At 58.5% G+C, this 138992-nt stretch overlaps 5 protein-coding genes across 6 annotated transcripts; 3 read left to right on the plus strand and 2 right to left on the minus strand.

Annotated features, from left to right (window-relative positions):
- Positions 1-13268: 13268 nt before the first annotated feature.
- LOC308261973 (ly6/PLAUR domain-containing protein 2-like) lies at positions 13269-14624 on the plus strand (the record flags this gene model as incomplete). Its single annotated transcript, XM_080694152.1, has 4 exons — positions 13269-13307; positions 13435-13651; positions 13768-13887; positions 14419-14624. The coding sequence occupies 4 exons, from the start codon at positions 13269-13271 to the stop codon at positions 14622-14624; spliced, it is 582 nt and encodes a 193-aa protein (XP_080550278.1).
- A 9951-nt stretch (positions 14625-24575) lies between these two features.
- THEM6 (thioesterase superfamily member 6) lies at positions 24576-26059 on the minus strand (the record flags this gene model as incomplete). Of its 2 annotated transcripts, none has more annotated exons than XM_080694463.1 (2): positions 24576-24689; positions 25706-26059. In XM_080694463.1, the coding sequence occupies 2 exons, from the start codon at positions 26057-26059 to the stop codon at positions 24576-24578; spliced, it is 468 nt and encodes a 155-aa protein (XP_080550589.1). The 2 variants fall into 2 exon arrangements, with proteins under 2 accessions (XP_080550589.1, XP_080550588.1); XM_080694462.1 differs by having other exon boundaries at positions 25547-26059.
- Positions 26060-29748: 3689 nt separating this feature from the next.
- Positions 29749-31526, minus strand: PSCA (prostate stem cell antigen; the record flags this gene model as incomplete). The annotated part of the gene is made up of 3 exons (XM_080693659.1): positions 29749-29960; positions 30315-30422; positions 31475-31526. 3 exons carry the CDS (start codon positions 31524-31526, stop codon positions 29749-29751), a joined length of 372 nt encoding a protein of 123 aa, XP_080549785.1.
- An 8767-nt stretch (positions 31527-40293) lies between these two features.
- Positions 40294-41955, plus strand: JRK (Jrk helix-turn-helix protein; the record flags this gene model as incomplete). The annotated part of the gene is made up of 1 exon (XM_080694153.1): positions 40294-41955. The coding sequence occupies one exon, from the start codon at positions 40294-40296 to the stop codon at positions 41953-41955; it is 1662 nt and encodes a 553-aa protein (XP_080550279.1).
- A 25407-nt stretch (positions 41956-67362) lies between these two features.
- ARC (activity regulated cytoskeleton associated protein) lies at positions 67363-68556 on the plus strand (the record flags this gene model as incomplete). The annotated part of the gene is made up of 1 exon (XM_080693535.1): positions 67363-68556. The coding sequence occupies exon 1, from the start codon at positions 67369-67371 to the stop codon at positions 68554-68556; it is 1188 nt and encodes a 395-aa protein (XP_080549661.1). The 5' UTR covers positions 67363-67368.
- Positions 68557-138992: the final 70436 nt, after the last annotated feature.

The raw sequence follows: 138992 nt of genomic DNA on the forward strand, positions 1-138992 counted from the left end.
CCCCAGGGAGACAGGATGAGAGGACAAAGGAAGAGCTACAAAAAGAAGGACCCTGGGAGAGGCAGAGCTGGCTTCCCAGGCCCAGGGAGGAGGACAGCAGTGCTGGCCCTGATGGCATCACGGTTGGGGCCGGTAGGGTGCTCCGAGCCCAGGCATTGGTGGTCCAAACTGGGGCTCCACACCTCCCTCCGGGGCCTCATTTTGGGCACAAGGGCTGGAAACTAAAGCTCTACTCTTCAGATCTCTGGAGCCAGGGCTCTGGACGGGGCCTCTATTCCCCGAAGGCAGGGGCTCAGGAAAGGCTACCTGCCGCTGGGCAGCCAGAGGCCTGGCACATGGGCCTTGTCATTGGGCCTCAGGAACAGATTCTGGAATGACTGACCTCTGGGAATGCCACAAGCCCTAGAGGAAGGGTGAGGGTAATTGCAATATACCAGGACAGATCGCCTGCCCAAGTCACCCCCCGGGAAGAAGTGGCATTAAGAGTGAGGATTGGGGGCACAAACGGAGGCTTCATTCCTAGGGCAGGATGGGGGATGGGTACGGAGGCCAGGGTGGCCTTTAGCAAGCCCCAAGTTCCTGGAGGGGGATAATAAACCGGGATATTATCCTTGGGGGCAAGGGTGGTCAGGGATGAGGAGCTTCTGCTGGTAGCAGGAAAGGAAGATAGAGGTTGAGGCGCAGGGGTCCACACGTCATGGCTGATCTCAGGGGAGGGATGAGAAAGATTGGGGGATGGAGAAAGAGAACAAGCCCCTGGTTGGTGCCAGAAGAAAACAGGGACCTCAGTCCTACAACACAAGGCCCTGGGTTCTGCCAACACCTGCATGAGCCGGATGCAGGTCCCTCCCACGTAAGAGTGCAGCTGGCTCACGCCCTGGTGGCAAGACCTGGAGGCCCTGACCACATCTAGCCCACAGCAAGAAAGAATGGAGCAAACAGCAGTGTTGTTCTAAGTCTTTCAGTTCTGGGGAATTGGATGTCTGGCAATAGATTGCGCTCAGCTTCAGGTTCCACTGCCGTGAGCACGGCGGAGGAGAGGCCCACACAACCAGGAGCTGGGGCGCCACCACCAGAGAGCAGCCTGCCAGCCCCAGTGTTTGGAGGCGGCTACTTCCCTCGTGTGCTCTGAGATGACCGTGGCCCAGGCGACATCAGGACGCCAGCCCGGCACAGGCCCAGAGAACAGGAGAAGGTAAGCGTGTGTAACCACGGGGCACTGGCTACCATGGGACACTTGGCAGGGCAAGGCGGAGTGATCATGGATACCTGGTAGCCGTGGACACTGGGTGCCCACAGACTTTGGGACGCTGGGCAGCATGGGACATGAGACCATTGTCCTGTACCCACGGCACACTGAGCGCTGTCTGACCCACTGAATTATTAGCAGAAACAGCCACAGGTGCAGGGTGTCACCTCCCCTCATCTTCCTCCTGCAAGAGTGAACCCTTCACCCTGACCTGCAGAGAGGAGTCTGAGCAAGGGCAGGGCAGGGCTCCACAGCAGAGTCCCAGAGCACCCAGAAAAGAGGCAAGTTGCTACAGCATCTCGTGCAGACCTTGAGCAAAATCTTGGCCAGGGGACCCGCAAAGGCTGGAGTCCCCTGCAAGAAAAACTAGCCCTTTCCCCTTCAAAAAATTATTTTTAAATTATTTAGGCCAGCGGCCGGCATCGGAGCCTTCCATGAGGCAAGGACGTTACTGAGGCCCCCAAGGCTGGGATTGGAGCCTGCCGAGGGGTTAGGCCGGTGCTGGGGCCAGCGAGACCGGGATTAGAGCCTGCCGTGAGTCAAGGCCGGTGCTGGGGCCTCCGAGGCCGCAATCAGAGCCTGCCGAGAGGTTAGGCCGGTGCCGGGGCCAATGGCCGGCATCGGAGCTTGCCGTGAGGCAAGGCCGCTACTGGGGCCTCCAAGGCCGGGATCGGAGCCTGCCGAGGGGTTAGGCCGGTGCCAAGGCCAGCGAGGCCGGGATCGGAGCCTGCCGTGAGGCAAGGCTAGTGCCAAGGCCAGCGAGGCCGGGATCAGAGCCTGCCATGAGGCAAGGCCGGTGCTGGGGCCTCTGAGGCTGGGATCGGAGCCTGCCGGGGGGTTAGGCCGGTGCCAGAGCCAGCGGCCAACATTGGAGCCTGCCATGAGGCAAGGCTGCTACTGAGGCCTCCGAGGCCGGGATCGGAGCCTGCCTTGAGGCTAGGCCGGTGCTGGGGCCACTGAGGCTGGGATCGGAGCCTGCCGAGGGGTTAGGCTGGTGTGGGGGCCAGCCAGGCCAGAATCGGGGCCTTCCATGAGGCAAGGCCACTGCTTGAGCCAGCGAGGTCTGGATCAGTCCACCGGGTAGCCAGTCCACTACTGGGGCCGTCAAGAGTGGGATTGGTACTTGCAACGTGGCATCCACAGAGAAATATCGCAGAAAAAAAAACAAAAACAGATGCTTCCCCTAATCAGCAATAACTAGGAGGAAAGGGGCAACAGGAAGAGGTCGAGCTATAGAAAGGGCCCTATAGTGAAGTAATTAAGGTGACCAATCAGAGGGTATGGAATAGGGGAGGATGGAGCCTCTTTAAAACTCAGGAGGTACATAAACAAATGTATCAAAGTTAATCACCAAACAAGCATGGGATCAAGGGAGGGGGAGGGAATGGGATGGGGATTGGATGAGGGCTAATTGGATGATGTGTTTGTATATCCTCTCAAGTCTTGTATTCCAATGTGATATATGATTATATTGCATCAATAAAAATAAATTAAAAATAAAATAAAATAAAAATAAATAAATAAAATTATTTAAATTAATATATAATTAAAATTTTATATATATACATTATAACTAAAATAAATAAACAACAACATATAAAAGACTAAATCAACAAAGATATTTTTTCCCCAAAATAAAGTTTAAGCCAAAGATTAAGCTCAAGCTAACCTTAGTTTAAGCCAACATATAAAATTAAGTTCAAACTAACTTTATAGGACAAAACATACTTTCTATGATTTATTAATGTCTGACACCCTTATCCTAAAGTCTGTTAAAGACTTTTTCTGTCCTTAAAGTTTCCTGCTTGCATGACAGTGGTTTTGTCTATCCTGCCCATACACACACACACACACACACACACACACACACACACACACATATAAATTATAACAAATCCTAAATAAAGTTTAAAAAGCTTGCATCTGGTCTCATGTGTCAGACTCTTCTCTCACTCTCACCTGGACTCTTTCACCAACACACAACCCTGCTAGGGCTGGACCCCAACACAGTGGCACCTAACGTGGGGCACAACTGGTGAGTAATCCCCTCCTCAATTTCAGATAGTCAGCTAGATTGCTCAAGGGTGCTACAGACCCCCTGTCTTGGTAAGGCAGGTAAAGAAGGGCAATTACGTTAAAGATGTGTCACACTGAATCAAAAGAAAGAGGTCTCTTCATCGGTATCTCTAAACATATGTTAAAGAAAAGAGGTATCTCAGTTTCTACTAAACAACCTAGACAGTTTCTCTCCTTTTTACAAGAATACTCTCCCTGGTTAAAGATTTATGTGCTAAAAAATGTCCTCAAAGTTATAAAAATAAGCCTTACAAATTATAGAGTTTGAGATTACAACATGGGTTTATGTTTTTAGTTATCTCCCCTCTCTCATCCTGCTTAACAAAAAGTTTTTCTTTTTCCAAATATGACTGCAGGTCCACCAATTATTTTTGTCTCTGGTATTGGATTTATGATAAAACATGTTACTTGGCTGGCAAATTCAGTGGTTACATGGTACATTCCTGCTTTGAAGTTTGGGACATGTACTGTCCACCTGTGTCCTTGGTGAGTTTTTAGCCTTTTTCATCTACTAAAAGTAGTTTTTTTATGTCAAAAGCTCAGCTTATAAAGATAAAATACACAGAGACATAGTCCTTTAAAATATAAAAATTGTGAGGAAAAGCTCTTTTGTCTAATTGATAATTAAGATTGGATTAATACAACTTGCTTTTTATTTAACTTTAGCCCAAACTATTATAAAAGATATAATACTTCTTCGAAATAACAGTGTTTGTGTTTTAACATTTGGAGTTCAGCTGGGATAACAGCCAACTTTTAGCTGACCAAGGTCAACACTGGCTGCAGCTCTTAGCTATCAGTTTAAAGACAAAAAAGATTTTGTTGTTTTGCCTATATATAAAAGTTTATTCTTATTATATATTCATGTGGCTTAAATTTTTAAAGGTTTAAGTTTGTTAAAATTTTCAAAATTGTCACTAAAGAGTAACACACTTTGTTTTCTTCAGGCTAAGACAACTACCATTGGCTTCCTAATAAATGTTTAAATTATAACGTCATTCTGAGGATTTATTTTGTTAAAATGATAGTTTAATCTATTGGCTGGTTGTTAAAAAATATAAGTTAGTGGGTAGATATAAATAAACAAATTATGTCAATACCTGTGACCATAAATGTATATCTAAAAACTAAAGGTGCTGTATATCTAAAATCATCTAAATGTGCTAAAAATTTTCAAAAATCAAAAGTTAAAGGTTAAAGGTATATGAGTTTTATATTATATGAGAGCTGACCAATAAGATTTTTGTCATCTTACTTCGAAAAGTCAGCATTAAAACCTGGTTAACATCTGTTTGTCCTGACTAAATAAATGTCTTATTATATAAAAAATACAGCCGACAGTCAAATAACAAATTTATTTTCATTGTTAATGTTGTTCTCTAAAATTATAAAATCTTGAGCTATCTGATTTTTGTCAATACTGTTAGCTTACATAAAATTAGTTATAGTTACCAATATGTGTACTCCAATATAAAAATGGGTCAATGGACTACCAGAGGTAGGCCAATATAAAAAATGGGTCAATGTGCACAAAACCTTGATAAATATATTAATAGATTTCAAAACCTGGCTATTATGTTTGATCTAACAAAGATGAGATGTATATCCTATTGTGTTTCTAAGACTCCGGCTCCCATTAATCAACTTTTAAGTTTGACCTTTGGGGTCAAACTTAAACAAAATTTTGTCGACAACAAAAATAAAATAAACAAAATTACATTTAGATTCCAAACTTTGCTGTTCAAGGTTGTTTAAAACATTACTATTTCAGTTAGTTCTGGTTAAAATATAAACATCTAAAGAAAAAACTATAATTCTTTAGGGTACAGGTCACTATAAAACTTAGATTAATAATATTAATTTGTTTCTTATTTTGTAAAATATACAAAATTATTTCAAAATATAAAATAAAAAATTATAATAAAAACTAATATATAAAGATAAAATATAAAAAGTATATAGTTATGATTTTGATAAAATAAAAAAGTGTCTTACATAATAAAAAATTTATCCTGATTGTCCCAAATAAAAAAAAAGATAATATTAAAAGGCTAAAAGCAAGTCACAAAAGGTCTAAACACATTTAAATATATAATTAAGTTTATTTTAAAAATTATGTGATAAAGATAGTTATATTTAAAAATTATTCAAAAGGTTTATAATAAAATTAACACCTTGAATGGCCATAGACCCAGGTTTGCTGCTCAGCTCGAGCCCACCAAAAGTTGTGGCCATGACTACAGGCCATATATAAAACAGCACCTCCGCCAACTCCATATGACTTTCAGCTGGACACTGGGTCTTTGTCCAATAACACCAACAAAAGACACTCAAACCCTGATTAAAAAAAAAAAAAAAAAAAAAGGCCCATACTTGATGGTCCTGACTACCCCCACAGCCCTCAAGGTAGACAACATAGCAGCTTAAATACACCACGCCCACGTGTAGACAACAAACAAGTTCAACAACGCAATAAGAACACCACACAAAAGACCACCATGCAGAGGCCTCCAAAACACACCCAAAAAATGTCAGTAAAAAAATCACCAAAACACCCATAACCCACTCAAGCTAAAACTAAAAAAAAAATAATAATTATTATAAACTAAACATAAGATTCCCCAAACCAGTTACCCCAGCCTTAAAATAATTGCCCCAAAACATAATAACCAATCCCCCATAAACAGCTAATACTATAAGTCTTCTAAACCAATCAAAATAAAGCCCATTTAAATATTAGTTTAGCTACTAATCTAGCTTCTCAATTTATATCTAAATTCCAGTAAATTTTAAATATGCGTTCTTGGTAGAGTTATGCAGTTTCCTTAAAAATGTTTTACATAATAATCATCCTTCTTTGCTTATGTTTTCTAGTCCTCATCCTTGCTGCCCAAACAATAAGAGCCTTAACAATTAAAATAAATATTCTCAAATTAAAAAATAAAGGAGAAAATGCTACAGCATTTTGTGCAGACCTTAAACAAAAGCTCAGCCAGGGGACCCGCAAAGGCTAGAGTCCCCCACAAAAAAATAACTAGCACTTCCCCCTTCAAAAATTGTTTTTAAATTATTATTATTATTATTATTATTATTATTATTTAATTTATTTTTTATTGGTGCAGTGTATTCATACATCATAATGGTATAAAGAAAATACTTTTGTAGACATACATGCACACATCGCCTAGTTAGACCCTACCTGATCCCCACCCCGTTCCCTCCCCATCCCTCCTTCCCATGCTTGGCTTAGTGGTTGACATCTAGTTTGATAGCGATTTATCCAATATTAACGATGATAATCTCACAAAACAGTTTCATTTGTCTGATACCAAACTTTTGGTAACTTAAAGATAACATTTCAATATTTCTTTTTGCTTTCTTTCTTACCAGAGAATATTTTTTTTTCTTTTTTCTTTTTTTAGGTGAAACTATCATACATTTATTTATTTATTTTTCAGAAAAAAATCTATCCTGATATGGAATATGGACTCTACATACCCAAAACAATCTGGAAGAAGAACAAAGCTAGAAGATACATATTTTCTGATTTCAAACCATATAAAGCTACAATAATTGAAACAGTGTAGTACTGTTCTAAAGGCAGATATATAAACCATTGGAGTTAAATAAAAGCCTAGAGATAAATTCTTCCATATATTGTCAAGTTATTTTTGACAAGGTTTCCACAAACATTTGGTGGAGAAAATACTAATCTTTTAACTAAATATTATTGAAAAAGAATAATTACATGAAAAAGAATAAAATTGGACCCTTACCTAACACATATACAAATATTAACTCAAAATAGATAAAAAACCTAAATATAAATCTTAAGACTATAAACTTTTAGGAGAAAATCTGGGTCATAAAACCTCACAACATTGAAATTGGCAGTGATTTCTTGGATATTATTTCAATGGCACAGGCAACAGAAGAGTATACAAACTCCCTAAAAAATAAAAAAAAAATTGTATATCCAAAGACAATGTAAACAGAGTTAAAAGTTACTGATAGAATGGGATAAAATATTTCCAAATGCTATATCTGAAGGTATATTAATATTCCAACTAGAAATCCTAAAAATTAGCAACAATAAAAGCAAACAATACAATTTAGAGATAGGTAAGAGACTAACAAAAATAATGAATCTCCACAGATAACCAATCTTAGTTGTCTGTTGGATGGAAAAATCTTGTTTCTCTGGTTCTGGTGTGTGTTACCTATTTCTTCTTTGTAGTTAATCTCTTTGAGTATTTTCTCTAGCGCTGGTTTTGAAGACATAAGTTCCTTCAGTTTCTGTTTGTCGTGGAAGCTTCTTATTTCCCCATCTAATTTGATAGAAAGTTTTGCTGGGTAGGAAATTTTTGGCTGGAAGTTGTTTTCTTTCAGAGTTTGGAATATGTTACTCCAAGCCCTTCTGGCTCTCATGACTTGGTTTGGGAAGTCTGGAGTGATTCTAATTGGTTTGCCTCTGAATGTCACTTGGCCCTTTGTTTTTGTTGCCTTTAAGATTCTCTGCTTGGCTTCCACAGTGGTCATTTTGACAATTATGTGGCGTGGGAATCCTCTTCTCCGATCCTGTCTAAAGGGAGTTCTATAAGTTTCCTGGACCTGTGTATCGACCTCTTGCTCTATGTTTGGAAAATTTTCTGCTATTACTTCCTTGAAGAGATTATTGATCTCTTTGGTTTCACCTTCTTTTCCCTCTTCAATTCCAATTTTTCTTAGGTTAGCTCTCTTAAAATGGGCCCATATTTCTTCAATGTCAGATTCCTGCTGTTGGATTTTTTTTCTAAATTAGAAACTATGTGTTCATTTTTGGAGTGATCATCTTCTATTAGCGACATTCTATGCTCCATGTGGTCTAATCTGTTGTTTATACTTTGAATTGAGGCCTTTATTTCAATGATTGCGTCCTTTATCTCTTTTTGACTTTCTATGAATTCTTTTCAAAAGTCCTCTATTATTTCTACAGTTATTTTCCTGATTTGATCTTCTAGAGATCTCTGGATTTCTGTGTTATCGGGTTCTGATGTTGTGGGGTTGTGGGCATTCATTGCTCCATTGTTATTCCTCTTTCCCATGATTTTGGAAGTTTGTGCTTTCTCTGGGTTCTTCCCTTGAGTCACTACGACTTCACTTAAGGTGCTCTGGATCTCGAGTCTGTGGTATCTCGGTCCCCACTACTCCTTTACTGGGTTTTATCGCAAAGTCTCAGACCCAGGGAGTCAATCAAGGCTGCTTTATACCATGGGGGGTGCCAGATTGGGCATTCTCCTATGGTGTGATATCTCTGCCACCGCCACTCCCCCACTGGGTCAAGTCCCTGGGAGTGCAGTAGTGGGATTTCTCCTCTATGGGCCGCAATTTGACTCACTGTGGTTGAGTGCACTAATGGAGCTGTCGTGGACTCAGTGAATTCGCTGCTGCTGCCGCCGGTAGTAATATGACGCCGCCGCCACGCCCTCGGCCGTGAGGCTGGCGTGTTTCTTTTCTGTTTTTGAGCTCCGCTCTGAGTCCCTGAAGGGTGTGCTGAGCCCAGCCCCTGGGAGCTTTAGATGCTCCCTGCGCCGAGAAATTTGCCGAATTCCTCCCAGCTGATCCGCAGCAACTCACCTCGGCTCACTGTCCGACACTCCTCTCTGGAGCCTGGTAGGCTGTTGAGTGTGTTGGTCTGGTGCTGTCCGGTGAGCTCGCCGCTGCCGCCGGCAGTAAGGCGCTGCTGCCGCGTCCTCGGGCGTGAGGCTGGCGTATCTCCTCTGTGGCTCTGAGCTCTGTTATGAGTTCCCCTCCTCTCTGGAGCCTGGTGCTGCAAGGGAAAATGGCACCCGCCGCTTCGCGCCGTGGCTCTGGCTGCAGCACTGTGGTCTGGTTTTTGGGGTCTCGTTTTTCCAGCCCTCTTGTTCTCTGTCTCTTGAAATTACATTTTTTGTTTCTCTGCTGATATTGTTTCCTGGCTATGAAAGGCGCTGATTTTGTGGTAATAGAGATTGGTTGTTAGCGGGGCTCATAAACCCCGCTTTTCTCCATTGCCATCTTCCCGGAAGTCCATTTTAAAATTATTTAAATTAATATATATAATTAAAATTATATATATACATTATAACTAAACTAAATAAACAACAACATATAAAAGACTAAATCAACAAAGATTTTTTCCCAAAATAAAGTTTAAGCCAAAGATTAAATTCAAACTAACCTTGATTTAAGCCAACATATAAAATTAAGTTCAAACTAACCTTATAATATAAAACAAAACATACTTTCTATGATTTATTAAATGTCTGACACCCTTGTCCTAAAGTCTATTAAAACCTTTTTCTGTCCTTAAAGTTTCCTGCTTGCATGACTGTGGTTTTGTCTAGCCTGCCAAAAATAAAAAAATAAAAATTATAACAAATTTTAAATAAAGTTAAAAAAGCTTACATCTGGTCTCATGTGTTAGGGTCTTCTCTCACTCTCAACCTGGATTCTTCTCTCACCAACACAGGACCCCTGACTCCTGCTAGGGCTGGACCCCAACAGCGCGGTGCACAGGATGGGGAAGGCCACCTCTCATCCCTGGGTCCCATTCAAGGGTAAGTCCTCCAGTGAGCAGCTCCAGCGGCAGAGCCCCAGGGTCCCCGGTCAGCAGCAGCACTATGGGGAGCCCGTCTGGAGCACACCGCCCCAGTCCCTTAACACACGGAGCCCCGATCCTGGATACTGAAGCCTGACCCTGTTTATACTGAGGCCTGATCCCGTTCACACTCTGATGCCTGACCTTGGTCACACACTGCGTCCTGACCATCACCCTGGATACGCTGAGGCCTGACTCTGTTTACACTCTGAGGCCTGGCCCTAGTCACACACTGAGGACTGACCATGCCCCTGGGTACACACTGAGCCTGACCCTGGTCATACACTGAGCCCTCACCCTGGATACACTGAGGCCTGACCCAGGTCACGTACTGAAGCCTGACCCTATTCACATCCTGATTCTCCACCTGGCCACACTCTGAGCCCTGGTCCTGTTCACACTCTGAGCCCTGGTCCTAGTCACACTCTGATGTCTGACCCTAGTCACACTCAACCCTGACCCTGGTCACACACTAAGCTTGACCCTGGCCACATGCTAAGTACCAACTCTGTTCACACTCCGAGTCCTCGTCACACACTAAGCCCTGACCCTGGTCATACACTGAGCCTGACCCTAGTCACACTCTGGGCCCCAACTCTGGTCACACATTGATCCTGATCTTATTCACACGGCGAGCTTGACTCTGGTCACATGTTCAGCCTGACCCTGTTTATACTCTGGGACCGCCTCCGTTCACACTTTAATCTCTGCGCTGTTCACACTCTGATACCTGGCTCTGGTCTGCACCAAGCCCTGACCCAGAACTTCCTGGAGAGAGAGCAGGGAGAGGCGTGGGCTTCTTAGAGCAGAGGCCTCCCTGACAGAGCCAGCCCCGACCCTGGCAGGGCTGCATTCCTCCCTACCCAAGCAGACAGCTGCTGCTTTGTAAAAAAGAAAGGTGTGTCCTGGGTCTCCCCTGGGTGTCAGTGGAAACTCCAGGAGCAGGCCACACTGGGGTAAGGCGCGGGTAGAGCCTGGGCCTTGGGACAGGAAGGCGCTGAGCTGGGCCAGGCCCGGGCAGAGGAACTGGGTTGGACGTAGGGAGGGACCCGGGTGTGTGCAGTGCGGTGTCTGATCCAGTTAGCTGGGGTGCATCTGTGGCGCGTGGTGACAGACATGCAGAATGACAGGCTTGGGCTGCTGACTGGCACGGCCGATGACCTTGCCAAATTGATTAGCTTCTCGGAGCCCTTCTTTATCCAGACTAAAATTTACTGGTTCAAGTACCTCCAGAGCCGCCATGAGGACAAAAAGTCCAAATAGGCTAGGTCTCTGACACCTGCTGGGTGCGGGAGCAGCCTGGGCCGCACACAGCACCCCACACCCAGCGCCCAGGGCTCAGAAGACAAGAGCTCTTCCACGCCAATGAAGACCAGACCACAGTGGTCTGAGCCGGGGAAGACCCTGGGCCCTAAAAGGGGCTTTCAAGGGGTTCCGCAAGCACAGCGTTTCAACCACTGGAAGGGCAGGTTGGGAAGGCGTCCCAGGCAGTGGGGACAGCAGAAGAGAAGCCAAGGTGGGAGTGAGACTTGGACCCCACCCTGCCGGGGCCACGGCGGGGCCACCTCCATGTGGGTCTGGACCCAGCACGGTGAGACTGTGTCTTGACTGCTAGGGAAGAGATGCCAGGCCCTGGCAAAGCAGCAGCCTGCCTCCCCACACGCTCGCAGCATGGACTTAGCAAGAGACAGGGACCCCTGACCCGCGCCTGGCACTCGGTCCTGAGCCTGGTGGAAGACATTTCTGTCGGTTTCCTTGCTGAGGGCAGCCTATCAGTCCTATTTAGGTCCAGGGGCCTGACCAGTAGGGTGGGGCTGGCCATCCAGCAGCCACCAGGACTAGTGTCCCCAAGGTGACCCCAGCCCCCTCCCCACTTGCCCTCCATTCAGGACCTATTCTGTTGACCCGGAAGGGTTTGTTTTTGTTTTTGCTTTTGCTTTTAGTACTAGGGATTGAACCTAGGGGCATCTACCACTGAACTACACTCCCAGCCCCTTTCATTTTTTATTTTGGAAAAGGGACTCGCTAAATTGCTGTGGCTGGCTTCAAACCTCAGTCCTCACATTTCAGCACTGGCCTCACCAGCTTGCCCCACCATGCCCAGCTCCTCTATTTCTTAAGCCTCTGAGCAAACTTGGCCCCAGGTTGCCATTGGCTCTCCAGCCCAGCCCGACCACCTCAGAGGAGCTTCCAGGGGCCCAAGGAGGTCCTGGCAAGATTCCAACCCAGAATGCTACCCCATGAAGCACCCTGGAGACAGCAGTAGGGGTCACGGGGCTGGGGAGGCGGGTCCTGCAGCAGCGCCCCACCCCCTGCTGCCCCTTCCAGGTGTGGGGGGAGTTTCCCAGCTGGCAGTACAAAGCAGGGTGGGTGTGAGAGTTACAGAGGGGAGAGCCCTAGTGCAGAGGGGGCAGCCCCAGAACCGTTGGGGCAGGAGGGGTTAGGGAGAGGTGGAAGTATCAGCTGTGCGTGGCAGGTGGTGGAGGGAGGAGAGACAGGGAGGGGTGGAAGACCCCACCTAGGGGATGGGGCCTCAAATAGGAGGCGGGGCGGACCCCAGGGATCCCACACCTCCGCCCTGGGGAAATCGGATCCCGCTAATCCACTCAGCAGACTGGTCAGACTACCACACTGCAGCCACAGCCTGGGGCAGGCAGAGGCCCAGCAGGACCATGCAGGGTACTCGGCTGGCGATGCTGGTGCTGGCCCTGGCCACCTGCGCAGAACTGGAACTTGGTGAGGAGCAGAGCTGGAGAGGGTGTCAGGGCTGGAGGGGGCATCGGGGCTGGAGGGGGCGCCAGGACTGGAGGGGCATTGGGGCTGGAGGGAGCGTTGGGGCAGGGTCTGAGCCCTGCAGGAGGCCCCCTCCAGTGGAGACTCCCCAGCGTGCACTGTGAGGGCACCCCAGGACCCCAGGCCTCCGCAGAGAGAGAGAGCTGAGGGGGCAGGGGGAGCATAGCCCAGCTGTGGGCCAAGGAGGGAAGGGGCACCACGGAGAGCTGTGCGGTCAGGGTGCGAGGGCTGGCCTGGCCTGGCCTGGCCCAAGAGAAGAAGAGCCGAGAAGCCACTCCTCTTTAGCCTGGAGAAGGGAGCGGCCCCCGGGCCGCAGGGGGGATGGATAGGAGGGAAGAAGGCCCCACCCTGCAAGGGGCAGTGATTACAGAACTGGGGTTTGGGAGAATAACTGGACTGTATCTCAGACCTGCGGGGGCCCTGCACCCAACCAAGGGGCTCAGTGGTGTGGGCCAAACCAAGTGCTTCTGCTCACTTCCCAGAGGGAGAAGCTGGCTCTGGCAGAGAGGCCAGAGGCCCCACCCCAGCACCATGGGGGACAGCGGCCCGGGGCCTTGCTCGGCTGCTGTGGTTGGGCAGGGGTGCTAGTGCAGGGGAAGAGGGCAAAGCCTCCTCACCAGCCCCTTGGGGAGCAGGCACCTTTGTTAAGCTCCAGGTGCCCCTTGGACTCCACAGACCAGTCTCACCTGATCCCTAGACCCCAGCAGCCCCTCACCTGAAGGCACCCGCCCAGCTGATGAGGAAGCTGAGGGGCCTGGCCCTAACGATGCCCGCCGGCCCTCCCACCCCTCGGCGCGCCTTGCCTGCACCTCTTGCCACCCTGGCCCACAGGCAGAGCCCATCTCCCCAGGGGCTCACCTGCCTCTGGTGCCCAGGGGCCCAAGTCAGGGCCCAGCCTGACCTCAGCGTGGCTGGTGGGCGCTGGCTAGTGTCATGGACCCTCAAAGCTGGGCCTCCAGTGCAGGACTGGCACGCTGTGTGGGGTCAGCAGGGGCAGAGCCTGCTCACCCGCCTGTCGTGTCCCTCCTAGCACTGGCCCTACGGTGCTACTCCTGCCAGGAGCCCACAGGCGTGTCCAGCTGCACCGCCATCACCAAGTGCAACGCCAGTGAGACCATGTGCAAGACCACCCTCTACTCCCTGGAGATAGGTCAGGAGGCGTGGGTGGGCTGGGAGCCAGGGTCAGCGACCTCCAGCCAGCCACCCTGGCCGGCCGGTGCCCACAGGGTGCACAGCCACCATCATGCCCAACTCCCAAGAAGAGCCCTTCCATCTGAATTACTGGGCCTCCCTCCCCCCCAGGCCTCTTCCCTCCCACCCTCCCTCCCCTCCCTCCTCCCCTCCCTCCTCCCCTCCCTCCTTCCCTCCCTCTTTCCCTCCCTCCTTCACTCTCTCCTTCACTCCCTCCTGCCCTCCCTCCCATCCTCTCTCCCTCCTTCCCCAGCGTCCTCCTTTCAGTGGTGGCGCTGAGACTTGCTGAGACTCACGAGGAGCGCAGAGCAGCATCTAGCCCTGGCTCTGCCCTCTGCATTGGGGTCGAAATTGGCATCAAGCAAGAAATACCAGTGCAAGACAGCATGTGTGCCCCTGGCATGGCAGAGGCTCTCGGGATGGGGACCCCAGAGCCAGCCTTGGAGACTATAAAGGACCTGCCCTCACAGCCGACACTCTGTCCCCACAGTGTACCCCTTCCTCGGGGACTCCACGGTGACCAAATCCTGCGCCAGCAAGTGCGAGCCCTCGGATGTGGATGGCATCGGCCTGAGCCGGCCAGTGTCCTGTTGCAACACAGATCTGTGCAACGTGGACGGGGCACCTGCCCCGCACAGCCCCCACAGCCTGATCCTCATCCTCGGCCTCAGCCTCCTCCTGGGCCTCCTTCTCTAGAGCCCAGTCCCAGCCCCTGCCTTGAAGAAGTGTGTCTGCCCCCACGCCGGCCTCCTGAGTCTCCTTTCTGGGTACAGATGGGCAGGGAGGGAGATGTCCAGACTGCGCCTCTGTCCCTAGGGGCAGAATGAGAGCAGCCTCCCAGAACAGGGCAAGTCCTCCAGAGGCTGGCACGGCTCACGTGGGCTTAGGTGCCCTAAGGCTGTGACCCTGAGCACTGGCATCGGAAGAGGGAGAGTCTTTCTTTCTTTCTTTCTTTCTTTCTTTCTTTCTTTCTTTCTTTCTTTCTTTTTCTTTCTTTTGTGGTACTGGCGTTGGAACCCAGGGGCTTTTCTACCCCTGGGCTATACTCCCAGACCTATTTTTATATTTTATTTGGAAACAGGGTCTCACTAAGTAGTTGAGGCTGGCTTTGAACCTGTGTGATCCTCCTGTCTCAGCCTCCCAAACGCGGGGATTACAAGTGTGCGCCACCACGCCCAGCAGATCACACCCTTTTACCTGGCTTTTCTCATGCATACACTCCAACCCACATGCACTCCACAGATCCCCAGAGACTGGACACCAGGCCATCAGGAGATCAGACTCAGGCTGTGACCTGGCCAGGATCGGGGCTCAGGCTGTGACCAGGATCAGGTTTAATCTATGCCCAGAGCCAAGCAAGGCTGTGTATGACGGGGAAGGAGTTCATTTGATGGTGTGTGCCCTGGCACAGGCTCTGTGTGATGACCTGGAGTAATATCCTTGACCCCAACCTCACTGGCCATAAACCTACCTTTTGGCAGAACCTCCCTGCCTGGGCCTTGCTACAGCCTGAATCCCTCAGCCAGAACCTCTCTGAATTGGCAGCAGGGGTGGCAGGCAGACAGCGAGGTCCCAGCCCCAGCACTTGCAGGCCCAGGAGCCCCACGGCCTGTAAAGAGTGCAAATAGCACTGGGTCTGATGGGAAGGAAGGGACTGGGGGCCCCAACTTTGGCTGGAAGAGCTGAGCTCAGTGTCTGCTGGCCCAGGCCACACCACCCCGGGGCTGGTTGAGAGGGTCTCTGTTCTTCATCTGGGGTCTGAGCTCCAGCACCCTTCGCCTGACCCCTTCACCTCTGGCCCTGGAACCAGGAGGGTGAGGACTACCTACCTGGCCCCTAGCCGGCACTTCTCCCTGCCACCACCTTCTGGCCCAGGGATAAGCACCCTGCCTCACCACCCCCAGAGCAGGGATGGTTGGGTCTTAATGCAAAAAAGGAGCCCTAATGCCCCTCCCCATGTCCACTGCTGACCCTGTCCAAGCTCCCACCCAGATCCCTGGGCAGTGCTAGGTAACCACCGCCACCTCCTGGCACGCCACCCCACCCCAATCCATTGTCCAGTAAGCACCCAGACCTGAGAGCGTTACTCTGTCCATGCCCAAACTCCCCGGTCCCAAGGGTCAAGTTCTGGAGGAACTGGCCTGGCCATGGTGACAGCAGTGTGGCTGGCCCTGCAGCCTGGAGGGGGGCATGTCACAAGAGCAAATTCAAGCACCCAAGGAACAAGGCTTGAGACCGAGCTGTCCCAGAAGGCCAGGCGCTGTCCTAAGAGGAAGTGAGCTCCCCAGAGCCAGGGGTGTCCAAGCCTGTGCTAACTCAACAATGTTAGAGAAGCCACAGGCCATTTTTACCCTGTGGAGCAAACATCCTAAGTCCCAGGACAGTCTCTGCTGGGCCACAGGTAGCACTGTCTTAAGTTTCTTGGAAGAAACAGCAATTCCTTATCTTCCACCATCCACTACGCACTAAACGCACCCACCCACCTACCCATCCTCTCTCCATGCACCCATCATCCCCCTAGCCTCTATCCATTCATCCATCGATTCATCCACCCATCTACCCACCTACTCCATCCATCTTCTATCCATCCTTGCATCTGTTCATTCATCCATTATCCACCCACCCATCCATCATCCGTCCATCCATCCATCCATCTATTCACCTGCCCACCTACCCAGCCATACCATCCTTCCTTTATCTATTCATCCACCCTCTATCCACCCATCCATCTTCCACCCATCCATCTACCCATGTATCCCTATCCACCCTCTATCCACCCATCTATCTTCCACCCATCCATCTACCCATTTAGCATCTATCCATCCCTCCCTCTTTCTGCAAATGCTGCTCAGCAGTTAACCTGGCCAGGCCTGGACTATGGATGGAGGGATCCTACAGGAACAGAAACATGCTCTGCCACTCAAGGACCTGATGGTCCAGCAGCCATCAGGACAGGCAGGGCAGGCAGGCATCAATTGCCAGTGGTGGGGATGGGCTTTGACTGCATCCTGAAGGCTGCAGAGAACCAGGGAGTGTTTCTGGGAAGAGTGGTGTGTGGTGCAATTTGTGTCTTAGCCAGCCTCTGAGTGGAGGGTGGAGGGTGGAGAGTGTGGCCAAGGAAGAGGGCAAGGCTCCCAGAGACAGGGTGACCTGGCAGATGGCTGGGGATGGGCGTGGACTGGCAGGAGTCCTGGCGCCATCTTGGATAACAGGTGAAAACTGCTTCTGGTATCTGCCCAGGCATGGAAAGGGACCCTGAGAGTCAGCACTTCCCTGATGGGGCAGGCTGCGGGAAGAAGCACACGAGGGCACCCGTCAGAGCCTCTGCTCATTTATTGGCAGTCTCAGGGAGGGGAGCTACCCCTCTGCCACACATTCCCCTTGACTGGGCTCAGACTGGTCTTCAGGTGTGTTTCACAGCTAGGGCCAGTGGGAAGTGGGCGGACTCACAAAGAGGCCAGAAGAGGGGAGGTCAGGCACCTACCTAAGGGAATCAATTCTGCCCTGTGCGGCGGGATATGATGCAGACACAGCACTGCTCCTGCACCTGCCGGTGGGGCGCTGGGCATGAGAGGGCGGGTGGAGCACACTCTGCCCCAGGAAGGCCGTGTGTGCCACTCTCCTGTCTGCCACTCCACCCTGCCCCTCCCTGCCATCCTGGCCTCTCAGGGCTTTCCTCCTTTTCAAAGCCAGGACCAGAAGCCCCTTCTGGCATCCTTGGCTGATGGCGTGTCCTCCTTGGTACAGCCGCCCTGCGCCCAGGCTCTAGGGTCCCCTGCCCTGGCCAGGGCCCACAGCACAGGAGACACATCCCTGCTGGGCGCTCGCTCGTGTTCAGTGAGCGTTCAATGAGTGTTCTCTGGAGCACAGGCTCCTCTGCACCATGTACAGATGAAAGAAAGGGACACCTGGGAGCCAGGTGGAGCCTGGACTGCGCTCAGCCCACCAGGCTCCAGAGGAAGCAGGCATTTCCCAGCTCCTCTCACAACGTCTGGGCGTGTGTGCGCTCAGCCCCAGGGGTGAGCGGCCTCTTCGGCTGGCTATGTGCCTACCCACATGTGGCCCCATTGTTTGACTCCGGAGTATCCAGTATAGCAGTCTAGTCCTTCCCAAACAACGCCTCCCTCTGCTTTCTGGCGGAGCCTGGTAGAACTTGCCTCAGTGCACAGAGCCAGGCCACTTCCACCCTTAAAACCTGCAAACAGGCAGCCAAAGTCTGGAGGGATTAAGGCGCCATGCCAAGGCCACACCTGGAGAGAGCTGCGGAGGCTAAGAGGAAAAACACAGGCCTCCTGGCAGCAGGGAGCTCTTCCCAGCACCCCATCCTGCCTCAGGGCTAGAGCATGGAGCCCTCACGCCACAGCCAGGCCCACTCACCAGCCCACCACAGAGCCGCACACACAGCCTCCTCTTGAGCAACTCAGCCCTGCATACGTCCACTGTTCCAGCCACCTGTCCCTCCATCCATCAACCCCAACTTCCATCACCAGTTCACCCATCATCTATCCATCCCTCTGTCCACCCACCCACCCACCCGCCCATCCACCCATCCATTAACCCTATCTTCCATCATCTGTTCACCCATCATCCATCCATCCCTCTGTCCACCCACCCACCCATCCATCCATCCATCCATCCCACTCTATCCATCCACCCATCCATCCATCAACCCAACTTCCATCATCAGTTCACCCATCATCCCTCCATCCACCCACCCACCCACCCATCCATCCATCCCTCCATTCATCCACCCACCCACCCATCCATCAACCCCATCTTCCATCATCGGTTCACCCATCATCCACCCACCCCTTCATCCACCCACCCACCCACCCACCCATCCATCCATCTATCCACCCCTTCATCCATCAATCCCAACTTTCATCATCAGTTCACCATTCCTTCATCCACCCACCTACCCACCCATCTGCCCATCCCTCCATCTATCCATCCATCTCTTTATGCCTCCATCCATCCATCCCTCCATCCCACCCATCAATCTATCTACCCCTTAATCCATCAATCCATCCCTTCCTCCCTCCCTCCATCCATCCACATCCATCCATCCATCCATCCATCCATCCCTCCATGTATTCACCCATCTATCCATTTATCCACCTCCTCATCCATCAATCCCAACTTGCATCATTGGTTCACCCATCACCCATCCATCCCTCCATCCACCCACCCACCCTTCCATCCATCCACCCATCCACCCATCCATTAACCCTATCTTCCATCATCGGTTCACCTATCATCCATCCATCCCTCCACTCACCCACCCACCCATTCATCCACCCCTCCATCCACCCACCCACCCATCCATCCATCCATCTATCCACCCCTTCATCCATCAATCCCAACTTTCATCATTAATTCACCCATCTTTCATTCATCCATCCATCCATCCATCCACCCCATCTATCAACACAGCCATTCTTCCATCCTCCACCTATCCATTCATCCAATCAACCTCCATCAGCCATTCGTAAGTTCTCCCACTTATTCATTCCTCTCTCTACTCATCCACTGTCTTAAACATCATACACCAAAACATCCTTATCCATCCATCCATCCATCCATCCATCCATCCACCACTCACCAATATACCCATTCTTCCATCATCTGTCCATCCACCCATCTCTCCAGATATACAGCTACCCATCAGGAACTTGGAGAACAGAAACCTACAATGCTGGTTTAAGGACTGAGGAGGAGGAGCGCCTAGATGGCCCTTATGGCCTGGGGAAGATTTGTGGTTCTGTTTGGTAGAGCAGACAGTATCTATGCTGCAAGAGGCCAAACAGGAGGAAAAGTGCAGGTGGTGTGTAGTGAGAGGTGAGCTATGAAGGCCAGAGGAAGCTGTCAGGCTGGGAGGCCAGAGCGCAGATGGGGCCTCGTAGACAGACAGGGGCCTAAACCCCAGAAGCCCACCCACTCTTCACCAGGACTCCCCCTTGTCCATGCCAGCTCGGCCTCTGTTGAGTAGTTGTGTGTGTCAGGTGTGCACCAGGAAAGGTCTGGGTACACAGGAGACCAGCAGTGACCCCTGGCCGGCCTGATGGGGCTGCAGTTCCTACATGGCATGTGGGTATTGAGGGCCCCCAAGACTGGAGCTGAGTGGCATTTGTGAGGCCCATGGGAGAGCCAGGACACAGATACTCATCAGTGGGCTGTCCGGGCACAGCAGGAGGCCCTCAGTCAGAGCTGCCTGGATGACAGGCTCGGTGGAGGAAGGGCTCAGTTCCCAGGGTGGACTGCGCCAGTGGAGGGCAGGGCCAGGATCCTCAGACAGGGATCCCAGGGAGGCCTCAGAGGGTTCTACCCTGAGGACCACAAGTGACAGTGGCTCCTGTGCCACCATCCCCTGTCCTGCCAGCCCGACTCACTCCACCCACGCCGCCTACTGAGTCATGGCTGGATCAGCCACACCTGGGAGCGGGAGCTGCGGGCCGGTATAAATCCCCAACATGGGGCTGGCGCCGCTCCCAGCTCCTGTGCGCCAAGGAATGGCTTCTCGTTGGGCCGTGAGGCTGCTGCTCGCGGTGGCCTGGAGCGTGGGCTGTGGTGAGTGGCCGGGGAGACGGGGCCAGAGACCATCTCCTAAAGGGAAGGGGTCACTGGGGGCTGTGGCCCTAGAGCCCAGTGCCCCCTGGAAAGGGTGGCTCGTGAGAAGGGAGACAGGCTTGGGTCCTGGCTGCCCCGCTGGAGTCTGCCTGTCAGCCAGCTGGCCTGGGAGGACATCAGAGGTCTGCCCAGCCCCTTCCTCCTGGCTCCAGGATGGGGCTTGCCAGGTGACAGCTCTGCCCCCCCAGGTGAGGCCTTCAGATGCTACACCTGCGACCGGCCCACGCCCACTCATTCATGCAAGAACATTGCTCACTGCACGCTGGAGGACACGGCCTGCAAGACCACGCTGGAGAAGGTGGAGTCCGGTGAGGCTGGGCCGGGGTAGGCCTGGGCGGAATGCCCCCAGCCTCACTCCACTCACCCTGCCCCTCAGCCTGGGAGGGAGGGGCAGGCAGCCAGGAGGGCTTCCCCCCTTAGAGGCGGAGGCTGGGAAGGCCCAGGCACTGGGTGTAGGGAGGCAGGTGGAGGTCCCTGGCGGGTTCAGACCCCAGCTGCACCTCGGCTGATGGAGTCCTGCAGCCTCAGCCCCAGTGTTGGGGCTCCCGCCGCAGCCCTGGCACTGTAAGGTGCTTGGTAAAGCTCCGACATTACTGCAAATACGCCTGCCACCATTGGGGGTGGGGGCGACTTCCAGGACTGGGATGGGGCTTGCAGTGGGGTTGGAGGAGGCAGGGGGCTGGGGTCGGGCAGGGAGGGTACACAGGGCCAGGCAGGCGCCGCAGTGGATGTGGGCTGATACTTACCCACCCTACAGAGTTCCCCTTCCACCAGAGCCCCATGGTGACCCGCTCCTGCTCTAGCTCCTGCATAGCCACCGACCCCGACAGCATCGGGGCTGCCCACCCTGTCTTCTGCTGCTTCCGGGACCTCTGCAACTCAGGCCCGGTGCCGGGGCGCTAGCCATTCTGCGGCCACCCACCTCTCCTGCTGGAGCCTGGCATCGACAGCGCTCACCTCTGCCAGCATGTCTCCCTGGGCGGAGCTCACCAGGCTCGGACCACTTACTCTGTGTCCCCTGAACTTATAGAAAATAAACAAGCCAAGGGTGGAGATGACATCTGGCCTTCCTCGACACCGACAACCCAGAGTTGACCTTTGGGAGAGCTGGGCAGAATCTGGCATCTGAACTTTGAACTCTGGCCCTTTCAACCAGGGCCCTTGGACCCATTCCTCAGACGGGGAAATAGAGGCCTGGGGCAGAAATGCCTTCTGCAAACCACATCTCAGGCTATGACTGATCCTTAGTCAAAGGGAAACCCTTCCCCCAGGAGTCTCCCCTCGAACTCGGGAGGCCACCTCCACCCAAGGGTAGAGGGAGCTTGGAGCTGGGACCCCTTTTTCTCCAGGAGTGGGGTGTGTGGTTCTGCCCAGTCTGGCCAAGCCGCTGCCTAGTCAGGGGAAAGGGGGGCTTGAGGAGGCTCAGGTAGCCTGTCCCTGAGCCATCCAAGCCACACCCTTTGGCGATGGCCTGTTCACCCACTTGGGACACCCAGGGAGAGCAGACGAGACTCCCAGAGCCCAGGGCCAGGGCGTCCCTGTGCCCAACTGGACCTGCAGCACTCCGGTGGGCACTGGAAGAACATGCGGGGCAGCTTCCTCAGGCGCCGGCCCTCCCAGGAGACCTGCCCTCCGGGTCCTGCTTGCCCTGCTCCCCTGGCGCCTGCTCCCTGCTCCGCCATGAGCAGGTGCCGGCCGTGGGCCTGAGCAGCGCCAGGGTTTAACGTCCTTGCCGGCGTGAGTTTCTGCGGTGCACTCTTGCTGGGCACACTCATGAATTCTCCTCAGCCAGATCCTGGGTCCTCAGGATCCACTGGCCTCCAGGCCACGACCCCGGCCCCACTGGCACCTGCCGCTGCTGGGAGCAATGCGGGGCAGTCTGCGGGACAGCCAGCCTGGGTGGTGAGGGTCCCCAAGGACCCTGGGAGCGTTCCTCCGTCTCTGAAAGGCCCAGAAGCCAGTGCACCCCTTGGGAGCAGGAGCTGCCAGGCGGGTCTCCTTTCAGGTATCCCACCTGGGGCCCTCTGGGCTGGCTAACACTGCCCAGCAGCTCCTCCATTAGGGTCACCCCCCTGCCTTCTGGCGGGAATTCCGGTAGAGCCCCAGCGCCCTGGATTTGGTCCAGAGGCCAGAGCCACAGCCTCACCACCGGGAGCAAGCGATGTCGCCGCCCAGCGGAGCAATGGAGGTACAGCTTCCGAGCCCTTCCGAGATGCAGAGGAGCGCAGCCTAGGCACTGCGCCAGCTGGCCAGCAGATGGCGCGCCCGAGCCCGCGCGTAGCGGGGACCCCTCCCTCCACGCCGCACACCGCGGGCTCCCAGGCACCTGGAGGCGGCCCCTCTGCTGCCTGGACCACCGCGAGCTGGGCCAGGCCTCCGGGGCCCCAGTGGGTGGCGGGCCCCGAGGGGCAGCCGGTAGGTCGGAGAGCCCTCGCCCGTGGTTGAGCGTGAGGATGCCCCCCCCACCCGCCCCAAGTGAACATGGATACACTGTCCAGTCACTAAGCCCAGAATCCCGTGCCCAGGCAATGTGGCCCTCCAGACCTGGAGCCACCTCCTTGTGTCCTGCAGCCTCTTCAGCCCCTGCTCCCACCTCCCCCCTGCCCTTAGGGGCCGCTGGTGGGATGCCACCCTTCCTGCTCAGAGTCCCACCCCGAAACTTGCCCGTCTGGCAGTACTCGAGACACCTGCCAGGAAGAGCAGCCTGGTACTCTGCCCCAACTGCCTGGGAGCCCGGCCTGCCAGGGACACTCCTTCCCAGGGCCTCCTAGGACTCAGGCTCACTGGCTGGGGTGAGGAGAGGGCCAGCGTGTCAGAAATGAGCTCTCCCTCCACCTGCACCTTTCCAACTCTTTATTCTTGTGCTTTCTTTAAATAAGACAGAAACACAGCAGCTAAGGCAAGAAGAGCAGCACAGGGGTGCAAACGGGGGTCCAGGGTGGTGCCCAAGCTCCTGCGGGCCTCGCCCGGGGCCGGCGGGTACAGGGCACAGGTGGACACCCATGTCCCTGAGCAGGCCAGCAATGGCCGCCACCTGGGCTCCTGGCCGCAGCGCCCCAGGCAGGCAGGCAGACCCTTCCTGGGAGCCGGGGCAGCCCCCCACCCCCGTCGGTGTTCTCAGAGGCTCTGGAATGGTCCAGCCTCAGTTTCCCCAACTGTACGGGGCAGTATTGGGCAGGAGCCAGCGGTTCTGCTAAGCATCCAGTGTCCAGTGGGGGGGCCAGGAGCAGCTGCCATGACTCAGCACTTGAGTGCTGACAGCCCGGCAGGCACCGGCAAGGCACTGGAAAACCCAAGGCAAGACCCCTCCCCAATCCCCCAACCTGAGCAGCCTTAAGGGGCACAGAGGCCTGAGGCGCTGTCAGCCCAGAAAGGGCAGGGGCCAGCCTGAGGTCCACAGCACAGCCCCAGTGGGCACTGGGGGAGCAGACACCCCACCCCCGCAGGAGAAGCCCATGCCCTTCCCAGCCACCAGGCCAAGCTGACAGGAGGCAGCAGAAGCCACCTCTGCACCTGGGAACCCTGTCCCCGAGTGGACGCTGGCCAATCCTCCCTCCCCAAACCTTTGCCAGTCTGCCCCAGCCCTGGCTGGCAGCCTCCTTGACTGCCCCCAGCGCGCCCACCTTTGCTGAGGCCAGAGGGGGCTAGCTTACGATGTCCACCAACCCCCCACTGTTGCAACTGGGCCCAGGAGGCCCCAGGCTTGCCTAGGACTGCTCCAGGTCCTGCTTTCCCCACACAACCCCAACCACACCTCCTCCCTGGGCTCCAAGCCGCACTACAGGGATGCCCAGGGGTCCCCCTGCCCAGCCCTCCCCACCCAGGGGACAAAGCCAGGTGAGGAAGCTGCTGCACTCCATCCCCTGCCCGGTGTGGGGTCCAGCAGAGGGAGTCAAGCAGGTGAGGGAACAAGCAGGTCACAAGGCCTCTCCTCTCCAGCTGGAGGCCAGCCCAGCCTGCCCATTCTGCAGAACTGGCCAGCAGAGCAGCTGGGTGGGCAGGCAGGGCACGGGCACGGGGTCACTGGTCCTTGGTGACGTCACCGAGCCCGCTCTCAGCGCGGAGCAGCTGGCTGCTGGCCTCGTTGTAAGTGATCCAGTGGTGCAGGTCTTCAGGTAGCTCGGGGGGCTCCACCTGCGGGGACAGAAGGGTGAGGCTCGGCGGGCCCCTAGCTGAGCCAGGAGGTGAGGGTCCGGCAAGGCCCCGCGGGGCCAATGCCTCCGCTGATCCCCAGCCCCAGAGGCCTTCCAGGAGCCCCTCCCGATGGCCCGAGCTCCCACTCCCCATCCTAGCTCTCTGCACACAGCCCGCCTTTGCCAGGCCCGCGCCCCCAGCAGGACCACGTTGAGGCCTCTGCGCCCCCAGAACTGGGCAGCAGCCGTGAGGCTGGCAGCTGGCTGGAGAGGGTGACAGGAGGCCGGCCGCCTCCAGGGAGCAGGGGCACAGGGCAGACGCCCACCCTGCCCTGCGGGCCAGGGCCCAGCTCACAGGCCGACTGCTCTTACAGCTCGCTGACTCTCAGACCACTCCCTCCCACTGCCACCCGGGCCATCCCCAGGGCCAGTTGCCAGGTTGCAGCAGCGGAGAGGCCCCGGGAGGCCGCGGGCCCAGGCAGGGGTGGGCTCCTCGCTGGACTTTCCTGCCCCCCAGCACCGGCCAAGACCCACGGCAGACCCGGGGCACCGGGCCAGTCCCCGGCTCTCAGCTGTGTGAGAGGGGCTCCGGGCGCCACAGCCACCGGCAAGCGCCGGGCTGCCGCGCCATCCCCTGGCGAGAACCAAGCCAGGCCTCGCAGGGAGAGGCCTGGTGGGAGGACCTGCTTTGGAGAGGGGAAGGAGGTGAAACCGAGGGCGGCGGGTTCAGAAATGAATGATGGCTCAGGACGACCGCAGGAAGGGAGCCGGCGAGGGGGCCCCGGCCCCGAGTTGGGCGAGGGCGATGCGAAGGCGGAGGCCCCCGCGGGCGCGGCCGAGTGCGGGGAGGGCGCTCACCCTGCGCTTGCACAGGTGCTGCACGACGCGCCCCGGCGAGGCGCCCAGCGTGTGCTGCCGGAAGCGCAGCAGGGCGCACAGGAAGCCATCCCGCCGGCTGACGAAGCGCGCCTCCAGGTAGAAGGCGCGGTCGTCCCAGCCCAGCAGGCGGGTGCGCACCTCGAAGGGCTCGAGCAGGCGCAGCGAGCGGCGGTAGCGCGCGCAGGAGGCGGCCAGCACGGAGTGCGCGCCCAGCTCGCCCAGCGCGCCCAGCACCCCGCAGCGGGCCAGGTGCGCGGCGCGCGCCACGTCGGCCTCGCGCAGGTAGCGCGCGTTGTTCATGTGCAGCAGCAGGTCCAGGTCCGAGGGCAGCACGCGGCTGGGGTAGCGCTGCTCGGCCAGCAGGTCGCGGACGCGCGGCTGCAGCAGGCGCGCGCGCAGCACGGCGCAGGGCACGCGCAGCAGGTACCAGCCATCCAGCAGCGCGAAGAAGCCGAGCGCCAGGGCCAGCGACGCCACCAGCAGCCCCAGCATCGCGGCGCGCGGCGGCAGCCCTGCGCCAGCGGGACCGGGCGGGCCGAGCGGACGCCGCGGAAGCCGGAGGCCGCGGCCCGAGACGCCCTTGGCTCCAGGCGCGCCCCGCGCTCCCGCTGGGCGGGCCCGCGGCTCCCGGGGCGGGGCCCGCCGGCGCCACAGCGGCCCCTGGCGGCCCCTCCCGGCGCTGCAGCGGCGGGGTTCGGGACGGGAGCCGCGGGCCCGCGGGCTTGCGCGCCGCCGGTGCGCAGTTATTCGCCCGGAGGTCCGGCCCCTGAACCGAACTGAGTCAAAGACCTCAGAGCTTCCTGCGTTCAGGCTGCTAGTCTTTGCGAGGAAAATACAGCATGGCGGGTCCCCAGGGGCGCTGCTGCCGCTGCTGCGAGCTCGCCTCGGAGCTCCAAACCCAGGCCTCCGCCTCCCCAGGGCCCGGGCCCGGGCCGGCCAGGGTTCTGGGCACGTATCAGCCCGTCTGTAACTTCACCGCAAAGCACTCACCCCCTGTGCTCCAAAGACCCCAGTAACCCCAAGCCCAGCCCCAGCGTCCCCAGAGGTGTCCTCCGTGGCCCGTGTCTGTCCCTTTCCCCTCTGCGCATGGGGTGGCCTCCATGAAGGCTGGGCTGGCTCTTCCCACCGCCCCCAGGCTCTCCAGTGACCCCGGATGCTGGCCACCCAGGAGGCCGCCTCTCAGTTCCGGGGACAGCGTCTGTCCAGGCTTGTAAGGGGACTGCACTCTCAGGAGAGGTGCTCCAAAGAGCAGCCCCACTCCCCCGTCTCAGATGGGCCAGGCTGCCGCTCACCACGGCCTCCACAAGGTGTGCCTCTGCAGCCCGCAGCTGTGGCAGAGCCGGATCTGGGTTTCCTGGGTCCCTGGATCTGCTTGGATCCTCCCAGGGACCCGGCACTCACTGTGTGTCAGGACCGAGCTGGCTGACTCTAAGAAGGGCTTTCCCTGTACGTCGCTTGCGTTTCTCCCTGTGACACCCCTTGTCCCACCGGGCTCTAAGCCCTGTGCTCGAGGACATGTCTTTTGGGCCCGTGGGTTGGTGCTCAGAAAACACACTTGGCGAGTGGGCAGCCTCTGGGCAGAGGACCCTGCCTGGCCGCCTGGGCTCCGGGGCCTGAGCCACCCTGCCTGGTCCTGAGCTTGTGCCAGCAGGCTGTGCCCACACATGCTCTTCCCTCTGCCCCCCCCCCTCCTAACGCCTGCTGTGGGCAGCTCCAAGGGCTCTGCTCTGGAGGGGATGTTTTTCCAGGGCACAGACCTCACATAGTCCTGCCCGGGTGCCATTCATTGTGCAGGCCAGGAACGCCTGTCTCCCCGCTGGACCCCAGGCCAGGCCTGCCTGCCCTGTTGGCCCCCATGTCTCAGAGCCCATGCGATGGGGTGCATGGCAAAGTGCTGGAGAGGGGCCCGCTCAGTTCCCACTCTCTGTCGTTGGCTGCTTTGACCCCTCACCGTGGACGAGGGGCATCTTGGGGAGCGTTACCAGTAGTTTATTGAGGGACTAGAAAGAGTCCAGGTCAGGTGAGGCACTCCTGGGCACAGCCTGGCACCCCCTCGCTCTGCTGGGAAGCCGAGCCTGGCAGGGTGTGGGAACCTGGGCCAGGGCTTACTCTCAGGTCCTGTGACTCCAAAGATTCTTCCGTGGGAGACTGCCATCAGAGGCCGGCCAGCAGCCCAGGTCTTGGGGCACTGCCTGGGCCTGAGGCTCCAGGAAGGAGGAGCTTGTGCTCGGGAGCCCAGCCTGCAGAGCACAGGTGCAGGAGCACAGGGGTGCTGGCCCCGCCTCGCGAGGCGCAAGAGTCCTGTGCAGGGTCTCCAAGGGCACTTCCGGCCCAGCCTGGAGCCACAGGCTTGGCCCAGCATGGATCACACAGCCGGGCCTCCCTCCCCTCTGCGGCCTTCCTTCTCTGCCCCCCCTCCCCAGCCCTGGCCCAAATAATTCAACGTGAAAATGTCCCAGGGGCAGGGTGTGGGGTCTTTTGTCCCTCTGCCCCTGGGCACTGCCACCCTGAAGAACCCTGGTGGGCATTGCCAGACCCAGGGAGGAGCCAGTCTGTGAGAGTGCAATGGATGTGTGGGCCCCATGGGCTGAGGCTACTCAGGGAGGAGGTCTGGGGCCGAGTAACCACCCCGAGAACACAGCCACCCTGGCTCGGCCAGGCATTGGGCCCCAGAGGCAGGCGAGGGGGAGGCAGGAGCCCAGAGCTCCCCCAAAGTCTCCTGGACTGAGACAATGAGGGGCGCCCCTGCTCAGGGGTACTCAGACCCTGTTTGGGGAAGCTATCCGTCCTGGACTGTGTCTAAAAGGGAGGCTTCCTACCTGAGGTCCCACACAGGTGGGCTCTGGCTTAGTAGAGCTCCGGGGGCCTCTGGCCTGGCTCACCCTCGAGATGCCCCTTCCTCACCGATGGCCACCACCCCAGATGTCCAAGTTCAGGGCTCCGACCCTGGTCCTCAACAAGGGGCTTTCCCAGGAATCCTAAGGAAGGGGTGGGTGTGTCTCCATGCAGGCCTCCGGACTCTGCGAGCATTGGCAGACTCAGCCAGGAGTTGCCAAGGTGTGTGGGGACAGTCCAGAGCAGGCTTTGGACCTGGGGGTCCGTGGGGAGTGGCCCTCAGCGGGGAACCCTTTTGTAGCTTTGATTGATTACTCCGGGGCCTGGCCTGTAGCTCTTAGCGCCCACAACAAACAAAACAAAACAAAACCCAGCTTTGGCAAACAGGCCAGGGGAGCAGTGGGGAGGGGACCTTCCTTGTAGGAGCCACTCCTCGCCTGGGAGCTCTGAGCCCATCCACACAGCAGGGAGGTCCACAGACGAGCAGCCAGGCTCAGAGTCCAGGCCGCATGTCCAGGCTGCACAGCCAGGGCTGACTCCCAGGAGCCACTGTCCTGCCTCCTGCAGACGTCCTCCCTCCACCTTCAGACATTGGTTCCTGCCATATTTCACAAAGCTGGGGATCAGATCTGACAGACTGATAAACCTGGGGAGGGAGGGTTTGAGGACACTTCAGAGTGAAACTTCGTAGTGGCTCCGTGTCATTTCTCTATAATCGCCCAAGGGCAGGTCTGCAGCCACAGCGCACAGCCCAGACGCCAGCCGGGCTGTGTAAGGACAGAGGCTTTCTCCTGCGTCCCCGACAGGCATTTATTAAGGGCCTCCTGGATGTTAGGACAGACTGCAGCCCCAGGTCTCCAGAAACGTGGGGCTGCTCCCTCCCTCCAGGCCGCATCTGGGGCTCGGGCCACCTTCCTCCAGTCCTCAATTCTACTTAGTTCTCTCATCTCAGCCTTCGCTGGGCCCTCCGGAGGGCTGCCCATGTAGGCCTGGCTCAGCTAGCTCCTGGAGAGGCCGCAGAGAAGGCGTCCCAGAGGAGAGGTGCCTGAGCGGAGGTGAAGGGTCTGTCAGAATATCGTGGGAGCCACAGCTGGAGGGGCTGAGTCACTACTACAGCCCAGCCTGCTGGGCAGGTCAGTGTGGGCAGGAGTTCTGGAGGGAGGGGTGGAGGGTGGGGGCAGGGGCAGGGGCAGAGCTGAGTCTGGACATGCCTTCGGGGATCAGGAGGGCCGCTGACTGCGAGTGTGTGTGTGTGTGTGTGTGTGTGTGTGTGTGTGTGTGTGTGTGCAGTGGCTCAGACCCCGGGCATCACTGCCCAGCATGGGCTACAGGGGCCCATCTGGAGCCTACAGCTGGCCAGGGCCCCACAGCAGCAGGCTGCCCAGTGTGGTGAGCAGCCCCAGGGCGGTGGCTGGCTGCAGGGAATAGGCCCCGCTGGCATTGCACAGGTCGGTGGAGCAGCACGTGACGTTCTTCTTGCCCGCTAAGTAGTTCTCCACCTTGTCCACACAGTCTGAGCTGCAGCCCTTGCTGATGATCGTCAGGAACCTCAAAGGCTCTGCAGGGACACAGGCACTGCTGGGCAAGGGCCAGGTTGGTACTTGCTGCCTGGCCCTAACCCGGGTGCCTTCGTGCCCACTGGAACTGAAGCCCTAGAGCTGCGAACTGACGACAAGACTGTAAGTGGCCTGAGGCTGAGAGCCTGGTCTTGTCACACCCAAGCACCGGGGCAGCTCGGCCTTGGGATTGCGCGCTGGGTGCTGGGTGTGGGATCACGGGTGGAGACTAAGCAGATGGACAAGCATGCCTTCATGGTCACAAAGGGACAGAGGGTGGACAGTGCCAGAGGCCGCAGCGCGGGTTGCTCAGGCGCTGCCAAGGGAGGCAGGGAGTGGGATGGCGGGCCACTCACGGAGGCGCTGGGTCCAGCACTGGGTCTGGTCCTGGGTGCAGTTCTCCACCTTTCGGCAGTCCTCATTGCTCATCAGGGCCAGGCAGGAGTAGCACTGCAGGGCGCTGCCTGTGGGTGGCAGGGGGTACTCAGGGGCTTGCAGCCTGCCTCCTGCAGCGGACACCGGGCAGGGGCCTGCCTGCTGCTTCCTCCTCCCCAAAGAAAGCAAGGGAGCGAGAGAGAGGTCCCAAGTCCTTCCAGACCCCGGGAGAGTAGAGCCCACTGGCACCTGCATGGCCCTTCCCGGGGGTCCGCGTGTACCTGCATCCCCCAGGAATGGCACCCCGCCCTCCTCCATGATGCCTGTGCATAGAGAGCTTCCTTAAGTGCCCGTGCTTCTTGGAGGACAAACCCCAGTGGAGACCCAGGGAGGGAGGGGCAGGATTCTGAGACACCTCCCTGAGCCACCAGGCAGAGAGCCCTACCTGTCCTCAGCCCTTGAGGCCGCAGCTTCCCAACCGATCCCAGGAATGCTGGTGTGTGTGTGTGTGTGTGTGTGTGTGTGTGTGTGTGTGTGTGTGTCTGTCTGTCTGTCTGTCTGTCTGTCACCCAAGTCCTGCGCGACATCCATCCCTGAAGCTGGAGCCCCAGTGCAGGGTATCCTGATGAAACCCCCTCCCTTCAAGCCACCCTTCTCTCTAGAAGAGGAAAGTGAGGCCCTGAGAGCATCAGCCCCTTTTCCAGGGACACTTGGTGGGAGGGTCCCAACCACGCCAATCCCGTGGACTTCCCATCCCGGTGACTTGCGCAGAAGTCGGGCTGGGCCCCAGGTCCTCCCTCAGCACAGCCCCTGCACCCCCTCCTCAGGCCAAGCTCTCCTTTCTCTATGGAAAACATCTTCACTTGAAACCTTTCCCCAGGCCTCCCAGGGCTGCATGTCAGCTTTCTGGCCACCTGCCCCCATCTGTCCCCCTGGGAGCCCGGTGCTGCGCCCCAGTGGCCAGGACAGATGCCCATGCTGCCTCTCCAAGCCTGCTGTGATGTTACCGTGGGAGTGGGCCATCCCATATCCTGGGAGGAGACCATCTTCCCCCTTCTCTCCCACTCTGCCCCTCTGAGTGGCCTCTGGCCTTCTGGCTGTGGCCCTCCCCTACCCCACCCTTGCCCGTACCTGGCCTTACCTGTCTGCAGGGCCAAGCCAGTGGCCAGGAGGGCGAGGAGGAGAGCCTTCATGGTCGCAGTGGGCAGTGGGAGCAGCTCCAGAGAGGTTTTATATGGCTCCCGCTAGCAGGGGCGGCTCTGGGGCCACAGTCAACAGTGAGGGACAGAACGGGCTGGGCAGATCCTGGTCCCAGCCCTCCCTGAGCCCCTCCCACTCCCTTTGTCCTTCCTTCTGCCTCTGGAGGGCAGAGCCTGCTCAGGGTGGGGGCCCTGTCCTCGCTAAGGCCATTTCTCAGCCACCCCAGGACGAGGGCTGAGAAGTCCTCAGGCCCCCAGACTCTCTCTCCCCACCTCACAGAACAAGGCCAGACCAGGGGACTGCAGTCTTTGGGCCAAGGAACAGGCATCTCCCTGGGGTCCCTGGGGTCTGCTGACGTGCAGCCCTTCTGTGGCCAGCAGTCCATGGGGGTGACAGGCCTCCATCAATGCACTCCAGACAGATCAGCAGCTGCTGCTACACATGAGAAGGGCCAGCTGCTAGAGGGGCGTCTCAGGTGGGGGTTGTTCCAGAGTGCCTTCCCTGGGAGGGGACCCAGAGGCCAAGGGGAGCTCAAGAGGCCATGGTTTATGACTCTGGGGGTCCAGGGTGAGCTGACCCTGGGTGAAGGGCTTTACCATCAAGACCTCATATAATCTCACATCTTGGAATTTTAGCTGCAAGGGAGTCAGGAAATGGGTATCTTTTTGCAGTTTCCACATGGGAAAGAGGAGGGAGGAGACTGGACATCGGCCAGATGTACTCCACTGCCCAGACCCTCTCCACGTCTTGCTCTGGGTCCTGGGAGGACGATCCTCTCTCCCCCCTGCATCCTGACGGTAGGGCTGTGTTCCTCTAGAGGCAGCCCCAGGTGTTGGGGGCCAGCCTTCCCCAGCAGCCTCTGGTCACTGTTCTTCCTCTTGTCCCGCCTGGCCAGCACCAGTGGCGTCCATTGTTGTTGGCTGTGGGCGGTTCAGGGCCCCCGTTTCCTTCTCAGCCTGAGCCTTGCCTGCATATGCAGTCCCTCCACCAGACTCCCGCTGTTGGTCTGGCTGGATGCCAGTGGACAGGAGGGCCGGTTGTGCCCACTGTCCACTTGTTCTCAAGATACTCCTTCTTCCTGGGTACTCCTGTCCTTGCTAGTCACCTGACCATTCCTGGGAGGCCTGGGGCATACTGGGGTGGTGAGGGTGTTGTGTGCTGGAGGGGGCAGCAGAGAGAGACTCGGCCCATCCTCCAGCACTCTCAGATGGTCCAGGAAGGCGAAGGGCTCTGTCCTGCATCCTGTGTCCTGGGCACAGCTGCTCCAAGAAGTCACGAGTCCTGGGTTGAGAAGACACCACTGCTGTGAAAGGGGTGTCATGAGACCCAGAGCCTCGAGCACTTGGCAGCACCCACAAGCCACCCTGCTGAAGGTCAGGCAGCTCCAGCCTTTCTGGGGTCTCCCTTTCCTGGCTCCCTAGCACCCTCTGGCCTTTCCCTGAAAACTCTCGCCTTTAGCAGTGAGGAACCTGGGCTCACAGAAGGCCAGGACCTGGCTCAAAGCCACACAGGGTGAGCGACCTCCCAAGACACCCTCCTGCCCTCTCTGCTCCCTCAGAACTTTCTCTCTGAGCATCCCTTCCTCAGGCCTGCCAACCCAGCATGGGTGCCACACGCGGTGACTCTGGTACCCAAGGTGTTCTGTTTCCGTGTGACTGTCTGCCTATCTGCTCACCCCACCCAGCTCACTGGGACTCAGTTACCCTCAGCAAGAGCCTTCCTTATCCATCTCTGCCCTGGCGGCAGCCGGCACCAGCCCCTGCACAGAACATTCGTCCCCAAATATTTACAGGTGTGTAAATGTTTGTTGATTGGACTGATATGTAGGGAGCGCTCCAGGGCAGTGGTGCCCAAGCAGAAGGGTTCTGCCCCACCCCCGCCAGTTCTGGCAATGTCTGGAGACAGTTTTGGTTTGTTTCCCAGTTCGGGGGGCTGCTGGCATCCGGGTGGACTGGGCTCAGGCCAAGACCTGCGCAACACCCCACAGTGCACGGGATGGAATCCCTGCCCAGATGGCAGTGGTGCCAGGGGTGGGAGCTCTGGTCTCCTGTGGCCTAGTGGCCGCAACTCAAATATTAAAAAGCATGACTGAGACTTCCCTAGAGCCCCACCCCTCTGGCCCTCAGGCTGAGCGCAACCACAGCCCAGCCCTGAGCCCTCCCTGGCCAATCTGAACTCTGACCTTTGCCCCCATCAAACCAGCGTCATGGCCACACACTGAGCCCCAGCCCTGGTCACACACTGAGCCCTGATCCCAGCCATGAGCCGATCCCTACCCCATCCTGCACGCTTTGGCCACCAAACAGAGCCAAACAGAGCCTGGACCATCTGACGGCCTGGCTTCCTGGGAGGATCTGACACAGGGGCACGGCCACCCAGCTCAGTGGCACACACCTGTAATCCCAGTGCTTGAGAGGCTGAGACAGGAAAATCAGGGGCTCAACGTCAGCCTTATCGGCATAGCAAGGACCTATGGAACTGGCGCGACTCTGCCGGGATTGTGGCTCAGAGAGAGAATGAATGCCTTTGGGTTCAATCCCCGTGCCAAACAAAGCCAAGGGGCATGACCCTTTGAGGGGGGACCGGGTTCCGGAGGCGCGGGAATGTGACTCAGCCCAGGCTTCCGTCCCCTGCTCTCTGGCTACTTCCTGGGACTCCAGATTTTCCTGTTCTGACCTGGCTCTCCACTAAGCCACCCAGAAACAAGCCTGTCAGTTCACATAGCACAGGAGCTGCCACTCCTTGGGCGTGGACACCTCGCAGGGCCTGGCCTCCTCCAGGGGATGCCACACAGGCCCCTACTTGAAAATAGGTCCTATTTGTGTGACTTTCTTAAACTTTTTTAGTGTGTGTGTGTGTGTGTGTGTACCTGGGGTGGAACCCAGGGGGCTTTTCTACCTCTGGGCTATACTCCCAGACCTATTTTATACTTTATTTGGAAACAGGGTCTCACTAAGTAGCTGAGGCTGGCTTCGAACCTGTGCAATCCTGCTGTCTCAGCCTCCCAAGCGTGGGGATTACAAGCGTGTGCCACCACGCCTGGCTTAAACTTTTTTAGTTGTAAAAAGCCAAGAGCACATTATTTGCACAAATGCAGGTGACTTCCTTTTATACTGCCATAGATCTTTCCCGTGGAAGGGTGCGCCAGATCAGGAGGTGTGCCCCGGAGCTCGGGGGCTGGGCACCCTCAGGGCCTGGGGATGAAGGCCATGTCTTGCAAGCTCAGCCCTTGCCAGGCGAGTGTGTGAGGTCCATACCTGCTGTGTGAGAATGAGTGTGTGCAAATGTGTAGGTTGGGAAACTGAGTCACAGGATGGCTCTCGGACAGCAGCTGGGCAGCCTGGAGCCCCCGCCATCCTGGATCCACCTGTCTCCACATCCCCCAAGGGCCCTAGTTCTCACCAGGCAGTGCTGGCAGCCCTGTATCAATGCCACACCCCTCCTGTTGGGACACCCTCCCCAGACCCACCAGCAGCCCTCTGCCTCTCTGAACCCCGCTTCTTGTGCCAACTTCTCCCTCCTGGAGGGAGGTGGGTGAACCAAGGCGACCCACCCAAGACAGTCTCCTTTCTCTGCCATCTGGACACGGGCTTCACAAACCTCAGCCAGTGAGCTGAAGCCCCCTTTGCTGTGGGAGTCCTGTACCCCTGAGGCCAAGTGGGAGGGCTGGTGAGTCCCCACCCAAGGAGCTTGGGCGAGGGGCGAGAGCCACCAGGGTCCAGGCCCACCTCCAGGCAGAGGGAAACCCGCAGATGGCAGAGGCCCGTGGCTTGGAAGAACACCACAGGACGCCAGACCGCGGGCCTATGGCCAAGAGGACCTGGGTTTGGTCCAGGGATCTTCCCAGTCTGACCTCCCCGAGGCCACTCTGCAGTGAATGGGGATGGGGAGGCCAGCGGGCGAGTAGCTGTTGCAACGGCCCAGGTGTGGTCAGAAGGGCCTGAGCTGTGAACTGGGGGTGGGGGCAGGAGCTCTCAGGGTCAGGCCCAGGGGATGTCATGCATCTCTCCCTTCTCCTCCTTTTTCTGGTCCCCTCCCCCCTGTCAGAGTGCACTTAGCCCTTGAGATGAGAACCGGGGTTTCCCAGAGCAATGCCCCAGGTCCCAGCTCCATACCAAGTCTCTCTCCACAGCGAGGTCTGAGCGGTGTATTCAGTCCGGTGTCCACAAGGCAGCAGCAGAGAGCTGCACACAGAGGTATGGCAGCCACTGGGGGTGTGTGGGAGTGGCCATCCATGGAACCCCCGCACAGGGAGCCCCTCCAGGGCTCCTGGGTTTAGACCCACCATGTGCCTGGCATGTTCTGTGACTCAGTTCCCTCAGCCCATTTAACTCTGGCAGGCAAATCCCCACCCATGGAATCAGTAGTGTAGAATGGCTGCTGTTTGAAGCCAGTTTCTGCATGGTTGTCTAAGCAGCATCTGAGAGCTGATAGCCGGTGAGGAAGGTGAGCCTCACCTCAGGGGGTGAGAAGAGCCAGAAGCGGGCTGGGCTGAGGGCGGGGCCTGTCAGAGCTCTTGGCAGAGCAGATGTGGGGTATCAGGTAACCGGGAGGGACAGACGGTTCAGGATGCCTGAGCTTTCTCGGCTGCAGTGATGGAAGGTGACTTGCTATTTACTGAGACAAGGAGCACTGTGCATGGAGCAAAGCCAGGTGGAGGGTCAAGGCCACTGCAGACACCCTGTCAGCAAGCCCGTGGAGGCGTTGGGTAGGAGGTAGCAGTTTGGTTTTCAGGGGAGGGGTCCTGGCAGGAGACAGGAACCTGGGGACGGCCAGCCTTCCCTGGAACTAAAACCGCAGTACTAGAGGAGCTTGCCCAGGGGGTGTGAGCAGACAGTGGAGAGTGAGCCAGGGCAGCGAGAGAGAGAGAACCCGGCGGTGGAGGGTCCTGGGAGCTCAGGGTAGAATGGGAACTAGGAGTGAGGTACCAGAGTTGCACACGGTCCAGCCGCTGAGACAAATGCATCTAAACACGGTGGCCAGGAACAGCACACCTGTTAACTTACACTTCTGCAAGTCTGCAGAGAGTCTTATGGAGCTAAGGCCAGGGAGTCAGCAGGGCTGTGTTCCCTGTTCCCAGCTTCTAGTGGCCCTTTGTCCATCTCAGAGACAGCCCCAGCCTTGGATTCTGGTGTTGCACGTGTAGGTAGCTGGATAGAAATGGGCAGGTGGGCAAGGTGGGGATGGGCCTGAGGGGTCGAGGGGAAGTGAAGCAGGTCCTCTCGGAGCAGCAATTCGGGACTCCTCATCCTGATGTAGGATAGAAGGAATAAGTAGGTAGAAAGGAGACAGACAGGAAGGAAAAGTAAAAATATAACTTTGATATAAGATCCTGGAGCTGAAGAGCTTCTGCCTCTAGTCCACAAACCAGTTCTCCTTCCCAGGCCTGACTCTACCATAAATTCTTGGGAAACCTGTAGATCCCAGAGTTAACAATATTTCAGAGAAAACCTATAATTTAGGATATCCCAGCTTATCCATCAATCAACTAATGAGGACCCCAATCAACCCAAGATCATCCACCCTAAGGCTGAGCAGACCACAGACCATCAGAAAGCGCCTGGGACTACTGGACTGAGCTCACCCACCCTAAGGCTGCCAGACCACCTGCCCACCATAAACCGCCTTGGGACCACCGGACTGAGCTCATCCTCACATACCTTCTCTAGCCCACCCCTCAGTAAGTCCCCTATAAGAAGAGAACCCTGAACTCCCCAAAATGCCTTCCTCATCTTGAGGGGCCCACATTCTCTCTTGAATGTGTATTTCCTCCCTTTTCCCCAATAAACCTCTGTCTGTGTCTCTAACTGGCGCGTGCTCAAATTCTTTTCTGTCAGGTTAGCCAAGGACCCTGCAGACCCCGAGTTCCTGAGCCGAGAGCTCACCCCAACATCTTTGGCACCCCAACAATCCTGCTGCAGTTAGAAACCCATGTTAGAAAACTACACAGACAGCCAGGCACAGGGCTCACGCCTGTGATCCCAGTACTCGGGAGGCTGAGACGGGAGGATCGCAGGGTCCAGAACAGCCTCAGCCACCTAGCAAGACCCTATTTTACAAAAACAAAAAGCTAGATAGAGCTGGGGTGTAGCTTGGAGGTAGAATGTCCCTTGATTCAATTCCCAGTTTATCAGAAGGCTAAACGCCCACAGGGTTTTACTTTACCTCTAAGGAATGTTGACATGTAGACACATTACCCAAGAGAAATATGCACGGAGGAGGCGTGGGGTCAGAAGGCTCTCCTTATGAAAAGCCCCAGCTGCTTCTCACCTCAGCAAGTGGCTAGTTCCAGACCCCTTTTCCCTGGAACAGAACCCCGTTATCACCACCTGCTTTCACGCCGTGCCCCCACTTCTCTAAATAAACCTCTTGCTGTCTCCCAGTCCTGCTTCCCTTCTGAATTCTTTCTCTTGGAAGAACTAAGGAAGGGATTATTGCCGGGGAACATCTCCTCTCCCATCACACGGTCTTCTTGCACTTGACTCTTCCAGGACCCTGCGATCACATCAGACCGCCGGGGTTATTAGAGTAACAATTTACTGCCACCCGCAGAGCCCCTTTTGGCAAGCCAGGCCATCACGCGGCCCGCCACAGTGCGCCCTCCAGGCCGAAGATCCCTGGGGTCCCACGTGCCAAGCGCGTCCACACCCTCGCAAGGTCCCGAGTCCACCCAGCACACCACCAACTCCTGTCCCAGTCTCCGAGAGGCCTTTCCCGCTCATCGGCCTCAAATCTCGCCATCAAAATCATCTGCACTGGGCAGGGGGTGTAGCTCGGGGGTCAAATGCATCTGGGCCCCACCCCCAGACCCGGAAAAAAAAAATCATTTGCCCTGGGTAGGGCCAAGGCTCTCCCGCGGCGCGGGCTCCGGCCGCCGCGGCGCCGGGCAGGGCCAGCGAGAGGCGAGTCCTCCGGCGGCCTAGAGCGTCCCGGAAGCGGCGGGCGCGGCGGGCGCGGCGGGCGGGCGGCACTTCCGGCCGGCGGCGGCGGCCGGGCGTCTCAGGTGAGTGGCCGGGCTGCGGCGGCGGCCGGGCCACGGTTCCTCCCGGCCGGGGCGGCGCCCTCCGGCGCGGCTCGCAGCGCCGGCCCGCGCCCCTCCTCGCCGCCCCAGCTCGAGGGCGGCGGCGCCGGGCTGCCTGGAGAGCGGCCGGCCGCGCCGCCGCCGCCCCGGCCTCCGAGCCCCGCGCGGTTCCCGCCCGGCGAGCCCTGGACGGACTGGCCTCCGCGGCCGGCCCCAGCCTCCCGCGCGCGCGCACTGCGACGTCCGCCCGCAGAGGCCGCCCGCCCTCGCTCGGAACTCTTCAGCGGCCCGCCCTGCCTCCCGGATGCTTGGTTTTTAACCTTCCTCCCGCGTCGCCCCTCTTCCCTGCGCTCTGCGGGAGCCTGCCCGGGCAAGGTGGTCTCCACCCGCCCCCTAACTCCTCACCGCCTCACGAAGGAAACCCCCACAGGCCGGGTCTGAGTGCCGACGCGCGCCTCCCTGTTTCTTTCCCGCCCTCGCTGGTCACTTCTGCCCTCCATCCTTGCCCCGTGTTGTGTCCACTCCTCGGGCTCAGGAGCACACGATGAAGGCCAGTAGTGCTTCCTTTGAAGTTGCAAGGCTGAAACCCACCCGAAAATCTTGCCACATCACTATCTCACCTTGTGCCTAAGGATTGGAAGCAGTACCCGAGTCTCATTTCCGAGGCAAGCCGAACCACAGTGTTCATCCCCCCCACCCCCCACACAGCTGCACATCCAGCGCGATGGGACATCCATCATGAGTCCATTTCTGGTGCTGTGCCTCCTCCAGGAAGCTGGTTGGCCCCTCACGACTTCCTGTGAGATTCCACATCTCCCCCGGTTTCACTTTTAAAATCCTGGGAGGGTGGATTACATCCTGGATTTGCCTTCCGCTCTCCGCTGTGAGGGTACACACCGTGCTGAGAGTGCTGTCCAGGATGCACACCGCCCCTCACGCGTACAAGGGTACCAGGTCCTAGAGGAGCAGCACCACGTTTTGCAGACAGAGGAGGCTTTCTCAGAAAGGAGAAAGGCCTGCCCAGAGCCGGCTGGTGAGAAGCCCACCTTGGTCTTTGGAATTCTTGCTGCATTTGAACACGTCTCCCTTCTCTTGGCCTCAGGACAGTGTTTTTAATGCTGCACATACGCAGCCCTTTGGCCTCAAAGAAGCAGCCCAGATAAGAGTTTGAGAGGGAGGGGTGGCCAGCAGGAGGCCGTGTGTGAGTCCTGCGAGCCCTTGGCACTGGTGTCACTGCCCTGTGGTCTGTAACCCTCCCTGTGAGAGCAGAGGGCGGGCTGGAGGCCGAGTCACCCTGAAGGAAGTCAGGGCCTGGCGGGACTGGCCATAGCATGTGCTAGGCAGTCCCGGCAGGTCAAGCAACAAGGATGAGCTCAGGAATGTCCCAGGTGCTCTCCGTAACACCTCTCTCCTCTGCTTTCTAGTTGCTAAAGCACTGAGTGAGACGCCATCGCGGACCCTGGAGAGAGGCACCTCTAGCCCATGTTGCCTGTGCATGTGCAGGGGAGCCGTGCCGGCGCCCACCACACCAGGCAGGCTGAGGGTCCAGCTACACAGAGTGGTCCAGGCAGGCTGATGCTGGCCACCTCCCCTGCAGAGGAGACTGACAGCTGACTCACCAGAGCCAAGGCCCCGTGTTCTGAGGCCTGGACGCTGAGGCCAGAGCTTGTTGCAGGTGGAGACAAGGAGCGACTGGCCTGAGCTTGCGAGCAGAGGCGGCAGGCCGGGCCACCCCTCCCATGGCCTCCAAGCCAGCTGCGGTGAAGGGCAGGGGGGGGAAGCGGAAGCGGGTGGTGCTGACCCTGAAGGAGAAGATCGACATCTGCACGCGCCTGGAGCGGGGCGAGAGCAGGAAGGCGCTCATGCAGGAGTACAACGTGGGCATGTCCACCCTGTATGACATCAAGGCCCACAAGGCCCAGCTGCTCCGCTTCTTTGCCAATTCAGACTCCAACCAGGCGCTGGAGCAGCGGCGCACCCTGCACACACCCAAGCTCGAGCACCTAGACCGGGTGCTGTACGAGTGGTTCCTGGTGAAGCGTGCGGAGGGCGTGCCTGTGTCGGGCCCCATGCTCATAGAGAAGGCCAAGGACTTCTACGAGCAGATGCGACTCACCGAGCCCTGCGTGTTCTCTGGAGGGTGGCTTTGGCGCTTTAAGGCCAGGCATGGCATTAAAAAGCTAGATGCGTCCAGTGAGAAGCAGGTGGCGGACCACCAAGCAGCCGAGCAGTTCTGTGGCTTTTTCAGGAGCCTGACTGCTGAGCACGGGCTATCTCCTGAGCAGGTGTATAGTGCCGATGAGACAGGCCTTTTCTGGCGATGCTTGCCAAATCCCAGCCCAGAGGGTGGGACGGTGCCTGGCCTTAAACAGGGCAAGGACAGGCTGACTGTCCTGGTGTGTGCCAATGCCACAGGCTCCCACAGGATCAAGCCCTTGGCCATCGGGAAGTGTCGCGGCCCCAGGGCCTTCACAGGCATCCAGCACCTGCCCGTGGCCTACAAGGCTCAGGGGAATGCCTGGATGGACAGAGAGATTTTCTCAGATTGGTTCCATCACATCTTTGTCCCCTCTGTGAGAGAACACTTTAGAACAATAGGTTTACCTGAAGACAGCAAGGCCGTCCTGCTGCTGGACAGCTCCCGGGCCCACTCACAGGAGTCCCAGTTGGTGTCCGATAACATCTTCACCATCTTCCTGCCCGCCAGCGTGACCGCCTTGATTCAACCCATGGAGCAGGGCATCCGGAGGGACTTCATGAGGCACTTCAGCCCTCCCGTCACCCTGCAGGGCTTCCACTCGTGCTGTAGCATGAACGACGCTATTCTCAGTGTGGCCTGTGCCTGGAACGCGGTGCCCAGCCAGGTCTTCAGGCGGGCCTGGAGGAAGCTGTGGCCGGCTGCCATGCTGGCCGAAGGCTCCTCTGAGGGGGAGGAGGAGGAGGTGGCAGAACGCTGCAGCACCACACCTCACAATAAGACCATCGCCCACATCCTGGAGCTCGTGAAAGAGGGCCCCTTCTGCCCCGGCAGTAGGCTTCAGAAGAGTGGGCACAGAGTGGGCGAGGCTCATTCCTCTGGGTTGCCGGCTGAGGCCGGGGAAACTGCAGCAAAGGTGGAGGACACTGGTGAGGCCAGCGGTGACGAGGCGGCCTGGGAGCAGGCGGCCGCGGCCTTCGAGGCAGTGCTGCACTTTGCAGAGCGGCAGCCCTGCTTCACCACACAGGAGGCGGGGCAGCTGCACGCGCTGCACTCCGTGTTCAGGAGGCAGCGGCAGCTGAGAAGGCGACATGTTGCCCTGAGGGCCGTGGTGAAGGTTGAGGCCCTCCAGGAGCGCCCTGGTGGGTGCACGGCCACAGCCCACTCCCCCTTGCCCTGTGCGTCCACTGCTGGTGAGAACTGATGGCCATCGGACGTGCCCTTTGGCTGCTAGCCCCTGCAGCTCTACGCTCTGTAGAGCACACTTGGAGGACGTAGACTGTCTGCCAGGTGGGGAAAATGGCTCTGACACTTGCCAGTGCCCCATGGGTGTGACGTCTGCTGGTTGTCTCTGCTCCTCGGGAAGGGTTACCCCTCGGGTTTCAGCTAATTGATGTTTTCCTACATCACCTGACCAGGAGGAGACCTTCTGGAAGAGTCCACCCTACCTGAGCACACCTGGCACACCACAGCTGGAATCAGGGCCAGGCTGGCTGATCCTTGCTGTGGCAGGAGGCGTGTCTGAGAAGAGCCTTGCCTGGCCTGCGGCAGTACCTGCTGCCCTCAGGAGGCTCAGTGCTGGGCTGGCAGCATCCTCGTGCCCAGTGCCTGGGGCAGCTCATGGGCCGTGGCTCAGCTCATGCTTTCAAGTGCTCACATCGCGCACTGGTGGCTGCACAGGCAACTTGTCTCCCTGTCAACACACGCCTGCTTCAGCCATGGTCCCAGTCGGCAGCAATACTCTGCAGCATGCCCTTGGGCGTGGCACGGGCCCTGCAGCGTGCCCTTAGCTGCTCGGCCAGGCCCTCTTGTTGCCCATAGACCGTGGATACTGTTATTTTTAGCCTTTGGCTCAGAGGCCATTCACTCCCCAGAGTTCAGTTACAGCCCTTACATGGACAAAGCCCAATTGGGCATTCAGGAATTAGTCTTAGGTTGGCACATGGTTACTGAGAGCAGTAGGTGGCTGTGTGGATCTCCAGTGATGCTGAGCTTTGCTCCTCAGTAGCTTAGTGATGCTCTTGGGGAAGGCCTGTCTCAGGCTGGCTTTCCAGGGTCCAGTTGTAGGAGGACAGGGTGAGTTTCCCCAGCCCTCGTAGCTGCTCATCTGAGGGGCACCGTGGCTGTGACCCAGCTGCCCGCTGTCCACGGTGCGCAGTACTCCGTGTGGAGGAGGTGGGCGTGTCTGTTTCATGTCTTTCCCTGTGAACTCCATTCCTGTCTTGGATTGTGTCATGGCAGCTGAACTGGCAGCTGATTTTCACTGTAATGTTTGTTAGCTATTCTGCCCAGAGAACTGCTCCCGGGTTCCACGAGAGCAGAGGCGACTTGCAGAAGAGTGGTTTGTGTTTTTATTTTTTACATCTGTCCGACGCCGAGGTCAGAGTTAAAGCTGCCATCGCGGTACCTGTGGAAGTGTTTCCTGCTTTAAATGCATGTGTGAAGACGATAAACACCAGATGGTTTTTGCAGGTTTTGCTTCTTATTCTTCGAGCCCCATTGCCATGTTTCGTGTTGCTGTCACTCCATCTCTTTTGTGCCTCAGGTGGCGTCTGTGGGCTTCGTGTCATTTCTGGCTCACTTGAGAGGAATCAAAGCTGCTAGAGGTGCTGCTGGTCAGATGTCAGGAATGACTGAAGGACACCCAAGGACTGCATCCTGGGGAGCCCCCAGTGGCGCCCTAGGCCGCTAGGGATGGATGGCTTGTGCCTGCCCCACTGGACGTCTCTGGACCAGCAACTCTTGCCAGGTTTCTGTCCTGACTGATTACCTGGCTGGCCGGGTGATGTTTGGCCTTAGGGTGCCTCTCCAGGACCAGTGGTAGGGACAGGCCCCTTTGGCCTGGTCCCTTGTGTCGCCCAAGGGAGGGTCATTTGAGGAACAGGCCATAGGCCCGCCTCTGCCTCCTCTCCTTCAGGGTTCTTGACAGCTTCCTGTGGCCTTATGTTGAGGGCGGTCTCAGGGTGTCGACTTTGTACCCACACATCAGGGGCACGTGCTCCCCACAGAGCCCATGTTGTCCGAACGTGCTCTTCACTCTGATCAGCTTCTTAGGAGCTTGGGTGTGCACACCTGTGATCCCAGTAGACCACAGGAAGGCTGAGACAGGAGAGTCGAAGGTCAAGGCTAGCACACAGTAACTTAGTGAGACTCTGTTTTAAAATTAAAAATTCTTTGCAGCTGTCAGGGGCAGAGCTCAGAGGTAGGAAGTCCCTGGGCCGCCCCCACAGTCCCACACACACAGGAAAGCAGAGGGTGCGGGAGGCCAGTGCCTAGGCCCAGCGGCCCTTCCCTGCAGCACCCAGACCTACTGGGAGAGCTGGTGGACTGCCCTCTCCCCTTTGCCCAGGGCCTAGGTTGGTGGGCTCTGGTGCCCCAGCAGTCTGTAATCGCCTGCATTCCTGAGCACTCAGGATCTAGCATGTACGCCCATGTCTTGTCCCAGTGGGAGTGTCCTCAGGCAGCCCCCACTACCAAGTGACAGTCATCGCTGATGCACTTGGTACTGACCCACCGGGTCACCTGGTCACTTCCTGGCGTTGGAGTGGTGGCAGGCCAGGGTCCTCAGCTGTGCTGGGCAGCCCTGAGGGGCTGGCAGGTGTAAGAGCTGTCCTGTGTTTGTCCAGCACCCTGGGTTCGAGGACTCACCTGTGACTGGACTCTCGGAGCTGCCTGGGGCTTGGTTGCCTGCTGAGGGGTGGGCGTGGAGGCCTGTGAGGCCTTGCTTCTCCTCCTCACCCATCGCACCCCCTGTCTTGGCGGTCCTCAGAGCCAGGCACTGCTGCTGCTCCCAGGGCAGCCCGTGTCCCCACAAGCCCACTCCTTTGCCCACAGGCGCCATGTGTGGTGTCCACTCTGTGTTCTCTGCTCCACACCCAGGTCCTGAGGCCTTGCCTGTCATTGTCCATCTTGCAGGGCGAGGCCGGGAGCATGAGTTGAGGACATCTCTCCCTTGTAATGGTGCAATGGGCCCTGGGAGGAACAGGTGTGGCCAAAATCAGGGCACTTGCTTTGTTCTGAGTACCAGGCCATGTGCTCCCAAACCACCACTTGCTCTCCTGCCCTTCACACACTGTGACCTTGAGCAGTCTTCAACAGCTCTGGAGGCTCAAAGCCCACTTTAAGGCGCAGGCAGACCCAGTGCCGATGAGGGCACACTCTGAACGCAGCCGGCCATCTCCCTACAGAGCGTCTGTATGGCAGTGCGCTAGTCTCCTTCCCTCACATCGCAGGCCTCGTGGAGACATTCAGTGGGCCTCAGCTCACGCACAGGGGTTCCACGCTGAGGGATGAGCTCAGGAGACCAGCGATTGCTGCACCCTCCACCAAATGTCCAGCTCCCAAAGTAGGGATGTTGCTAAGCTGTGTGACATTGTGTACCCCCAACCCCAAAGCTGTGCCAGGGGACACAGGCCATAGAACAGAGCTCCCATGCCCTCTCTATAGAGACTGACTGTTTGCAATGGTGTGGAAAAGGTCAAGCATAAAGGTGCTCACACCAACGCGCACACGTGTGCACACAGGCGCATACACACACACACGCGCGTGCACTGGAAGTGGCGAAGAAAGGCACCTGGAAGCAGTTTACAGATTTATTGGAGATGCAGGCACACATCTGGCTGGTAGTCAGAAAACACTGACCTCAGAAACTCCCCTCACAGGAGTCCAGATTTGGTTGACTGATGGATGTTTATGCCCAGGGTCTTACTGGAAACCACAGAGCAGTCTGCTGACAGTGGTGTGTAATAGCTGGGCACAGCAGGGGCAGCATGGTGGCAGCGGCTGGGGATGCAGTGTCTGGGCCATGCCCCTGGAGAGCAGCATCTGAGACTCCTGTCCAGCTACAAAAGGAGAAATAGTCTCTTTAGCTAGTCACTAAACAAAGAAAATCAGAAAATGGCAGCAGGCCCAAGTGAGGGCCCAGAATTGCTATATAATATTATATGTGAAGTTCACTTTCTGTGGGGCATGGTGGCATGCTCCTGTAATACCAGTATTTGGGAGGCTGAGACCAGAGGATCACAAGTTTGAAGCCAGCCTCAGCAATTTAGACCCTCAGAAACTCAGACCCTGTTTCAAAATAAAAAGGGCTGGGGTGTAGCTTAGAAGTAGAATTCCCAGGGTTCAGACTCCAGTTACACACACACATACACACATCTACTGTCCTGCCAAAAGTTATGAGACGTACACAGAAATGAGAAAGTGTGAAGTACACTGGGGAGCAGGCTGCAGGAACTGGGAGAGGAAGATGTGGGGTGAGCAGAGGAGTTCAGAGTGCTCTTTACAGACGTTCGAAGAGCTAAAGGGCACCATGATCCAAGAAGCAAAGGTGGAAAGGCAGGGAAGGTATGGGGCTCTGTGCCTCAGACATCGGTAAAAAGAAAAGCCATTTTAATAAGAACCAGATAAATATCCTGGAGTTGTACAACTACTGAAAAGAAAAACTCAACAGAAATGGATACAAATAAAAATCCAACAGCAGATCTGAACTGGAGGAAGAGAGAGACTGACAGATGTCACGCAACTCAAAGAGCAGAGAGTAAGCGAGGGAAGTTTGGGCAGAGTTCACAGGACTTGGGGCGCGCACGAATGCGAATACAGGCAGAAAGGGAGGTGGGGTGGGGAGGATATTTAAAGAGCAAATGGCTCCAAGTCCCCACGCGTGTTGAAAAATATCTCTAGATCCAGGAGGCTCAGTGAGGCCCATTGGCATAGACATGAAGATCTAGAGTCCCAGAAAAACCTGGTCCCGGTGGACGAGAGCTGCCTTCAGGGTGCTATGAAGCCAAAGACAGGTGTCTCCAAGACTGTACACAGTTGGGTTTTTTTTGGGGGGGCAGACTTACAGAAGTGTGGTTCCTGGGGCCCAAAGCAGCCTTGGCAGGGGTGAGTCTGGGCGTGGCTGCCAAGCTCTTTCCTCCCTGTTGCCCACCCTTGACCCTGGGCCATCACGCCAGCCTTCCAGTCCTGCCGGTGGCCATAGGACCCAGCTACCTGCAGAGGGTGAGGCAGGGGCTGGGACCTGGAGGAGAGCTGACCAGGTCCCAGGGAGGGGCCCAGCCCTCAGCCTGTCCTCCCCATCTTTCTCTGGGTTGGAGAGCTGCGCCAGTGCCCACCCAGACGGGGCTGCCTCCTTGCAGACACAGACACATGGGCAGAGGGGCTGGCCCCCCGGGACCTTGTGGGCCTCTGAGGAGCCAGCAGCAGGTCCCCGGGGCCTGGACACCACGCTTGCTACACAACTGTCTGAGGGTGGAGACCCTGCCAGGCCTGGTAGAGAGAGGGACCTGGATGTGAGCTGTGGCGGCCACAGTCACCTCCCCACTAAGGGTCGGGGCTGAGCGCAGTGGGAAGAGGCTCGGCAGAGCCAGTGTTATAATGGCCTCCATCTGCGGGAGCCAGGCCACCTCCTGTGGCCCTGGCCTTAGCAGGGACACCTGTGGGGGTGGGTGCAGGCTGGACAAGTGCAGGCAGGGCTCCGGCTCATTCACAGGGGCCTCCACCTGCTCGGCCTCTCCTGGTGCCAGCCCTGCACTGCACACTCCGACACTCCGTCCCTCAAAGCCAGGAGGCCCGCTGTCCTGGTCACCGTCCCCTGAAAGGCTGGAGTATGGGACACACAGCCCACGCAGGCTGCTCTCACGAGGACATGCATAGCTCTCTCTCGTTTACGGTTCCAGAAACGAGGCCACCAGCCCCCATTCCATCTTTCTACTTAACCCCAAGTAGATCTTATCTAAATGTACAGCAGAGGAGAGGGCTGGGGGCTCCAGGGGATGGAGGTGGCCAATGGGGCAACCAGTAGAGGGGGACCCAGGCTGGGAGGCTGTGGTGGACTCATGGGGTGAGGGTGGAGGCCTCCCCCAGGCTCGGCCCAGCTCAGCCTCTGCAGGACCCTCTGGCCATGGCCAAGTAGTCCCTGGCCTGCCTGGAACCCTTGTCTCAGTATCTTCCTAAAACCAGGCGGTGTCCCCTTCCCACTGGTCACAGAGCCCCACCCTCCTACTCCCTCCCATGCCTGGGGCACCACAGCCCCAGCCTGTCAGGAGGCCCACAGGCATGGTCAAGAGGCAACGCCCCTACAAGGGTCTTGCCCACCCAGAAAGAAGCAGCCAGGGCCAGGGGAGCACAGAGTTGCTTCTTGCAGCTAAAACCATCAAGTGAGCCACACAAGCCTTCCTGTCTGTTGAGCTCAGAGCCAGCCAGCTGAGCAGCCTGCCCACTGCCCTGTGCGGCGACACACATCGTGGGTGCTGCCCACCGTCTATGTCTGTGCCCCTCACCCCAGTCTTTGAGGTGTGCTCGGGGAGCCCCCAAGTTGGGGTTTGATTGGGGTCTCGTCCTGCTCTGGGGACAGGTGTGTGCCCTTAGGCTTCCTTAGAAGCCACCTGCTGCAGACTGAACTTGAGCTGGAGAGCACCCCGCATAGAGCAGTGCGGGTGGACAGGTGCTAGAGAGGCCTCCCGATGTGCAGCGCATGCCGCCATCTCTGTAGAGCACGGGGCAGCAGTGGCTTGGGTGCCCACTCTGCCCTGGGCTCGGGCACCCCTTACCTGTGATGCAAGGGGGCCTTGCTTTCCATGGGGCTCACTGCAGGGCCCACCTCCTTCCCTACGTCCCCCTGTATGCTGTAGCAATACCACAGTATACGCGTTGGAAGACCAGAGGCCAGAGCCTACCTGGCCCAGTTGGCCCCCTGCCAGGACCATCCGTGGCCTTCTGCCTCAGTCTCCCCCAGGCACAATCCAGGGCCTTTCCTCCCACCTGTGAGGGAGAACAGGATCATGCCGAAGAGGAGTACAGACACCGGCAGCAACGCTCCTTTCCCTCCTGGTTGAAATTCTAGGAGTAAATCTCAGAACCCCAGAAGCTCTCAACCCGTGGGCCATCCGAGTCCCAGGCATAGGTCCACCTGTCCATGCAGCCTGGGATTCCCTGCCCTTGCCATTGTCTGCCTGTCCTGGGCCTGTCCCCAACCACAGGCATGCAGCACCTACCCCCAGGTGAGGGGCTGGCGCAGCTCCTGGGTGCCGGTCCCCCCCAACTCTGCATCCGCCCTGGCCTCGGCCTGGCCACCTGTTTCCTGTGCAGGTGCCCGCTGTGCCTGGCCTGTGCCGTTGCTGGGCCTCCACGACACAGCCACCAGTTCCTGGCTGGTTGAGCGCCTGCCGTGCTGGGCCCCACAGGCGCGAGGGCTTCGACCTTCTCCTTGGTGGATTTATTCACTGACAGTGAGGGGCACAGTGGGCTGGCACCTGGCTTCCTGGTGCATAACTGAGATCAACGTGTCGCTGCGAGTCCTTTAAAAGCTTTGCAGAGGGCGGCTGTGTCTGCGCTGATGCCCAGTGTTGCAGGGCACCTCTCCTCCTCCCTCCCAGTGCCTGCCGTGCCCCGGCCTCCCTCCGCACGAGCCCTGGGCTGGCCCCCCTGACCCTGAACATGTGTGTCGCTAAGCCTACAGGTGGTTGGTGGGTTGAGAGCAAGGGGGCTGCTTGGTAGAATGAGCCAGAAGGAACTCATGCAGGAGTTCACGTTTATGAAATATTTCAAACAGGCAACATCATAGACAGGAAGTGGAGTGGAGGCTCCTAGGGCCCGGGTGGGGGCTCACACTGAACCCACTAGATCCTGATGTCCCAGGCGGAGGGCACCTAAGAAATTAAAGGAAAGCAATATACCACTTGTGGTCAAATAAATATTACGTTTTTGGAGTTCTATTGAGAAAAATAGGTGAATGTTTAGAGTGTTTGAAAACCATATTTCTATATACATAAAAATATATAAAGGATATATATAAACTCTAGATTATGATTTCCAACCTATTTCAATGTCTCTGTGCCAATTTCATTGAAATATCTGTGGAACTGGAAACCTGGGACTTGCCAGGCGTGGTGCACACTTGTAATCCCAGCATTTGGGAGGCTGAGGTAGGAGGATCATGGTTAGAGGACAACCTCAGCTACTTAGTGACGCCCTTTGCAACTCGGTGAGACCCTGTTTCAAAACAAAAAGAAAAAAGAATAAAAAAATAGGGCTGGGGGTGTAGCTCAGAGGTAGAATACTCCAGGGGTCCCATCCCCAGTACTGAAAAAATCCAAAAAAACAAAACAAAACAAAACACCCTGGGACTTGATGGGTTAGTGGGGACGGTGCTGTCCTGGGAATAGGTGGGGCAGTGGCTGTGCAGGACACTGTGGACATGGGGAAGACCAGGGCCTGCCCATTCGCAATGGCTGCTGTGCAAACGTCCAGCCCCAGGCACTGCCAGGCAGTGGCTCACATGGCGTGGGCTGGCAGGAAGAGGGGCCTGGCTTCCCTCCCCTGGGGGCTGCGGGGCACTGGGGGGGACAGAGGGGTCTGGAAGACAGGCCTGTGTGGCATTGGCCCAGCCTGTGTGGGGGAGCTGCAGTGGCCCCGCCCCTTCCTCGGCAGCCAGGGTCTCTGTCCCTCCTGCTCCTCTCCCGTCTCCCCTGGGCATCCTTTGCCTCCACCTCTGTGCTTGCTGCCCTCTGCTTGTCTGGCCCTCCCGTCCTCAGAGGCTGTATGGACTTGAAGGTCACATGCAACGTAGGGGGCAACGGAGAAACGAAGGCCACTTTGCAGCCAATATGGATGCAGCCAGGGTTACGGCCACGGCCCATGGGCAGGAGCTGTGTGGGTTCAAGGAGAAACCACCGTTTGAGCGTGGCCTGAGCAAGTCCCCCAGCATCAAAGCCTGGTCCCCTGTGTCGCACTGGGAGGTGGTGATGCCGCCTTTGGAGGGTGTAGGGAGCCGAGGGATCCCGATTAGTTCTTGCCGGGTTTGCTATAAAGAGCAAGACGGGTCCTTCCCCGCTCTGGTTCTCTGCCTCACCATGTAATCTCTCCCTCTCGCACGCCCGCAACACGCCATTGGCCACGAGGCCCTCACCAGAGCTGAGGCTTGAATCTCCAGAACCGTGAGCTAAGTAAATCTCTTTTCTTTATAAAGTACTCAGCCTCAGGTGTTTTGTTATAGTGATGGAAATGGACCAAGATGGGGTCAGGGATCCTGCAAGCTGTGGGGAGTCCCCACAGATGCTGTCCGTGTCTCCCTCGGGGTGCTGAGATGTGAGCTGCATGTCTTTGGACCTGCATGAAGCCCTGTGCTGAGGGCAGGCCCTTGCCACCTGCCCATCCAAGTGGTCCATCTGAGGAGGTGCTCAGCAGCGCCCCACAGCCTGGCCAGACGCAGAAGCCTGCTCTCCAGTTCTCGGGGGCCTTTGCACATGCCTTTTCCTCATTCTGGAAGATTCCCCCTGAGTCACATGGCCAGTTCACGGCAACCCTCAGGCAGAGCTCACAGTCCCCAGAGGCTTCACTGGGCGCCCTGCCCCCTGCGGCAGGTGTACGTGCAGTCCCGCTGCCCCAAGGACCCTCTGCAGGCTGTGCAGGGAAGAGGCGCCCAGCAGGTGCTGTGGCCTCGGGGCCCAACAGGACTCGAGCAAGGCAGTGCCAGAGCAAAGCACGGGGAGGGGCGGCGCGTGAGGAGCCTGCCGGGGACTTGGCAGGTTTGCCAGGGAACAGCATGCTTGGTTCTGCTCCCCAGGAGTCTGTGTGTCACAGGATGTGTGGCAAAGTGTTTACAGGTGATGGTGTGACGTGTGGGTTTGCTCTAGGGAAAGAGGAAGGATGGGGGGGGGGCTCCTTCCAGCCTCTCTACCACGACTGAAAAGTTTGCACGGTAAACACCTTCCCAACGCCCTGCAGGAAGGGGCTGTGCCCTGCCCGGGGCCCCTGATGCTCAGGAGGGCGGGGAGCTCAGCTCAGAGCCTGGAAGTGCTCAGGCTCTCCTGGCTGACGCCAAGGTTTCCACACACAAAGGCCTCTTTCCGGTACCTGGGAGGTGAGTCAGCCAGCCACGTGGTGACCGTGGTGAAGGCTGCCTGCGTCAGCACAGCTGCACCTGAGAGGGGAGTGGGAGGGAGGGGGCTGCAGAGAGAGAGGGATAGGGAGGGAGAGAGGAGACAGGGCAGGAAGGAGAGGGGCTCCCGGGTCCAGGCCGTCCTTCATTCATTCTCCTCTGCATTCTGCCAGGTCCTCCTTCCCTCTCCCTCTTTTGAAACCCGGTCTGTCTACACTGCTTAGTGGCAGAGCCAGGGCTCTGGGACCACCTGCCACACCACAGGCTGGGGGAGGGATGCAGCCAGGGCAGGGCTGGGAGGGCGGTGGCCCCGTGGCTTGCCATGGCCATCGCTGGGCAGCCAGTGAGCTGGGGTTCACAGGCTCTGTGGGCTCAGGGAGGCTGCTGGACAGCTCCGGGCGCAGGGTGGGTCACAGTCAGTCTGCCAGATGGAGTGTCCCCACCGGTCACCTCCTCTCCATGGACAGCTTTCTGGCCTGGGGACCATAGAGCTGCTGGGTGTAGACACTGTGGGGCTGAGACCTCCTCCTGCCCCTCACAAACCAGGGGCTTTTACTTCTCTCTGGGACACACAGTGCCCTCTGTTGGACTCTTGAGAAGTGCAGGTGGCCTGATCATACCTGAGCCCATAGCCATTGTGGGGTGTGGACAGTAGGGGCTGGTGGACCAAGGGACAAGGATCGGTCTATACTACAACCCAGACACACACTGACCTTGGTCCTGGTCACAGGCTGAGTCCTGACCCTGCTCACACCCGACCTCTGACCCTGGTCATACCTGACTCCTAACCCCGATCACACCTGACCCCTGACCATGATCATGCCTGACCCCTGGCCCCGATCCACACACTGAGCCCTGATCCTGGTCACACACTGAGCCCTGATCCTGACCATATGCTGAACCCTGACTCTAGTCACATACTGAGTCCTAACCCTGGTCACACTCTGAGCCCTAATCTGCCACAGATTAAGCCCCAATCCTGCATACAAACTGAGCCCTGACCCTGATCGTATACTGAGCCCTAATCTTGGTCACATTATGAGATCTGATCCTGGCCACAGGCCAGACCCTGGACAGATGCTGGGCCATGATCCCCGTCCTGTGTGACCATGTATGAGACCAGGGAGCTGGGAACCCCTGGCGCACTGGGCTTTTAGGCGGAGGGAGCCCAGAGCTACCCCGGCCTCTTCCCACATGTGAGTCAGTACTGTCCCTGGCCACACGCCCCTCCTCGCCCACAACCCCACACCGAGCAGGGATCCAGGGCCCAGTGACTGTCAGCTTGCTTGGGGGTGGGTGGGTGGCTGAAGCTGACTCACTGCAGGGGTGTGAGTGTCACCGCAGACTCCCCAAGTATAGACCAGGGCTGCTGCCTTCCCTGGGGGAAGTGCTCCAGGGGCCTGGCCAACAGCCCTCCGCCCTGCAGTGAGAGGGCCCTGGGCTCTGGCCTGCTGCCAGCTGGGGAGGCTTGGGGAAGGTCGAGGGCCTCAGGAGGTCCTGGGGTGTGCACCTGCACGTTCACTGGACACTGCACCCACCTCGAGGGCCCAGGGACTGGGCTCGGTGTGCAGATGAGGCGGAGGGCAGAAGGGACCCTGGGCACAGGTGTCTGGGGCAGCCCTACTCATGGGCCCCTCGTCCGCTGCCTGTGGGACCGATGCTTCATCTGGACTGCAGATGTGGGCCTGGGAGGCCAGAGCTGTGAGGACTCGGGCCCTGGCCTCCTCTGGACCTGGCCTCCGCATCTGCTCTGGCCCCAGGGCAGAGGGCAGCCCAAGCCTCTTCACACAGAGAAGAGGGACCCTGGGATTTGCAACATACATGGCAGGACCCTGTGCCCTACCCTGTCCACAGGCTCCCAATAGGCCCCGAGGGGCCACCATCTGCCACCTTCCCCAGATAAAGACTTTGAGGGAGGGAGGGAGGGGCAGAGAGGGCCTGCATCCTCGGGCCTGAGCCTGGTCAGGTGTCTGCTCCTCTCCCCGCTCTGCGCTGTGCTGTACTCAGGCTCCCTGGGCCACTAGGAGCCAGGTGTCGCCCTCAGCCAGAGATGACAGGCAGTAGACCTCCCCCTGGTTCACAAGCACCACACCAGGGCGCCTCCCTGGCTGGAGGCCACGGGAACAGGCTCCTGTCCCAGCTGGTGGAGGAGTGCTGGCTCTCGGTCCAGCCGGCTGTCTGTCTGTCACTTGTAGGTCTGAAGCTGAGTGGACTAGTGTGTGCTTGTGCGTGTGTGTGCTCCCACACACGTGTGCACACATGGTAAGAAGCAGAGCCCGTGCTCCCGTCTGCCTGTGGTCCTGACCCTGCTCCAACCTGTGCTGCCCTCTCCTCCCTCCAGTGGCCTCCACCATTCCCCTCTTCTCTGGCCCTGGCCCTGGGTGCTCTGCAGCCCTGGGGGGTGGGAAGGGAGCTGGCTTCAGCCCATCCCAGCTGGGATCGAGTTGGAGCACACCATGGTGTGTGTGTGTGTGTGTGTGTGTGTGTGTGTGTGTGTGTGTGTGCGCGCGCGCGTGTGTGTGTGCGCACGCTCTCATTCTCAGCCCCCACCCCACCCCTCGTGGCCATCCCCGGACCTCAGAGACCCTCTCAGGAGCAGAGCAGGAAGCTGCAGCTCAGGGAGAGATGCCCGGTCTCTGCACAAGCCCTCAGCAGCTCCCAGGAAGAGGACCGTCCTCTGACTGCCTAGTCTGCCCCACGGCCTCCCCAAGACAGGCGCCCCTCCCCACGGCATGATGGGGCCAGGCCCGCGGGGCTCACACCAGCAGCAGGGACGGGGAAGGAAGCACCCGGGAGCTGCCCCACTGTGGGCAGGGGCGGAGCTGCTGCCCATCCTGGCCACCTCCTCTGTGCCCAGGGCTCTCCCTTGGCTCTGACAGACGGGGCGCCAGGCCAGCGCCTGCCCCACAGCCCCAGTGGCCCAGGCCTTGCTGGCTGGCTGTTGCTCCTGTTCTGGTTCCCGCCAGATGAGATGAGAGGCTGGTCCAGGGCAGGACAGAAACGGGCCTGGGAGGCGGCGGGTGCTCAGACACTCCAGCCCCTCCTGTGGAGTGCTCATGAGTGGACCAGGCTGGGTGCTGGCTTGAGCAGGGATCCTGAGAAGCCCTGGTCCTGCCTGTTCTTCCGGTGACTCTCCCATCTCCTCCTCCACGCCGCTCTGCTATCTCTCCTCCTCCCTCCCTCCGTCCCTCTCCCCCTCCTCACCCCACCAGGAGCAGCCCGGTCGACAAGCAGCAAGTGTGCGCGTGTGTTATGTGTGTGATGTGCACGCGCCTGCATGTGTATGTGTGCGTGTGTGTGTACCTGTGTGTATTTCTGTATGTGTGTGTATGTGTGTGTGCATGTGTGTGTGTGTCCAAGCAGAAGCAGACCTGTGTCCATCTGGTGCTAGGCCCCAGGCACCTTGGGGCCAGGTCCAGACAGACCCAGAGCCAAGCCTTCTGAACTCCTGGCCCCAGAATGCAGGCGCGCAGCGAGCCCAGAGCTTTGCTGTTACACAACAGTGCACGGCTAATGCTGTGGGCCCCACCCGCCCCAGCCGGCCAAAACACACTCTACCTCCCTCTCTTTGGAGGAAAGAGGGGTGCTCTGCCCTTCCCAGGCAGATGGAGGTCCCTGGCCACACACTCGGGGTGCAGGAAGCCAGCCTCTGTGCACCAGAGCCGGCTGCAGAGCTTGGCTTGGGAAGAAGAGGCCCGCTCCTTCCCAGTCTCTTGAACAAAACACCTCATCCTAGGCTCTGCCTGCCTGAGCCTGATCTGGGGATGAGCGCCCTGGGCAGCCTCGTGGGTGGAGGGAGGCCTGGCAGGTGCTGTCTCTGAAGTGCTGGAAGAGCCAGGACTCAGTGACCCAGGAGGCTGAAGCTGGGGGATAGTAGGTTCAAGGCCAGCCTGGGAAATTCGAGAACTTGTTTCAGAATAGAAGGGTTGGGCGTGTAGCTCAGTGCTAAAGCATCTCTGGATTCCATCCCCAGGACCGCACACACACAAAACCCACCCTGTGAAGTACTGGGACTCGGTTCCTCACGGGGCCTCACATCCCTGCACACAGCTGAGTGCATTCTGCTCAGGCTGACCCAGTACCCCCCGCCAAGCCCTGCGTGGAACGCCAACATAGCTCAAGACCCAGGCCCAGCATGCCCTTTCTGCTGGACCCCAGGTAGGCCAACTGGGGGGCTGCGATACCTACACAGTTCCCAGCCAACACCCCTGGTGCCTCCCCTGCCCAGGTTATTGCCAATGCCAGCAGAGGGTGGGCGTCCCGGGTGCTGGGCACCAAGGGCAGGGTGGGTGGGGAAAAAGGCTGGGCTGCTGGCCCACCGTTTCACCTACTGGGTCTTGGTCTCCCCTTAGGGGTGCTGGCCAGCCCCTGCTCCCACTTTCTCCACCAGTGCCCAGGTCTGGCCCCGCCCTGTGACTCTGGCACTTCCATTCCGGCCTGTATAACAGCCACTTGCAAATTATGGGGTGCACCTTACGGGCAGAGATGGGGCCAGTCAACACTCCCCGCCACCACAGGAGGTCACCAATGAACATCTGTTGGACAGAAAAGGTAAGTCCATGTGAGCCCTCTGGCACAGCAACAGGGGCGCAGCAAGGATTTGGCCCTCTGCCTGAGGCTGTGGCCCAGGAGCCTCTGCTCCTGGGAACCCTGGCCTCCAAGGCACTGAAGGGGGGTAGTCGCCACCTTCTATGTAGAGCAGGGGGAGAGGCGGCTCCAGCCACTCCTGCAGCCTGCTTGTCCCTGCCCACTGTGTCCTGGGCAGGTGTGATAGGGCACTGACACCCATGGAAGCTAAGGCCAGGGAAGGGAGCCCAAAGCTGGGCCCCCCCTCCGGGGCTCGGTGAGCCCTCGGGCATGGCAGACCCCTCCAAGGCCGGTGTAGCCCTCCCCCTGCCCGCTCTGTATCCCCCGCCCCCGCCACGGCTTCCCCCGAGTGGGGAGGGAGGTGGGAGTCCCGCCTGGCACCCACATGCTGTGCTGGCTTTGAGAAGGAGGTGGGCGGGCAGGAGGGGGAGCACAGTGTAAGGGCCACCTTCGGAAGCCATCTGAGGTTCACTCCAGGCTCCAGTGTGTGGGAGGGGCAGCCGTGTCACCCGGCTTTCCCCGTAAACGTTGTCCTCTGCTGACTAACTCATTTTAATTAGACACGAAGGACAGAAAAGCGTTGTCTTTGGGAGGCTTGACAAGCGTGGGCTTGACGAGGCTGAGCATGGCCCACACGCTGCCCCTGGCACCCCAGGCTCCCTCGTCCTTCTGGAAGACACTGGGCCTGGCCAGGAGGCTGGGCGACCCCAGGAACCAGCCTCAGATTCAGGCCTCCTGGCTCTGGGCTCCCTGTGGGAACAGGCTGAGCGGGTAAGCCTGGGAGAGGGCAGCTGGGCACCATGGTACCCACACACATGCCGCCTTCTGGAAGAGGCCACCGGGCCGCCGAGCCCCCACCACACCTTTCCCCAGTGGGCCACCGCAGGACACACATGACCTCCTGGCAGGATGAGTTTCGGGGCGGGAGGTTCCAGCTTCTGCAGGAGCCCAGGGTGGGGAGCACCTCTTGGATATGGAGGATCTCCCGCACATGGGGACCTAGGGTGAGCCTTGGTGGACCGGAGAGGGGCCTCAGGAAAGGACGGTCCATGGCTCCCCCAAAGTGCCCCTCATGGCGCGCCCTCTGTAAGCCTGCCTGGGCTGGGGCGCTCGCTGGCCTGGAGGTCTCCCTGGAAGGCCCGCCCGGGCCAGAGAGGCACAGCCCAGTAAGCACCGGGTGAGCACCGAGTAAGCACCAGCCCCGGCGTGGAGCGGCAGCTAGTGCGGAGAAGCACTCTGTACCAGGAGCTGCCGGTTCGGCCCCCCGCCCTCACGGGTGGTGCTGCTGTCATCGGGTCTGATCACCGCAGTGCCAGCAGGTGCTTTATTATTGTGAAGCTATTCCACTTGGCGAGGTTTGAAGGTCAGACCTTAGAACAAAAATGAATATTTGAAAAACTGCTTCAGAATTCACCAGTTCCCTTAGCTCTGGTACTCACAGCAAGGAAAAACAGTTCCGTGTTCCTCAGTGACAGAAATCTCCTCCCAGCTCATTGGCAGAAACAGGGCAGAGGCCACACTCCTCCGAGGAGCGTGACAGCCTCTCAAAGGTGACCATGTCCACGCCCCGCTCCAGGAGCTGCTCACCAGTGGCCGCTCCCAGAGGCCTGGGCCGGCTTCCTCCTGACCCTGGAGTAGACCGCCCGCCACCCTGTGGTCACACGCTACCGGGAGCCCTTTCGCGGGCGACTGGAGGGAGGAGATGCCCTGCAGGGACAGCGTAAGCCACGGCCCAGAGACCCAGTGGCCGGGATGTCTCTTCAAAGCACCACATCAAGGAAACAAGGACTGGGGGGGAGTGGCCTCTCCTTTCACCAGCTGGGAAGCGGGCCTGAAACCTCGCCCAAGGACACAGAAATACGAAGCATGGGCTCCGACCCGAGGCTGTGTGCCTAGCGCCAGCGCACACCCGGACACCCACGCGGTGACGAGCGGCGCCCAGGAGGCCACCTGGAGCCGAGGTGTCCTGTCGGCAGTAGGGTGGCGGCAGTGATGGGAGGGGCCACGTGGTGTGATGGCCATGATGGTGGTGATGGGCACGATGGCAGGCCGGTACAACAGTGGAGAGGTCACCAGCGAGGTGGTGGTGGAGGTAACAGGTAGAGTCATGGGCGTGGTGGGGGGGTGGAAAGTCACTGGTGTAATGGTGATTTTGAAGACAGTACTGGTGACGGTGGTGGGGATGGACGGGTTGTATTGGTGAGTAACTGAGGCAGTGGTGAAGTGGTGGCTGAAGGACCGACGGCCGCCATGGTCAGGATGATTTTGGAAGTGACTGGGAAGTGCTGGGAATCGCGGTTGTGTCCCTGGCTGAGAGGCTGTCTCGAAGGGGATGGTGGTGATGTGGTTGTGGGTAGAGATGGCGGTGGTTGGGATGGAGGGGAGTCCCTGTGGAGCTGAAGCCATGGAGCTCATGGTAGTAGAGGAGGTGTGGTCTTAGGCAAGGTGGCATTAGGAGTGACAGGTGTAAGGTAAGGACCGTGGTTACCATGGTAACAGTGACAATGGTGTGTTGGGAGTTGTGGTGGTGACAATGTCTACGGCATGGGACACTCAGGGAAGCTCCCGAGCCACTCAGACAGGAGCAGATCTCGGGAATGGTGTCTGCTGCCCCGGCTCCCCCCGCAGCACCGGGAGCCGGCAGTCCTGCACGCTGGAGACGCCGCCTCCACCCTCCTCGCCAGGTGCCTCTCTCTACTACAGACAGGCCCTCAGGGTCTCCTCCCTTGACTATTTATTTATTTGTTTGTTTGTTTGTTTATTTATTTATTTATTTATTTATTTATTTATTTATTTATTGTGGTACCAGGGGCATTCTACCTCCAGCTACACCCCCAGCCCTATTTATTCTTTATTTTGAAACAGGGTCTCACTAAGTTGGGGAGGGCCTAAGTAGCTGAGTTCCCAAATTCTGGGATTACAAGCGTGGACCACCACGCCCAGCTGACATTTTATTTCTATTTAGAGAAACACAGGGTCCCTCATTCCAGGGAGTGAGACTTCATTGTGAGGTGATTTGGCTACAATCAAGGGCCCACCTTCCACTTCCTCCTTCTCCTGATGGGGGTTCATGGAAAATGAATGACTCTTGAAATGGGGGTCATAAGTTGCACAGATAACGAAGGTGTACTGGCATTGGACCCACCTGGGTGGGCTCAGAGAGGTCCCAAGGCCAGGCAGGGGTAGAGGGAGGAGGGCCTGGGGCCTCAGCAACCCCACTCCTTTCTGGAAGGACAGCGGTGCTTGGGCCCATGATCCCCTTGTCCAACCGGCCTCGGCCACAGTCCAGCCTCTTTCTCGATGCCAGCCTGGCTCTCGGCCTGGCTCCCAGGTCTGAGGCTGGCATTTGTGGCTGTCTGACATTTGCTCAGAGAGTCTCTGGATCCCTGTGCTCTGAGTGCAGGATTTAATGAAGAGCAGAGAGAGACAAGAGCTCTTCTAGCCCCTGCCAGTGCCCCTGCCGACGGCAAATGGGTCATAGACATGGCAGCCTGAGGGTGCTAGGGGCCGGTAAGAGCAGCCGGGGCGGTGCCAGCCTCACCCTGACAGTCCCCAACCACCTCAGGCTCCTGGGAGCCTCACTGTGCTTCAGGGCAGGCAGCACCAGAGATGGGTGCTCTTCATGGGCCCCAGCCCTGCCCAGAAGCCTGCAGGGCCCCTCCTGGCCCCCATGTTCCCACTGGGCAGGCCACAGGACCAAGAAGGAGAGACATTGGCCCTGACCCTACCCCTGCAGACCACCCGGCCTTCCCTTGTGCCAGTGACCCACGGCTAGCAGAAGCCACCGCAGCGGCCCCACCATGGAGGCACAGATGACAGGAGTATCCAGACGAGGTCAATGCACCCGGCCGTCCACTTACCTCTCTGCTCTGCCTCCTCGTGTGTCAAGGGGGTGACCGTGGTGCCCTTCTAGGCTATTCTGGGATTCAGTGGGACGCCCAGCATGCTCCGCCAGCCCCTGCTTCTGCGCGCTTGTCCAGAAGGACCACAGAACATCGCCGGCTCCTAGCCCGGGACTGAGGGTGGGCCTGGCAAGCAGGACACATTGTGTAAGTGGTCAGCTCACGCACACAGCAAAACCTGGGCCCTTTGTTCAAAAGTCAGTAAGAACCGCACAGCCAATGATTAAGCCCCGCACGGCTCCTCTGAGCCCAGGGCTTGGTGCGACTCCCTGGGCCACCGGCCTTGCCACACCAGGTGAGCGGATGTGGGTACCATCCAGAGGCCCTGTGTGCTGCTGGGGGGGGGGCAGGAGAGGGAAATGCCCGTGGTGCCCAGCCTTACACAGTGAGCCAGTGAGGCCGTGGGACCTGCTGGGCAGAAGAGCTGAGGGCTGGGGATGCAGAGGCTTTGGGCCTGCGGACACTGAGTCTCCGGGCAAATCTTTGGGTGAGGTATCACCACGGCTCCTGCCCGCAGCTCGAGAGGCGCCCAGGTCCAGGAAACTGGAGGAGCCAGTCTGAGGCATCCAGGTATCTGCGGCTGCACACGCTCAGGTCACTGGGACTGACAGCTGGAGGACACCAGATGAGCAGCCTAGGAGCGAGGCCTTGGGACATCAGCTCCAGACCTGCTGGGGCCTGTGGGAGTGGAGGGAGGCAGCGAGAAGGGCAGGGGTCTGGCTCCCAGACCCCAGGGAAGGAGGGAGGAGCCAGCCACGAGAGGGGGGCACCAGCCAGACACAGGTGGCCAGGGCTGGAGGCCTTGGGTGCTAGGAGGGCAGGAGGCCTTGGGGGGTGCCAGTAGGCCCGGAAGACACAGCTGCCGCTGCCCCCTTACAGGCCCCTGCACGACCTACCCCCCAAGAACAACTTCCTGGCTCTGAAGCCGCCGCTGCCATCTCGGATCCTTCTGCTGCAGGGCTCAGGCCAAGCCCTGCGCTGTGGGTCTCGTACTCCCCCGTGATGGTGTCCATCACAGTCAGGGTGTATCCACTCCCGGCACCTGATAGGTTCCCGGTTAGCCACAACTGTCCCCAATGGGGCCCATCCCAGAGCCTGGATCTCTTAGCCTGTGGGAGGGTCTCCAGGGATTTGTGGGGCCAAAGGGCTGCTAAGCTGGATGGGAGGGCCCAGCACTGGGGGCAGGGAGTACAGGGGCCTGTGGGTGGTCCATCCCAGAGCTGGGGCCGGGGCAGGGGCGGGGCCTGGTTCTGGCCTTTTCTGGCGGGGCTGGGCCTGGCAGCGGCCTGGGTGGCTGTGTATTGGCAGCACGCAGAGCCTGCCTGCGTGGGGAGCTCTCTGCAGCGTCACGGCTGAGCTATTATCAGCCTTTCGCCTTTTATGGCACCGGAAGTGAGCAGCAGACGCTGGGCTGGCACTGAGGAGAGATGTAAATGGAGATGCCCAGAACAGCGGGTAAACGCAGCCAGGAGGGGGCGTGGCCGTGTTGAGCGCCACCCCTCCCTGGCACGGGCCTCCTGAGCCCCCAGATCCGGGGGCGTCCATATGGGCCAGCTGGTCCTGATGGAGGGACGGCCACCTTCGGGATTCCTGCCGCACGATCCAGGCTGGGTGGGAGTCCAGGGAGGTGGTAGGGTGGGTGCTCAGTCTGGCTGGGGCCAGTGGGGCAGGGATGGGGGCTGCCTGGCTCCAGCAGCCCCTCCCCGTGGCTCCTGGGGAGCTCTCCACAGGCCTCGTCCACTGTGGCTCTCCTTGGGTCCCCCCGTGAGCACTGCACATCTGGACATCAGGGACCCTGCAGCCCCTGACTCACCAAGCCACCCCTCCTCAACGTGGAGCTGCGGCCCCAGCACACTCGGGGGCAGGAGCACCTCTGGCCAGGCAGGGCTTCCATGGGCCAGAATCTGACTCCCAGAGGACAGAGCAAGAGGAAACCCCCAAATCACAGAGCAGGAGGGCACACCACACTTGAGCTTACACACGCAGGCACAGACCTGCCTGCCCCAGGCCCCGGGGCTCCTACAGGGGAGGGGGAGGCTTGGAAGCCCTCCTGGAGGGGGAGGCAGAAAGGCCCCTGAAAGCAGGGCACGGCAGGCAGGCAGGGAGCCCAGCACAGGCTGGCAGGAGGAAGGACGGCAACTCCAGGGAGGGGCCCTCGTGGCCACAGGTTCGGCCAGCTCCTCACCCACGCGCTGCCCCTGCTGAGGAGAGCCCCACGCCCCGCGTGTGGTGGGGATGGGCTGGAGCGGCCGACGGCGTCCGGCTCAATTGGGTGCTGTGCAGACCAGCCCAGGCTGAGGGACACCTGCACCGTACACCCAAGTGTGCGCCCGCAATGCCCAATGGCCCCTCGCCCCTCATCCCAGCCAGAGGGGCCTGCCTGCTCCCTGTAACAAGAGCCCCCAGAAGGAGGCTCCAGAGGTTGTGCCTTGGGACCCCAGCCTCTGAGCAGGGCCCACAGGGTGCACAGGGAAGGGCCACTGCGGGGAAACTGAGGCCAGGAAGAGGGAGGGCTGGGAGGACTCCCCCAGGTCACACCAGACATCTCGGGGAGCCTGAAGGTGTCCCTCCAAATCCCCTTTCCTATTCTGGCTAATGACTGGGGATGGTGGTGGTGAGGGAGGGACAGAGCCCCTGAGCACAGGCGTTCACGCCCCTCGCCCTTGTGGCAAGGTCTGAGTTCCCTGGGCCTCTGGGCACAGGAGCGGCAAGGCTTGCAGCATCAGTGGAAAAATACAGAACTTCCCTCGAGGCTGGACCGGAGGCAGGAGGCAGGAGGCAGGGGAAGGAGGGGGGAGGAGGGTCTGGCGTGTGGGTCCCCCCCCCACCACCACCACCACCAGGAACGCACAGGCTGCCTGTTCCGGGGACAGGGACTCAGCGCACCGCCTGCCAGACAAGAGGGAGGGAGGGAGGAAGGAAGGAAGGAAGGAAGGAAGGAAGGAGGGAGGGAGGGGGCAGAGAGAAAATGTTCCCGCGGGTGGGTGGCTCCGGGCAGGAGCTCGGAGCCCTTGGGTGCCCGCTGCCTTTCCTTCCTGGTCCCTGCTCCAGCCCCAGCACGCCCACAGCCCTTGGCCACCTCTCCTTTGCGGGCCCTAGGACCTCTATGCAAAGGCAGGAGACAGTAAAAAGCTGTTCTCTGACCTGCCCTGCCTCTGCTCCCCGCCTCTGCTTCCCCTGTTTGCCTTCTCGGGCCTTTTCTCCAGGCTCGCCCAGCCTGCTGCAAGTCCCTGCCCCTCCCCGTGGAGTCTGGCTCTCAGCATCCCATGGCCCACCCCCACTGGGGCAGGTGAGGTGAGGTGGGGGACGCAGGGCCACTGGGCACAGGCTGGTGTGAGGGCCAGGTGCCCGGTCAGCAGGGCCTGCGCTCACAGCTGGGGAATGGGCAGAGGGCCCACTCCCCACCCCTCTCCTGCCCACACACTGGGGAATCCACAGGCCTTTGTGCTCAGCTCCCGGCAGCCCTCGGCCTCCCTAGACCCCTGGCGCTGGCGCTGGCACTGCCACCCCTTTGGCAGGTGGAAAGGCGAGGCTCTGGCGAGCAACCGCCACGGTCTACCGACTGGAAAGCAACAAAGAAGGGCGCGTCCTTCCTTGGGCCCTTGGGTCCTCCCCACGTGCTGCTCGGGGCCGGGCACAGTGCCAGCCAGGGCACCTGGGGATGGCAAGGGGCCGAGGTCAGCAGATCCTGTGACCCTGAGAGCCCTGGGCTGGGACAGCGAGGGACACCTGGAGTAAAGAGGGTGAGAGGGGGCTGCCCAGCGACAGACCTGACCAGGAGCCGGGGCTTGAGTGGACACCCGAGGGCAGAGGGCCACCTGGCCCTTCTCTGCCAGCCCCACTGGGCACTGGGTGGTGATGGAATGAGGCCATATGACTGGATGCCCCTGTGGGCCAGCAGGACTCAGGAGCCTGGCCACAGGGGATGGGCAGGAAGCCGAGCCAGGGCAAGGAGTGGGAAGCCGGCTTGCCATCCATGTGCACCCCACCCAAGATGGCAAGACCGCCAGCACCAGCTGGTGGAGACCGGAGCACCAGGGTGCCTCCCCTACTTCTCCTTGATGTGTGTGGGCCAGCCCAGACCAAAGGTAGCACAGGCATCCTGGAGGGCATGGCAGTGAGTGGTCAGTGTATATCTGCATGTGCGTACATACACGAGTGCACATGTGCTCCAGGTGTGTGTGTACACATATATATAAACATGTGTGAGCAGTCCACGCGTGCGTGGGTGCCAGCGCAAGCTCTGCCCTGGAGGAGTTGTGCCCGTGCCCTCTGCTGCCGAGTGGCAAGTCAGAGGAGCGGCTGGCCCCGCATGGCCACCCTGTGACCACGCCCCCGCAGCCTGCAGAGCCCAGGGCGCATGGGCTGCTGGGGAGACCCCTCCCTCAGAGCCAGGCAGGGACAGCTGGGCACCCCCAGGGGGACCAGGAGGAGCTGGGGGTGTTCTGTGAGGAGAGAGGAGGCAGAGGACTGGGACCCCCACCTTGCTGTGGGGGCCCCTGGAGGCAGGTGAGTCCTGAAGGGAGTGGAGCTCCAGGTTCAGGGGTAGCAGCAGGAGAGGGGCTTAGAGAGCCAGGGAGCCCTGGAGCCGGGTGGGGCCCTGAGCTATGCACTGGGATCGCCTCCTGGCATCGCAGGGTCAGAACAGGCTGAGCCTGGCGTCTGGGGGCAGAGGCCAGAATGGGGGGAGAGTCTGGAGCAGGGCCACATAGTCAGCTGTGTAAGCCTCCTGGTGTCACTCGCGGCCCTCTCCCCTGCAAGCCCCTCCCTCCGGAGAAGGTGGAGGGCTTCCCAGGCCCTCTCCCTGCGCAGCCCTCTCAGGCCCCCCCATCCTATTTGTGGGGGCTGGGGCTTGCAGGTAGTGGCCAGCACTCTTCCAGGGAGCAGCGGTGTGGGGAGGGGAGGAGTGCAGGCCACTGTTATGAGAGGCTGCGGGGAGCCGGCCCAGCTTCCTTCCCGGAGGCGGAGGCGGGAGAAAGAGGCCCCGGCTCTAGTGGCTCTAGTGCGGAGGCTGCTGAGGACTTCTGGGGAGATAATTGGACAGCGATTAAGTGTTCCCAAAGCAGCTGCTGTCTCCTGTCACCTGTCACCGCAGGGACCTGTGAGGGGTGGGGCTCCAGCATCTGCCCCAGCCTTCCCCAACCCCCATCCTTCAGGCTCTGTGGTGAGTCCAGCTCTTCTTTGGTGGGGGAAGCGAGAGGGCAAGGGGACAGTTCAAGCCCTGCCCTGCTCTCCGGGTCACCTAACACTCTCTCCCATCTAGACCCTGCGCCTGCAAAGCCTGCTGGTCCTCCAGCCCACCTACCCCAGCCTCTGCTCCCGAGCTAATCCATGGTGGGTGCGGAGGCCCGAGAACCTGCCCTAGCCCAGCTGGCAAAGGGGCCGCAGGGCCACGGGGGCAGGCTTAAAAATCGGTGGAGGGGCTGGCCCCTGGCCACTGAGTGCTGGCTGTCAGACAGGGACCTGCACGCACAGCTGCCCTCGGTGACCTCCAAGCAGACATGTTAGTGTCACACGGGCCCACAGCTCCTGCTCAGGGATCCCCTGTGGGACAGCTCCAGTTGGTCCCTGTTCTCGCAGCTTCTCTGCCTGGCTCCCTGCCCGCCGCCTGCTTGCTCAGTGGTACCCCTCCACCCCCCTTCTCTGTCCGCCCACTTGTCTTTAATTAGAAATGCCAGGAGAGCCATTTTGGGGGAGTTTCTTTTTTTTTTTTTAACCAGAAAGACATTCCCCTGGGGGGGCGGAAGCCCATGGGGGAGGGGGAGGAGCCATGCTGGCTCTGAGGGAGGGCATTGGCTCCCAAAAGCAGAGGCTGGGGCAGTGGGCCTGGAGGGAAGGGAGGGCCCTGGGTGGTGGGCAGGGAGCGGGGATGGGATGGCGGCCAGCGGGTGAGCAAGGCAGTGGGCTGGGAGATGAGTGTGCAGGGCCGAGTAGGGCACGCGTTGGGGGCTAGGTGTGGGGCTGAGCTTGCAGCCTGTGTGTCAGAGAGGGAGAGGGGGCCGCGGCAGGGAGAAGGCGCCCTGGCTCTCACCTCCTGTGGGCCAGGAGTGATGTGACACCTGTGCCCAGGTGTCCCAGGTAACATCAGAGGGTATGAGACCAGTCCCATCCACCCAGCAGCCAATAAGCCAGGCAGGCCTCCCTCTGTCGCCGCAGTGCGGTTGCCAGGGAAGCGGAAAGGGCCTCCCTCCCAGGGAATCTCAGCAGCTTCCGGAGCCCCACTCCTTATATGGTGCTGTGCTTTCCTGCAACTCCCAGCTGCTGGTGCTGCCAACACCCTTCTCCCCCCTCGCCCTGGCGCTCCCCCCCATCCCTGTTCCATGCTCTTAGAAGTCTGCGATTTTCTGCAGTGATGGGGGTTTCAGGGCCCGCACCATTTGCTGGGTCGAGTGGCTGCGGCGTCCCCCCAGGTCCCTTGTCCTCAGGTAGCAGATTTTCAGATCCCCAGGCCTAAGTGAAACCTCCCGCCTCCTCTAAGGCCTGGCTGCGGGCCCTGCGGGCCAGCCTGGCTTCGCTGGTAGATGCCACACCACTGCACCAGTCAGCCTCACCTGGGGTCACTGCCAGCACCTGGGCTCCAGGCCCAGGGCAGGCGGGCGGTGCTGGTGTGTGTGTGGCTGACTAGCCCCGCAGCTGAGGATATCGGGGTCCGAAGGCGAATGTGTGTGGGGGGGTGGGGAAGGTCCTGCCAGGGCCCTTCCCGGGCTGAGGAGCATCCTGCAAAGCCGGGCGCACGGGCAGTAACAACCCGCCTCTGTCTGTCCCGCTGCCCCACCGGTGTGGGCGAGGGCGCCGAGTGTGCGTGTGGGGTGAGTTCTCCGGTCCCAAGCAGTGTCCCTTCTGTTCTGAAAAAGCGGCGGGGTGGGAGGTGCGCGGCGCGGATTAGTCACCCCAGCCCCGCGCCGCAAGCGCAGGGGCCGCTCCTCCCTCCACCCGCCCGAGGCGCGAGTGGGCGCGGGGGGCGGAGCCTGCGGCGCGGGCGGGCGGGGGGGCGCCGCGCTGGGCCAATGGGGGCCGGGCGCGGAGAGGGCCGCCCACGGGCCCCAGCCGCATAAAGAGCCCGCGGCCCGGCTCGCCGCAGAGCTCGGGCGCCGCTCCTCGCCGCGCACCGGAGTCTTCCTGCCGCCCTCCGGCTCCCGCTGAGCTCGCCGCCCGACACCGCCGCCGCCTGGCCTCCGAGCGTTCCAGCTCCCGCCCCAGAGGAGTGCGCCGTCTGTCCGGAGCGAGTGCCAGCACTTGTGCGCAGATGGAGCTGGACCACACGACGAGCGGCGGCCTCCACGCCTACCCCGGGCCGCGGGGAGGGCCGGCGGCCAAGCCCAACGTGATCCTGCAGATCGGTAAGTGCCGGGCCGAGATGCTGGAGCACGTGCGGAGAACACACCGGCACCTCCTGGCCGAGGTGTCCAAGCAGGTGGAGCGCGAGCTGAAGGGGCTGCACAGGTCGGTGGGCAAGCTGGAGAACAACTTGGACGGCTACGTGCCCACGGGCGACTCCCAGCGCTGGAAGAAGTCCATCAAGGCCTGCCTGTGCCGCTGCCAGGAGACCATCGCCAACCTGGAGCGCTGGGTCAAGCGCGAGATGCACGTGTGGCGGGAGGTCTTCTATCGGCTGGAGAAGTGGGCCGACCGCCTGGAGTCCATGGGCGGCAAGTACCCGGTGGGCCACGAGCCAGCCCGCCACACAGTCTCTGTGGGCGTGGGGGGCCCTGAGGGCTACTGCCAGGAGGCCGATACCTACGACTACACCGTCAGCCCCTACGCCATCACCCCCCCGCCCGCCGCCGGGGAGCTGCAGGGGCAGGAGCCAGCCGAGGCCCAGCAGTACCAGCCCTGGGTGTCCGGTGAAGATGGGCAGCTGAGCCCTGGGGTGGACACGCAGATCTTCGAGGACCCACGGGAGTTCCTGAGCCACCTGGAGGAGTACCTGCGGCAGGTGGGTGGCTCGGAGGAGTACTGGCTGTCCCAGATCCAGAACCACATGAACGGGCCAGCCAAGAAGTGGTGGGAATTCAAGCAGGGCTCGGTGAAGAACTGGGTGGAGTTCAAGAAGGAGTTCCTGCAGTACAGCGAGGGCACGCTGTCCCGAGAGGCCATCCAGCGGGAGCTGGACCTGCCGCAGAAGCAGGGTGAGCCGCTGGACCAGTTCCTGTGGCGCAAGAGGGACCTGTACCAGACGCTGTACGTGGACGCCGAGGAGGAAGAGATTATCCAGTACGTGGTGGGCACCCTGCAGCCCAAGCTCAAGCGCTTCCTGCGCCACCCTCTGCCCAAGACCCTGGAGCAGCTCATCCAGAGGGGCATGGAGGTCCAGGACGGCCTGGAGCAGGTAGAGCCAGCCAGCACCCCGCTGCCCAACGAGGACCAAGCTGGGACCCTGACACCTGCCCTCACCAGCGAGTCTGTGGCCAGCGACAGGACCCAGCCTGAATAGAGGGCATCCCAGGGTCCCCGCCTGCCACCGTATCTGGCCCGCGGCATTGCCAACCAGGACTTGATAGAGGGCGCCTGCCCCCAGGGGCGGCCCTCCTGCAGCTGGGCACCCTCAGCCTCCTGGCCCGACTCCCACAGACACACCCACCCAGATGTGTGCAATGTCCCAACAGCAAAGGAGCCCTCTCCGCTGGGCTCTGCCCGGTGCCCCACCGTCCGTCTGTCTTCCCGGTGGCCCAGCCTGGCCGGTGGCTGGCACTACCCTCTATACACTCAGGCCATCACAGCACATAACCAGCTTCCGCATTCTCCAGTGCCCTGGCCCCCTGGAAGGCAGGGCCAGCAGCTCCAGGTCCACAGGGCACCCCAGGGCAGAAGATGAGGCAGAACTCGTGCCGAAGGAACCACAGCTTCCGAGGACACCACCACTCGGGCAGCTGGCCAGCCCCGGGCAGTGTGGCTCCCTCCCAGGGGAGCGCCAAAGCTGCAAACGCAGCAGCAGCAACAGACCTGGCATCCTGGCACCTCCTGGCCTCCCAGGTGAGCCCCTGCCACCGTGGCAGCTCAGAGCTGGGAGGGTCCAGGGCCGGGGTCCATTTTCCAGGTGAGCCCACTGAGGCTCAGAGGCTTTCTAAGCAAGTTAGCTTCAGAAACGGAGTGGGGGCGGCATCGTGGGGGTGCAGAAAGACCCCAGGGATGGAGCAGAGGGCTGGAGGGGGAGGCGGCGCCGGGGGAGCTTGCTGAGCCAGCTCACAGGGACCCTGTGCTTTCTCATTTCAGCATGGTGATTCAGCCAGCCTGCAGAAGGGTCAGAGCCTCACTTGTGACTCACCCGCGGAGGGAGGAGGGTCCTGGGGGGGCCGAGTTCTCGAATCCGGCTGAGGCAGCAGCCGGCACCTTCCGAGCCAGGAGCACAAGAACAGGTAACAGAGCCCCATCCTTCCTGCCCAATACTGTCCCCCAGCCCCCTGCCTAGGCATGAGCCCCCGCCTGACCCACCTTCCCCAGGCCTGCCCGCCCTCCCTCCCGCAGCCGTCCTGGGCCTGCGGCTCTGTGGCGACCTTGCTGATGGCCCTGCTTCGCATCTGCCCTCAGGTCTCAAGACTGCCGTGAAGTCTCTGCTGCTTTGCCTGGTGTCGTCCCTTCTCCTCTCTCGAAGCTGCCTGCACAGGAGAAGTCTCAGGACAGCCCAGAGAGGGCAGCGCCCCAGCTCAGCCTGGGAGCTGGTGGCCACGATGGGCCAGCGCGAGGGCCAGGGCCTGCCACTATGCCCGCCCCGCTAGCTGCCACCTGCCCACTCCAGGGCCACCGCAGCTGGAGCCGGGTTACCGATCCCTCCCCACAGGGAACCCCAGCTCGCTGTGTGGCCATCGCCTCCTGCCCTGAGACCAGGCCCGTGCCCCTGCCCGGGCCCCATCTAACCCCAGGAGACACAGGCCCCTGTTCCTGGGTGGTCCAGGCCCCGCTGCTGTAGCCCAGCCTGGACCCTGCCCCTCCCCAGCACCGGCACCTCGGTGTTGGTGGCCACTGGTGTCTAAGCTAGAGCAGCCCTGGTTGGAAGTTTTGGAGGCTCCTTTCTCTGCCCTGCCCCTGAGGTCTGAGGACCAGCTCTGCCCACAGGCTCTGCCTGCCCCTGGGGTCTGTGGACCAGCTCTGCCCACAGGCTCTCTGCCTGCCCCTGCCAGCCCCAGGTTTTACTTTTGCACATAAGCCATTACCCATACTACTGGCTGGCACCGGCTACAGGGAGGCCTTGGGGTTTGCGGAGACCTTTAGAGGGTGTGCCCCCAGACTAGGCCTTGATGATCTGCCAGGCTGTGTACCCCTGCCACCTTACCTCGAAGACAGACTCTTTTTATATGATTTTGTTAATAAAACATTGTAACTTCTGGGAGTGTTCATGCTGTTTCTCTTAGGACTGGGCTGGGCTGGGCTGGGTTGGGGCTAAGGAGGGAGGCCCCTTGGCTGGAGGGGTGACTGGAGTCTCCGTGGGAGCAGGGAGAAGTCGTAGGGCCCCTCAAAAGCCTCTGCTAGGTCCTCGGTCCCCAGCCTGGCAGGGCCTTAGGGCCGTAGCCCCTGTCTGAGGCAGTGGAGTAGGATCCTTGTGCTGAGCTGAGCTGAAGACTGTCCCTGGTGAGTCCTGGGAGTGTGGCGGGCCCACGGCCTGCTTAGGTTACAGCCCCAGGGATGTATGTGGCCATTGCAGGGGCCCGGCCAGGAAGGGCCCCCTCACCTCCTGTCCCTGGCAGTGCCCACAAATACCTTTGTGGGCGTTCCCAAGTCCAAGGGAGGGGCCTGCAGGGGCTTGGAGCCCATGCCAGTCAGCGCTGAGAGACGCAGGACCAGAGGGAAGTGCTGATGACCAGGAGCTGCAGCACCAGGCCAGCCCAGGCCTATGGGCAGCGAAACTGGCCGAGCGCCGTGGCCCACGTCCTGTCTGCAGGTGGAATTCGCCCCAGCGCTGCCCCTCCGCCCGTCCACGGGCTCACCCACGCTGTCCAGGACCCCTAGCCAACCGATTCTGGACTTTGATCACACCTTCCCAGCAACACCCAGCATAGAGCCCTGAGTGACTGACCACGGTGGTCGTGGGGCTGCGCCGCCGCCCCGGAGCCTTCTGATGGAGTTGTCTTGCTCCCGGGTGTTCTGGGCAGTGCTGGTCCAGCCCGGCCTGGGTAGAGCTGCTGCACTGCTGTGGGGGAGAACGGAGCCTGAGGGACAGAGGAGAGGCCTGGGAGCAGGACACAGACAGAGCGCTCTGCCTGCCACCAGTGTCGTCACCCAGTGTGCCAGACAGCGGCGGCCCTGAGCCAGCCTCCTCATCAAAGGGCGGCCTCTGCCCGGGTCCATTGAGATCAAGCAGCTGCTGACTAGAACGGGCCAGCAGAGCGGCAGGGGCAGGAGCCGGGCGCCCCCATGCTGAGGGTGGCGCTCTAGCACACACGCTGCTCACTTGAATAGCTGGAGGCTGCGGAAGCACTTTTCCTCCTAATAAGTTACACTGTAGCAGGCGGCCACCCAAACACAAGAGCCTGGGGCGCAGTGCTGTGTCTCTGATCCCAAGAAAGCGGGGAGGCCCACGCAGCAGGGTTTGGCCGGGGCAGAGGGGCCCAGTCCCACTGGCACCTCCCAAACCCCTGCCGTGAGCCCTTCAGCCCTGGCCACCTGGGCCCCGCAGGGATCACAGACCGCTCAGCCCGGCCTCACTGTGGGCCAGGGACACCCAGGCACCGAGGGGACCACACTTGCCTTGGCCCGAGAGCAGGGCACTGAACTCATGTGTGGACCTCGTGTGGGTGAAGCTCTGGCCAGGTGGGTGTGCTCGAGCCCCAGGCCATCACCTAGCTACTGTCGAGGTGGCCAGAGTGGGCGCATGCCAGTAAGAGCAGGTGCAGAGCCTCTGCGTGCTCCGCCTGCCATGGCCGCGGGCCCTGAGGCCCAGAGGATCCTCAGGCACCAGCATCACATCTGGGGGCTGAGACAGCTGGAAAAGCAAGGAGCTTGCTGGTGAGGACAGCTGGGGACACACCCACAGACAGAGCTCTCACAGGCAGCTGGTGTGTGTGTGTGTGTGTGTGTGTGTGTGTGTGTGTGTGCACGCACGTGTTGTGTGTATGGGAGGGTATCTTTAAAGGGGGAGGGGAGGCCGGGCGTGGTCGCGCATGCTTGTAATCCCCGCGCTTGGGAGGCAGAGATAGGGGGATCACGCAGGTTCGAAGCCAGCCGCGCGCTGGCTTAGGAGACCCTGTTTCCAAATAAAAATGTAAAAATAGGTCTGGGAGTGTAGCCCGGAGGTAGAAGAGCTTCCAGGAACCCCAGTACCACCAAAAAAAAAAAAAAAAAAAAAAAGAGGGGGGAGGGGAAGGCACAGGAGAGCCCTGCTGGGCTCAAGGGATAAACACTGCCCTCCTGTGCCCTGGGCAGAACTCAGGGTCCACCTGGCCTCAAGTGATTCTGCTGGCCTCTATACCTCCTGTCTTCCCAGGGGGCTAGGCCCTCTGCTTCTCTCTGGCCTAGCCCCTCCTGGCCTGGGTGGAGACCTCTTGCCTCAGTGAGCCACCCGCCTCAGCAGTCTTGGACTCTGCTTCCTGGGAAGCCCACCTAAGACAAGGTGGGCTGGAGGGGGAGAGGGGCACCTGACACTGTGGGGCTCTGGTGGTCCCTGGAGCCTGGGAACAGCTGCCCCTCTCCCAGGTCAGCAGCGCCTGGCAGGGCACACCTGGTGCCCCCACCCCAGGAAGCACCTTCCTCCTGCGCCTGCCCACACACCTGCCCCAAGGTGGGGGACAGGTGGCCAGATGCATGGGGAGCCCCTTGAGCTTCCCCTTCCTGGGGCTCCCCCTCCATGGGTTCCTTCCTTGACCCCAAGTTCCAGATGTGGGCAGGAGGCTAGGGCGGTTAGGGTCCTGCCTATGCATGGAGCCACCAGCACCCGGTTCCTGCTCCCGAGGTCCTGGAGATGCTGGGGTGAAGACCTCCTTGGGGTCCTCACTGACACTCGTGCACCTGCATCCTTTGACTCCATGTCCCACCTGCCGCCCTCTGCGTGGGCGGAGGAGGTGGGCACTGAGTCCACCTGGCTCTGTCGAGTGTCAAGGAACCAAGCGGATGGGTAAGGCAGGACTCCACCCCAATGGCAGGCTTCTGGTCCCTTGACCTCGACCCCAGTCACCCAGAGCCCTCCCGGCGATCACAGGGCCTTGCTCCTGACTTATCTCCACGCCCTGGTCTTGGCTGCCCGCGACACTGTAGGGCACCAGCAGGCCTGTGATCCTGCAGGAGGAATGTCGGGAGCTTCCTGGGTGCCGCCCCCGTCTTCCGGCCTGCCTGCAGCTCACCTGAGAGGCTTCCCACGCTCACCGCATGCCCTGCTTGGGCGGGCAGGTGGCATGCATTAGCCGGCTCCCTGCAGGAAGGAGACCAGGCCCCCACTTGGCTTGGGGGCTGAGCCACAGGATGGCAGCCACCCCTTCCCTGGGATGGGGCCTCAGGAGTGAAACGTCCCCTCCGTGTGTGGATGGGACACTGAGGCCCGAGCATGGGAAGCAATGGCCTTCTGCCAATGTGGTCCTCCTCGGCCCCATCCCCAGGCTTTTCTCTGTCCTCCGTCCCTTACAGTCCAAGCCTGAAGCCCCTCTGCCCACTCCAAACTGGTCCTGACTTGGATGGCCAGGGGGAACCCCAGCACTAAGCCAGCCACTTCCTGGGGCCTCAGTGGGAGAGCCTGGCCAGAGGGCGGGCCAGGGGCCAAGCGCAGGGCCCCCAGTATGCGTGGGGGTTGCTCTCACCACCCCAAAGCCCCCCAGGGCCAGCTCTGACTTCTGCCTGCACCCCCACCTGCCATGTGCAACTCCACATCCCTGACACATCAGTCCTGGCCCTCAGCCTGACCCTGGCCCTGCCAGTCCTCCCCATGGCCCTGCACGCCTCCCTCGTGCCCGGGCAGCTGCCGAGCTTTCCCTGGCTTCCTCTGCATTCACCCCAGGTGGCACAGGTGCCCCAATGCTGCTGTCTCTCCTGGCAGCTCCGAGCTCTGCCCGCTGGCCTGGCCCTGCAGCGCCCACTGTCCTGATTATGGGGACTGGGAATTGACCCGAGACACAGGACTGACTTTGTCCCCTGATTCTACGCACTGGTTTCCCCTGAAGCCCTGCTGGCCTTTCTCCTGCTCGGGGTCCCTTACCCACATGCTCCCGGCCCACCCAGACCTCTGTTCCTGGGTTGTTTGGTTCTTAGACACAACACCTGCCTTCTGGTATGAAAAGACCTTAAAAAACAAATCACTGACTGGGCACAGGCCTCTGGGCCGCCTCCCCTGCCCTGGGAAGCTGGGCAGTCTGGGCTGGTTTCCTAGGGCCCAGAGTGAGGAGGCCAGGGTCTCCTTCTCCTGGGTGGAGGCTGGGACCGCCATTCCCCACTGCCCTCATTCAGCACCAGGACTGCAGATTTCCACGTCCCTCTCTCCTCTCCTTCTGTCCCTTCTCTTCCTCTTTCCCTCCCTCCCTCCCTGTCTCTCCCTCCTCCTGTCTCTTTCCTTCCCCTCCCTCTCTCCCTCCTCTCTCCTCCATCTCTCTCCCTGTGTCACCTCCTCCCTCCCTCGTCCCTTCCCTTCTCTCTGTCCCTCTTGCCAGGCACCTTGACCTCCTTCAAAGTAGAGCTCCTGGGGTGGGCTGGGGGGCTGGCTGGTCCCCCCACACCCTGCTCACCTGCTGCTCCCAGCAGCCAGGGCCTTCTCTTTAGGATGCCTCCTCCCTCTGTCCCGTCTCCTGCAGGCTGCTGGCCTGGGCATACCTGCAGAGGGCTGGCTGCCCACGGTGTCCACCATGGCAGCTGGTCCCGATCCCCCACGTCCATGCTGCGCCCAGCCCTGTCCAGAGCACACAGAGCCTGGGCTAGTACTGTTAGGACCCCCTTACTGGGAGCCCCAGGGGAGGTAAGACTTGCTGGGAAGCTATCCCCCAAAGACGGCAGTCACCTGAGGAAGAGGTGGACTGGAGCATCCCAAAGGGAAGAGGTGGACTGGAGCATCCCAAAGGGGGCATGTGATGCCCTGCCAGGATGGTCTCCTGGTAGGGCAGCCATGCTCTGACTGACCTGCCTCCCTGCCTCTCTGTGAGGCACCCTCTGCAAGGAAAGCTACTGTTGGCTGAACTGCTCTCCCTAGGCCCTCCTGCCACTGGCACCAGTGTTCTGCTAGGAGCACCCCTGACCCTCCCTCTCGGGATTGGCTTGCCTGGTGTGCCTGAGGTCAGAGAGCCCCGCAGCCCCGTGACCCCTCCCTGGTCAGCAAGATCCCAGAAGAGGACTCGCCTGGTGCTGGGTGGGAGAAGTCCAGGCCCAGGCTCCGGCTGCCAGCTCGTCTGGCTTCTTCCGTGCAGGAGGCTGGGCTATTTTTAGCTTCTGCGATCCCCGTAATTATCTTGTCTCTGTTTTGCCCTGGCACCTGGCACAGTCCTGCTGGAAAATGTCAGTCTGTCTGTGCTCAGGGCTATTGGGGACAAGGCCCTGTCCCCAGAATGGGAGTGGGGGGCTAGAGCCCCCATCCATATGCCCTTGTCTCTGTCCACTTCAAGAGTCACTGGCCCCACTCTACCATGCCAGAAGGACCCCACAGTAGGCCCTGACACCCCAGCCAGGGGTTGGTGGTGGGATGGTAATAGGGGATCCAAGACTCCCATCGCTGGCTTTGAGATGAGGGCTGCTGGACTGGCCCAGGGCAATCACAAGACCAGAAAGGGGCGAGGCAGGGACAGAGGAGGCCAGAGTAACCGGCTGGCTTCCAAGAGGAAGGAAGGAGCGGGCAAGCCGGCCAGTGTTCTCCAAGGGCCTTGCCGAGGCCCCCACTGAACCCACGCGCTCTGACCCTCAGAACCTGGAAAGGATGGATTGAGCCCTGGGGTGCTGAGTGTTTAGTCCTTTGCCACGGCCTCTTGAGGCCTTTCTGAGCCTGGTTGGGCTTGTCCTTCAGTCCCTACTGAGCAGACCTTCAGGCCACCTGTGCCATGCCACGGTCTTTCCCTGTGTAGCCTGGGGTTGGATGAGGCACCGCTGGATGCCCACAGAGCACCCACTGCCGCTGGTCCTCCCTCACTGGGGTGCGAGGGCAACTAGGGACAGCTGGGCAGCCCATCGGATGGCTTGGGCCCTGCGTGAGCGGCCACGCCGGCCCAGGCCGGTGTGGGAGTGTGTCCAGCACGGAGGCTCCATCTGATGGGGCGTCCGTGTCCTTACTCTTCCTGCTGGTGCTCAATTCGAAGCTGTTGTTCTTTATTAGCTGTCTCTCTACATTTCCACCTTCTACCCTCCTCCACCATCCAGGCGTTGCTATGGGAACCAGGCTGGGGTACCCTCGGCATCCCTGATAGATGGGTTTTCGGCATAGGTGGGGACATGTATGCATGTGTGCGACACACATGGCTGCAGGGTCTGGGGGCTTAAGAAAGGTCTCAGGGGTCTTGTGACGGGCCAGGGAGAGGGCTATCAGGAACTACCCTCTTGCCCTGAGATCAACATGCCCTCGCGGGCAGCGCCCGCCACAGCCATCCTCCCGCCCCAGGCCATCCCGCTGTCACATGGAGGGCCTTCTCTGGGGACACCGCCTGACTGGAAGCCTTGCCTCCCTCCTCACCGTGGCTGTGTCCTGCCCTGGGTCCTTAGGAGGACCACACACTCCTGGCCAACCCCAGGCCCGCCCTGGGAACTTGGCCTCAGCTGCAGCCACGTGCAGGACACTGAGGCCCACCTGGCTCCTGCAGGCCCTCAACGTGAGCCTCGCCTGTGGCTTCCCACCTCCAGCCTCAGTTTCCCCATCCCTGTGGCAGCAGCACCTGGGCTGTTGTCAAGTCGCCAAAGCCGCTGGCTCCCCACCCTGCAGTCTGAGCCACCTGCAGGCAAGCGGGGAGAGGAGGGACGGGCAGCTCAGAGCCGCGCCAGCCACCCACAGAGCCCGTGCCTGCACTCCCAATGAGCTGTGTGGGCGGGAGGAGGGCGGCTGGGCCTTCAGACACTTCCTCTCTCCGTGCCTGCTCCCTCCTGGCCAGTGCAGTGAGGTGGACCTGGGGTCCGAGGGCTGGTCTGCAGAGGGGCCTCTGAAGAGCCAGTGGGGGGGGTCTTATCCCCAGGGTCCTATGCCCCAGCAGACCAGGGTGAGTGTCCCCCACATTCTCCTCCCCAGCTCAGACTATACCTGCTCCTCCCTGGAACGCTTCCTGCGTGGAGAAATATTTTGGATATATTGGGTTAAATAAAATGCATGATTAAAATTGTGATAGTCAGATTTCCATCACTGTGGAAAAATACCTTGGAAAGTCAACCTAGGGGGGGAGGGATTTATCCTGGCTGGTGGTTTCAGAGGTCTCAGTCCTCTGTCAGCTGGCTCGGCTGCTTTCGGGCCGGGGTGAGGCAGAGCATCGTGGCAGGTGCACTTGGGAACCAAAGTGGAAAGCTCATGGCATTGTGGGAGGGGAGAACTGAGGGGAAGGGGCTGGGGCAAGACACACTCTTCAAGGGCACGCCCCAATGACTTCCAGCCTCCAACCGCCGCCTCCCAAGAGTCCACCACCTCCCAGTAGCTCATTAACTGATGAATCCATGGGTGGGTTAATTCATGGATGGTCAGAATCCTCAAGGTCCAATTAATTTTCCAACTTTTGGGGAAAAAGCTTCCAACAGCCTGCGTGACCTTGGGGGACATTTCAGATTCACACCATAACAAAAATTAATTTCACCTCTTTCTCCTTATTTTCTGCTGTGGCTAGAACATGCTGAGTCACAGCAGCTCACTTTCCATTTCTGCTGTGCTCCTGGAAGCCACCCACGTCCTTGGTCTTGATGTCCAGCGGGGCTGATGGGGCACCATGGGGCTGGGGCCTCCCCCAGCAAGCCTCAGGATAGGGAGGGGCCGAGGTTGCTGGGGGCAACCCTATCCATAACCCCCTCACCCCGGGGGTGCCCTGGCTTTATGCCATAAAAACGGCTCTCCCCATGCTCTGACCTGGTGGCTAGCTGGTGCGGCCTCTGAGGCCCAAGCCAGATGCTGCGGAGGTGAGGTCAGAGGCCTGAGCAGCTGTGGCCAGGAGCTGGCCCTCTGCTCTTTGGGCTCAGCTTTGCTGTGGGCACGTGTCTCCCCTAGAAAAGCAGGCTCGGGACCATGGGCCAGGCCCTGAGGACGGAGAGAGGGACAAGATCAGGGCCAATGGCCGCAGGGCCTCGGCCCACCTCTGCCTCCGCGGGAGTGTCCTGGCCCCAGAGCAGGGCGGACTCTGGGGAGGAAAGGCCCAAAGAGGAGGAAACAGGCTCCTCCAGGGGCCAGCACCGGACCGGCTCCCTTTAATTTCATTACCTTCTTATATTCCTGCTGGGAAAAGGACTCAACAGAAGCAGAGGGGATCTCGCCCCTCAGACTCCGGTGTAGGGCCTCAGCCCTGTCTTCCCTGGGGGCCAAGCTCCTGGGGCCCAGACCAGGGAGGAGGGTGGCCCTGCCCGCACCTGGCATGCTTGCAGCAGCCTCCTGCCGTGAGGCGGGGCAGTGCTCAGCAGGGGAGGGGCCCAAGCCGGCTCCCACCAGTGCACCTGGGCATGGGGAGGGTCTCCCTTGGAGGCAGGTCTCTCCACGCGCACCTGTGAAGCCCCAGGGGGGAGTTCTGGGGTGGAGGCTCCTGCCTAGTCCAACACTCAGTATCCAGTGACCTTGGTGGATGACTGGATATTCCTGGGCTTCCACTACCTTGGACAGAGACAATCGGCGTCTTAGGATGAGCTTACCGTCACGCCTGCAGGGTGCCCACGCCAGGTCGCCCAAGGCAGAAGAGAGCAGGCGAGGGCGCAGTCCTAGGAACCCCATCCTCCCATCGGGGAGGGGTGGCCATTTCTGGAGCCAGTGCTGGAGTCTGGAAGCCCAACTTCCCACCCTCCTCAGCCCAGGGCGCTGGGGGCCTCTGCCGGGGGCCAACCCTTCTGAGCACTCCAGAAGTCGGCTGCCTCTGGCCTCTCTGGCCAGGGAAGAGGTGTTGGAGGAAGACTGTTTGTAAAAACTAAAATTTTGAGTTATCCAAATACAAAGTAGATGTGCGTGGAGGCTTTTGCTGACCTGCTGATGGACAAGGGGCAGGAGGAGATGAAGAGCAGCTTGTAGTTGAGAACTCACACAGTGGTGATCTCCGGGCTCCGGGGCCTTCTCTGGAGCAGCCCTCGTGTCAGGGAGGAATGGCGGGGAACGGCCGCGCCTCATTCACAGCACGGGCCACCCTGGCGCCCTAACCAGACGGTGGCAGCACAGAGGAGAGATGCGGTGCCCCAAAACCCTCCCGGGAAGAGAATGGAGCTGGTGATGCTGGCGATGGGGTAGTGAAGAAGCCCTTGGCGTCGGCCTCAAGGCTCATTAAACAGCAGCCCGCCGTGGAGCGGCAGGCACGCCAATGAAATGGAGCAGGAAACCCAGAAATTCATGCGATGGCCGGTGCGGGCCTACCCCGAGCTAAGCCCCCATGTGCCCACTGTGCCCCTGAGCAGAAGCCCCCGGGGCAGAGCGCCCCGGGAGGGCGGGAGGCGGGGCTGGGCTTCCCTGCGTGCCTGCCTTGCTGTCCCAGTCCACCTCTGGGGCCCCCGCTGGGAGAACCTGGGCTACGCCTGTCCTTTCAAATGGCTCCTCTGTGCAGGGTCTTGTCCTCTCCGGGACTCCAGGCCGCCCAGGTGCACCCGGCTCTACTCAGGACGGCTGCACAGCCCGAGCTTCCCGGGTGTGCCGTCTGGCGCCGCCGGCCTGTGCCGCCCAGCTCTTCCCACGGTCAGCTACCTCGCTCGTGCGCACGTTCAACAAACACTGGGCACCACAAAGTGTTAGCGGAGTAAGACAAAATCAGGTTTATTCCAAGGCTCTTAAAACCAAGTGGCGGTGAGAGACTGAGAAGGGGTGAAGGTCCACGGCCCCTGGGCAAGGAAATGAAAGTGGGGTGGCTGTCCCCATCACAGCAGGAGGCCTTGCAGGGTCCCTTATGGCACGAGGGGGAGCCGCCCAGAGAGGAAGATGCTGGCCCACCGCTCCTCCTCCCTGCCTCCCCAGCCTCCAGCCTGGGCACCCCCCCCCCCAGGGGCAATGCCCTGGGGCCTAGGGACCATTGCTCCTCCCTGCCCCATGGAGCGGTGAACATTCTCTTGCAGCCGCCTGGCCCTCCTGGTCCCTGGGTCCCTGGGTTCTCGCCGTCCTGGCCCGAGGGCCCCTCCTACAGCCCTGGGCACGGACACCACAGTCTGTCTGGCTCTGTCTGGCCACTCTGCAAGGCAATGCTCAGTGAACCTTTATCACAGCCACGCGCAGAGGTGCTGCTCTGCTGGGGAACTGGGCAGGGCAGCTCAGGCATCTGTGAGGCAGTCCCCAGGCTGAGCCCTTCACCACCCGCAGGGCGGGGCCTGCGGTACTTGTTCCTCCTCTCCCAGGCTGGGGCGGGGCCTGTGGTACTTGCTACTCCTCACCCAGGCTGTCCCCCCGGCTCAGGAAGCACCAACAGCTGCAGGGCCCTGGCCACCTCTAGGACTTTGCACCCCAGCCCGGGTCTCCCCAAGAGGCCTTCCTCCTAGGCTCCCCTTCCTGGCCCACCCTGCTCTGGGGTGAGCAGAGGTCAGCTGTGTGGACTGGTGGGCAGGGTCTCTCGGGGAGCACTGCTGAGGCTCCCTGCTGTGCCGAGCGACCAAGTTCAGTCCTGGAGTCTGATGGGGCAACCTGGACGCTCCCTCCTGGACCACCTGCGTGTGTACCAGGTAGCTGAGTGACAGGCGAGTCTGGTGGTGGCTACCGCCTTCCTCGTCCTTATCTTTGAAAGGATACATGGGATCTCTCCCACCTCATAGCCTTGAAACTACAGAGGGTTTCCTTTGCCACAGATGTCCTGTATTCTACCAGGGCTCTGCAAGTGGACACCGCTCCCTCTGTCGGGCCCCGGGTCCACACAGGCTCCCGAGGGCCACCCCACCCCCACCCCTCAGCCCCCACTTGCTGGATCCTCCCCCGGGGCCTCTGCACTCTTCCCACTCTGGTAGGACTTTTCTAACCAGCTGGCAACCTCCTGTCTGTGGCTCGAGCCCCAGGTCCAATGGCCCTCCTCAGCAAGGCCTGCTCCGATTCCTCCCGCATAAGTGAGCCAGCTACTGAGGCACATCCCGGGGTAAGCCACAGTCTGAGGCAAGTCTTGGGGACAAAGAAAGGCTTTATTCAGTGGCCAGAAAGTGAAAAGGGGACTCCGCTCCCAGCTCAGCCTGTCGGCTCCACGGTCGAGGTGCAGGTACAGGAGAGGATCGGTGGGAGGACCGGGGGAGGGAGACGCAGGCCTTTTCCAGGACTGGGTGGGACCCCTGGGGCCTGGGGCCACCGCCTCGTGCCCCTTCCATGCTCTGCTTCTTCCTTCCTGAGGGCTGGCCGGTGTCTCGTTAGAAGGCAGGGAAGGAGACACACCAGGGCAGGTGCAGGTCAAGTCGACCTACAGTACTGTTTGGGACAAAGCTTTTTGTGATCAACACGTCCACTGCAGAGCGGAGCAGAAAATGACCCAAGGTTAAGGCAGCAGAGACAGATGCAGGAGGCAGAGACGCAGGCCTGGCCATCCATTCCAGTCACCAGTCTGTAGGCCCAAGTGAAGGGTTGGCGGCAAAGTAGGCGGCCACAACCCTGAAGAGCAGCCCTGGCCACACCTGAGCGCCTCCGAGGGGAGCCCAGGAGGAGAGGAGCTAATGCAGTCTGTCCCAGCTGCACGACCGCCAAAGCGGATGATTCTCAAGCTACTGAAAAACAAGCCGTGCCTGAGGGTTCTTGGGGTTCACTTGGTAGCACCAGGCAGAACTGGCATGCCCTCTGGCCATCGGCTTCCTAGGCTCCAGGCCCCTGCTCTGTGTCCCCCTGTGCTGCGTGGGCTGGGGAGATGGTCTGCACGCTCAGTTACCGTATGTGGAGTAACTCAGTACATGAATCAGCGTGTGGGGGGCCACGGTGGGCTTGGCCAGGGAGGCAGTCTCCCCCGTCTTTCCCTGTGGGCCTGCTCCCTGCTGCCTGGGTGCCAGGTGCCCTTCAGCTGTGCGCCAGGCCACACTCCAGCTAGCCAGATACCAGCACGGTGCGTGGCCCGGGGGAGTCCACTCCCTCTGGGAAGCAGCTGGGGCCAGGACCCACCCCAGGATCTGCCCAGCCCCAACTCCGCTAGGACTCTTGCTATTAGTGCACTCTCTGGGGGCAGCTAGATTTCTGTAGAGATCTTTCCTGGGGGGAGCCATTAAGGCCTTCCCCTAGACTGGTGTCTCTGACTCAGCTGACTGTCCTTCGCCCAGAGTCAACAAGGTTTGGGGTTATGGAAAGTTCAAAGAGGTCTGAGAGAGGGTCAGGTGGTGATGACACGAGGGTACTGATAGGCCTATCTGTAATGATGTGTTTTGTATTGGTCTTTATCGTATTCTGGTGGTGGTAGCACAAGAATGTTGATTGACCTGTAGCTGTGTATAAATACCTCTGGAAAAAATAAGGTCGGCGTCGGCGCAATAAAGACGAGATTGACCCAGAAGCTGCGTTGGCCGGGAATGTCCGCGCGATAGAGAATACTGACCCAGGCATAGTCGTCGACCCGTAGGAAATATTGGTCCATGAACAGGGGTCGACCAGTAGAGATAGTAGGCTGGAGGCTCCCCCACGTTAGGGTTAAAAACTCTTCATCCTCACGCCTCATTTCAGAACCCCTACTCCTGCTGGCTGGCTCTGGCAGGTGGTGTCCCGTATGGGGACATTCTGAAACTGAGGATCCTGTGGAGGACACCGCTAAATAAAAAAGAGCGCTCAAAAGATTTTTGGTAGTGGTGAAACGTGGGAATTTTGTAATATATAATCATTAACTAAAGTAAAGCTTTGAGCCAAAGAAACTAAGCCGGCAAATGAAGAAAGAAACTAAGATAGAAAATGAAGGCACATAATGTGTAAATAGTAATAGAGGATAGGTCAGAAGATTAGTTTCTAATGTGTAAATAGTAATAGACGATAGATCAGAAGATTAGTTCCCAACGTAAGAGTTGTAAAAATCCAATGGGTCAAAAAATAAGTTTTTTGTTTTTTGCTCTGTGTTAAGCTTCCTAAGGCAGAATCTGCTGCTCAGTACCATAGAGATGAGTTGTTTTCTTTAATTTCACTGCTTCAAGCAGCTATAGATCGGGCTGCAGAAAATGGAGAAGATACTAGGGGATTCAGAGTTTTCCCGGATGCTGAAGACCCTGATGGTTAAGGAAGCGTTATTAGATTTCTTAGATGCCAACAAAACTGGGTCAAGGAAGTGTTATTAGAGGACATAGACCCTTTCCTTTCAAACAATCCGGGTACTGAAGATCCTGACGGTCAAGGAGGTGTTATTAGAGGATATAGGCCCTTTCTTTTCAAACAATTAAAAGAATTAAAAACAGCTTGTGCTCAATATGGGCCAATGGCACCTTTTACTCAAGCCATGTTAGAATCTCTATGGAGGCTTTGTGTCCTTCTGATTGGAAACAGATAGCCCAAGCCTGTTTATCAGGGGGTGGTTTTCTATTATGGAAGTCTGAATTTGCAGAACAATGCCAATCCACAGCAGATTTGAACATAGCTCAGGGAATACCCATAAACTTTGATATGTTAGCAGGAGAAGGACAAGTTAGGGAGACCACTCAACGATTGGAATTTAGTCTAGCTTCTTAAGCTCAGACCAGTGCTGCTGCGCATCGAGCATGGAACAAGTTGCCTTCTTCAGGAAAGCAAACTGAAGATCTTTCAAAATAAGACAAGGACCAGATGAGCTATATCAGGAGTTTGTAGCCAGGTTATTACAAACTGCTGGTCGATTGATAGGCGACAGTGAAGCAGGGCTGTTGCTCGTAAAGCATTAGCCTTTGAGAATGCTAATGCTGTTTGTCAAGCTGCCTTACGCCCTTTCAGAAAGAAAGGAGACCTGTCTGACTATATTCGGCTACGTTCCGATACAGGACCTGCATATACACAGGGACTAGCTGTGGCTGCAGCATTACAAGGGAAAACTGTACAAGAAATCCTTTTCCAACAACATAAAAAATCAGGACCCAAGAATAATATGGTTAAAAGCTATGGGTATAGACAAAATGGTCATTTAGTTAACTGTCCACAGAGGCAGAGTGCTAGTAATAGACGAGAGCCAGGCTTATGCCCTCAATGTAGAAGAGGGAAGCATTGGGCTAAGGAATGTAAATCAAGGACTGATGAGCAAAGGAATCAGCTCCTGTCGGGAAACTGAAGGAGGGGCCGCCTCAGGCCCAGCAGCAACAATGTTATGGGGCACTCCAGACAGCTGTACCACAGCAGGACAACTCTCAACACAACAAACCATTCAGGACTTATTCAGAGCAACCCCAGGCAGCGCAGGACTGGACCTCTGTGCCTCCACCTACACAGTGTTAACTCCCGAAATGGGGATGCAAGCCCTTCCTACTGGCGTTTATTGTCCGTTACCTAAAGGGATAGTAGTATTGTTGTTAGGACAGAGTAGTGTCACCATGAAGGGAATTATAGTAGCCCCTGATGTAATTGATTCTCACTATGAAGGAGAAATAAAAATTATGACACATTCTCCTCAAGGTATAGCTGTTATTAACGCAGGCCAATGACTGGCACAATTAGTATTGCTGCCTCAGGTGCAAAGTAATAGTGCTCAGAGACCTAAACGAGGTCAAAGGGGATTTGGCTCATCAGATGTCTTTTGGGTCCAAGTGATTGGAACTCAAAGACCAGAATTAAAATTGTTTATTATTGGGAAAGAATTTTCAGGGTTATTAGACACAGGAGCAGATGTTTCTGTCATCACAGCTGATCTATGGCCTAACAAATGGCCTAAGCATTCTTCCCTCACTCACCTGAAAGGCATAGGACAGACGCAAAACCCCGAACAAAGCAGTGATTGACTTGCTTGGAGAGATGAGGAAGGCCATACCTGAGTTTTTCAGCCTTATTTGGTTCCAGGACTTCCTGTCAACTTATGGGGCCGAGATGTTATGCAGAACATGGGTGTATATCTTTATAGCCCCAGCCTTATAGTGACACAGCAAATGTTAGATCAAGGACGGCATTGTGGAATGAGCCCATAATTCTCTGAAAACAACCCTTTTGAAAATAAATAAAAACGGGAGTTATATTCCCATTCACCACAGAACTCTTTAAATCATGCTTTTTTAATTCTTATTTTGAATGCTGACAAAACTGGTCGCACAGCAGCAGATAGATATTGGCATCCATCCTCCAAAAACAATTTTGCTTTAGTAAAATGGAAAGATCCTTGTGCATGAATTTGAAAAGGTCCTGACCCCGCACTAATATGGGGAAGACAGCATGTTTGTGTTTTCTAACAGGATGAAGATAATGCGTGGTGGATACCTGAGCGGCTGGTGCGACATATGGATCAAGCAAGAATAGAAGACTCTCAGATTAATGTTGGTGACTGAAACATGGCCTTACGTTCCAGGTCATCCCATGCTTCATCCAGCTGTGTGGGAGCAGCGGGAGATCGCTGTCTTCAGTAACAACTCACAATTGCTGGGACTTCTTGCTTTGAATTTTGCACCCAGTGTGGAAACTTTTGGTTATGCTGGACAAAGAACTGGTAAAAATGTCGGGAAGATAGTATGTCTACAGTTGATACCTGTGGTATTGCAGACAAGTACACAGACTGATATTTTGGACAGAGACAGAGACTGATACTTTGGACAGAGAATTGATAGTATAAAGACTGATAGTATTATTTTGGACAAAGAATTGGTACTTTTGAATATTTTGGAAAAAGACTGATAAGTAATTGTGCTATTGAAGGTTTGGTCTTGTGGGGCCCTGGTCACCCAGAGAAAAAAGATAAAAATGTTAGCCCACTAATAACTTTGTAAAACTGATTCAACATGTAAAAATCATTGTGTTATTTGGAGAAAATGTCTTACTGAAATGCCTGTTTTACTAATATTCCCAATACCTTGTTTATTAGAGACTCGGGACAAAGTGTGGTCTCAGGACAAAGTGAGAACATTTTTTCAGCAGAAGTGCACAATTTACCTTTGAAGGGTACCCCCATTTAAGAGGCTGGTAGTCAATGATGGGTAAGGTTTCCTTGGGACAAGGAAACCTAAGACAGGATATACAGCTTAGCTCTGTATTATCCAAAGATGGGTAATCCTTGATACAAAAAGGAAACAACCTAAGACAGACACAGTCTTCTTTGAATATAGTAAAAAAGGGGGGAATTGTTGGGAGCCATTAAGGCCTTCCCCTAGATTGGTGTCTCTGACTCAGCTGACTGTCCTTCGCCCAGAGTCAACAAGGTTTGGGGTTATGGAAAGTTCAAAGAGGTCTGAGAGAGGATCAGGTGGTGATGACACGAGGGTACTGATAGGCCTATCTGTAATGATGTGTTTTGTATTGGTCTTTATCGTATTCTGGTGGTGGTAGCACAAGAATGTTGATTGACCTGTAGCTGTGTATAAATACCTCTGGAAAAACAAACCCAGCGTCGGCGCAATAAAGACGAGATTGACCCAGAAGCTGCGTTGGCCGGGAATGTCCGCGCGATAGACAATACTGACCCAGGCATAGTTGTCGACCCGTAGGAAATATTGGTCCACGAACAGGGGTCGACCAGTAGAGATAGTAGGCTGGAGGCTCCCCCACGTTAGAATTTAAAATTCTCCATCCTCACGCCTCACTTCAGAACCCGTACTCTTGCCGGCTGGCTCTGGCACTTTCCCAACCTGTTTTAGGTTGATGGTGCACTCTGAGGAATTAAGAGCCCGGTTCTGGGGACAGGACACCCCAGCCCCGCAGGGCTTTCTGGGGAGCTCCTTGCAGGTGGGTGGGAGTGGAGACCGCATTCTCAACTGCCCAGCCCACCTGGTAGCAGAGGGGAGGCCGGCAAAGCAGGATGCAGACGGTGCATCCATCCTGAAGTCATGTTCCACAGCTGCCCTAAGAAGCACGTGCCACGGACCCAGAGACCAGCACTCTATTAGGACCAGGCCTTTCTCACACTGGGAGGTGAAGGAGGGTGTGAGCAGGCCCCTCCTGCGCACGCCTCTTCCTCCCCAGGACTCCTCCCTGCCCAGTCAGCTGCAGCTTGCGAAGGCTTTGGGCCAACTAGGTTTGGGAAGTGATTCCCTGTGGTCTCAGTTGCGGCAGATAATGCTGGCTCTGTGTGGCAGCGATTCACAGCATCTGGTTCTGATGTGAACCCCGCCGAGAGGAACTGCTGGGACGGCAGATGCTCAGACACTAAGTTCCTCAAGACGGCCCGCGGCAGTGAGGCCCGCTGTCCTGGGGTCTTCATTCTGGAACTTTCTGACAGCCCAAGACTGGCTCCTGGCTGCAGACACCCAGCTCTCTTCAGAGCCTGGCAGGTCCACCTCTCTGGGCAGCAGGGCTCACGACAGCGGGAGCTCCCGCACCTCTCAGCTCCTGCTCGGCCCACAGGCAGCCGGCCCCAGGCTCGAGGGGAGCGTCTGGCCCACAGTCTCTGGGGTAGTTCTGCCCCAGGGAGACCCTCTGTGCCTGCACTGCTCCCAGCTCCTGCCTTCTCTCCCCCTCAAGACAGGAGAGTCACATGGTCCATCAGAATGCCCTGGAAAGCCCCTGAGGCCAGTTCTGACCTCCTTACCCTCCTGGGAGGCCGCTCAAGTGGAGTGGAGGAGTGAACCAGGGAGAAGATTTCTGAAGATAAGTCACAGGAAGCCAGGGTGGGCAGGCCTGCGCCTGTGCCTGGCCTGGGGGCCACGTGCTGTTGGCTGGGGGTCCCCCCCACTGCAATAGATGGGGCCAGGTGATTTCCCAGTGTCTCAGTGGGGCATACTGGTGATCTTTCAGATCTCAGGGTGCAGAGGCCAAGCAGCTCCAGCCACAAGGCCCTGGGGCACTTAGGGCCAGCCGAGGGACGTGGCGTGGCGTAGATTCCTGTACTCTCTGGAGGCCAGGCAATGGAGCCGGACACTGTGTACAGAGCAGAACTGCGGGAGGGCCAATGGCACGAGGCATGGCTCACACCAAGTGACCACGCCAGCCCTAAGCCCAGATCAACTCAGACGGTGCCCAGCGGTGGGGCTCCAGCTGCTTCTCAAGGGACCAGCCCTCCCACCTCCTGGTAAAAGGGGAGCTCCTCTACCAAGCCCTGGATGGCAACCCTTCCTTGGATGGTGCAGAGACTGACTTTCAAACAGGCTCAGTGCTTGGCTGTGGCCAGAGTGGTCAGCCTCCTGGCAGGCCAAGTTCCTGGAAACGTCCTCAACTGCCCACAGCGTCAGTTGAGCCTGGAATTCTCGGAGCTGAACTTTCCTATGGAACCCAGGCAGTGACTGTTGGAACGAGAGCCTCAAGTCCCCTCTGAGCCCTGGGGACAGTAACTCGCTGGCTGGAAGAGGGGTCTGTGGGGAGGTATCTACCCCAGCTCATACCTGATGACAGATGTGCTGGCCCAGGGAGGCCTGTGTGGGTGGTTCTGGGGACTGGGACAATATTAGTCTCCTCAGGGTGCCCTGCGGGCACCTGCGGGCACCTGTGGGCACCTGCGGGCACCTGTGGGCCCTGCTTCCTGCCCCCAAGAACCAAGCCCCAGAGCAGGAGCACAGGAATCCCTTCAGAATGCTCCTTCAAGGGCGGCTGGTGGCCGAGAGGCCTCAGGGACGCACTCCCAGCCCTGTCCAGTGCTCCCCCGCCCCGTCCCCAGCCCCGTCACAGGAGATTATGATGATGGTGTAGGGTTCTGCCCTGCCTGGCCCACTCCACACTCTCCTGGTGTCTTTCTGCAGCCCAGGGCTGGCTCCCTTGGAGAGGGAGGTGGCAGAACCCTCCCAAAGGGCTCCTTGGCAGTGGGTGGGGTGGATGGGCAGCCTCTCCTGGCAGCTGCACAGGTGCTGGGAGCAGGTGCTGAGTGGACCCTGGGGCAGTGGCACCCTCTGGGGTTGGCCTCTTGACACCCTGCACCCCATCCAGCCAGCCAGCAATCGGAGACCCAGGAGGTAGCCCTTCTGCCAAGGCCAGGCTGCCTCCTTTAAATTCTCCTGGGAGCTCCAGAAACCAAAGTCCTCAGCAAGTGTGCCCACGGGCCGAGGGCACGCGACTACCACCCCACTGGCTCCGCCCAGAAGGTCTGAGCCCTCCTCGTCTTTCCTCAGCTGCCTACAGCCACCAGACCTGTCACCTCGGGACCGGCGGAGCCCTGGGCAGATCCTGCATCCGGCTCCCCGTGGCCGCTGCCCTCCCTAGGACCCAAGGTAGTGTCAGGCACTGGTCTTTTTCTTGCCTTTTTAAAAACCTCACATCCTTTTGCTTTTAAGTAAGCATTTAAAAAAAAAATCTGATAAGAGTAAGCCACACTCATTGTGGACACATTGGGAAATTTTAAGAGATTCAGAAGAGAAAAAACAACAACAATACTGATCTCTTAGAATCTCCACACCAGAGATAAAGGTGGGTTTTAAATGAGCTGGCATTAAGCAGGGCGTGGTGGCACACACGTGTAATCCCAGTACTTGGGAGGCTGAGACAGGAGGATCACGCAGGCTCGGAGCCAGCCTCAGCTGCTTCAGTGCGCCGGCGTGGCTCTCCCTTCCCTGGATGGGAGCAGCTTCCACGTCACCATGCAGTCTTGAGCCCTAAAGCTTTGCTCCTGCCTGCTCTCCTTGTGAGCCTGTGTGACCTGTTTGACATAGTCCTGGCGGGTGGTTGTATGCCAGCGCCTCTGGACCGCCCTCCTGGTTCTCAGGAACTCTGCCTTGGCCCCGCTAGCCACTGGTTGCCGACCTGACCCAGCCTGGCTGATAAGCAGGGCAGGTGCTCTGGACCCCAAGGGAGGTGTCCAAGAGCAGGCATAGGTCTGTGGCCAGTGCATGGGGTCAGGGGATAAGAGAGACCTGTGGGCGGGCCTCCAGGGGCCCGTGGGCTGCATGTGGTCCCCGAGGCCTGCCAGAGATGCAGGTTCTGGCCTGGTTCCACTGCTGCAGAAGAAGGTGCAATTCAGCGATGTCAGGGCAGCCTCCTGAGGGGAGGAGGGCGCTGCGCAGATCCCCGTGGGACACCAGGCAGGGGTGGTAGTTGCAGAGGTCTGGGTCCCCGCAGGTCCCTGTGAGGTCACTGAGCTCAGGAGCCAGGCTGTCCCCCGGGGGCGTGGGGCCTTTGGTCGTTGGTGCTGCTCACGGGCTGGCCGTGGCATCTCGGGAGCTCTGTCTCCCACCTGATTGCTGTGCTTGGGAGGGGCTAGGTGACTGTCCAGGCCAAATGGGGCAGATCTCCAGCCTGTGAAGGTTTGGGGTGACTGGAGGTGCCTTACAAGGGTTTAGGTGACTTGAGAGTTTCTCTGGTAAGATTAGGGTCATCGAGGGACCCTGCAAACATTAGGGGTGACCGAGGAGCCCTAGAAAGGTCTGGGGTGACTGAGGGTCCCTGATAGAGTCTGGGTGATTGAGGGCCTGTCCCTGCCAGGAGCCGCCTCCGGGACATGCGGGGCGCCACACACTCTCCACCCTGCAGTGGCTTCCGCCTGGCCCCCTGGAGGTCCAACCGCTTGTTGCCCAGGGAGGAGCATGAGCTGGAGCTGGGTGAGCTGGCGGGAGGGCCTGGGCCCCGGGGTGTGGGTCGGCAGGGGCCTGGTGGCCTGCTTTCTTCTGCCCTGCGCAGGGGTGAGGCCCTCCTGGATGGGAGCCAGGCAGAGAACTTGGTGGCCCTGTGGCCAGGGGCGGGGTTTGCTGGCAGGTGCCTGCCCGTCCCCACTGTCCCTTCAGCACTTCGGCTCAGTGAAGGGCAGCTGAAGGGGGCACAACCATCGCTACACCCAAGGAGAACGCGGGCTCCGGAGCCCCCTGGAGCAGTCAGCCCTCACAGCTGCCCCTCGGGCTGTGGGAACACCGCAGGGTGCCATGGATTCTCTCTTGTAAAACCTCTTTGCTGGCCGGCGGCCCCTGAGCTGCCAGGGCTTTTATTGAATGAATAAGTGTGTGTGTGTGAGTGGAGGAGGGACTCCCACGGAGCGTACGGTGTCTGCTTCCCGCACAGGGGCAGGCGGGCAGGGCCGGGGCAGCGCAGCACCTGACCTCACAGGCTGTGCGCCTGTGTGCTCCTGAGCGAGGACCTCCAGGGGACGAGGCCACGCAGGGCCCTGACCTGAGGATGGGCTGCCCGTCTCCAACCCGATGCCCGCGGCAGCCAGGCGCTTTTCCCTCCCCACATGTGGCGGCACTGAGCATCTTTGTAAAAGCCGTGGACAGTGCAGAAATCCAGTCATCTAGAGCTCGTAGCTCACCCTCCGCGTGAGCGAGGAACCCAGCTACACGCGAGGTTCGGAACACACTCTTATTTCCGTTTGACACCTGCTGGTAAATGATCCTCAGCCGCCACGGTGTGAGGCGCCTCACTTCACACTCCATCTCATCTTCATCTCACCGAGAGAGGAGAAAACCCACCTCTGGTGCTGGTACGCTCTTCCCTCGCCGGCCGCCTGCTGTGTCGCCACGCCGAGAGCCTGAGAGCACCGTCCTCATGGGCTCGGAAGGGGGCTTCGCCTGTTACCCTTGAGCCCGGCACAGATGCTGCGAATATTTCTTCAGTTTTTGCTTGCCGTGGTGGACGGTCGGGCCCCAGCCTGGAGCCTTTGGTCTTTTTGGTACGGAGGGAGCCCTGCTGCCCTGGGGTTAGCTAGTGCAGGCCCCACGTCTCCCCAACATTGTGGGCTTTAGATTTGCCCTTTAGTGTCCCTGTTGCTTGTGACGCACGTCGGCAAGAGCAGCCGAAACAGGTCTGAGTCATCTTGTTCAAACGATCAGCAGCCGTGTGGGCGCCCTTGAGCCTTCCTGGTTTCCTCGTTGATCTGAGTGTTGAGTGTGGTCACCTGCCCAGGCCATCCGGCTGCACACTGACCCCACTCTGAGCCCATCGCTGGGCTCCTCGGACGTGTCTCTGGCCCATCAAGGCAAGTCTGCCCTCCACATTCTGTGCTTTCAATTTTCTCCAAATGCATTTTAAGGAAAGCCGCACCTGCAGGTCCAAGCAGGGGACCTCTCAGGGCAGGTGCCAGGCGCATCTGGGCTTTCAGGGAAGCCCAACCCTTCCTTTGCACCCTGCAGCCAAGGGGGCTGTGGTCCTGGGGCCCCAGAGGCCTGGCGGGCAGGGTGGGCTGGCACTGCCCTCTGTTTCTGGGCCCTCTGCAGACCTCTCTGATGCTGACCTCATGGGGGAAGTGGAAGCGGACTGGAGTTGCCGCCCACTGTGGGAGGCAGCCCTCCTCAGCAGGATCAGGGGCATGCTGGTCTCAGAGCAGAGCCTGCTGTTGGAGACCATCTGCAGCTGCTTGCGTGAGTGCAGCCAGGTAGGGCCCGGGAGGCTCCCTGGAGGACGAGGATGGTCTGCTTGGACTAGCCATCACTACCACCAGCCACGATTAGGGTCCCCCAGGCCTCAGCCCCCAGGATGGGCCTGCTTCCCCTCACCAGCAGGTGGAGGCACAGAGATGCTGAGAACCAGGGTCCAGCCCCCCTGATCTCCTGATGATGGGGCTGGTGGCTGTCCCAGCTCAGGGTTCCAACCGGGTGTGGACACAGGGGCAGCAGGACCTAGACTCTTGCTCCATGCCCAAGCACTGCTCCTCTGCAGAGAAAGCCCCTGCCTGCCCTCTAGGCCAGCTGGAAGGCCTGAGCCGCCTCCAGAAGTCGTTGAGGTCCAGTAGTTGGCAGGGCTGTCCTGGCACTGTCCTCCACATTTCTGTTCCAATCTTCCTTTCCAGCCTGTGGAGGCTGCTGGCCACTTCCCCCAGCCACTCTGAGTAACAGATTCTTTGAGGGCTGGGCAGTGGCAGGGATAAACCAAAGCAGGCCTGGTGTGCATGGGGATGGAGGCTGCCCGGGCATACAGATCTGGACCCGAGGCCCCTGACCTGGGCTCAGGGGTCAGCAGGGGCCCGCATGGTGGCAGAACAAAGGGAGGGGACACCCCCAGGTGTCGGTGGGGCTTGCTGGACATGCTAAGGGGCGCAGGCTATGCTGGGCCAGTCGGGATCTTCAGCAAAGGCCCGGGTGACCTGAATTTCCCTCGGGATCCAGCCCCTGGCTGCAAAGGTGCTCCATCTCATCCTCCTCCCCCCCTAGGGGAGCCATTTGCCCCCTACCCACCCACGGGTGCCCAGAGCCCTCTTTGGAGCTCTTCCTGACCTGGAGGGGGTGGGGCCTGAGTGCAGAGCTCCTCCTTGGCAGCCGGAGGGGAGGCAGTCCAGGCTGGAAGCTGGAGGAAGCCCGGAGGTGCAGAAGCTTCTGGAGTTCCTGAGCCTGAGCTCCCAACAGGTTGATAAGGTCAGTGTCTGTGCGGTGCTGGCCACAGCCCTGCAGGAGCCCTCCCAGGCCACCCCTGACCAGACCCCAGCCCAGAGTGCTGCCTGCTGAGAGGCAGGGCTCCCTGCTGCGCCTCCCCGCAGGAAGTGGGGTTTGGCTCTATACCTCTGAGCAAGCAGGGTGCAGGAGCAGGCGGGCTCAGACACTCGGATCCTGGGCATCAGGGCACGGCCTCTCCTGGGGCCTGAGCCGATGCGGCGGCTGGCACCTGTGCAGCAGTCACTGAGCTGGAGCAAGCCAGCAAGGGGCACGGGTGCAGGTGGCAGGCCCTCCAACCTACAGGGCTTGCACGGGCGGGTGCTTGGCTCCGAGCGTGGGCGCTGGCCTAGTCGCCCCCTTGCCTCCTCCGGCCCAGAGTTTCCTCTTCCACCTCTACGGGCTGACCCTTCGAGAATGCACCAACATGGAGGTGGTGAAGAAGAAGCTCACTTGTCTCCTGGAGCTGTCCCACCAGTCCTCCGGCCAGCGGGAGGTGGGTCGCGCCCTGCGCTGCTGGCCGCAGCCCTCGTGGCAAGAACTTGGCCTCTCACGGTGCAGGACATTTTGTCCCAGGCTAAGGACCCCTGCCCTGGCAGAGGGGCACCCTGAGCGCCTGGCCTTGCAGCTCGGCGGCTGGCCACAGGGTCCTTTTGCCTGCAGGGCATCGCTCTGGCCGTGGGCTTGGCGTCCACCAAGCACCTGGAGGAGGTGTGGGCCTTGCTGGAGTACCTGGGCCGCACCAGGTTCCTGAGGTCGGCCCATCTGGCAGCAGAAAACCAGGTGGGGCCCCCTGGGAGGTGGCATGGGACTGAGAGGGGCAGCCTCACATGCTCATTGGTGGCAGGCGGGGTTGGCATGTGGGGCATGGGCTCTCTCTCTCTCTTTCTCTCTCTGATGTGGGCTCTCTTCCGGAGCCCCATAAGCTGGGTCTGGAGCCACTAACAGGCCGAGGATCTGGAGCCAGGGAGTCTTCCCTGACCTCAGGGGCCTCAGTTTCTTCCCTGTGTACCTGACCCAAAAGGCCAGTCCCTGCCCAGGTAAGCTCACTCTGAAGAGTAGGCAAGATCGGCCAGAGATGAGGCCGGCCTGGAAGTGCAGAGGGCTTGGGGCTCCTGGCGGAGGGCTGGTGCCGGGCCTGGACCTGGCTGAGGGCTTACCTTGAGCTTCTGCAGCCGCCCCAGCCGCTGGGCCTGGACCTGCACTGGATCTGGGTCAGCAGCACCTTCCTGCTGTGCTACGGGCAGATGGCTGCACACGCCAAGGAGCGCATCCTGCCCTGGGTGGACAACCTGGCCTCCCACATGGTCTATTACTTCTCCTGCAGCCACTATGTGAGCCCCACCACCGACCCTGGGAAGGGCAGGGAGGGCGGGCGCCTCAGCTCAGCCCCAGGCCTTCGTTTCTCCAAAGTGCCAGCCCAGGCTCTCCAACTCAGGCTCGGGAGCCAACCAGGGTGTGGTGTGAATTCTGTGGTGTGGTGTGTGGTGTGGGTGGGCGTGTGGCTGTGGCACCTGGTCAGAACTCCAGGGCACCCTCCACTGTCCTCTGACTCGGCCCGTCTGTGCGGGGACAGGACGATGTCCTAAAGTCAAGCTTCCTTTCCGCGGCCATCCTCCTTGTGAGAGTGCTCCGGCAGGAGCCTGAAGCCCGGCACTTCAAGTTCACGCAGATTCCGGAGCTCATCCAGTGCCTCCTGGTGAGTGGCGAGTGGCGCCGCAGGTCCCAGCAGGTGGGCAGGCCAGCGGGCACGGCGCCCTGCCACACCGGCCCCTCCTCTTCCTCCCAGTGCATCCTCCAGAAGGAGCCCAGCATCTTGACCACCTTCCTCCAGCAGAAGGTCATCCTGGTCATTAGTGGCCTGAGGTAACTCCCACTTGGGTCCAGGACAAAGACAGGCCCAGTCCTCAGAGCACGGAGGGTCAGTATGTTCGGGGGGGTTGAGGCAGAGGGGCTGGTGCCAGGGGCAGAGACAGCACCCAGCAGGTTGAGGCTGGGACGCGTTCTGTCTGGGAGGTTGGATTAGTCTCACGGCCAAGACAGGTTGTTAATGCTGGTACAGCCACTGAGCCCCCGTCCCCATCCTAGGCTGACCCTAAGCACACCTCAGCCCTGAGCTGGCCACGGGCTGAGTCCTAACCATGGTCATAGGCTGATCCACGTCATGCACTCAGCCCTGGTGCTGGGCACATTTTGAGCCCTGACCCAAGTGATGTACTGAGCCCTGGTCCTGCTCACATGTGGTTTCCTGACCCTGTCGTAGATCAAGCCCTGGCCACAGATTAAGTGCTGACCTTTGTCTCTTTGTCCCTGATCTAAAACACACCCAGACTCAGACCCTAAAATAACGCCCACGTTTGTCACAAATAAATGCCAAGGAGCCCAGGAGGGCAAGTGCAGGAGCTGGGGGCCCACGGTGTCCCTGTCACCTGCGGCCCTTCCTGGTCCAGATGGGCCCCGCCCCTCTGCTCCCGCCTAAGACCTGCTTGCCGTCCAGAGCCATTTTGGCTCTTTGCACGGTGCCAGCCGCCCTCGCCGGGAGCCCCGCCACTCACTGGCCGCGCAAAGCCCGAGTCCTCTCCGGTCTCTCGCAGCAACCTGCGGCCCAGCCTCAAGCCCACGGTGAAGTCCAGGGTCCTGCAGGTCTGCCTCAGTGGCGTGTACTCGCTCCCGCCCGTGGAGAAGCTGAAGAGCAGCCTGCCTCTGCTGGAGCCGGCCCCGGACGTGATGGTGACCACGTGTTCCTGGGCGTCCTCCCTCCCCCTGGGTGGGCTCTGGGGGCCTGGAGAGGGTCTGTGGCTGTGCCACAGGCTTGCTTTGACCTTGGAAAGACTCTGGGCCTTTGGGGTTGCCCCTCAAATGGGGCCTGGCCCCGGGATTCCCGTGGGTGTTCTCTGAGGCAGGCATGCCGTGGTCTCACTCCGCAGCCTCGGGCGCCAACCCCAGGCGCAGCCTCGGGGACACTCCTCGTCCTGGCTACGCAGGGCCAGGCCTTCCCTTACTGGATCCGAGGCTGGGGTGGAGCTGGCTGTCACTCAGAAGCCTCCAATTGCTCCAGCTTGCTCTCAGCACACGGCAGGCCAACACCACGTTCCTTGCACATCCCAGAGCGCGAGGCCTGGCCAGGACCGCCGTGCGGGGGTCCAGGGGAGGGAGGCTGGGAGAGCGAGGCTGCTAGTGCTAGCATGCCTCCTGGTGGCTGGGCTCTGCTCATGAAGAGAGAAGGCAAAGCAAAAGGGAAGGTTGAAGGTTGTTCTTGCCTGGCTCTGTGCTGAGCCTACGGGGCAGGGCAGGTTAGCAAGAAATGAGAGGCCACAGGGACAGGCTGGGGTGGGGGTGAGCTGTCATGGATCTGGGCACCTGGAGCCCACCAGTGCCCTGGAGAGCTGAGCAGGGCAGCCCACCTCCATGAGGACCGGGAGCTGGAATTCCACTGCGGGGCTCTGGCATCAGTGTGGACAACCCTGGGCACGGACCCTGCTCTGGTGTGGGAGGAACCATGCCAGGTCCCCAGGAGAGCCCAGGCGAGCACCCCTTCCCACCACCCACGTCCGCCTAGCTGGAGCGAGATGAGGCGGGCAGCCAGGGCGACCTCTGAGGGCAAAGAGCCAGGCTGTGGGCGTGACGTGGCAAGGGCTGCTTTGTTCTAACGGGTCTTTGAAGTAAGACTTACATACAAAACACCACACATTCAAAGGTTGATGTGTAACAGGGAAACTGCCATCAAAATCAAGATCTGTCAGGCCCCAAAGCTTCCTTGAGCTCCCCTCCCACGCCTCCATGCATGCAGGGCCCTCCCCATCCCCACAGACCCCTGCCCAGGCTGCCGCTCCCCTCTCTTCCACTGAGAACACCATCCCCCTGGCCTGCGCAGGCCTTTGCGTGTTCCTGGGTTTTGTGTGAACACTCAACTGCCATGTTTAGCTCTGGAGTCTTTGCCCACCATGACGGTTTTGAGACCGCCGGTGGTGTGGTGTCGACCAGCAGCTTGTTCCTCGTTACTGTGAGGTGGCACCTCATTTGTGGAGATGCCACCACTGGGTGCACCGGGCTTGGGCGGGTGCCCACCAGCGGCACAGGGCATTTAGGTTGTTGCAGGCTCTGCCTGTCAGGAGTGAAGCTGCGCTCAAGGGTGGTGTGCAGGGCTCTGTGTGGACACAGGTTTCAGCGTCCACGGGGCACCTAATAAGTTGCCAGCTTCTCTCCGAAGCGGAGGTAGCATTCTGCGCCCGCCAGCTGTGTCCAGGGCTGCAGTCACTCGGCAGTGCGTCGTCTTCTAAAGCTAGCCACCTACAAGTGTGTCGTGAGGCGTCCGGGTGGCCTCGGGTCCACCTCCCGCTCTCTGCCTGCTCATTCACCATCTCTGTTTTCTTTGGTGAGGTCTTGTACAGACCCCATGGCTCCTCTTAAAGTTGATTTACCTTTCTGTTATATCCCAACACAAGACCGGGACTCAAATCACGGGTAAGAGGTAAAGGATTTATTAGCCGCGGTGACTGCAACCCCACTCAGCACACTGATTAGAGGGCACTGCCTCAACTTTAAAAACCATACATTTTATAGGCTGGTACTGCTCACAGGTGGTTTGTGGGGGTTAATTTTGTAAGCAAGTGCAAGCTACAGAAGCAGAATTTTGTGGTTAGCTGACATACAGAGATATATCAGTTTGAAATATTATGGTTATGCAAACCTTTTAGGACCAACTAAGCAGCCCTTTTATAGGAACTAACTCTTGGTAGCTTTTTTTTTTTTTTTCAGTACTGGGGATGGAACCCAGGAGCATTCTACCTGAGTTACACCCCCAGTCCTATTTTGTATCTCGGTAGCTTTTTAACCTGTTTGCCATTTCAGACCTTGTTCTTAACACTTTTTGGTTATTATGTACTTTTAGAATTTCTTTTGTATTCTAGATGCAATTTATCATCATGTATTTTTATCAGATTTGAAAATATTTTTCCCAAGCCGGGAGTGGTGGCGCACGCTTGTAATCCAGGACTTGGGAGGCTGAGACAGTAGGATTGGTTCGCAGACAGCCTCAGCTACTTAGTGAGGCCCTCTGCAACTCAGTGAGACTCTGTTTCAAAATAAAGAATAAAAATAGTGCCGGGGAGTATCTAGGAGGTAGGATGCCCCTGGGTTCAATCCCCAGTACCGCAAAAAAAAAAAAAAAAAAAAAAAAAAAATCCAATTTGTGGCTTCCTATTCTCTTTGAAGTGTCTTCTGAAGAGTAGAAGTTGCTAGCAGCGAGGAAACGCAGCCTGACGATTTTTTGCTGGTGGGATGTGGAACAGGGCAGCCTCTCTGGAAAACAGTTTGGCGAGTTGTTAAAAAGTTAAATACACACCTTCCATATGGCCTGGCTGTCCCACTCTGGGCATTTACCCAGTGGAAATGGAAACGTGTCTATACAGAGACCTGAGCCTTGGACATCGTGGCTAGAGAGTAGCTGCTAACACAAGGTCGCGAGGGTCGCTCGTGTCTTTTGCTAGCTTTATACTTTGGGAGCTCACAGCCGGGTCCATGTCTCGGTTGGTTTGGGTGGCTGTAAGAACGTACCATGGTCTGGTGGTTTCTCATAGCTCTTGTAGCTGGAAGTCCAAGATCAGATGCCAGGCGGTGTCTCTGGGGAGGGCCCTCTTGTAGGCGGCACACTGCTGACTTCAAGTGCCCTCACCTGGTGGGAAGAGAGCATTCTGGGGTCTCTTTCACAAGGAATACACCCCAAGACTAACCACCCCCAAAGGCCCCACCTTCTACCACCACCATCTTGGACCTTCTCAAAGCCTTTTAAAGTTATAACTTTATACCAGGCATGGTGGCAGGTGCCTGTAATCTCATTACTTGAGAGGTTGAGACAGGAGGATTGCAGGGTTTTGTGTGGTACTGGGGTTCCTGGAAACCCTTCTACCTCCGGGCTACACTCCCAGACCTATTTTTATACTTTTTAATTTGGAAACAGGGTCTCTTAAGCCAGCGCCGCTGGCTTTGAACCTGCGTGATCTTCCTGTCTCCGCCTTCCAAGCGCGGGGATCATAAGTGTGCGCCACCACGCCTGGTGAGGATTGCAGTTTTGCTGCCAGCCTCAGCAACTTAGGCCTCTCGCAACTTAGTGAGACCCTGTTTCAAAATAAAAGAATAAGATGGATGTGGTAGTGCATGCTTGAAATCCCAATACTCAGGAGGCTGAGACAGGAGGATTGCAGTTTCAAAGCCAGCCTTGGTAACATAGCAAGGCTCTCAGCAACCTGGTGAGACCCAGTTTTCAAGTGAAGAAATAAAATTGGGCTGGGGGTATGGCTTGGAGGTAGAAAGCCACTGGGTTCAATCTCCAGAGGGGGGGGAAAAGAAAAAAAAAAGAAAAATAAAAAAAAGAAAAGAAAAAGAAAAATAGGGCTCAGAGGTAGAATACCCCTGGGTTCCATCTCCAATACCATACACAAACCAAAAAAAGTTATAACTTAAAACTTTATTCCAGGCCAATAACTTTAAAGTCATTTAAATATAATTAAATAATAACTTTAAATAATATTATTTAAACTTTAAATTATATTAGTTATTATGTCCAGGGCTGCAGTCACTCGGCAGTGCGTCGTCTTCTAAAGCTGTGCCGCTGGTGGGCACCCGCCCAAGCCCGGTGCACCCAGTGGTGGCATCTCCACAAATGAGGTGCCACCTCACAGTAACGAGGAACAATAATTTAAACTTTAAATAATAACTAAATAATAACTTTATTTAGTCTGTGGGTCTTCCAGTACACCTCAGTCTATATCCATAATCCTATGTGTAGGTCCTAAATATACCAACTATAGGTCACATACCTAGAAACATATTTATGTCTCTCTACCGATTTGTCTACCTATCGCTTTTGAAAAAGTATCCTACCCAAGACATCTTGATTTGCACTCAGGTGTGTGTGTGTGTGTGTGTGTGTGTGTGTGTGTGTGTGTGTGTGGTATTGAGACCCCCTTCGGTTGGGAATCCTGATGCATGGATTTGAATAGCGGCACCGGGAAGATGGATGTTGCTAGACTGTCCGCTCAGTCTGGCCTTGCTGCCGGGGCCATGTTAGCGTCAGTGAGCTCTACCTGCCTGGGAGGCCGGCCTTTCTCAGACCCACGCCCCCCTGCAGCATTTTCGGGTCCCAACCTCTGTTCAGTGCCCTCTGGCCTCCTCAGGCTCCCGCCGCACTCAGCTGGCTGTGGTCAGGGACTCTGGTGCAGGTCCTGCCCACCGAGCGAACGCCCAGGTCCTTCTGCAGGCGTGGGGTGGCACCAGAAGGCTACTGCTCACCATGGACCTTAGCTCCCTGTCCTCATCCACGGCACTCAGCCCCCAGGGCCAGTGCTGCCCTGGATGGCAGACCTGCCGGAGGCCTGTGGTGGTTTTGCACCACTGCGTTCTAGGTATCTGAGGACACTAGCCAAAAACTGTTCCCATGAGAACAAAAGAGGGCCTTGAGGAAGGCAGGCCCAGGGCCAGGAAGGAGGAGGCTCGTGGCAGGCAGGGGAGGGAGGGAGAGAAGGGAAGGCGTGCCGGCTGGCAAAGGGGGCCCGTGCCTGCGACCCTGCAGGCCACTGACCCCACCCGACACTGGGGCCTGATAACCCAGCACACCAACAGCATGGGCCATTGTTGTCCCCCAGGGCCGGGAGGCTGCGGGGCCAGGAGGGCTCTGCGGGGCGCACCAGCCTGCTCGTCTCCCCAGGTGATATACAGAAAGACCATGCAGGCCCTGAGCCTGCTCCTCCATACCTTCGTCTCTGAGAACACAAGCTTGGACGAGGTCTGCTTCCTCCTGCAGGTGAGCACCCAGGTCGTGCCACGAGGGAGGGAGGAAGAGGGAGAGGCTGCCTCAATCCCCCACGAGCGCTGGACGCTCCTCATGTCCACGCTGTGCCCTTTTTATGGCCCACACGTCCATGTCTCCGTGTAGGTCGTAGGGTAGGGTACGGGAAGCAGGTGCTTGGGGGCCCCCTCGGGCCTTGGCTGCACTGTGGCCTGGGCCTGTGTTTCCAGCAGATGGATCCCACCAGCCCAGCCCTGGCCTCAGCGCCTCCCTTTTACAGATGAGGGAGGTGGGCTCTGGAGGGCCTCCATTACCCCTCCTGGATGGTTGAAGGCACAGAAGGGTCTCAGGCCCTGTGAGGCTAAGCCCTGCCTCCCAGGATGGGGAGGCATGCCTGGGAGGGGCAGGTAGGTGTGTCCTGAGGGAAATGCCACCTTGCAGGGCACACTGGTGGGGCGCGGGGTCCTTTCCCTGTCCACAGCTGGGTCGCAGAGCTCAGTGACAACCCCGGACGCAGGCAGGGTACAGGTGGAGGTTCAGGGGGCAGCCGGGAGCCTGTGATGGCCAGGCTAGGCCCAAGGGAGGGGTCAGGCCAGGCTGAATGAGACCCCCCCAGCTATTGAGGCTTTGGTCTGGGTTTGAGCTATTTGGAGCCAACAGTGTCAACTGTAGCGGCCTCTGGCCAGAGCTCCATGTTGGCAGGGTCCTCAGCCGGCGAGTGAGGCCACAGGTGTCCCCTCTGCCCCACCTAGTTGGGCAGGAGCTTTGGGAGAGCCCCGGGGAGCGGGTGCCAGGCTGGAGGGTGGCAGCCAGCACCCATGCTTGTGGGTCTAATGTCAGGGGACATGACTGACACCCAGGCAGCTGCGGGTGTAACCTGGGACATGGGCCGGGCCAAGAGGGAGGCAGGATCAGCAGGGGTAGGTGGCCCCGGCAGCCGCCAAGAAACATGGGCCACAGAGATGGTCTCCATCCACATGCCCTGGAGCAGCTCAGGAAAGAGGAGGGAAGAGGAGGGAAGAGGGAAGAGGAGTGCAGGTGTCTGCTGAGACTCCCTCTGCTCCCAACACATGAGCTAGCAGAGCCAGGCCCTGACGCCCGGCTCCGGAGGGCAGGCCTGGGGCTTTCTTGAGCTCTCTGGAAATTCTCTCACAGCTATGGGATTATGAAAGGATTTGTCTTCGTCCCCATCTGGTAGCAGGGCTCCTGAAGCCCTTGGGCTTGCTCACCGCAGCCCAGCCCAAATGCCACAGGAGGAAAGGTTGTTTGGAGGTAAAGTGATCGTGTGATCGGAGGGCTACGGGAGGAGACAGGCACCCAGGCTGGCTTGATCACCAGGGGCCAGTGAGCTGCCGTGCCCGGCTCCCGACGGCACCTGCCCGAAGCCCAGGCCAGCCTCGGGAGCCCTGCCACCGAGCGCTCAGGTGCCCCAAGGTGCCATGCTGGGTGGTGCAGAGCCCCAGCCTGCCCTGCTTGTCTGCTGTCATGATCTGATAATAAATGGTAAGAAAAGTGTGTTCTGAGCGCTGTGAACCGCTCCAGCTCATCTCTGGCCCCTGCAGAGGGTCCTGGGGCTCCAAGGTATTCTTTGGATGGGGCTCAAGCTTCCCCGAGCCCCTAGGTGATGACACTTAGCTCTCAGGTACTGGGAGTGTGGGACCCCAAGGCCATGAGGCGGTGGGCGATCAGGATCAGCTCAGGTCATCAGCGTGGGGACCGAGACGGGGCCCTGGTGGCCTTGTAAGAAGAAGGCTAGAGGCCAGAAGGACATAGACACTGTGTGGTCTCTGCCACGTGAGGTCATGCGCTGCCTTGGGACTCTGCCAGCAAGAAGGCCTAACCGGGTGCACTCCTGATCTCAGCCCTCCAGAGCTATGAGCCAGACTGAACCTCTATTCTTTATTAAGTACCCGCCTCAGGTATTTCCTTATAGCAACGAAAGGCAGACCAACACACTGGATTTGCAGCAGGCTGGGCCTTGCGATTGGCACCTGAAGCATCGCACCCTCGGCCTCCTCCGGTGGATGGTGTTGGCACTGAGTTGAATTTTGGGTGCACTCCAGAACTGCTCAGTGTGTTAGAGGGGTGTGCGGCTGTGGGAGAGTAGAAGAAGCACCTGTTTTCCCCGTTTCTCAGTTGGCCCCAGACCCAGCCCGCAAGGCAGGCGGCCCCTGAGTGTGAGTGGCTGCGCGGCGGCCGCAGCCGGCCGGCCTCAGCCCCGCTCTCTCTGCAGCACACGGAGCCCTGGCTGAGGTCGGACAAGAGCCACGAGCGGCAGCGGGCGCTGCAGTCCATCCTCCTGCTCCTGCAGCAAGCAGTGTGCTCCTTCAAGTTCACTGTGAGTCCCCGTCACACAGCCCTTGGGGGGCCCCCAGGCAGGCAGGTGGGAGGACGGGGAGGGAGCACGGAAGGACTCTCGCAGTCAGTGTGTGTCAGCTGCTCTGGGGAAGGAAGACAAAGGCCCCGCCTGGAATTCCCTAGGCCTGAGGAGGTGAAAGGGAGACTCACCGCACACAGGACGTGTAGGAGGGAAGGGGAGCCGCTCACCCGAGGAGCACTAGCCCTCAGCCCGTCACCAGGGACAGCTGGAGCCAGACGAGTGGAGGGCCCGGAGCAGAAACACAATCCTGGAAATGAAGCCGAGTCAGGGCAGTCACAGATCAGCATGGAGAACGGGGTGGAGCAAGGCTCCATGTACGCAGCCGCCAGTCCCGCACCAGGCACCAGAGCCCATCCGGGAAAGGAGCGTCCTTGGGCAGACAGTGCTGGGCGAGCAGAGTCCTCGTGGGGAGGAGCCTCAGCCTCCAGCGTCCCACTCCACGAGCAGCCAAGTGTGAGGTTTCTAGAGGAAGACAGGCTCTCCACAGGCCGGAGAGCGGACATGGGGTGGACGGAGAGCAGAGGCCAAGGCTGTGCACAAGACGTGGATGACATGGGCTGCACCCAGCGCTGGGGATGCGGTCAGTGGGACAGCACTTGCCAAGCACAGGAGCGCCTGGACTCCACCCCTAGCACCAGGAACAAAGGAAGGAAGGGAGGGAGAAAGGAAAAGGGAGAACTGACTTCATCAAAATCAGCAACTTCTGTGCATTCAGAGATAGGACAGACTTGCAGAACAATGTGTGTAATGCATATATATAACAAAGGATATAACGAACTCCTACAACTCAACAGAAAGCTGGCAAAATACTGGAAGAGGCATTTTATGAAGCACATAAAATGAGCACGCCTAACATGGCTTATCATAAAGAAAATGCAAATTAAAAGCACACCCACTGGCAGGGGAAAGTTAAAGCCTGGCAATGCCAGGTGTGAGCGAGGGTGCAGAGCAGCCGGGCATGCCTGCTCTGTTGGCAGGAGGGCAAGGCTTTAGACTGCTTGCTGGGACTTTGAGCAGTTTCTTCTAAAGTTAAACACATACAAGTCCTGAACTATACAATCCCACTCCTAGGTATTCATTCAAGAGGGATGAAAACATGTATTTTCATAGGAAGGCTTATGCAAGGATACCCAGGGGCATTCTACCTGCTGCTACTTTTTCCGCCCTTTGTTTGTGTTTTGTTTTGACACAGGGAATTGTTACATTTCTGAGGCTGGCCTCCAAACTGCAATCCTCCAGTTTCAGCTTCCCATGTACAGGGATTATAGGCATGTAATCCTGGCTTAAGCAAGTTTTTTTTGTTGTTTGTTTTTTGTTTCTATCTCTGAGCTACATCCCCAGCCCTAGTTTTTAAAATTCTTTATTGTGAAACAGTCTCACTGGGTTGCAAAGGGCCTAAGTAGCTGAGGCTGTCCACGAACCTCCATCCTCCTGTCTTAGCTTCCCAAGTAGAGGGATTCCAAGTGTACGCCACCACGCTCAGCTAGCAAGTTTGTTTTTAATGGTTTTATTCATAATGGTCCTAAACTGGGAGCAACGCATATGGCCAGTAACCAAATTGGATAGGCACAGTGTGGTGTGTCCACACCGAGATACCATCCAGCATGCCAGCCCCACAGACGAGCCCCCTGACAGACAACGTGGCCCAGGGAAGCCTGCTCCCGGCGCACAGGGACTGTGGGTTCAGGAAAGTTCAATCCTGTGCAGAACAGACAGGAGCAGCGGTGGTGGTGAGACATGGCGCTGGGGCTACAGGCGTCTGTGAGGAAGGGCAGGCAGTCTCCCAGTGAGACAGGTGGGGAGCTACGCGGTGCCACGTGGGGAGCAGTCGCCCCCAGAGCAGGCTGGACCTCACGGCGGCCCCGGGCCACCCTTGCACATGCCCCTACGTGGTGCCACCCTCCCGGTGCTGGTGAGCGCGAGGCCCTCGGCAGACACCACTACCTGCGCTTGGACTCCCCGCCCAGAACTGGGGCCCCAAGAAACTTCCCGTGTGTGGAGCACCGCCTCAGGCACACAGGTGCAGCAGTGGGAGGCGACAACCAGCAACGGACGCGCTAAGTTCTGGCGTTTGATTTTTGTGGCGAGATTGGCTGGCCATTCTGAAATTGCATTCTCAGCTTAGGGAAGGAGGATTATGGAGGCCAGGGCTGGATGTCTCTCTGCAGTGCAGAGGTGTGAACGCTGGGGTTAGAGGGACCAGTTCTTCCTACACCCATGTCTGTTTGAACAGGTTTATGTAGATGCAGCTGTGTGCATGCCATTGTGTGTGCAAGGCATGCTTGTGATGTGCCCATGGTACGTGAGGCTGTGCAGCATGTGAGGCCTCTGCGTGGGGGGCGTGCGCACGAGGCACGCGTGTGTGTGTGTGCAAGGTGTGTGTGTGTGTGTGTGTGTGTGTGTGTGTGTGTGTGTGTGGTACACGCCATGCATGTGCTGAGGTGTGCGTGACTATTAGTATGGGATGTGGGCTGGTCTGGGGCAGCTGTATCCTGTTGATGTTAAGAATTCCTGAGCCAGGTGTGGGGGCGCACGCTTGTCATCCCCGCATTCGGGAGGCTGAGACAGGAGGATCGTGGTTCGAGGACAGCCTCGGCTACTTAGTGAGGCCCTCTGCAACTCAGTGAGACCCTGTTTCAAAATAAAGAATAAAAAATAGGGCAGGGGCTGTAGCTCGGAGGTAGAATGCTGCTGGGTTCCATCCTCAGTACCACACACACACACACACACACACACACACACAAATTCTGACTTCAACAACTGCATTGTTATTTATGGAGCTCAAGGCCCTTATTCTCGGGAAATACACACTGACATATTTATGGGTAAAATGCCCGGTGTCTCCAGTCAGAGAAAGGGGGAGATGAGAGAAAGAGACAGAGACAGAGAGAGGGTAAATGGGCAGAATATAAATAATTGGAGAAGCTGAATAAAGGGTACCAGGGCATTGTCAGAACTATTCTTGCTACCAGTTGGAATCGATATCAAAATCAAGTTATAAATATAAAAATAGGGATGAGAAGTAGCTCAGTCTTGGAGCTTCCTAGCAATCATGAGGCCGTGGGTTTGATCCCTAACACTGCGAAAGGAGAAAAGAAAAAGAAAAAAAGGCAGGACCAAGAGCCCTGGCTGAGCTGGCTAGGTCTCCCAGAGGCCGCGGGTGAGGTGGGCAGCTGGCGTTGCAGGAGGAGGGACACAGGCCGCTGGGAGCGGCTGGCGAGGTGGCAGCAGCCCCGCTCATTGCCTCCAGCCCTGGCTTTGAGGCAGAGGAAATGGAGGTGCACACTGGCTTCTGAGGTGACAGCAGACCTGGGCAGAGGGGCCAGGAGAGAGAGGATGGCCAGTGGGATTCAGAGAAGAGAGAAAACCCTGGAGGGCCAGTAAGGGGGTCAGGAAAAGGCCCACTTCAAGGCCTCAGCCCGAGCCCCTGGAGAGCCCGGGTGGACATCAGGTGGCAGGAGACAGTGGCCCCGGAGGAGCTTTGGAAGTGGGGTGGGGCTCTGGCTTCTGTTGCGGGCTCCAGGCATGCCCTGTCTGCTGGAGCTGCGATGCTGATGGGCAGGAAGACGAGGGTCTGGAGGGAGTCTTGACGGTCTCGGCCTGGAGACAGAACAAGTTCCATTTATTGAAGGAATAAATCCACAAATGAAACACCTCCCACCCCCATGAAACACCACTACCTGGGTGGGGCTGTGGCTTCTTTCCCCAAGACAGCATCCTGGTGGGCGAGATCTGTGATCCCGGGCAGAGCTGTCCTCCTCCTCCACTCTGCACACCTGGCAGGAATACGACAAGCCCACAGCTGAGCTCCAGCACCCGAGGGCCCAGCCTTAGGGTAGCCTGCCTTCGGGTCCACATGCATGCCACCCAGTAGTGCCCCGGTGAGCTCCAGACATAACTGCCCGGGGCTCTGAGGCTGGACATCCCGGGGGATACTGCAGAAGCCCCACCCCATTGTGGTGGCGAAGACTGCTAGATGCCCACATTTCCACTTTTTTTTTTTTTTCAGTACTGGGGATTAAACCCAGGGCATTCTACCTCCAAGTTACACTCCCAGCCCTATTATTTATTTTTTATTTGGAAACAGGGTCTCACTAAGTTGCAGAGGGCCTCACTAAGCAGCTGAGACTGGCCTTGAACCCACAATCCCCCTGTCTCTGCCTCCCAAGCACTGGGATTACAAGCGTGTGCCACCACACCCGGCTGCCACATTACCACTTTTTGACACTATTTGGTTGAAGTGAAACCTAGAGGAAGCCATTCACACGGTGCGCACTGGTATCCCCAGGCACTCGGGAGGCTGGCGTAGGAGGATGGCAGGTTCAGGGCCAGCCTGGGCAAATGAGCGACACTCTGTCTCAAAATAAAAAAATAAAAAGGGCCGGGAGTGTAGCCCAGTGGTAGCATGCCCCTGGATTCAATTCCCAGTGCTGCTGGAAAAAAAAATTAGAGGAAAACATGAACATAATAAAAGAATCCATCTGGGACATGAAGAGACACGAAAACCAGAACCAGAAACACAAACAAAATGGGAAAGCCACTAGACTCGTTTCCCAGTAGATGAGGCACTGCAGAAGATAAAGAAAATGATGTGCAGGCTCGAGGACGGGGCAGGAGAACCTGCTGGCACCACGGGAGAAAGGAAGACGCAGGGAAGCCCCGCAGCCGAGCGCCGGGAGGGCCAGAGCAGGCACAGCGCGGCCCCAGGAGGGAGCGACAGCGGCGGCCAGGACGGCTCAAAGTGGACGCAAAATGCAAACTCAAAGATCTGAGCACATGAGTGAGCCCTGGGCAGAAGATTCACACCAGAGCCCGAACTGCTGAGGACCAGTGACAAAAGGAGAAAAACTCAGAGCAGCCGAGAGAGTACGGTCCCTGCGCGCCTGCCTCAAGTGCAGCAGCGCTCCCTCCGCTCCTCCCTGCCTTCTCAGCAGCAGGAACATGACGGCAGCCCCTTAGCCCCTTTCACAGATGAGGAAACCGAGGCCAGGGGGAGAAGGACCCTCCCAGAGTCAGAGCGAGAGCCCCTAGCAGATCCCGGCTGGGTGCTGGAGGGCCACCAGGTGCAGGCCTGGCTCCGCTCACCACCTGCCCACCCTCCCCAGGAAGAGGCCACACCCTCCATTCTGGGCCATCAGATAGGCCTGCTGGCTCTGCTGTGTGCAGACAAGAAAGAGGTCATCCGGAGCCGGGCTCACTGCTGCATCTACCTCCTCCTCCAGCTCGTGGCCCAGCAGAGGGGTGAGCGCGGCCCGCGAGTGGGGGGGGAGGCACCCCTGGCTGGCTCTGCAGCTCCCCTGACTGCGAGGCCCGCAGGGAAGATGATGGAATCCATGCGCTGGAACAGAATGAAGCTCTTGGAGGCACAGGCGTGCAGAGACTGGGAGGCGCAGCTCTGCCCCCTGGTGAAGGTGAGGCCCCGGCACTCTCAGGGACTCCAAACTGCCCGGGAACGTGGGATTTATGGGGTAAGGGGAGCCGCGGCCAACTGTGCAGGGAGAAGCAGACTGTGCCAGTGCGGGGGCCCGGGCCCTGTTCGCTCCAGAGAAGGCTGCTGGCCACCCCCACCCCCGCCTTCCAGCCTCCGACTGGACATAGGCCCACGTGGACATAGGCACGTGCAGGCCCGGGGTTTTCCCTCCAGCACTCCTTGCAAGGACAGTGGCTGCTGTGCCAGGGACACCCCGGCTTCCTGCTGCCCCTTGCTCCAGCTGAGTCCCCTGAGGCCCCGCCCTCCCCTCAAGCCAGCCTGGGAGTCGCGGGTCGGCTTGAGCCCATTCCTTCACAGGTCCTTCTATCTTTCTCAGCCTCTGTTATCCACCTTCCAAGTGAGGGTCACTCAGGCCTGAGAGCCTGCTGCTCCTAGGACAGATTGCAGTGGGCGGGGGCACCTCAGAGCAGCTGGGGAGCACTGGGCTTGTCCGTGTTCTGGATGGAGCCCTCCCGAGGAGGCCACAGTCTGGGTTAGAGGGCGTGGCCTACTAAGGGTCGAGGGGAGGAGCTAGTCTGCAGGCTTTCCAGCTGGCTGCAAGGTGGGCCAGGACCCAACCTCCCTGGGCAAGGCTACTTCCTTCCATTGTCCCCAGAGGTTCTCCAGGAAAGAGGCAGCTGGGGGCCGGGGCTGCAGCTCGGGGCAGGGGAAGGGCGGGCCTCTGGGCTCCTGAGCATCGTGCTGAGGTAGGCACATGGAGCACGTGGTGCCCTCTGGCTCTGGGGAAGGGGCTGGGCCTTGGCTGGCCATGCCACTGCTGAGTAGAGGCCCCCGGGCTGCCCTCGCGCAGGTCTTGGACAAGTACCTGACGGCGGCACAGCACACGCAGCTGGTCCTCACGCTCCTGTGCAGCCTCTGCAGATGCAGCCGCCTCCGCTGCGACCTGGCCACCAAGTTCCTCCTGATGATCTTCCAGGACTCTGGCATTAGGACCGAGCAGGTGGGGCCGGTGTGAGCCCCTCTGGGTGGCACAGCCTCCTGCAGCCACCAGGGGCGCTCCAGCCCAGGCCATGCTCTGCCCTTTTCACAGTGCCCCATGGAGGGGCTCCGAGGTGGCTGTGGCCACGGCCCGGCCTCTACCTTACCTGGGCAGGCAGGCTGAATGTGTAGCAAAGCCCAGTGGCACCATCACACCAACCTGCGTCCTCCTGTCCTGCTGGCTCCCCAAGGCGGTGGGTCCTGACGCTGCTAGCAGAGGCGCAACCCCCCTGCTGGCAGCCTGCAGGAGAGAGCAGACCTAAGTGCCCCCAGTCTGTCCCAACCAACTCAAGACTCATGGCACCGCTGGCTCGGGCACTTCCGCGGGGCCCACCACCCTGGCCCCTCTCAGCTTGTTATCGCACCTTCCCAGGGACAAACGGGTGGCCCGAGGGAGTGCAGACGTCAGGGCAGCACAAGCAGTCAGCCTCGGAGCCAGTCCTGCTGAGTGTGAGCTGACCTCGTGGCCGACCCGCTCAAGGCCACACTCACCTGCCCCTCCTGCAGGTGGCTGAGATCCTGCTGGGCGTGTTCCAGGAGCAGCCAGGCATCTCCTGCAAAACCATCCAGGACACCATGGTGAAGGCCATGGTGGCCCTGGGGACCCAGCACACCCAGGAGGTGGTCGAGGTGGCCCTGTCCCTGTGCTATCCATCAGAGAGGTGGGTCCTCCCTCCGCCTGCACATCTTAAGGTAGTGCTCCCCCCACCCCCCCACCACAGCCTCTCCAAACCACAGGTGCAGCTTCAGGGGCTGCAGGGCCCGGGCACCTGCCACTGCTGCCAGATGCACCTCCTCCCAGGACCCTAGGCCCTGGCCAGCAGACCCTGAAGATGTCCTGGGCCAAGAGATTCAGTGGGGATCCAGCTTTGCTAGGGGGAGTTTTGGCATGGAAATATCCCTCAGACTCAGAGAGAAGCCCCCAATGCCCACCTGCGGTGGAGCTGGGGGTCAGCTGCCCTAGGACTCCAAAGCCCATGCCCCAGCCCCATGCTGCACCCCTCGCAGTCTTTCAAGCAGGGACCATAAGGCCATGCTGCTTGAGCCCAGGCCCCGGGGCCCGCCACAGCGCCGTGGCCCTCCAGCTGGGTAGGATTGCAGTGCTGGGCCTGGCCAGCCCCGTGGGGTCCACCTGTGGGGTGCGCAAGGGCTTTGCAGTCTGAGAGGTGCTGGGGACATTGGACTGTTGGGGCACACAGCCTTAGCCAGGGAGCTGGGAAGCCAGCATCGAGGGGAACCTGACCCGTCCCTGGCTGTGCTGGTTTCTCTCGCCCCTCAGGCTGTCCAAGGAACTGACTCCTGACTTTCTAAAAAAAGAGATGGAGAGGGGGGCTGGGCATGCTGTGGGGCAAGGGCAAGCCCGCCATTGATCAGAACACAGGCCCCGGATCCCTCAGTCTCTGCTCGCTCCCAAGGGGCCTGGCTGTGTGCACCCCAGCGCCCTCGGCAGGCTGTCCTGCTACCAGTCCACTCGGGAGCCACCACTTAAGGGTGCACGGAAGCCCCCCACCCCAGCGGTTTCCTGAGGCCGTGCACAGACTCCCGTGTCCCCAGGCAGAACCTGTTCCTGTGGAAGGCCCTGGCCAACAACTACCAGCTGGCCCGGAAGGTCATGACCATGCTCTACGGGAAGATGAAGGTGCGGCCCTCCAAGGCCCTCACCCAGCCCACCCACCAAGCCCTGCTCACCTCTCTGCAGGTGAGCGGCACCCAGACCCCATCCAGGGTCCCTCTGCAATGACCTCTGAGGAAGTGAGGCCAGGGAGCAGGGGAAGGGGCTGGTCTTCAAAGGCCCCCCCGACAGACAGCAGACAGCTGGAGAGAGTCAGGCAGGCCAGCAGAGAGGGGCGAGCCAGTGTGCGCTCCAGCGAGCCTCCCTGGCCGGGGGCTGCTGCAGGGCAGGTGCAGCAGCTCAGGTCTGTGCAAGCTCCCACGGTGACCAGGGGAGGGCAGTGGGATGGAGATGGTGGCCTGTGGCTTCCTTGCCGCTCCTGCACTCCCCGGCCCTGCCCTCGCCCTGCAGGCCTTGAACACCATTTATGAGCTCCTGTACACCCAGGAGCTCAGGGACGCCGTCCGCTGGGGCTTCGCAGGGATCCTCCTGGGCCTGCTCACACAGATGTACTACCTGCTGGAGCTGGGCATGGTTGAAGGCATGCTGGACTACGAGGAGGATGTCCTGGACGCCAAGCCCGTTGGGCCCTGCAGGTGAGACGTGTGTGGGCTCGGGCTCAGGCCCCTCACCCTCGTCCCTGCCGTGGGGGCTGGCCCTGGCTAGGTCCCAGGAAGGAAGAACGCTGGTCCATAGGGGGCGAGGGATGGAGCACCCTCCAGCTCACCACACTGAACAGCCTGAGCAGGGACGGGGAGTCCAGATGGTGCAGCTTAGGGGACCCTTGGACACCCCACGCTGCTCCCCCAGGACCTGCCTGGAGGCACTGAAGGGACTCTTCTGGACCACCCAGTACTGGGAGGTGTTTGCTCATGTCAAGCTGCTCAAGGGCTGGGAACTCTTTGAGTCCCTGGAAACCTACACTGAGGGGGTGACCCTCCTGGCCAGGTAACTGCCAAGCTTGGGCGCCTTCTGCCTGGTGGGACTGGGACAGCTGGCATCCCCGGCCCAGACCCAGACCACACCCATCAGGACTCCTGCCTGCGCCCCGCCCCACACTGGCCCCTGCACGCCAGACTCCCAGCCAGCACTTGGGGTCAGCGCTGCTCACCTGGCCAAGAATGGAGTCCTCAGGAACCAGGAGCCTCTTCCCACCGCAGGGCCATGGCCCACTATGACTGCGAGGTCAAGGCTGTCTTGGGGCAGGCCACCATCTTTCTGAAGACCTCTGAGGAGCGGGATAACATCGTGGCCATCTTCATCATCGCAGAGGTCAGTCTTTCCCTGGCCAACCAGCCTGCTCCTCGCAGTGCCCTCTCCCCTTGGGAAGACGGTCAGGGAATTGGACTCCCCTGTTGTCCTCTGCCAGAAAGGCACCCTGATCTCGGCTGTCCTTGCGGCCTGGACGTGCCTCAGGTGTGGCGCAGGCCGGCTTCACCGGCCACAGCATTGGCAGGTGGGCTGATGGGGCCATCCTGCTCAGTTTCTCAACAGCCCAGATATCTTCCAGCACGTGCCTCGAAAGTACGTGGACAAATTCCTGAGCCTGGGCCTCAATAACCCCCACCAGCTGGTGCGGGCCATGAGCCTGAAGGGCCGCAGCAGCATCTTCATGCACCCCAAGAAGGTGAGAAGGGGAGACGGGCGTTCAGGTAGCCCCAGGGGGCTTGAGGAGAGAGGGGCAGGCACAAGGAAAGAGCCACCTGGCCGGGCCTGGTGGAAGGATGGATGGGACAGGCAGGGGCCTGCTTACCGCGTAGACGGGGCCTCTGGGATGGAGGGGCACTGAGGTCAGTACCTCTTGCCTCCTTCCAGGCAGGTGTCCCTCACCTGACAGCTCCTTTCTTTATGCCTGTCTCCTCCTCCTGCCTTCGGGCTCCCAGCGCGGGTCTGTGTCCCAGGGTACCACGGCAGGGCTGAGACTGAGCCGGACTCTCCCATGGAAACCGCCCTGCTCCCATCCTGTTGGGGTGGAGGCAAGCCAGGAGCAGGCCTGGGTGGGCCTCAGCCGAGCATTCGGCCCTCCTGCATCCACTCCGGGAGCCCTGCACAGGCCTGCTGCCAGGCCTGCAGATGAGCAGAATCCACCTGGCAGGAAGACCAGGAGTCCATACCTGCCTGCGGGAGCTGTGGTGGGTAGCTGACTGCCCCCGCTAAGGGAAGCAGGCTAACCCCCCACGGGTCTCCCTGTAGGCGGCCTTGCTCCGGGACCAGATGACAGGGCTGCTGGACAGCTTCCTGCAGCCTGAGCCCAAGGACCCTCTGGGCCTGATGGGGATCCTGGGTGACATCCTGCACTGCCTGGGTGTGCAGGGAGCTGGTGCCGTCAGCCTCAGCATCGCCAAGCACCTGCTGCCCCTCTTTGAGGATGTGAGTTGGTGGGGTGGCCTAGCGGGGACCTGAGGGTGTGCTGTGGGCCCCAGGCTGGGTGAACCGCGGCAGTGTCGGATGATCGGGTGAGTGCCGGCTCCCGTTTAGAAAGAAGATTGCCTGGAAGGGCCAGTGTGGGGGAGGTCTGCCGAGAGGCTTACGCTGTGGCAGGTAGCAACGGGAGAGCAGGCACGAGATACTCTTGGGGATCAGAGGGACCTGGGCGGAGGGAGAGGATAGCCCCAGGGCAGAGGGACGTCGCAGCGGCAGTGTGGGGCAGCAGGCGCTCTGCCCTGTCACTCATGAGGCATCAGGGGCACGAGGTAAAGAATGAGGAGGGGCGTGGTGGCCCTGCTGTAGGCGGAGCTGCTGGGCTTGATCCTCACCTCAATCCCAGGACACAGGTGCTGGCCGCAAAAGGTGAAACTGAGTCACACAGGAACAGAGGCTCACCAGGGGCACTGAGTTAGGAAGTGACAGGCGGTGGCTGCCATCAGCCTGGAGCAGGAGACACCCGGGGGAGGGCTGGAGGGAGCTAGGTCAGCCAGTCGGTGTCCTCGCTGGTCCTGAGGGCTCAGGGAGGGAAGACCAGGGGCCCAGCGTGCCGCCTGCCTGAGGGAGCTGGCTCCTCTCCCCAGATGAGGGCTGAGGTGCGAGGAGGGGCCATCTTCCTGTTCGGGGATGTCATTCACGGTGGCAGCAGGAAGTTCCAGCAGGCACTCAAGGACTTCGCCTCCCAAGCCCTGGTGCCGCTGCTCTTCCACCTGGCTGACTCCTGCCCCGAGGTGGTCACGGTGAGCGGGCCCCTCCCCTGGCAGGGCTGGGGAGGGCTCTGGGCAGGCGAGGAGGGGAGTGTCTCACCTTGCAGGTGAACAGGGAGATAGAAAAGCAGAGGACCCATCCCAGTGGTGCGTCGCTTGGCCACCTGCTGCCAGCTTCTCCCCACCACACACCTAAAACCAGCCACAGGAGCCGGGCATTCAGGGTCCTTCCTGCCCTCGCTCTCCCCTCCCTGGGCCAGCGGTGCAGACCATGTGCCACCCAGGGCACCTGCTCCCCAGGGCCCCTATGCTGAGCGCCTGTGGGGACCAAGGTGCAAGGAGGGGCCTCAATCACGTGGCCCCGGCTTTGCAGACCCTGCCTCTGTGGGGTGCTCCTGATCTGGAACACCCCTTCTGCCTTGGCACAGGGCACCTGGAGCTGGCCTGGCTTCCACCCACCCAAGGCCAGGTACCCTGCTACCACCGGGGGCCGCTCTCTTGCAGCACTAGCCCAGGCCTGTCCCCACCACCACCCCAGGCTACCAGCAGTAGGGCCTGCCTTTAACAGCCAAACAACCTGGCCCAGGCTCCAGCTCCCCGTGGGAAGTCAAGCCCCTTCCCTAGCTTCAGGAAGTGTAGGCCCCTGCTGACTCCTTGGGTGGCCCCCACCCTGGCCTCAGTGCTCAGACCTCCTCTGCTGTAGCCTCAGGAAGGAGGTCCTCTCCCTCCCTCCACACGAGGACTGGAGAGGGCGCAGCCCACGCCACGTGCCCGGCTGTTCCAAGGCCATCGTGGAGGGCCCGCTGGGGACGCAGGCCGTGCCGTGAGCCAAAGCTGTGATGGTGTGAGCTGGAGACTGGAGCCGTGGATTCTTGTTCTTGGACGATTTTAGAAAAAAATAGCCAGAACTATACTGCTGCAAGCTTAAACAATTTTTTTTTATTACAAATGTAGAAAGAAGGGGCAGAATTTTAAAGCACTACATCAGAGGGACGTAGTGGAATGCCTTAAAAATAAGACACTGAAGTTTTGAACATAGAACAGTTTTTATAGATTATTTATTTCCCATCTTGCTTAACCAATTGTCTTTCTGCTCCTGACCCAACTAGGCCCATTATCTCTTTTGATATGATTATGAGGATTCACTGTCTCCCATTCTGCTTGGCCAAAAGCCTTTTTCTTGCCCTGATGCAGGTGTGGGCCCGCCCATTATCTCCAGAGCAAGCCTTTGTTACAGCCAAGATGTGTTACTTGGTTTATTTACAGAGTCAGGGGTCACATGGTGTCTGCCCTCTTGAACAAAGGCCTGTACCATCCTCTCGTGTCCTTGGGGAGTTTTATCCTGTCTGCTAGAAGTTGTTCATTATGTGAACTTGTCTTTAATATAAAAGGCCTGGGCTACAGCCTTCTGTGTGCTTACCCATCACTCTCGGTGAGGCCACGCTGCATTTAACAAGCTGCCCGAGTGCCTGCCTGCGCAGCATCCCGGCCCCAACTACTACTTTTTACATTTTGAAATGAATGCCCAAACCATTTTCCCATACCGGCAGGCACATTCCCCACCAGCCAGGATGCCCACTGGGCTCTCTGGGAGCGCTGTGTGGATGAGAACAGGGTACGGTGGTCTCGGAAGTAGAGGCTCCTTGGGGATCCCCTTCCCTCTGGAAGCCTAGGTCCCTCCGAGGGGACCTGCGGTCAGTCCTGCGCCCAGCACTGCGGTGTCCTGAGTGGTGTGCCTGGGGAGACGTAATGGTGAGGCTGGCCGAGGGTACACTGGGGGACCATCTCTGCTCTGCACCCACAGAAGACCAAGTTCACTTTCCTGCGCTGTGCCATCTTTCTAAACTGGGAGTTCCGGAAGGAGCTGTTCGGCAAGCTGGCGTGGGGCCGAGGGCTGGGTGCGGAGAACAGCATCTTCGTCTACATGGTGCGGGGCCCTCCCGGAGGGGAGGGGAGGCTGTGCGGAGTCACCGCCCTCTCTGAGCGGGTCCCTTGGGGTGGAGAGGCTGACCTGCAGGGGATCTGTCCAGTGCAGAGAAGCCCTCTCCAGCCACAGGTGGGCTTGGGGGGCCAGCCCACACCACATGCCTGGACTGTGCGTGTGGGGCCTCAGGGACAGGCCACACCTGGCATTCCAGTGTGGGCATGAGGAGGGCAGGCGGGGCCTCGGCCGCGACACCGCAGGGCCCAGGAGGGAATCCTCTGTTTTACAACAGCGAGTTTTAACTGCAGACCCAGCCTCTCCTTCTGTCCCTCCAGTGGGCTGGGCAGCAGCCCGGGCTCTGGGCAAGACCAGTCATGGGCAGGTGGAGCAGGCCTGTCCTCAGCCCTCAGGCCTCAGTGTCCTGCTCCAGCCGCCAGGGCCTGTGGGGTGGGGCCACCCTGCTGGTGTCTGGCTCTGCTGTCCCTCCCCTCTCATACCATCCCCAGCCTCTGACATCCTCGGGTCGGCGAGGGTGGGAAGAGTCGCTACCGTCTGCTGTGTTCCATCCTTGGCTCCTCCGTCCTCCAGGGGATGAGGGGTAGAGCCACGCCTTGCTAATGTGGTGAGGACACGTGGAAGGCCACCCCGTGACGCTCCCCGAGAGTCATGTGTGGATGGGCAGCGGCCGGGAGGCCAGCTCTGTGGCACAGTCGGGAGGCCCTCCTAGGAGGCAGAACCTGCGGCCCTGGGGCCCTGGGGCCCTGGGAGGGCTGACCTTTGCTCCCCTGGGCGCAGCGAGTTGGGAGGCAGCCGCGGGCTGCCTGACCAGCTCCTTCCCGTTCTGTACAAGGTCTTCTTGTCTTTGGCTTAGCAGTGTGTACGGTTCTGTGCACAATCCGGGTACGGGGCCCGGCTGCTCATCGGCCCTGCAGTTATCAGCGGCCTCTCCTTTGCCTAGCTCATGACGTCTCTGGCTGTGCAGACGTTTTTAATAGTAGTGCAGCCAAGTGTACACCTTTGCGTGGTCTGTGCTTTGTGGACTTGTCAGGAACCTCCTCTCTGCTCCGTGGGACAGTCCTGGCGTCAGGACGGGCCCTGCGAGGGGCGGCGGCGCTCGGGGTGGGGGCTGAGCCTTTGCACCAAGCTCCCTGCCCCTGGGGCGGGTGTGGTCCCGTCGCATGCAGGGGTCCCTCCATGGGACACGAAGCTTGGGCCTCTGGGGCCCACGCACCATGGTCCTGCCCAAGTACCCAGCATCCATCAGGCTGGCATGAGGGAGACAGGCACCGAGCGGCCGCTGGGGGCGGAGGAGCTGGATGTACAGAAAGCACCATTGGCCGCAGCAGGGAACTAGTCACAGGGTTTGGTCAGCAAGAAGAGGCGAGAACACCGAAGGCCAGGAGTAGCGGAGTGGTGGGTGCGAGTGATGCCACAGACAGGAGCCACGCCCCTCAGTGAACGCCAGGAAAGGCCGCACAGGGCGCCTGGCTCACAGGGTGTCACTGGAGACTGCGGCGGGGTGGGGGAGGGTTCCTGAAGGACAATGGTTGCCCCTCTGAGAAGTGGCCGCAGGAGCTGAGCAGGAGATGGGGCGGGAGCCCCCAGGGTCCCTGTACTGCTGCCTCCTGATGACACCCAGGGCCAGCTGGAAAGGGCCCTGCCCTGTTCCCCCAGCACGCACACAGGGCAGATGTGGCATCAAGACACAAAGCAAGAAAAAAGTCAGAGTGGGCCTGTGATGCGGGTGGGGTCTCGTTCTGTTGTATTCCCCTGTACACACTCTCTCTCTCTCTCTCTCTCTCTCTCTCTCTCTCTCTCTCTCTCTCTCTCTCTCTCTTTATTGCAGTACTGAGGATGGAACCCAGGAGCATTCTACCTCCAAGCTACATCCCCAGCCCTATTTTCTTTCTTTCTTTCTTTTTTTCTTTCTTTCTTTCCTTCCTTCTTTCTTTCCTTCTTTCTTTCTTTTCTTTCTTTTTTGGTGGTACTGGGGTTCCTGTAAACCCTTCTACTTCCAGGCTACACTCCCAGACCTATTTTATACTTTTTTTTTTTTGGTGGTACTGGGTTCCTGGAAGCCCTTCTACCTCCGGGCTACACTCCCAGACCCAGTTTTACATTTTTATTTGGAAATAGGGTCTCTTAAGCCAGCGCGGCTGGCTTCGAACCTGAGCCATTCTCTTGTCTCCGCCTCCCAAGAGTGGGGATTACAAGTGTGTACCACCACGCCCGGCTTATTTTCTTATTCTTTATTTTGAAACAGGGTCTCACTGAGTTCCAAAGGGCCTCACTAAGTAGCTGAGGCTGTCTGCAAACTGTGACCCTCCGATCTTACTTAGCCTCCCAAATGCTGGGGTTACAAGTGTGCGCCACCATGCCCAGCTTTTTTTAAATTGGTGCATTGTAGTCATTCATCTGAATGGGGTACAAGATGGTGGAGGCGTACGTGCACACACATAGCCCTCCCCCGGTTCCCGCCCCTCCCTCCTCCTCACGTTTGGCTTAGTGACTGACTTTGACATGTTTGTGAATGCATATCGTGTACTTTATAGAATACCCACATGTCTTGTTTTGGGTTGTGTTTTCTGTGTTTGTCTCCCAGTTCTCAAAGTCTAGAATAGTATCTCACTAAGTTGTTGAGGCTGGCCTTGAACTTGTGATCCTCTGGTCTCAGCCTCTGGAGAGCTGGGATTACAGGCATGGGCCACCACAGCCGGCTCTGATTTGCCCTTCAAACGCCCGCTGCCTTCCTGCTCCTATCAGGGGTGCTGGGGTCTGGATGTGGAATGGCCGCCAGAGCCTCCCATATTTAAGGCGGTGCCCAGTGCGCGGTGCTCAGAGACAGGCCTGTTAAGAGACGATTGGCTGTGAGTCTTCTGAGCTCATCAGCTCTCGGGCCTCGGGGCCGGCCTTTCCTATGTGCTCTGGGACTGGTTCACCGCAGCCTCCACGTGGGGAGACAGCCTGCGCTGGGGCAGGCTGAGTGCCAGCCCTGGGGCTGGGTTCTGATCCTGCCTCTGCCCAGCTCTGACTTTGGGGCCCACCCTTCCTATGAGCTAGTTCATCTAAGGATTTGAAGAGAAATTTGTCGCTAACAGATTCTTTCACTGTGGAGATATTTGTCGGCATAGAGAGGCATATGCATTACCATTTATACTTTATACTCAGCTTATTACTCTTATTAACTCATCAAAGCTACCTTTTAAAGAATTAAAAGTCCATATTGCTGACCTTGCATTTGCCCGTTGCTAAGGCAATCATAGTAAACCCCAGCGTATTTAACAAGGCGAGTGTTGGCAGCACTGGAGGTAAGACAAGGGGGCTGGCCGGGTCCCCAGGGCTGGCCGGCGAGCTCTCCTCCACTCTCACTCTCCCTTTTGCCTTTCTTCCTTCTCCGCTCCACCTACTTCAGGGGCGTCAGCGAGTTCCCTAGTTGCACACCTTCCTAGGATGTCTGTAGTCTAGTCAGACCCAAGGGGAAACGGTGGCTATCTCCACCCGAGTCCTGGTCACCGCCGCCCTGGGTGGCTGGCTGGCCGGCCACCGACCTTGCACTCGCCCAGCGACAGACTTCAGAACCAGCATCTTTCCTGAGGCACTGTTGCCCATGCACCCGCCTGCCAGCCTAGGCAGAGCCCTCCACTTGGGCAGGGCACAGCGACTGACCCACAGGGACCCAGCGCTGGCCTGCGTTGTGAAACCGGCCGCACCTGGCCGAGCCCCTGCATGGGTGCTGGGTGGCCTGCTCAGTCCCGGCTTTGCAGGAGCCAGCTCAGGCCAGTGGCTGGTTTTAAAAGTCCCTGAATGGAAGAAGCCAGTGTCCGTAGATAAGCACTTCCCCGCCTTTAGTTGTAAGAAGTTGAGTCTGCTGCAGGATGGCTTCCCTTTCTCTGGTTAGCACGCCCTGGTCCTCACGATTCTCTTCGGTGGCCCGTGCTCACCTGCCGGGCCTCACCCCTCACCCCTCACCTGGCACCAGAGCTCCGCTCTTCCCGCGGTGCCCGCCTCTCTGCGCATCTGTCTCCGTGTCCTTTTTAAAAGGACTCCCCGGTCTCAGCTCAGGACCCACCCCAGTGACCTCCATTGACTTTGACTGTCCCTGTGAGGTCACATGGCACAAGGGCTGACAGCAGAGGAGCTCTTCTGTGTTGAAGGCGAATGGAGTGGAGCGTGCTGTGATGGAGGGAGGGTTTTCACAGACCCCAGGTGGCCTGGAGCTGGGCGTGGAAGTCCTGGCTGCAGAGGCCGCATCTGTGGGTGCTGAGCTTACCCAGCCAGCGGGAGCTCGTCGACCAGGCCTGGCTTGGGCGGGAGAGGCTGGGCATTGGTGCCCCGCTGGAGCTCCTGCTAGGGCAGCGTGGCTGGGGCACAGGGACAGCCCCAGCGTCTCTTGGGGAGTGCGGGGAAGGGGGTCCTGGGGGCTGAGGCCAGGAAGATAACACTGTGGAGGACTTGGCAGTGCCAGGGGCAGAAAGGCCCACTGGAGCAGGCTAAGACAATGAAGGCACCCTGGTTCATCAAGCCGACAGGCCTCAGGGCCCCGCACTAGAAGGGCCGACCCAGGGGCAGGGATGCAGCTTGACTTCGTCTCTGAGCTCCCCGCTGGAGGTTGGGCTCTGGTAGGTCACCCCACGTGTGATCCCTGTGCCCCACAGCCCACCGTGCGGTGCCACTTTGAGTGCTGCCCTGGGGGTGGGATGGGGGCCCCGGTGGGCAGCGGAGGCATTCTGGAGCGGTGCTGACCCCCTGGCACGACCCCACAGCCCCAGGTGAGATTGAGGTCACAGGGTCAGGCGCCACGGGCCACCTCTCGTCCTCCTAGGTGGAGAGCAGCCATGGCAAGCACAGCCAGTTTTTCATGCAGGCCCTCACCTACCTGCGAAGCCCCCAGAAGCCCCTCAAGCTGGCAGCTGTGAAGTTCATTGGTAGGTGCCGACCCCGCGGTCGAGCCGCGCCTGAGGGCGCCGCCGGCCCCTATCCCTGGCGTCTGCTCCGGGGCACTGGCTCGGGCCCCGTGGGTGGGCAGGACACGCCCAGCAGGCATGGTGCCCGCCGCCCACCACCTTCCTGACTGTCTCAGGGGGAATGCTTCAGGACTACTTCAGCGAGCTCTGCTTCTACCTGAAAAGAAACGACATGAAAATCTTTAAGAAATGTGAGCCAGGACCCGTGCCCGGGATGGACTGCTGGCTGGGAGGTGCCTCTGAGGGTGGAACCTTACCTCTCCCTCTAGACAGGGCCTCCAGGGACTGGCTGGGCCCCCTGGGTTCCACCCCAGGCCCCAGGGGGACATGGCGGCACAGTCAGACCCGTGGTCTCTGCTGCAGACTTCGACACCCTCAGGCATGACCCAGACTCAGTGTGCCGCAGATTTTACACGAGCTTCCTGGAGGACATCTCCGAGCTGTCCCAGTGTGTGAGTTGAGCTGCTGGGCGCGCCCCGCTAGCTGGCCTGGCCCTCGCCCTCGCCCTCGCCCTCGCCCTCTTTCTTTGTGGGGTTCTCTTTTATTAAATGCTGACAGAGTGCACTCCGGCCTCTCGGGCTTGGCCTGCCTCCTGCCCCTCCTGTGTGCGGCTGCCAGGGCTGAATGCCTCTCAGCTGGAAGCCAACCTCTGTGGGGTGGGATGGGCGGCCCGTGACGCTTGTCCTCAGAAGCTGCTGGGGTGCTCCTTGGCAGCATGGGCCTAGAACCCAGCATTGGAGGGGTCATCCTTGGCAGTCCCTTCCCCACCCCTTGCCAATCCTTAGCAGGTCCTGGGTCAGCCCCTCTGCCCACCTCCCCTCTCCCTCTCCTAGCCCAGGCAGAGCGTCCCACGTGCACGTCTGATCCATGTCTTCTGTGCCTCAAGGCCCTCCGACTCCGGGGCAGGGCCCAAGGGCCCTCTGCCAGCTGAGCATCTGGTGTCCCAACAGCCCACTTGCTCAGTACCCAGGCCTCGGCAGAGCTCCCAGTCCTCCAGGGACACCTCTGCCTCCCTCCAGCTCAGCAACTTCTCTGCTGAGTCGGTTCCCAGTGTAGGCACCCACCCCTTCCTCTGTGAAGTCTCCATCCTTCTCCAAGCCCAGCTCCTGGTGCCTAGAGCCCCTGCTTCCTGTGGTGGCGTCAGGACGCTGTGGGTGGCTGCCTGGGATGGCGTCAAAGACTCCTTGGGGGCATTTTTGGCTCATAATTACCACTCAGGGAATGCAACTCAAATGCAGAGTGGAGACAAGGCCTCAGATATGGCTCTTGTCCCCATGCAGCAGGACAGCTCTCCTAGGAGAAGCTCAGATGCATCCACTAGTGACCAGGGCAGGGATTATGGGCCATGTCAGATGCTCACCAAGGACCTCCTCCTCCCAGGGAGGGAGGTGCATGAAGGAGGCAGTATCCAAGCTTAGCCACAGAGGCATCAGGAGAGAGGGGGAATCAGGAGGGGGCTGCTCTGCCCTCGGAGGCCACCTGGGGAAACCGAGGATGCCTGCCCAAGGGGTCTGGGCCTGAGTGTTCCCAGGCTGTGGGAGAAGCAGGTTTAGGGCGGACACCAGTGGCCAAAGCTCTCCTCCCAACAGTGGTGCCCAGCCAGCAGCCTTCCCAGCTAAGTGCTCCCTGACAGGCCTAGTGGGGGCAGGGAGTATCACGGTGGGCGAGAGGACCAGCCCCAGGAGCCAAGGGCAGCAGGAGTGGGCCTGGGGCAGGGCAGTCGAGCTGCATCTGTGCTCAGAGGGAGCTGAGGCTGTGGAATGGTGGGGCTGCCCGGGGTGGAAACAGGCTGTGGGAAGCACTTTGAGGAGTTCCAAGTATCCGGTAGAGGTGCTCAGAATGAACAGCCAGAGAGAAGGGAAGTGGGGGCAGCGTGGAGTCCCAGAAACCGAGTGCAAACAGCTGTGAGGAAGACAGGCCACTGGCGGTGTGGGATGCCCCTGGGAGGCCGAGAGGAGGCAGGTGCAGAGGCCCCATGTCTTTCTAGAGCACCTAGGGGTGGCAGGTGGTGGGTTTGGACGGAGCCAGGACCAATGTTTCCAACCTCTGTAGTAAGGAATAGATACTTTGAAGACCCCTTCCACCAAAATACAAATCAAGCTTGGGTAAAGTATAATAAGTGTATTTTCTGGAAAATTTAAAAGACTTAAAAACAACAAGTTGACACCAAAATGTCAAAAAAAAAAAAAAAGGTGACCCCCAAGGGTCACCTTGGGGACTGATAGGGCTCTGGTTAGAGAAAGACGCTGGCTCCTAAGAGGGAGAGCCCACTCCATGCCGCACTGGCAGGACCTCAGGGGGTCCCCAGGGCAGAAGCAGGTGAGAGGTGATCTGCAGGGAGGCACTCTCTTGTTAGGCCCTCCGTGCGCAGACAGCTTGAGTTAGACCATGCACGCTCCCAATTAAAGCTTCCAGATGTAAAGACAGACCCCCCCCCCCCAGTGAGAGTCAGCAGAGAATCTTAATGGTATTAGGCTCCCAGGAACTTCTCACACTGGAGTGAACACGCACAGCATTGTAGGAATACTCATGTAGGAAGAGTAAAGCAGCAAAAGGTGGCACCAAGACATGAACAAGGATAAAACATCACAAAAGCAGATCTGACAAGGAATCAGAAATGACATGAGAAAAAATGTGGTCGCCAAGTCTCCGTGGATGATTGGAGAGCCCACCAGACGCAGCTGAGGAGAGGACGGATGGAGAGCCAGGCAGGAAGCTGCGAGGGGTCCTCCAAAATGGACGCAGAACGTGATCCTCAGGTATAGGACTCCCATCACATGTCTAACAAGACAAACAGAAAACCACGTGTAGGCACTGCTCAGAACACAGGAAAAAAGTCTTAGAAATAGCCTGAGGAAGGAAGCCCCTCCTTCACCTAGGAATTGGCAAAGAGCAGCAGACTTCTCAGCAGGGATGATGGGCGGCCAGGAGACAGTGGATGGTGCCTTGTCAGTGCACCAAGGGCCGTCAACTCTGCAAAACTAGCTTGCAAACACCAAGGCCATATACGTTTCAGAAGCACCAAAGCTGCGAGTGTCTTGGCACCGTGGTTGCCGGCACGGGACACCGTCACAGTGGACAGTGGGTGTGTACTGATGGAGCAGCGGGGCAAGAAGCCACGGCCAGAAGCATTGAAGTGCCAAGAGAGCGTCTACGTCCATCCAGCAACAACTGGGAGATCACAGCGGATTTTAAGACACACTGTACAGTCATGATAGCACACGTAACAAGCAGGAACAGGAAAGCAAAACTGTCTGGGCATAAAAAACCAGACCAACAAAGCAGCAGAGAACTCAGAGACAGATCCGTGTTCATGCCAGAACCAGATGTATGGTAAAGGTGGCGGCACAAACCACTAGATACAGACTGAATTTTTGTTTTCTTTTGAAATAATTCTGTGCTCCTGTTATAACAGACTGAAGAAAAACTGGATGGGCTTCCTACCTGATGCCACACCAAAGTTGGCGTCAGGACTAAATATGGAAGGAAAGGCCTCACGGTTAGTGGGATACAACATAGTAGGTGGCGGTGATCTGTGGATGGGGAGGACCTAATAAACTGCAAAAGCACCAACCATTGGACACAATGATGTTTGATTACATCAAGAGAACAGCGTTAGGACCACAGAGAAGGAAGGAGAAGGCCACCCACAGCCACACGCGCCATACCCGGCGTTCTGCTGAACGAAGGACACTGTGACCCGGGCAGAGAGGCAGATAAAGCGTGAAGACGCCCACGGGAGCTGAACAGGTGTCCAGAAGACACAACTGCAAACAAACCAGGAGGGAGCAGCAACTTCAGCAGGAAAATTGGTCAAGAATAGAAGCAGAAGTCACGGAGGAGGAACCCCAGAGCCAGCAAGTGTGGACAGAAGTCCACGCTCAGCAACAATTAGGGCAGTGTCTATTGATAAAACTTAGAAAGTCGGTGGGTACCTGGTGTGGCTGAGAATGTGAGGATGCCGGAGCCCTGGGGCATTCTGGGATAGATGGGCGGTGGTGGACACCATAGGCCACACGACACTGGGGTGTCTCTGACCAGCCAGCCCCCCACTTCCGAGTTTACAATCATTCACATCCCAGCCCCGAAGGGGACTGTGTGGGGCTGTACCTGCAGCAGTGTTCATGGTGGCTTAACTTGAGAGTAGATAGATGAAACAGAAGGAACAGCTGCTGCAGAGGACTAGGAAGCAGTGAGGAATAACGGAGCAGACCCTGCTCCGGTTCTGGGCAGAATGAAGTAAAGGAACCCCACTGTTTCTCCTGCTGGAAGCTGTTCAGATGCACGGACAGCGGAGGGGCCCGAGAGCCTCGCGGAAGGCGCCGGCACCCTGGGCTGCAGGCGAGTCTCACTTGCCCCCATACTTCCTGGCCTGGATTCAAAGACGACATAACCCCAGGCATGTTCATCAGGTGGAGGGAGAAAGCGCTTCAGGACAGCCCTTTGTTTCTGGTGGCAGGACCTGGAAAAGGGACTCTGCGTGTCAGGGGAAGGAGGGGTCCCCATGATCTTTACGTGTTTCCAGGCTCCAGCCACGTGGGAGGGGCAGGCGGCGGCACTGGCAGCACAGCACTGAGGCTCGGAGTCAGCGGCGTGGGCGCCAGAGGCAGCGCAGCACACAGGACGCCCGGTCCTCTCTGTTGTCTTGGCATCTGACCTAGGAGGCAGAATTGCTCACACAAGATGCACAGAAGAACCAAGAAACCAAACCCTGGCATCTAGCTGGAAGGCCAAGATGGAGCTCCCTTAAGATGAAAAGTAGTGGGGAGTTAGAGGAGTGAGCTTAGAAAATTAACCCCAGAAAGCTGTGTACGAACCCCCAGGCTTGCCCTGTCCTAGATCCAACCCTAAACAGGATGCCAGGGCCTTTCGGAGCTGAGCCATAGGGTGGGCCACTCTCAGGCCTGGATGGGGTCACCAGCCCATATCACTGGGAGATCTAAAACAATCCAACCGCGGCTCAGAGAAAATGGGGTTTTGGTGTGAACCTACCAAGTGGATTGCCTACAGAAGCAAACTAAAATTTACATTCTTCATAGGATTTAAACAACCCAGAGCTTCATGACAGAATCCGACACAATGTCTAGGACACAAGCCAAAATTACCCGACATGAGTAAAACCTGGAAACATCGCCACAGCCACAGGGAAAAGACATCCGGCACACACTGGCCAAGAGAGGACCAGCGGGTGATGTTACCAAAGACTTCAAGCAACTACTGTGAGCATGCACCAAGACGCACTGGGACAAGTGGGAACCTGGATGTGGTGACCGAGAAGCAGAAGGTAGAAAACCGCAAGACAGGTGGTATCGGTGAAAGAAAACAGGAACTGGTCAGTGGAGCAGAGCGCAGGAGACCCACCCAGATAGTCAGCTGAGGCTTGACAATTGGGCAGAGACAATACACAAAGCAAAGGTGGTCTGATCCTACGCCTTTCACAAAACTAACTCGGAATGGACCTTATACCTGACCAGAGCACATAAAGGCATAACATTTCTAGAAAACAGCAGGGAAAAATCTAGGTGACTCTGAATTTGGCAATGAGTTTTTAAATTGAACACCAAAAAACACAATGGTGAGAGAAAAAAATGAAAGTTAGGCTTCTTTAAAATTCAAACCATAGCCGGGCGTGGCGGCGCACGCTTGTCATCCCAGCACTCGGAGGCTGAGACCGGAGGATCGCGGTTTGCAGCCAGCCTCTGCTACTTAGGCCCTCTGCAACTCAGTGAGACCTGGTTTCAAAATAAAGAGTAAAAAATAGGGCTGGGAGTGTAGCTCGGAGGTCAAATGCCCCTGGGTTCCATCCCCAGACCCGCAAAAACATCAAATTAAAAATATGTGCTCTACAAAAGACATTGCTTAGAGAATGAAGAGACAAGACTTAGGCTGAGAGATGCCACGTGCAAAACATATTTGATAAAGGACTGTTATCCAAAATATGCAAAGAACTTAAAACTCAACAATAAAACAACCTGATTAAGACGCGCAGGAAGCCTGGACGGACGCCTCACGAAGAGGACACGCAGGTGGGGGAGCATGGGCGGGACACCCCACTCCTGGCGTGAGGGCTCGCATACTGATACCCTGTGTCAGTACTACACATATGTTGGAATGACTAAAACAAAGGACCCGACACCACCAGGTGCTGGCGCAGATGGCGGCAACAGGGACTCGCTTTCATCGCTGGTGAGAAGGCAAAGTGGTGCGGCCATTCAGGAAGACGGTTTAGTGGTTTGTTATAGACTAAATATGGTCTCACCCTCTGGCCCCACAGTCACAGTCCAAGGCGTTCACCCAAGGAGCTGAAAACGTATGTCTATGCAAAAGCCCATGTGCGGATGTTCATAGCCGCTGTACTCACGGTTGCCCCACCCCGGGGCAACCCGAATGTCTTTCCATATGCGAGTGGACACTCGGTGCCGTATCCAGACAAGGGCCCATTGTTTGCTGTGGTGTGACCATCCTGGAGAAGGAGAACAGGGAGGCAGTGAGAGGTCAGGGATTGCCCGGGCTTGGGAGCAGGAGCGGGACTGAGTCTGGGAGGCGCAGAATGGGTTTCCAGGGAGGTGGAATAATCTGGAAGGTGATGTGAGTGAACACACACCATTATGCACATGCCAGACTCCCGGGACATACGATGTTGGGAGGGGCCTTGAGGTGGGCTGTGGGTACTGTGGGGCACTGACCGGGCACCGTGAAGGGACTGAAGTGCCGGTGCCTGCTACTCGACGAAGCGTCTCCCAACTCGATGACCTTCCAGAAAAGGGAAAGGCGTAGAGACAAGAGCCGAGCCAGGGCTCAGGGCTGGCCTTGGGAAGGTTTGACTAGGGAAGGCTGAGAGAGGGGGTGAGGCTGGGCGCCGCTCTGGGTCCCGCCCCAGAGAAGTCACCTGAGTTCAACTCACAGAGCTGTGCCCAGGTGAGGGGGGGGCTCGCAGTGTACACACTTAGCAAAACTCACTGAGCCTTCAAAAAGTGAATCCCATATATAAGTTGAACCTCAATAAAGCTGAATAAAAGTGTAGAATTCAAGTACGCACCATCGGCGGCAGTCACCATGCAGGGAGAACGCCACTGTGCCTCCTTCATGTAACCCATGACATACATTTGGCTCTAGTTTTTATTAAAGCATGCTGAGGAAAGTCACAGATCGGATACACACATTGCCACCAGATGGGTCTTTTTAAAAATGTGCTTAGTGGGAAAATCTAAGAGACAGATTGAGCTCAAGAACAATGTAATTTAAATAAGCATATGTTTGATACTGTGCCCCAGTTATGTAAGATGGTAGTGCGGGGGTCAGGAGCAGTCTGCCGAAACTTCCTGCACACTTGTTAACTTTAAATACCATAAACCCCAAAGAGCTCTTACAAGCAGAAACCACATCTCCATTACAAACAGTAGTTGCTATAGGTGTTAGGGGATGCGAGGAGACAAATCCACGAAGCAAGGACCGGGGCCTCCCGTCGGCCACGGTGACGAGGGGAGGAAGGGGTGGGCCTCCCAGCAAGGCCACCACAGGGACGGCACCCACGCCCTGGACACAGCCAGCGAGCGCGCTGCCCGCGGGGACAGGAGGGTGGGTCTCCGTCACGGACTTAGACACAGAGCCCAAGCAATAGGCAGCGGTATCATGTGCGCCCAGAGAGGCAGGTGTGGGTCCCCAAGGCCGCGTGTGGCTTGAAAGGGGTTCACGGGACGAAGAGTCTTAGCTGTTGTTGCATTAGATATTGGGCACAACCTCAAAGGCCAGTGGAAATGGAATCAAAGGGTCTGCATAATTTTCAGATCCGCAGAAAGGTAAAAAGTGGATTTAAAATAAAGATGCCATTACTTCAGAAGATCAAGAAGGGGGTGTTTTTAGTTTAGTTTTTAGGTGTGTGTGTGTGTGTGTGTGTGTGTGTGTGTGTGTGTGTGTGTGTGTTACTGGGGACTGAATTCTGGTGATTCTACACTGAACTGTACCCCTAGCCCTTTTCATTTATTTTGAAACAAGATCTGGCTAAGTTACCACACATTACCCTTGAATCCATGATCTTCCTGTCTCCATACTGTAATCGCAAGTACTGGGATTACAGGCATGTGCCACTGAGCTGGGCTGGTTTTTTTTTTTTTTAATTATCATAAAAGCAGGGCAGATTTAAAGCACTAAGATGGAAAAACAAATCCCAAGACATCCGTTATTACAAAAATTGTAACTAAGAACTTTAAAGTTTACATTGGGTTTTAAAAGTCCAGTTCTATACTGTTACATAAGAGAAACCTACAGGCCCCTGGGAATCTCATTTCACAAAAGACAGCAAGGGTATTCATATTAATATCCAACGCACTCAACTTAGAGTCGAAAAGAAAAACGTTAGTATATATAGAGATGGCTGTGCCAAAGGGATCGCAACATTTCAATTCTCCGGGAAGAAGAAAAGAATTCTAAATTTGCATTCCTTAGAACATATAGAGAAACACCGATGGGATTACAGAGAGGAAACAACCGATTCTCCTGGTGAGAGTTTTTAGTGGGTTTTTTCCAGTTATTGATAGGTAGAGCAGTTACAAAATAATTGGAAGTTATAAAACAGGAAAGACCAAAGGAAAGCATCCGCCGGCTGGATGGCGTACCGGGTCTGACAGCGCACGTCTGCGGGGGTGTCCCCGACACGGCGGTCCACAGGTGACCTCGGTTCCCGCACCGCCTGCCTGGAGAGGGCGCTGACCCCTCCTCGAGGTCAGTCCTGAGGGAGCATAGGAGAAAGGTGGTGGGGAGAGGAGGCGGAAGGAAGAGGATACGAGTCCAGGAGCCCGCGCGCAGCCCTGCACCCCTGCACTCCCACGCCAGGCCTCTCCCAGGCCTGCCGCCCACATTTCTGGAAAAAACTGCAAATCCTCACATCTAGTCACTGGAAATTCACCGGCAACTATGAAAACGGCCACTTATAAATTCACTTATGAAAGTTGCCCTTTGCGCTCTTTGTAGTGGTGGTGGTGACAGAGCTGGCAATTGAACCCAGTGGCATTCTACCTTGGAACTACACCTCCAGCCCTATTTTATTTTATTCTTTTTATTTTGAAACAGGGTTTCGCTAAGCTGTGGAAGGACTCCCTATAAGTTGCTGAGACTGGCTGCGAACCTGTGATCCTCCGGTCTTAGCCTCGCAAGTACTAGGATTGCAAGCGTGTGTCACCACGTCCGGCTTCTTAGGCACTTTTGATTAGCACATTCAAGTATTTTTGGAATAGTTTGATTAATGAGGACAGAAAACCTATAATATAGGATGCCTTCCCATGTTACCTAGTGGCTAAGTAACAATGAAAACCTACATACGGACCCCACGTCCTGCCAGACCACCACACACGTCTCGTGATCAACAGACCAGTGTCCACTCATACCTACCCATGCATGCTCCTTGAAGAAGAAAAGCCTGGGCACCCCAAGGTGCTCGTCCTCCTGAGATAGCCTGCTTGCCCCTCGAGGGCATGCTCCATGCCTCCCCAAGGGAGCCCGCGCTCCCATGGCCGACCTGTGCTGACCTTCTTCTCCAAGACAGACATCAAGAGCCCTGCTGTCCTGAGTTCTTGGGCCCCTCCACTGACAAGTCTCACAGGACCGGGCCCACTTCAGATGCTGGCACCTGTCCAGGGCTGTGGAGCTTCTGACCACCGTGGGTGCCTACGATGTCCTCTTTACACTGGGTAAACCTCCTAGAGCCGTTGACAGGCGCAGGACATGCTCCTGAGTCCCGCTTGTTATCAAGGACAAAGGATACAGATGGCCGCGGGCGAAGAGATGTGCAGGCCGCAGTGTGGGAGCCCCTGGGTGCCCCCGACCAGGAAACGCCTCTGTGCAGCTCCCGCTCACATGTGACGCACGCACACATCCAGGGAGGTATCAGGATGGGAACTGAAAAACTATGACAACCGAATGACAAAAGTAACAGTGTTTTACTTGGAGGGTGAAGCTAAGGTAACACTCCGAGGAAAATTTGTAGCTTTAAATACCTATATTGGACAATAAGAAAGGCTAAAAATTAATGTGTTAAGAATCCAGCTCAAGAAGCCAGTCATTTTCATTCATAATAAACAAAAGGGAGGAGAGAGGTGATAAAGAACAGGGACGAACAAAGGTGGGGGACAGTACAGTGCACTCACATGGCAAAAGCCTGTTCTTTAAAACAGCTGCCAGCGAGGCGTGGTGGTGCACGCCAAATCCCAGCACTCGGGAGGCCCAGACAGGAGGAGCGCGGCTCGCAGCCAGCCTCAGCTACGTAGTGAGGCCCTTCACAACTTAGGCCATTTCAAAGCAAAGAATAAAAAATAGGGCTGGGGGTGTAGCTCGGAGGTAGAGTCCCCCTGGGTTCCATCCCCAGGACCACACAACACAAAAAATAAAAATAAAAAATAAGTACTAAAAATAGGCAATGAGCAAGAAAAGTCAGGAAAGCCAGTGCAAGCAGTAGAGATGCCAGAGGGCTCAGCTGGAGACACACCGGAAGTTGTAAACGTACGAGACCATTACGAGCAGTGCTGTTACAATACGTTTGAAAACTCAGTAGAAACAGACTACCAGAGGAATACCGTGTACTGAAAGTGTCTGCAGAAGAAACGGAAAGCCGGCGGTACAGCTCCATAATTAGCAGCCGGTGACAAGGATTCAGTTCAGGGCGGCTGAGGAGTCTGCGGGGAAATCTTGCACTGAGACCCTGTGGGAGCTGGGCCTGGGTCAAGGTGCCGGCCCAGCACACCTGGGACTGTCTCCAGCATGGCGGGGTCTGGGGGAGAACGAAGCCCAGGCCTGCCTCCTACCTGAGGCTGTGCGGGGCATCACGCTGCACCTGAGCAGCCAGGCCCCGCTCACCAGTGCGTCAGCGTGGGGTCTTGGTGCCGGCTCTGTTTTTACGCTGGAAACAGACAGCGGCTCTTTCTTTTCTCTGACTATCATTTCAAATACTTCAGGCCCAGGTGGCGGGCATGGTGGTGCAGAGCGCTGCTGCTGAGCCTGACGCCTGGGTTCAAGTCCACCCCGGCTCAGTGTGGTGACTTGGGGCAGGCCCCTTGCCCCTGCCTCTCCCCCTCCGTGCCTCCTCTTTATGGGGACGATGACAACGGTGCCGGCCCCACAGGGGTGTCAGAAGCTGTGCCACATACCTGTCCTTACCCCTTGCTGTCCCTCAGCCCCTCCTCAGTGCCAGGGAACGGCACGTGGAAGGGGGCTCTGCTCCTTACTGAGCCTCCGCCAGGAGCCGTCTGCCCACCAACATCGCTGCAAGCCTGGCACAGCCACCAGGGGCGCTGCCTGGGACCTGGGACGGGGCCGCATGCCGCCTAGACCAGCGAGCCCATGGGCTTCTCCACCTGGACCTGGGGCCCGGCCTCCTGCCACCCTCAAACCCGAGGCTTGGCTCCTGCCCCCATTCCAATGCCCCTGCTCCCCATGTGCCCTGCACACAGCTAGAGGCAGGGACAGGGCCTGCAATCCTGTTTTCCAGGCCCCTCTCAGCGCACCCTGCTGTCAGAAGCCCAGAAGGGACGCTGCCCCAGTCCCCACCCACCATCACAGAGACTTCGGTGGAGCAGAGCCGGGATGGGGCCTGGTCTGGAGGCGTTAGGGGTCGGCCGGGTCGCTTGGGCAGCAGCAGGCAAACTGCAGGGGAGGCTGGGGTTGCAAACACTGAAGCCGTCTCCCTAGGGCTGGCCCAGCAGTGCCCAGGCGCCGGCTCTGAGAGCCTGTTCACAGCTTCTCAGGAACCTCTTGGGTCTGGACTCTCCCAGGGTGAGGCCTCTGGCTCAGCAGATGGTGGGCTCTGGGAGAGGCCAGAGTACCATCTCGCATCCCCATCTTCAGCTCAGAGACCACTCAGCCACCACAAGCCCCCAAGCCCAGCCCCTTCCAGGGGCAACTGCCGCCCCCCAGGCTCGGCCTGTCCCTCCCCCAGGGCTTCTGTCCCTCTCTGCACCCGGGGCCGCGCCCTGTGCCCCTCTCCTCTCAAGCCCGCTGTCCCTCCTCTCCTCTCCTGGCCACACTTGTCGCTGGGTAGGTTAAGATTGCCCTTTGAAGGGAGCGGGGTGCCATCCCCTAAGAGCAGGGGCCTGGAGCCTTGACTCGCTGGAGCCGCTGGCAGCCCTCGCCCACGCCTCCTGGGAACTCCAGGAGGAAGCGCAGGAGGTTGTTAATGGGGTCTCTGCCTGCCGCCTCCCTCCCTCTCGCTCCTTCCTGGGCGGGGTCCATATGGTGTTCCTGGGGAGCCATACTGAGCCCAGCAACACCTCCCCCGCCTTCCAGGGACAGCTGGGTGCCGCCCCGCCCCAAGGCTGCCTCCCCAGCTCCTCCTGTGGGGGTCCAGCATGGGGTACCGGGGAGCTGGAGGGCAGCCACCCCATCCTCTGTAGAGGCCCTGTGATCCCATTTGGAACGTCTGTCCTCTAAGATTTGGGGGATGGGTGTGATTGTTTTGAGATTCCATACATTTGAATTCAAGTTTCTAGATCAGTAGATCATAAATTTCCATTATTGTAAATTTCAGGAACCCCCCCCCCCCACACACACACACACATGTTCAAAGAGGAACCATTGCCAGGTGGACCGACGCTGGGCACCTGAAATGAGCTAGACTTCCCAGGACCCTGGCCCACCACTAGCTCTGAAGGACAGGCTTGGGTGCCAGGGACGGTTCTGGAACCCACAGCTGACGTGAGTGGTGACGGGCTGGGTGCTGGCTTCCGGCTGTGCCGAGGCCTTATTTGGAGGAGTTTCCGCTGCGCGTGGGGCGGGTGACTGGCACAGTCACAAGCTGTTCAGAGAGTTCCTCCCTCCTGGTTATTTTTAGGGCCTCATAAAGGGGAGCCCGCAGCTTCCTGAGGCTTCCAGAGCTGCCGAGGCACAGGCCTTGAACTCCGGAAGGGCTTCGGGGACACCCGGGCCTATTCCCATCACATGGTGGAGAAACTGAGATGCAGAGGATGCACCTGGCCTCCTGCCCGGCCCTGTCCTGGGAGGCCAGAGAGGGAAGCAGAACACCCTGGGTTCGCCTCCCTGCCCCCGGCGCCCTCCATGGGGTCTCCTCCCTTGGGCCCCTCTGTGGGTGGCTCTGAGCAGACCCAGCTGGGGGCAGGAATGGCTCGGTGGGCAGGGCACTCTGAGTCGAGGCCTGGGGGCCCCTTCAGGCTGGACCTGGGCACCTTCCCCAGGAGGTCAGTGCCTCAGATCCAAGAGACTTGGTGGGATCTGGAGGGAGGAAGCAGCTGGGACCACCAGACTTTACATCCATCAGATGAGGGCTGGCGCCTGCTGCTCTCAACCTGGCCACCGCCCAGGGCAGGGCCTGGCCAAGCCCAGACAGGGCGATTTCTGGTCTTCTTGGGGAAGCCATTAGATGCCCTGTCACCTCACGGGCTCTCAGGAAACCACGGGAAGCTGGCAGCCCTTCGGGCTTTATACTCTCCAACATAGTCCCCACCCCACAAAGGGCACTCCAGGCTAGCAGAAGGTTCTGGAATAAGTCCTGGAGTGGGAAGCACACTGTTCACTGACTTCCCCCTGGAGGCAGGCCCCGTGAAAAGCCAGGCCTGCAGGGATGGACAGGTTCAGTGGGGAATGAGGCATGATGGCCCAAGAGAAGGTGGAGTGGCCACCCGGAGTGCACGTGAGTGGCCCGAGGGCCTCAGAGGTGGTGGATCAGGATGAAGGAGGGAAAGAGGAAGAATTCCTAAGAGCAAGGTGTCTTCCAGGCTGGGGCCAGGAGGTGGGCTGAGCCGAGGGCAGTGGTTATGAGGTGTTTTGGCAAAAGAGGCCCCTGGCTGCACAGAGGCATGGCCACTGGGAATGGGATGCAGATCTCCTTAGCTACCCCTCCCAAACCCTCCTTCGAGTATAGTTTATGCTGGTGCCAGGAAGGGGGTGAACAGGTGAAATCGGGTGAGAAGGAGCCTCCCCCAGGTCTCAGGAGATTGGGTGCTGGCTGGAAACAGAGCACCTAGCAGCCGCTGCTCCCGTGGGCTCCACCCCGCTGACTCAGACGCTAGTCATTGCCCTTACACACCCCTTCTCCTTCCCACTCCTCCTCTAGAGAGCCCCAGGCCACAGGAGCAGGGGACGGCCTGAGCCGTGAGATCCTTGTTTCTAATCCTACACCATTACCAGAAGTAGAGATCCTGGGCATCACCAGCATCAAAATCACTCTTCATCACCACCACAACCATGACCATGACCATGATCATCGTCACCTTCACCACCACCATCACCTTCATCATCACAACCATCACCATCAGCACCATCACAACCATCACCATCAGCACCATCACCATCACCATCACAACCATCACCATTAGCACCATCACCATCATCACCATCAGCACCATCACAACCATCACCATCAGCACCATCACCATCACCATCACCATCACCATCAGCACCATCACAACCATCAGTACCATCACCATCACCATCACCATCACCATCAGCACCATCACCATCACCATCAGCACCATCACCATCACCATCACAACCATCACCATTAGCACCATCACCATCATCACCATCACCATCAAGGTCATCAGCACCATCACTACCACCACCATCACTATCACCACTATCATCACCTCCACAGTCATCAGGACTATTACCATGACAACCATCATGACCATGATCATCACCATCATCGTTAGCACCGTTTGCACCATCATTATCACCACCGCCATCACCATCACCACCATCATGGTCATCAGCACCGTCACCACCACCACCACAGTCATCAGGACTATTACCACGACAACCATCATGACCATGATCATCATCACCGCCATCACCATGACCACCACTGTGGTTATCCTGACCACCACCACCATACCTACCACCACCACTGCCACTACCATCATCATCAATCGTTATCCCACCGTCACCACCACCATCATCACCACCAAAACCTTCAGCTCCAGCTCTATCCACAACAATGGCCCCGCCATGTTCCCGCCCATCATGGCGCTCACCTCCACCCTCAGACTCATCTATCCCTTGAGGGTAGGGTGGTGCTGATGCAGCTGGTGGAGGGCGACTGGAGAAGGTGGCCTCAGCTTTACGGGTGGCAGGTTGCTGAAGAGGATGGCACTCGAACAGGAGGGCTAAGCCAACCAACGGAATGCAAGGAAGGCCCAAAAGGACCTTTCCAGAGTCTGGCCAGCTCTAGACTCCACAGGATGGGAGTGCCTCTGCTAGAGGAAACAGCAGATGGAGCCACTCTGCTGCCCCGGGGTAAGGTACCCATTGCCAGCAGGGTCCAGAAATTAGGGCCAGGACAGCGGTGCCTGAGGTGTGGCCCCGCCTAGCTTTGGGATGCCAGCAGCATGACCTGGCCATGCCATCTCGTATCCACTGTAGCAAGGATCATGACCCTCAGTTGGCCCAATGTCAGGAGTGCACCTGAGGCCGGGCAGAGGCTCAGTGGAGACCCCTGGCCCAAAGCACTGCCCAGCATAGGGCTCCCCACAGACCAAGGGGTTTGCTGACTCCAGTGGGCCCTCCCTGGCCAGCTTTCCACACCAAGAGGCGGACAGCAATTTCTGTAATGTTCATCTTTGGGAGAGGCAAGGAACACTCCTTTCTTGGGAAAAACATAGCCCTCTGGGTGGGAGGCACTGCAGGGGTGGGGAGAATCCAAGCTCCAGACAGATGCTTGTGTGGATTGCGGTGCCATGGGCCTGACTGGGTGGCAGGCTGCACGCTGACCGGGGGCTTGCTCCGCTGGGCCACTCCTCTTGCGCACAGGGCAGGCTGTGCGGTCGGGGTGCTCCCTGTTTTACTTTGTTTTGTGGCAGTTTCTCCTGCCACAAGTCGTGTTGGGTGTACACAGTGATGGAGGTCGGAGAGCTGGCCGGGGGCGCCTGGGGCTCCCTCCGGCTTGTCTGGGCTTCGTCCATGGCTCCCAGGGTGCTCCAGGCTTCCTTTCTCGTAGCAGGAGGCTGTTGAGGGTGCAAGGATCACAGCTGCTCATCAGAGGCCTCGGGCATGGCACCCCTTACCATCCCTAAGCAGCACGCACGCACGGGCACGCAGAGGTTCACAGGAACTGTGGCACGCCTGTTTGCCTTGGGTTTGTTGTCAAATCCCATGGAAACATTCTGGTTGGGGGCGTGTGGAGCCTTAACTCGGGCTGTGCCCATCACCAAATGCAGCTTCTGGAGCTACGGCGCCCAGAGGCTATGTGTGACCTTCTGGGCCCCTGCAGTTGTGCAGCCCCCTCCCTTTCACTCCCGGGTGGGTACTTGTGGGCACACGTGACTGTCCTGGTTACCCAAGCCCACTGAGGTCCTACACTGCATCCTGTCCCCACCTGCTGGTAAGGACTCTCGGGGGGGCTTGAGGCCTACCCACCCACACTCGCAGGAAAGGAGCCCCAGCAGGGAGCCACGGGGCACAGGAAGGGCTTTGGAGGGGTATCGGTGCTGGCTTGCACTCCCCTTCCAGCTTTGCTTGGCACTTTGTTTTGAATGACATGATTAGCTGCTGGAGACTTCAAGTAGTCCACCCTGAGCCCTCTGGTCTCTGCTTCTGGGGTCCAGCTCAAATCAGGATTCATGGGGGTTGGGGGACCCAGCGGGGTCTGCCCTCTGCCCGCGGAGGCCTGGGTCCCGGGCTTCTTGTGGTGGGGTGCACAGTTTGGGGAGGGGACCTGGCTAAAGTCCCACCAGCCTCCTGCCTCAGTAATGTTGCAGTTCCCACCCAGGCTCGCTCCTTGAGGGGCTTAGGCTGCCACCTGCTGGAAACTTGAGGAGAAGCAGGGGAAAGCTCCTCCGCCCTGTGGCCAGAGGAGGCAGAGAGGGGGCTTCCCGGGCCTGGGGATGCTCTGGGCACGTTCATATTTGCCTCCCTAACTCGGCCCATGGACACACAGGACCACCGTGGTCTGAAGACACAGAGCACCAGGCGATGGAGAGCCAGGGTGTGTGCAGGCTGCGGAGGAGCTCACAGAGGGCTGGAGGACGGGCAGGCCTGGAGGAGCTCACAGAGGGCTGGAAGGCTGAGTCCCCTCCCCGCATCTTCCTGCACGTCTTTTGCTTCTTTTGGCTGTTTCAGATTGCGTGTGTGTGTGTGTGTGTGTGTGTGTGTGTGTGTGTGTGTGTGTGTTACGTGTTACACCCCCAGCCCTATTTTTATTTTGAAACAGGTTCTCACTGGGTTGCAAAGGGCCTCACTAACTAGCTGAGGCTGTCTGAGAACTGTGATCCTCCTGTCTCAGCCTCCAGAATGCTGGGATTACAAGCGTGCAATGGACAAGGGGGTCCAAGGTCAGGCTGCACGAAGGACAGGAAGCTACCTGCTGAGGCTGGAGTGAGGGCCCCTGGGGAT

Source organism: Muscardinus avellanarius (assembly GCF_963383645.1).
Source record: "Muscardinus avellanarius genome assembly, chromosome: 4".
NCBI lineage: Eukaryota > Metazoa > Chordata > Mammalia > Rodentia > Gliridae > Muscardinus > Muscardinus avellanarius.